Source organism: Musa acuminata, unplaced genomic scaffold, assembly GCF_036884655.1.
Source record: "Musa acuminata AAA Group cultivar baxijiao unplaced genomic scaffold, Cavendish_Baxijiao_AAA HiC_scaffold_1137, whole genome shotgun sequence".
Lineage (NCBI taxonomy): Eukaryota > Viridiplantae > Streptophyta > Magnoliopsida > Zingiberales > Musaceae > Musa > Musa acuminata.
Genome location: NW_027021349.1, coordinates 2,332,441 through 2,473,237, shown reverse-complemented (window position 1 = coordinate 2,473,237; position 140,797 = coordinate 2,332,441). Strand labels below are relative to the sequence as shown.

The following is a 140,797-nucleotide window of genomic DNA, read 5'->3' as shown; positions in this document are numbered from 1 at the left end:
TCTAGGTGTGACCCGAGAGTGGGTGGACGAAGGTCGATTGCCAAAGGAGCAAACATAATCAAAGGTGGAAAAGACCTTGCGATGTGTTGGCAAAGGTCACATATGGAGTGATCATAATTTGAGTTCATCCCATAAGGATCAGAATGTAATAGAGATGTCACCAAGAGGCGACATGGTGTAGTGGATCATATTGGAATAGTTCGTGGCAATGCGATACATACGAATCGAGTCCCGTGAGGGACTATATCATGCGGAGGTATAATCGAGAGCTACTGGGAGCTCCACTTCAGTGAACAACACAATGGCAAGAAGGGCTATGGATTCAAGAAGTGAAGGTCATGGTACCACTGAGGCAAGTCTTCCGTGTGTGCATCGATTTTTACATCGGATGAAAACCTTGGTCATCAGCATATGGGGGTTATATACTACCGAGAAAAAATTTTGAATGCAAGTACTAGTGAGTCCCAAGAGAGGGACTTGATCATGCAAAGGTATGATTAGAGCGGTTGGAGAGTTGGACTGCTCTAGAGCTCGTATTCACTTAAGAGAGCCCGGTGAGTCAGACGACAAGGCCGAGTAAGCAAACGTTACTACCAAGGAAACTAAGGAGAACAAAATATGTGCGAACCTTACAACATGATGGCAAAGGCCATACATGGTAGTTGTAGTCTGTCTTTCCATCGACTAAGAGGAACTGCTTGGAGAATACAAAGGTGTTGAAGTAGGGGGTCGAAAGGGGCGAGGAAGCGATGATAAGTCCAGAGGGACTTAGCTATCCAAAACCAAGCAACGGTTAGAATGGAGGTGGACTCGGAGGTGTGCCATAGTGCCACGGAGGTAGATCTACTGATTGTGAAGAAAGAGACGCAGGTGTGAGGCGACGGATAGTAGGGCCATCGGCATAACAACTCTATGGTACCGCAGAGGCGGAACTTGCGTGGAGTCATCAATCCCTTTCTCTCATGAGAGGAGATCGATTGGTCATGAAAGGGGTCAAGGAGGTTGAGAATACAGAGGCAAACTCAAAGTATTGAGACAAGGCTAAAGGGTAGAGGCCATGGAACTTCCTAAGACCGATATCAACGAGCTTCTCATCAAGATAGCCAAAAGTGAAGGACTTCAGGTCGATGCAAGAGTGCATGACCAAGGAACAAAGTAGGCAGCAAGTAGTGATGTACCTTTGCTACTCAGTAGAGTATGCAACAAGGTTGATGGAGAAGATGATACAATCCCAAAGGTGACCAAAACTATTAGAGACTTACTCCAAGTTGGGGTGAAAACTTCCTGCATTCCAGAAGTTAGATGGCATTGAGAAGGTGAATCATAGTAACTAACTCGATGCAAGGAGTGCAAACACTTCAAGTGCTTTAGAAGTGTGAGCAAAGAGCAGGCGAAGGCCAGTAACCAGCTCGATGCATAAAGTACAACCCTCGAAGAGGCAAGCGAAGTTAAGTAACATTTGCCTTCTCAACTCTTAAGAGAATGGGTGAAACCAAGTACCCCAATTCTCTTATCTGTTTAGCAGAGGAGCTTTGCACATGTTCAAAGACCCTTCGAAGAAACCAAATGGAAAACAATAGTTGTTAAATCCTCACCAATGGTTATCAGTGCTATTGAGAGTAGATTGTCCGCTTCATTTCCCAACGAAATGTTAATCGAAAGTGGAAGTGATACGAACCTACTTAGAAGTGACAACTAAGTGAAAGAAGAGTTAATGGGTAAATTTTATGGTGGAAAGACCCAAAAACTTCACAAGTTTACGAGGTGATGCTCATTAAAGCTCCAATAAGCATCCACCTAGTTCAAGTGACATGAGGCAATTGAGAGACTAGCACATATTAAGGATGGTCTTTTCCTTCAACTGAAAGATCCGTAGGAACCAATAGGGATCAACACAACTTAGCCAACCCCACACTAGAGTTAGAGTCACTAGCGAGTTGAAGCAGCATGGCGGATCAAAAATTCGACTACTTAACAACATTGGCGGAGAGCAACTGGGAGCTAAGAGGCATATTGCAGCTGGAGTAGAAGATTAAAGACTCGGCAAAGGGAAGGAAGTGTTAGCATCAGCAAAGGCTTCGATGAGGACGTCGAAGGAATAAGTGAGGAAGAATGTCACGGTCAAAACTGTAAATAGGGTGTTTAATGTAATGCTCATGTATGTCCATGTCTTTTAGTTTATTCATACTTTACACAACATGTAGAGGGACGGTCAAAGGCTTAACAACCCTAATTTAGTTAGATTTGGAGGTCATTTTAGTCTTATAAATAAAGGTTGTCATATGAACACTTGTGGGAGATTTCGGTCTGTAGTAGACTATTTTTGATCCTTTGTTGTGTAACTATTCAGAGCTTGTGAAGTTTCTTGTAATTTGCATTGGTTATGAAGTGTTTCCTGAAATGATTACTTGTGGATCCCAAGTGAGACATTTTCTCTAACATGTTTTCTCTTTTATAGGTTCTAAGGGACAATATGAGATTTTGAAGATGTTGACCTTTGTGGACGAACAAACAAGGGTGTCACATGACTTAGGTAAAACCAACTAAGTCCATGACAAGATGATACAAGGGAATCCAATCCATTAGACTCGTCTGTCCTCAATTACCATATATTTATAGTCTCTCATCCATCTAATACACCAGAAACCATATACCGGGCATAGTACTCTCAGGCCCATATAGTTTCTACTCGAGTTTTGCTTTAATCAGATTCTCCCGGAGAACTCTTTCTCTCTCAATCCGAATGACTCTAGTTAGGGATTTGTTTGAACAAGAACACATGGGATATTCCTCTCATGACACCGAGTGCGTATGATCCTCTATTGATACTCAATAGCCCTCGTAAGATTGGCTACCACTCCCAATGACTAGCTGTGCTGGATCTGAAACTTCCAGACCTATAACTCTGGTATCAAAAAATGTTGTACTCATATAGGACATCATTGGTGTCTCAAGTCTAAGGACCAAATACACTACTAGGACTATGGAATCATTGTCTAACAACAAAGCATCATCTGCCATCTAATATTCCGTGAGCGGATCAATTAGTGAACTCATTCTCCAATGAGCACCTGCACTATATCCCTAGTGTCCACACACGAGTAGCTATGAGACGAGCTGCCTCCATCATATGGACGGATATATAGTACATCAGTCTGTCCAGTTATCTCGATGTCCCTCTCGAGTAACCTATGACTACGATTATTTAGGGTCTGTGTTTTAAGGTGAATCGGTCTCATTATCATGATCTCATCATGATCCGATTCCCATTGTATAGATCCATAGACATTATAATATATATATTCATGCAACTAGCAATATAAAGTAATAAAATATAAAATATAATAATAAGCAAAAAGATCGTGTGTCATATCACACGTGCCATCACTCATATGATTGGCTTGTAGGGCACCTTTGACTAGCAGATGTAAGTTATAGATGCCCTACAAGCCAAACACGTGAGTGATGACACGTGTGATATGACATGCACTTTTTTTTCTTATCATTATTATGGCAATTTCTCACTTTATATTATTTGTTGTATAAATATATTGTAAGTGCTCTACTATTTGATACTAGACTTATAGGTTTAAAATTTTTAGATCTAGCACAACCGGTTATCGGAAGTGGCAGCCAACCTTACGAGGGCTATTAAGTGTCGATAGAGGATCATCCACTCTTGGTATAATGAGAGGAATATCTCGTGTGTTCTTTCTTAGACAAATCCTTAGCCAAGGTCATTTAGATTGAGAGAAAAATAGTTCTCCGGGAGAATCCGATTAGAGCGAGACTCAAACAGAAATCATATGGGCCTGATATCACCATGCTCGGTATACGATCTTTGGGATATTAAATAGATGAGGGACTATAGGAATACGGTAACTGAAGACAGATAGGCCCAAAGGATTGGATACAAATGTATCGTTTGGGGACTACGACGTAGTATCCTAGTATATTCGTAGTCAATGAGTCGAGTGAATTATTATAAAGATAATAATTCATTGGGCCAAAAGGAGTTTTAATAAGTATAACTCACGACCAGCTTGATATTGGGCCTAGAGGGTCACACACGTATGGTAGGTACTGCGACGTGTAGAGGTTCGAATATGAGATATCTACTAAAGTCCTTATTTTATTGGATATCCATTAAGCCCATGAATTATTGGATCTTATAGATGAGATCCAATAAGAGCTAATAAGAGACCCACTAATCTAAGAGTCTTAGGTAATTGGATGAAGATCCAATACCCAATATGGTAGGATCTATTATGGATAAGTTGATAGGAGGCCTCTATAACTAGGAGAGAACCAATGGGCCATAGGTTGGGCCTTCTTAGCTACCACCTCGTATTCTCCACTCCCCTTCTCCTCCCCAGCCAGCAGGTGTGGAGATTTGGGCAATGATTCAGTGAGCGTCTTCACAACCCTACCGTGTGGATCATTACTGGAGAGGAGGGCGCTTGACCTCCTTCATCCTCTCCCATAGATCTATAGAAATTCAGGGATATACAATCTCCCTAAGTAACACAATTATCTTACGTACAATTTTCAGTTCTGCGAGTTTTTGCATACCAATCTTCGTACAACGATGAAACATTTTTGTGAAAATCTGAAATTCTTTATTTATGTTCTTTCGCTATGCATATGATGTCACCCCTAGATTTCCCTACAATGGTATTAGAGCTAGATTATTCATGCGAAAGATTGGTTTTGAATTACATGTGTTGTGTTTTAGAAAAGCTTTTGATGTCAAAATTATTGACGGCAAAGGCGAGAGAGGGCAGCAATAGTTGTTGGACTTGCAGGTTGGCCAAAGGCTGCTTGTAGGTTGGCCAAAGGTTGCTTGCAGCCTTGGCCGAGAGCTTCCAAGGGAGCTCTTAACCTGGTCACTTGTGTGTAGGGGTCGCAGGCAGCCGGTGGGCACAACGCACGCAGCAGCACTCGCTCGCAAAGGTGCGACACCACTCGCACGGGCACTCTTGCCTGCACTATGCCCGCGGGAAAGGGCGACGACCACCCCCGTAGAGGCGATCGTCGGCGGGTGGCGACGGCCGCAATGCAACAAGCATGGGGAAAAGGGGTTAGGGTTTTTTTGGGTAAAAGGATAATTTAGGCCCTCGAAATTTTAGAAATTTTTAGGTTTGACCTTTCTATCCAAACTACCTAAATACCCCTTATAATTTAGAAATTCCCTACATGTCTCAAATTTCAAAGTTCTCCAATGAGCACCTGCACTATATCGCTGTCTGACAATAATGAATCATCTACCATCTAGCATTCCGTGAGCGGATCAATCAGTGAACTCATTCTCCAATTAGCACATGCACTATATCCCTAGTGTCCATACACGAGCAGCTATGAGATAAGCTGTCTCCATCATATGGGCGAATATATAGTACACCAGTCTGTCCGATTATCTCGATGTTCCTCTCGAGTAACCTATGACTGAGATTATTTAGGGTCTGCGTTTAAAGGTGAATCAGTCTCATTATCATGATCTCATCATGATCTGTTTCCCATTACACAGATCAATGGACATCACAATATATATATTCATGCAACTAGCAATATAAAGTGATAAAATATAAAATATAATAATAAGCAAAAAGATCATATGTCATATCACACGTGTCATCACTCATATAATTGGCTTGCAGGGTACTTATGACTAGCAGATTACAAGTTATAGGTGCCCTACAAGGCAATCCGTGAGTAATGGCACGTGTGACATGACATGCACTCTTTTTGCTTATCATGATTATGGTAATTTCTCACTTTATATTGTTTGTTATATAAATATATTGTGAGTACTCCCCTCTTTGATACCAAACTTATAGGTTTGAAATTTTTAGATCTAGCACAACTGGTCATCGAAAGTGGCGGCCAACCTTACGAGGGCTATTGAGTGTCGATAGAGGATCATCCACTCTCGGTATAATGAGAGGAATATCTAATGTGTTCTTGCTTAGATAAATCCTTAGCCAAAGTTATTCAAATTGAGAGAGAAATAGTTCTCCGGGAGAATCCGATTAGAGCGAGACTCGAGCAAAAATCGTATGGGCCTGATAGCATCATGCTCGGTATACGATCTTTGGGATATTAGATAGATGAGGGACTATAGGAACATGATAACTAAGGATAGATATGTCCAAAGGATTGGATACAAATGTATCATTTAGGGACTACAGCGTAGTGTCCTAGTATGTCCATAGTCGATGAGTCGAGTGAATTATTATGAAGATAATAATTCATTGAGCCAGAAGGAGTTTTGATAGGTATGACTCACGACCAGCTCGATATTGGGCCTAGAGGGTCACAAACATATAGTATGTACTACGATGAGTAGAGGTTCGAATATGAGATATCTACTGGAGCCCCTATCTTATTGGATATCCATTAAGCTCATGAATTATTGGATCTTATAGATGAGATATAATAAGAGCTAATAAGAGATTATTGAGTAGAGACCCACTAATTTAAGAGCTTGGGTAATTAGATAGAGATCCAATACCCAATATGGTAGGATCCATAAGGTTAAGTTGATAGGAGGCCTCTATAAATAGGAGAGAACCAAAGGGTCATAGGTTGGGTCTTCTTGGTTGCCACCTCCTATTCTCCTCTCCCCTTTTACTCCTCAGCCAGCAGGTGTGGAGATTTAGGTAACGATTTAAGGAGCATCTTCATAACCCATACCGTGTGGATCATTGCTAGAGATGAGGGCTCTTGACCTCCTTCATCCTATCCCACAGATCTATAGGAATTCAAAGATATACGATCTCCCTATGTAACATAATTATCTTACATACAATTTTCAGTTTCGTGGGTTTTTGCATACCAATCTTCGCACAATGATAAAATATTTTTATGAAAATCTGAATTTTTTTATTTTTGTTCTTTCTCTACGCATGTGATGTCACCCCTAGATTTCCCTATAGTGGTATCAAAGCTAGATTGTTCGTGTGAAAATTTGGTTTTGAATTGCGTGTGTTGTGTTTTAGAAAACCTTTTAATGCCAAAATCATTGACGCCAACCGCGAGAGAGGGCGGCAATAGTTGCTGGACTTGTAGGTTGGTCAAAGGCTGCTTACAAGTTGGCCAAAGGTTGCTTGCAGCCTTGGTTGAGAGCTCCCAAGGGAGCTCTCGACCTGGCCACTTACGTGCAAGGGTTAGGGTTTTCTGGGCAAAAGGATAATTTTGCCCCTCAAAATTTTAGAAATTTCAAGGTTTGAGCTTTCTATCCAAATTACCTAAATACCCCTCCCAATTCAAAAAATTCTCTACTTGTCTCGAATTTAAAAAAATAGTTAATCAAAAAGTTTAATTAACTATTATTATTTATCTAGTGGTCCTATATAATGATATGTATATGTGATGTATAATGTGGATAGATGATCATGAACCGTGTGATGTGATATATGTGTGTGATGTGATCATTATTATTATTATTATTGAAACCTATGAGTCTCTATTTTTCTCATTTATTATTAGGTCTGCATGCCTGTGATTCTGTTGTGATTACACGAGAAAGCACAACGGGAGCGTAGAGGAAAAAGTGGAACCCACGAGGCCGAGACAGACGATCACGATGCATGAAGATACGTTGAGATGCCAACGGAACTGACAACGATGAGATGGACAATCGCAAGGCATAGAGATACGCTGCTACACAAATAGATCTTGATGTAAGTGATTAAGCTCACTAGCTCGGGCTTGATCACATTAGGATATGATTCATGATCATTTGATGTGATTGCTCATGTGATGCACGATTACTAATACACCTACCAGATGATCATGAACCACATCCTAATGTGATCATAATCCTCTCTCAAGGTAAAATCTTGTGTTAGCCATTTTTCTTTTTCTTATTTTTGAAATAAATAATTATGTCATGAAACAAATAAATCATACTTGTCCATCATGATAAACATAAGAGAAGAGAAAGTGATTGTGAGTGACTTATGGATAACTTAAATACATAATTATGTTATCGTAAAGTTTTTAATGAGTGTGAATAACTTAATGATGTATGGCATTATCATCCATTCAACTGTCTATTAATGCATAACATGAAACTTGTTGAAAAATAAGTGAGGACATAAGCAACAAATTTTCTAGAACTAATTTGGTTCAAAAACTAATGCAAAAAAATGTGAGCTCCATTTGTTTTCTTAAAGGAAGGATTCACAAAAATGCGAGCTCCGATATCTTTTATGTCTTTTCATACCTTTTGAAAAGAATTTTACGCTCTTCAACCTCATTATCAATTTATAATCAATAGTTGCCCCCAAAATCATCCAACATTCTTTGTCCACTATTACGAGTCCTTCGTTTTAGAATCTTTTATTAGATTAAAATTTTAGTAACTAAGCATGTTACGAAAAAAACTAATGATACTATTCTTTATTTTGAAGACACCAAAATAGTAATTACAAGAAAAATTTCTTCAAAATAAGAAATAAATATTTTTGAAAAAAAATTTATACTCTGCAACATCATTGCCCGCTTATAATCGGTAGTCGCTCCACAATCATCCAACAATCTTCTCTGTCTATTCATTTAAATCTTTCCTCTTAAAATCTTTCGTTAAATTAAAATTTTATCAACTAAACATATTACTAAAAAAATAATGATACTGTTCCTTATTTTTAAGACACTAAAATGATAATACAACATTACATTATAAAAAAAACAAAAAACACTTCATCTGACGTTAATAGTTAACTGAAACTAAAGCTAAACACGAGAGCCATGTTGGGTCTATTTGAAGGCACAAGCAAAGTCAAAACACATAATCTAATTCCACTTAATGTGTGAGACTGGATATGTTATTTCCAGAACAAATATGTTATTTCCTTGGAAGTATGTTCCGTCCAAGCGGCTCCTACATAATTCTTTGAGATGTCTCCCCCTTAAAAGTAAGGTGTGTCCTTATTAAATTAGATCACAATCATCTAAATATGACAGCACAGTTAACAATATGCCTTCACACCAATTAACATGACCGAGGCCAAGTGGACACTGATCGATCGGTTGGCAGAATTAGCTAAATATGGTAGAAACAGAACACAAAAAGCTTGATAATTTGGTTACCTTTCCAAAGTAATTGACTTCCCCCCACTCCTATTTCTGAGACATCAGCATAAAAGAATCAGTACCTTTTGTTGCAGAAAAACCAAATAGAAGAATCACCAAATCAACATGGAAGTTATACTCCAAGAAACTCTTGGAGAATTTAAATTGTCACAAATGTAAAATGATTAATTTGCAGTCAGCACTAGCAATCCAAGTTATCGGCAACAACATGGTGCTTTCCCTGCACAGCAACAACATAGGAATCATATTCAGCAATAAATTTCTCCTTGCGGAGCAGGAAAAGGAATTTCTTTCTGAACTTCTCTTCGTTTGGTATCATGACAGATGGCAGGTTATGTTCTCTATCCAGCAATTTATTCTGATTAAGAAACTTCAGAACTTCATATCGAGGTCTCAACCTCTTCTCCAAGCTATACTTCAGAAGCATCGGATAGCGACTGATACATGTCAGCTCACAACCAGCTTCCTTCGTCAGGAATGTCATCTTGTCACATATGTTCTTCTTCGAGAATGACCAAATGTTTGGGCACTTCCTGAATAAAGCATTGATGTCAGGCTGGGACCACCCAAAGCTCATCAGAGTTACCGACATAGCATCAAACTTGGACCTGCTCACATTAACGACCACATGAAGTGCATAAGTGTATACTCCAGAATCACGTGGGACACCCAATTCCTCAATATATTTGATAACTTCCTTTAATTTGTCTATTCTACCAAAATAGCCCGGCATTGTCACCACCATATGCGCGATGCGCTCGTCACTGATGCCATGTTCCCTCAAGAGAGATATACTGGGTTCTATATTCCGAGCCAAGCTAGAAGTAAGAATAAACAAGTTCCTCTTGCAGGCTTTCAGAAACCTCTCATTAGAACCAAGAAGTGACCTCCAGAAGTTGATCGTTGGTTGGATATCACGGAAATAGAGCAGAGTCGGACATGAAAAAACCAGCTGAATTATTTCAGTGTCAGAAAATCCCATGTCCTGCAAAGATCTCATCCTGGGCTTCAGGACAGTCTCTACGTTAGCAAATATCAACTTGGGTTGCCTCCGGGTAAGCTTCATGACTTGTGCATCACTCCAACCGCTCTGCTTAAAGAACTCAATGGAAGGACTTGAACTTGGAAGTTTTTTTTCACAGATGCGATCCTTGGCCATTTTCGCAGCCTCTTTTGAGGAAAGTTCACATGACTGAAGGGGGTCGACCAACATAAATTTGGATCTATGATTTGAACTGTGGTCTTCGGCAGTGGAAAAGCTAAACAGACCGCAGAGTTGATACGAGGAAAGATGGATGGTGGACTTGTTACATGAGAGAAGGCAAAATAGCCTCTTCTGCACCAAAAACATTGTCTTTTGAGGCAGTATCACGTACTGTTTGCAGAAAAATACAAGAAAAGTAAGTCTTATTTCTGCCCTGTCCAATCCAAATTCCTCCTCTGCCTCAAATCAAGGATGGTGAAAACTTTCAACTAATCATCTGTCTCAGACAACATTCCTCTACCACTCATGTTAATCCACATGCATTCAATTCCAATCAGCCATTTCTTTCATAGATAAGTCTCTAACTGGTGTTTGCGAGTTGATAAAGAGTACCTATGATTAGTTACTCATTCTCATGCTCACATCCAAGCAATTCTCCACCACTGAAATAATGGCTTCAAATAACACCTGCACACTGACACTAAATTCCATTTATTTTTTTATTGTAGTTGGTGGGTTTAGACACTACCAAGCGTCCTATATCCCAGTAGCAATTGAAAAACCATATCAAATGTATTTTCATCAAATATTCTGCATAAGAGTATACTCATGTTTATACTAATAGGTTGAACATCAATGACTTGCAAAGGGTACCACAGAATTCAGAATAACTGGAAGATGAATAATGTTTTCTCTAACATCAGATTCACTAATGTCCTACAACTAAAACCTGGAACATTTCAAATCAGCACTTCCAGAGTAACTGATCCATTTAATCAAGAATGCCCAAGAGATGACCTAGATTGACTAATGTCCTACAACTAAAACCTGAAACATTTCAAATCAGCACTTCCAGAGTAATTGATCCATTTCATCAAGAATGCCAAGAGATGATCTAGTTATAAGTCTAGCAAAACCGGTAAGTAGAAAAGACACTGTTTAATTAATCAATAACAGTAATTTGTGAGGTTCAACATGCTAAAAAAGGCATTGCTGATGAAGATGTGCAATTTGACAAAAGAAAACAACATAGCTGGAAGACCAGAGAAAGGCAATAAATTTTCTGAAAAATGAATAAAGAGATAACAAAACTGCCTCAATCAAGAAATGCTACAGTTTATTTGGCTCTATGCTGATAAAGGAACTTAATTTATGAGAAAGATGCTCATGTAAACAACTTCAACTACAGTAAAAAACATTATATGTAGCCTCAGCTACATATCATTAATGAAGAAAAAAAGCCTAGATCAGTGAGTTGCCAATAAAACCAGCAAGTGCAAACAACCACAATAATAACAAAAGCCATGATGTCCAAACTATTCACGATCAGCCATATGGATCTTTTGCATCATTGAACTCTGTGTAAGAAAATATCTGTAGTTAAATTAAGAGCATTCAAATCTCTTTCTATTGTTACCAGTAAAGTCCACTTCAAATCACCAACTAAAGCAGCAAATACAAGATTTGACAATTCAAATGTAAGCAGGCCTCTGTGTTTTGAGGCACGAACAAGCCTCAAGTAGTGAAGATAGTTTGCTTTCAGCACGACAGCAGAGAACACGCTATGTTGGCATAAAGGTGTAAGGTTATACCTAACCAAATACATTGAGATTTTGGGTCTATTTTGGGGTTTGGAGATCACATCAAATTCTAGTTGTTTACTCAACTTGTACCTTAGTGTGAGTCAGGTCCTTTGGATCATTTCGGGTTTTGTGTTGAAATTTTCCGGTGTGGACTGTAAAGACAATGTAGTAGACATTATAAGAAAACTAAGAGGTTTGATGAACCAAACACTTCATCAAAATAAGCAGTTGCTGTTGAGAGAGCTTCTTTTGGGAAACCTGGTCAGATTAGCACTACTTAGATATATTTTGAATTATAATGCTTCACATGAGGAATAGTCAGACTAGTGCATGATTCTATTAACAAATAATTATAGTTTTCTCTGGCCAGTGACCCAATTATTGCCTCTGCTATCTCTTGTTCTATCTTTTCCATGCGTTTTATTTTATTAAGACTTCCCCAGTTCTCTTTGCTCTATCTAAAAGCAGCACTTTTGCTGTCTAGCTTAACAACAGTATTTAACTTGCATTTTGCAACTTCTTATTTCTTTAAAGTAAATGCGCATATATGATATGCATGCATTTTTGCATCATTGAACATTTGAGATTGATAAAATTTACATTATTAGGTCAGTTCTAAACCAACTCATATCCGAGAGCTGGAAATTAATTGTCACTTGCCACTAAATACACTCATTGGAAATGTCGTAATATAACAAAATTTAGAATACTGAGTGTTGGTGTGAACAACTTTTGAGCCATGGCCTCGGGGCCGTCGCAGCTCGGTTCAGGTCCGAATGACGGGGATCGACTTACATAGGAGCTCGTGGGGGCGTCCTGCGGGGAAGGGTTCCACTCTGCGACGTTGGGAAGAAACAGCTCCGTCTTCGTACCTGCACACAGGTCGGGTCGGAAGCTCGGCCCGACCCCTCCGACGATCAAGTCAATGATGTGGGGTGGTGCGGTGTTTTCCTCTGTGTCTCCCCTCTCCTTTAGAACGCGAGGGTATTTATAGGAAAGTTTAGTGTTACCTGATGTGCCTGCCCGTAGGGAGCAGGATCGTACCTCTGATGGCGTCTGACATCGTTGTTGGCGTGGCATGAGGGATCGAGCCTGAGAGGTCATTAATGGGCCTTGGCCTGTGTTCTGGTTTGTTTGACGAGGTCCAACCGGGTTGATCGAGGCGTGAGCTTCGTCTGGGTCAGCTGACGTCAGCCCGAGTCATGTCGTCATTTATTACCCTCATCATATTCCCCCCCCCCCCTCGAAGGAAGTCATGCGTCGGCTGTTGCTGGGGGGTCCGAGGCGTGGCTTCGGTTTCGAGAGACTGTCCTAGCCGGGCGTTTGCCGGTTCGTCGTGGCGTTTAGCAGCTAAGAAGAGCTGGGTGTGCAGCGGTGACCCTGGGTAGTGTACGGCCGAGGAGCAAAGCTCAGGTGTGTTCTCGGGCGACATGCAACCGAGGAGCACGACGCGGGCGGGCTGGCCGCTCAAGTGTGTTCTCGGGGGGCATGAAGCCGAGGAGCACAACGCAGGCAGGCTGGCCGCTCAGGTGTTTTCTCGGGGGGCATGAAGCCGAGGAGCACGACGCAAGCGGGCTAGCCGCGCAGGTGTGTTCTCGGGCGACATGCAGCCGAGGAGCACAACGCGAGTGGGCTGGCCACTCCGGTGTGTTCTCGGCGGGCATGAAGCCGAGGAGCACGACGCAGGTGGGCTAGCCGCGCAGGTGTGTTCTCGGGCGACATGCAGCCGAGGAGCATGACGCGGGCGGGCTGGCCACTCAGGTGTGTTCTCGGGGGGCATGAAGCCGAGGAGCACGACGCAGGCGAGCTGGCCGCGCAGGTGTGTTCTCGGGCGACATGGAGCCAAGGAGCTACTTGCGTCGTAGTCCCTCCACGCGAATTTAGCAACGACGAGGACCGAGAACATCTGTGCCCTGTTGTGTCATTGGAGGGGAGCTCTTTGCGTCTGCAACACGCTCTTAGGCGTCGAAATCAAGGCGCCAGGGGTCTGCCGTTTGCTTAGCTTGCCCCTGAGTCGCCGCGTCAGGCCTTCATTATGGCGGGACGTCCTTTGGCCTCGCTGACGTGACATGGCGGATAGGTGCATACGTGAGTGGGCTGTCACCCACTCTCGGGAGGCGAAGGGGCGCTGGTTCTGGCGGGATCCTTCCTTTAAGTAGCGCGCGCCCGACTTCGTTCCCTTCTCTCGCTGCTGAGTCTTCTTCGGGTCTTGCCATCCCCTTTCCAATCATTTTCCTCGCCTCCAGCGTCGCCTCACTTCCCCAAGTAGCCCCTACCTGTTTCCCGTTAAGGTCAGTGAGGATGACCTCCTCTTCTTCCCCTTCTTCTTCTTCCCATGGAGCTAGGGAGAGATGCCCCCCACCGTCCCCCATTCAATCCTCCGATGGGGAAGCGGCGCGGGCCCTTGAGACCTTGATGTGGCCGCACGACCTGGACTCCACCGTGAGCGGGTCATCGCTGAGGGGACTCCGGGAACGTTATAGTATCCCGGAGGACTATATCCTCAGCGCCCCTGAACCGGGACAACGGGCCTACGACCCGGTTCCGAAGGGTTTTGCGTTAACCCTAGACGCCCTGGAGGCGGGTCTGCGCTTTCCCCTTCACCCCCTCATTGTCTCCTGTATCTCTCTCTGGCGGATCTCGCCATCCCAGGTGGCGCCAAACTCTTTGCGCTACCTAGTGGTGTTCCTAGGGGAATGCCACTACGCCAACATCACCCCCACACTCAATCTGTTTATGTCCTGCTACTGTCTTTCCAAAGGGCTGGGGGGTTACTTCCTGTCTGCCCGAGCGGGCTTTCGAGTCGGGGGGGCCCCTTCCAGCAACAAAGGATGGAAGGGGAGGTTTTTCTATGTTAGTTGTGCAAGGGATTGGGGTTTTGGAGTCCGATGGTCCGCGAGGGTGATTGATAACACCGGCCCGAGCCTGAGCGACGAAGAACCCCGGGATCTGGGGAGGCTCGGGGAGGTTCTCCCCAGCTCCCAGGCCATCCGGAATATGACCGAGCGGTGGCTAGCCGAGGCTGGTCTTAGTCCGACGCCTTGGGGTATGTTAATAGCGCCCGGTCCGGGTATTCCGTGGCTCGCCCCTAGTTCTAACTTTTGACCTACTTTTTGAAATGGTGAATCTTCGATCCCTTCTGGGAGGTCGAGCGTCGCCCGCTTCTTCTCCACGCCCATCAACCGACCCGAAGCCCGGCTCGAAAGACGCCCCGTTGGAGGTCGAGGTCGGGCGTCCTCGGAAGAAGGCCAAGCTCTCTGTCTCTACGGGAGCTGAGGCGGGTCCTAATCGAGGCGCGACGGGACCCAGTCGGGAGGCGACAGGGAAGGACTCGCGCCCTCCCTCCGTGCGCGATCTGTGCCGACTACCTACGGGCGACGACGAGCCGTTTCTATCGCGGTTGGTGGGCGAGATCCTGACGGGGGAGGCAAGTGACCCCCTGGTCGCTCGTTGGGGGGGCATGTCCCGGGGGGACAAGGTGTGGGCTGGAGGGGATTCCTCCGCGGCCTTCCTCCGGGGTACGCTTCATCCCGACATGGCTCGGGACATATATACCCTGCCCTCGGAGGCTTTGCATGGCAAGTCGGCCAAGTCCCTGACATTGGTAAGTATTGCGCCTGCTATTTCTAGCTATACATCCGACGGTGTTTCTCCTAACCTGTCCTCCTCGTTGCAAGGCCTTCACTACGCGACGGCCCTGATGGATCGGGTGCATGACGCTGGCCGGATCATCGGGGGCCTAATCGGCCGCAATGCCGAACAGCGTTGCCAGGTGGAGGAGGTCTGTGCCGGGGCGGGCCCGGAAGTCGTGGCGCCCGTTGAGAAGCGAGCGGCGGATTCGGAGGCGGAGGTTGCTCACCTCAAGTCGGAGCTCCAGGCCTCCGAAACTTCGAATAAGGAGCTCCAGAAACTTGTAAGGGTAGAGCGGACCGAGCTCCGTCTGTTGAAGACGGAGGCGAGCACCCTCAGCAAGAAGTTGGAGGAGGCGAAGGCGGAGGCGACAGCGGCTTCTGAAGCGCTTGCCGAGGAGGCTCGCCTCCGACCCGACAAGGACAAAGAGCTGATCGTGAAGCTGGCAGGCATCGCATATTTGCACATATGCTCTCGCGTCTCGACACATAGTGGGCCAGTAGTACCCTTGACGAAGCGTCTTGAATGCCAGGGTGCGCCCACCTATGTGCTCACCGCAAATCCCGTCGTGGACCTCGGCAAGAACTGACTGAGCCTCTTCGAGCTCCAGGCAGCGCAGGAGGGGGCGTGAATACGATCTCCTGTATAACCGTCCGCCGATTTCTCGATACCAGGCTTGGGTTCGGCGTAGGCGTCGAGCCGCGGCTTCGTCATCAGGAAGCGTCCCGTGATGTTTGAAGTCTAACATCTCCTGCACCCATGTCGTTGGGGAGCCAGCAGCGGCCACCGCTACGACCGCGATGGCTCGGGTGGGGAGTTCCTCCACGTCGAGCTCACTCTCGGGACCCGACCTCGAGGCCAGCTTGGCCAGCGTGTCCGCCCGTTCGTTTTGGCGCCTCGGCACCCTGGACAATATGAAGCGGGAGAAATGGGCGGCAAGAGCTTTTACCTCCACCAGATACCTCGACATGGTTGGGTCCCGTGCCGCATACCCTCCGGTGAGCTGTTCGGCAACCAGCTGCGAGTCGGTGAGGACGTGTATGTCACCCACCTGCATTTCCACGGCTAGTCTGAGCCCCACCAGCAGCGCTTCGTACTTCGCTTCGTTGTTGGTGGCCTTAAATCCGAAGCGGAGCGAGCGCTCGAACGAGCGCCCATCGGGGGCTTCTAACACCAGCCCGATCCCCGCGCCTTTTCGACCGGATGATCCGTCCACGCGGAGGAGCCATTCCGTCTTCACGCGTCCTGGCTCCTCGCCCTCGGGCTGGGTTAGTTTTGAGATGAAGTCGGCCACCGCCTGCGCCTTGATGGCGGTCCTCGGGACGTACCAAATATCGAACTCACCGAGCTCCACTGACCACTTGAGGCGACCTGCTAGGTCAAATTTAGACAAAACCTGACGGAGCGGCTGGTCGGTGATTACCTCGATCGGATGAGCTTGGAAGTAGGGGCGCAGCTTCCGGGCGATCAGTACGAGCGCCAACGCCAGCTTCTCGATCGGGGGGTATTGTTCCTCGGGCCCACTAAGGACATGGCCGGTATAGTAAACCGGTCGCTGTTCTCCAGAGGCCTCCTTGACCAGGACAGAACTTACTGCATGTTGAGAGGCGGCCAGGTAGACACCCAGCTTTTCCTGAGGGGACACCGAAGTGAGGCGAGGGAGGGAGGCCAGATGCTCCTTTACAAGGGCGAGAGCCTTCTCGCATTCCACCGTCCACGCGAAGTCCTTGGGATCCTTCAGAGCCCGGAAGAAGGGGAGGCATCGGTCGCCTAATCGAGAAAGGAACCTTAACATGGCGGCGAGCCTTCCGTTCAGGCGCTGCACTTCCTTGATTGTCCGAGGGGCCTACATGTCGATAATCGCTGGTATCTTTTCGGGGTTCACATCGATTCCCCTTTCATGTATGATGAACCCGAGGAACTTGCCCGAGTTAACACCGAAGGCGCACTTGGCGGGGTTGAGTCGCATGTTGTACCTTCGCAACGTGTTGAAAGTCTCGGCCAAGTCGGACAAGTGAGTCGTCGCCGCGCGACTTTTTACAATCATATCGTCGACGTAGACCTTCATGTTTCTCCCTATCTAGTAAGCAAACATTTTGTTCACAGTCCTTTGATACGTAGCCCCAACGTTCTTCAGCCCGAATGGCATAACCTTGTAGAAGTATACCCCTCGGTCGGTGAGGAAGGCGATTGTGCTGCTGGTCTTCGGGCGCCATCCTGATCTGGTTGTAGCCGGAGAAGGCGTCCATGAATGAAAGGCGGGCGTGACCGACTGTTGCGTCGACTAGCTGGTCGATTCGCGGGAGGGGGTAGCAATCCTTCAGACACGCACGATTAAGATCGGTGTAGTCAACACACATTCTCCAGCTTCCATTAGGTTTCTTCACGAGGACTACATTGGACAACCAGCGTGGGAATTTGGCTTCTTCAATGAAGTCTGCCGCCAGAAGTCGTTCCACCTCTTCTCGGACGACCTGCCAGCATTCGGGGGCGAGGCGCAGGGGCTTCTGCTTTACTGGCCGCATGTCGGGGGAGACGCACAAGCGATGCTGAGATACCTCAGGGTCGACGACTGGCATGTCAGTGGGTGACCAGGCGAAGATATCGGCATTCTCTTGGAGGAGATTGATAAGCTAGTCTCGTTCCTGCTCGGGAAGCTCTGACCCGAGCTTGATCGTCCGATCGGGACGTCCCTCAAATATTGGCACATCCACCGTAGGCTCCATCGGCTCGGGGTGCTGAGCCGGCTTTTTCGCTTCTCGGGGGTCTTTGAGGGGCAGTTCGGCCGTCCTTCTTTTGTGCAGGGAGACCGCGGTCAAGTAACACTGCCTTGACTCGCGGGGGCTCCCCCGGGCCACTCCAACCCCTGCTCGGGTCGAGAACTTCAAGGTTCGGTGGTAGGTGGAGATAACCGTCCTGAATTTGTTAAGGGTGGGGCGCCCCAGAATCGCGTTGTAAGCGATGGGGAGGTTGACCACCAAGAAAGTTGCCATCACCGTCTTCGTCCTCGGCACTTCCCCGAGGGTTAAGGGTAAGGTGATCGCGCCCAGCGGTGAAATTGATTCACCGGTGAACCCGGTGAGCGCTGAGTTCATAGGCTTTCGGGCGTCGTAGGAGAGCCCGAGTTTCTGGAAGGCGTCTAGATAAAGGACGTCGGCCGAACTTCCAGTGTCGACCATGATCCTCCTTACTTGGGCGTTGGCGATTCTGGCGGCCACCACCAACGCGTCATCGTGCTCGGGCCGCATGTCCCTCTCGGGGGGAAACGTGACCTCGGGTTCGGACCCGCGCCCAGGGTCTTCGGTTGCGGCAACGCGGGCGTATGCTTTCCGCCCGGACATGCTACTTCCCCCAGATGCCGGGCCGCCCGTGATCACGTCAATCTGACTTTCGACGGGGCCCTCGGGCCGGGGGGAAAACTCTTTACCCTGTCGTAGATAGCGATCGAGGTGACCTCTCCGAATCATCTCCTCGATCTGTCGCTTCAGCTCACGGCACTCTTCCGTGTCATGCTCGTTTTGCCAGTGAAAGCGGCAATACCGCGTCTTGTCCGCGAGCTCCCGTGGGCTCCTCATCGGACTGGGGGTCTGGAGCAGCCCCTTCTCCTTTATCTGGAGGAATATCTGCGTTCGGGACGCTCCCATAACGGGGAGTGGCGACCTCGGCGCGGAGGGGTCGGACCGGTCCGACCTTCGCCTCAGCGGGCCGGGCAACTGCCCTCGCAGTGGCTCCGTCCGAGGCCTTTTATGTTCCTCGTGTCTCCCCGACATCCAGGCTTCCGCCGCGACAGAGTGGTTGGCTCGCTGGAGCATTTCTGAAACTGTGGTGGGGAGTCGCTCCACGAGGGACCAGAAAAACCTGGACGGACGGAGACCCGCCATGAATGCCTGCATCAACAAAGAGGGGTGAGCTTCTGACAAGCCCCTGATTTCTGTGGCGAATCAGCTCACAAAACGAGAGAGGGGTTCGTCCTCCTTTTGGTTCAGTCCAAGGAGGAGGGCGACGGACGGCTTCGGTCGGGCCACAGCCAGGAAGTTGAGTTCGAACTCCTTAGCGAGTTGGTCGAAGGAAGCGATTTCGTCGGTCTTCAAACCGCTGTACCACGTGCGTGCTGGCCCCCTTAGGGTTGTGGGAAACGCCCTGCACATCAAAGCGTCAGCAGTTCCGTATAGTGCCAACTGAGCCCGAAAGGCGGCCACGTGGTCCGCAGGGTCGGTGGTGCCATCGTAGGCGTCCAGGGAGGGGAGTCGAAAGCTCGGGGGCACCGGTTGGTTGCGTATCTCAACTGCGAACGGCGACCCCCGGTGTGCATCATCCCCTGGCTCTCCCTTTGAGGCATGGACCTCCTTCCGCACTTCTTCGAGTCGTTGACTGAGAAGGCGCAGTTGGGCCCGAAAGGAGTCCGCTGAGTCGGGAGATATCGCCTCATGCTCGGGTCGGCCGGTTGGGTTTCCCCCTGCTTGATCTCCAAGGAGAAACACCCAGGTCTGGGGTGAACCAAGGAGTATCGAGGTGGTCACGTGAACCGGTGCAGAGGACTCCACTCGGCGCGTAGGGCGGGCCGTCGACGTGTTCATTGATTGAGAAATGAGCGGGATGACGGTCTGCACCATTCCCGCCAAGGTTCGGACCTGGAGGGCAAGGTCCTTAAAGGCTTCGGATGACACGGGTGACGGCACGCTCGGAGCGGCCTCGGGCGGAAGCAGACCAGGGTCATTGAACAAACGCCAATAGCGTTCCGAGGTCGTGACGAGGTCCTCGACCCATGGCCCGTCACGCGAGGGGCGCCCGGCTTGCGCCCCTGTTAAGAACGATCCCTCGGCGGGGAGTTCGTCGAGGTCTGTCTGAGGATCCCGAGGCATTCGGCCCTCCTTCCAGCGCCAAACTGTTGGTGTGAACAACTTTTGAGCCGTGGCCTCGGGACCGTCGCAACTCGGTTCAGGTCTGAATGGCGGGGATCTTGCTCGGAGTCCCTCGGGGGTTGCCGATGCAGCCGGTTGCAGGGATCGACTTACATAGGAGCTCGTGGGGGCGTCCTGCGGGGAAGGTTTCCACTCTACGGCGTTGGGAAGAAACAGCTCCGACTTCGTACCTGCACACAGGTCGGGTCGGAAGCTCGGCCCGACCCCTCCGACGATCAAGTCAATGATGTGGGGTGGTGCGGTGTTTTCCTCTGTGTCTCACCTCTCCGTTAGAACGCGAGGGTATTTATAAGGAAGTGTAGTGTTACCTGATGTGCCTGCCCGCAGGGAGCAGGATCGTACCTCTGATGGCGTCTGACATCGCTGTTGGCGTGGCGTGAGGGATCGAGCCTGAGCGGTCGTTAATGGGCCTCGGCCTGTGGTCTGGTTCATTTGACCAGGTCCAGCCGGGTTGATCGAGGCGTGAGCTTCGTCTGGGTCAGCTGACATCAGCCCGAGTCATGTCGTCATTTATTCCCCTCAACACTAAGCACCATGTTTGACCACAATATCAAGACTACGATCAAGATAAGCAAATTTAGATAAATATTGGTCAAGATTATTTTTTATGACCTCCAGTACAAGTTACAATGATTGTGGACACTCTTAATAAGTCTAACTTTGCCAATAGAGAAGTAAGAGGTTGCTTTTTACGGATCATACCAGTAAGATCCTACAAGTACTGGGTAAGTCAAGATTCAGTGCAAAGTCCAAAAAAGGTTTGCCAAATTTAGAATTCAAAACTCGTATATTTTGTGAATATGGTTCCTTATATTTAGTCCAAAGTTTAAGGGTAGTCCACTTATGGATATACACTATATACATCCCAGATTTTACACTTATGCCTATTACAGATTTCGATTTGTAATTTTATGATTTATATTTTTTATCTTATGCAAATTAGTCAGGGATTGTTATGTATAAGGATTTACTAAAAATAAATGGGAAAGAAATGTTGGGAACAGTTATGGAAACTACTTGCAGTTTAAAAACTCATTTAATGTGCTGTAATGGTTCAAAAAGTCATAACTCTTTAGGATAACTGAAAGGATGTTTTAGCATCCTTTCAATGTCTAAATAAACTCCGCTATATTGAAAAGTAAAGCAATAAGAAAATTCTAGTGCAAACAAAGTACTGAATTCTATCTTTCTCTTTATTTTCTAGTTGAATTTTTATTCTTCAAGTAATCAAGAAGTGCAATCTTGATTATTTCAGGTAATAGGCATTGTATCCTTAGAGAGAATTTCTGTGAAGCCATCTGCATTGTAGTGGGAAAATTATCTATCTTGAAAATAGTTTCCTAGAAATGCCTTGCCTAATTTTGTTTTGTTCAAGTTTTACTCAGATCTGTATTTCTACTACAACAACTGTACCAATGTTCAAGAACAAAAGAAGATAATTGATGTCATAGGGAATTTGAAATGTCAGATAAAATTATTTTGAATACCAAAATGACTAATGTTTCAACAATGTAAAAATGAAACCTCAGTTTCTGCCAAGGCACATATCTACCATCTCATTGCAATGAAATGAAAATGAGAAAAAATGGAAATTAAAATATAAGCACAGCAAAATATAAAATCACATCTATGGATGAAGAAATCCACAGCCATGCGCAACAAAAAAGAACTAAGAGCTTCGATGTAATGAGCAGAGCATGAAGATACAGTGACAGCTCCTAATAGCTTCCAGTACCAAAGTGCCCTCTCCAAATCCCATTAATGATGGCACCCCTTAGCCTCAAAATTGAATATATACATGCATTCTCTATGGTTCCATCTGATGACTACAGTATGCATATTATTTGATGTTCATAACCATTTGAGAACCGACTTATGCGGCAAGCAACAAGAAATTAATAAAGGATCAAAAGATTAAATAAAATAGCATGTATTCCAATATGTATAGGCACGGCCAGATATTATGCATTAGGGACTCATTACAGATTAACCCATGTAGTTAGCTACCTTTAGCATCTCTGTCCCTACACTTTAAAAGGTTACATTTACATCCTTAAAATTACGAAAATGAAACATTTAGACCCATTTACCATGATGAGGTCAGTTTTACTAACGGAAATACGAAAACAAAGGGAAAAAAATATTATTTTAACGTTCCAGTTTGTGATGACAAACAGCGTTGGTGGTGCTAGACGACAACGCAGCTGGGTGTCACGGGTGATTGTTATGGATGAGGAGAATAGTAACGAGAGGTGAGGGCCGCTCTGCATTTGCATTTGCGTCGATGTAGTGTCGTGCGACGAGATGGCCACTGATGCAAATGTTGAGCGGCACCGCTCAGCATCAACATCAACGCAGTTGCCGAGAGGCACCCTTCGACATTAATATCGACAATCCTTTCATCGCTCGACAACTGCATCGACGTCGATATAGATACAAAGCGGCTATCACCTCTCGTTATCGCTCTCCTTATCCACAACAATCACCCACAGCCCTCAGTGACGTCGTCGTGCACAACCACCGACGTCATCCGCCACCACTAACTGAAATATTTAAATTCCCTTTTAACCTTTTATTTTTGTATTTTCGTTGGTAAAACTGACAACGTTAGAGTAAATAAACTTAGATATTATACTTTTGTAATTATAGGGATGGCAATGTATTTTTTTAAAATGTAAGGATCGAGATGCTAAACCTAGACATTGCACTTACACGCAATAGGGAGTAGGAATTGAGGTTGCCTAGGGCTCTCCAATAGGAGGGGAAGAAACATTCCAAGGGAGATGAGTCACACGAGGGTGGGGATCAAATTTCTTGTCTTAATGGACCCAATTGAGGTTCAATTTCGGTGCAACACCACTTGAGCGTGCGACTAGACCGCCCAATGCCCAGTTGGTGCTCGCCTAAGCATCGCATGAGTGAAAACGCCTGCGTGATGTGCACAGCAAGGCGCTCAGGCCTCGCCTCGTGTGATTAGGCGAGCACCAAGCACCCAATGTTTAGGTTAGATAGAACTAAGATGATCTAACTTGAATCTCATGACATTTAAAAAATAGATAGATATACAACCAATGTAGCTCAAATTCAATAATCTTTCTGGACCTATGATGAATTTGGTTCAAATCAGTGAGAATATGCCAATAAAACCAACAAGTGCAAACGACAACAATAATAACAAAAGCCATGATGCCCAAACTATTTATAATCATCCATACGGATCTTTTGTATCTTTGAACTCTGTGTAAGAAAATATCTGTAGTTAAATTAAGAGCATTAAAATATCTCTCAATTGTTACCAGTAAAATCTACTTCAATCACCAACAAAACCACCAAATACAAGATTTGACAATCCAAATGTAAGCAGGCCTGTGTGTTTTGAGGTATGAGCAAGCCTCAAGTAGCGAAGATAGTTGCTTTCAGCACTTGGCAGAGAACATACTATGCTGACATAAAAGTGTAAGTTTATACCTAACCAAATACATTGAGATTTTGGGTCTATTTTGGGGTTTGGAAATCAAGTCAAATTCTAGTTGTTTACTCAACTTGTACTTTAGGGTGAGTCGAGTCCTTTGTATCATTTGGGGTTTTGTGTTGTTCTGGTGTGCTGGAAAAGGAAACTACAATGCAGTAAACATAATAAGAAAACTAAGAGGTTTGATGAACCAAAAAATTCATCAAAATAAATAGTTGCTGTTGAGATAGTTTCTTTTGGGAAACCTAGTTAGATTAGTATTATCTTAGGTATATTTTTAATTAAAATGCTTCACATGAGGAATAGTCAGACTTGTGCATGATTCTATTGACAAATGATTATGATTTTCTTTGCACAGTGACCGGATTATTGTCTCTGCTATCTCTTTTTCTAACTTTTCCATGCTTTTTTGTCTCTAAGACTTCCCCGATCCTCTTTGCTCTCTCCGAAAGCATCACTTCTCCTGCTGTCTATCTTAACAACAGTATTTAACTTGCATACAGTGACATGATATTTCTTTAAAGTAAATGCTCATGACATGCTGCAGACTGCTTGTTGGGAGGGGTAGCGGGTAACTATCAGGGAGTAGGAAAGGGAAGGGGAAGATGTAAAGAGAGGGTGAAGAGAAGGAGAAGGGATTGTGCGACGGCGAAGGAGGGATTAGAGAGAGATACCGGACGCTGTACCGTTCGCTGGCGGAGAGGAAGCCGCAGCATCCACCGTTCTCCGAGGAAAAAGCCGCAGCGATGAGAGCTCGACGGAGGAAGATGCCGCCGTCTTTCGCCAACGAAAACGCCGCAGTCACAGTAAGAGAAGGGAAGGGAGACAGTTTCACCGCTGCATTTAGGGCATTTGAGGATGCCGTTCTCATCTGGTTCAATCGAAACGAAGATCCAAATTGACTTGACTCGGGCTCGACCCGGCCTGAATCAGGCGGCCGGCTGGGCTGCACCCGGTTGAACACGCTCGCCCGGCCCACTTATCGGGCGCCCGCTGACATCAATGGCTTCAGCTTCGGCTACCTATCACTGATGAAGAAAAATTATTTTTATTTTTATTTTTTTATTGAGAATCTTCACCGGCATAATCTAAATCAGCGAGAATTTACTAATAAAGCCAACAAGTGCAAACAATCGCAATAATAACAAAAGTCAAAAAAAATATCCGAACTATTTACGATGTGTGTAAGAAAACATATGTAGTCAATTCTCCTTCGATTCACAAACTAAACTAGCAAACATAAGATTTGATGATTTAAATATAAGTAGGGCAATGTGTTTTGAGTTATGATCGAGCCTCAAATTATCATTATCGAGAGAGTGGCTTTCATCTCCGTAAAGTTATATTTAAGCCTTAGTCATCGATTTCAAAAATTGTCAATTCAAAATTTGGAATCAAAATCGAATCGGCAAGAATTGGTTTCGGTTTATTCTAGTTTGAACCTATAATTTTTCATTATTTCATTTAAAAATAATTTATAATTTAAAAAAATATATATTTTTAATTTTTGAAGATAATGAATGTACAACTATGTTGAGTATGAGTGTAAATATGTAATGATATAATAAAATATTTGATATAAAATTATGTAAAAATTATAAATATTTAATCTCTTCTGATGTTCGATGTCTCGATCGTTTCTGCAATTGATATATTAAATATGAGATCGTTATCCTCCTAGATGATCTCTAAGTTCTATTTCATCGTCTTTGTCTAATTAACTAATTCGAGGATCATGTTCAATCTACTTTTATCTAGAATTTATTCTCTTATGTTGAAGTTGTTAGCATAAAATCTGTAATCATGCTATCTGTAATGCAGAAAAACTTTATGATAAGATTGAAATCAAATAAATTGGATCTAACAATATTACAATGCGTACCTTTCATGTTGTTCAAAAGAATAAACCTTATTTGATCTACAAGCGCTCCATCTTCGGATTTGAAATATAAATTTACAAGGATCTGCAAAGAGAACTAGATCATTCTCCTCTCTTCTTATCTTTTCACAGGATCACTTAGATTGATGGATTAGGGGATTAGGGGAGAGGAAGATTAAGAGAAAAATCTTAATCTCTCAATTACTGAGATGCTACTCAGATGCACTCTGATACACATTCTCCCACTTGGCCCAATAATTGGTAAGATACAAAAAGACTTAAAATTTAAAAATAAATAAATAAAATTTATTTAAAAATAATTTGACTCAATTAGATTCTGAATTTTTTGAAAAAACTATATACACGCACGTGAATTTTAGAAAATAGGCCAATAAGTCTAATAATAATAATAATAATACATTAAGTTTGACTAACAATATGAGTCATAGCGGTTGTATGACATTAGTATCACACTTCCTTCTATGTACCACAATACTGTTAGCCTTTCCTAATGCAGTCTAAAATGACCACTATAATTTGTCTTGTCCAGACAATCATATCATCACATTCAAACATATTATGTACATACATAATTGTGAATAGGATAGCAGAAACAAATGATTTCAAGTACGTAAGAAAGAATGTCAATTATAGTGTCCACTCAAACATGCATCACCATATCCTTTATGGGTTGCTCACAAACCCAATCATAAGAATATGTTCTTTCAAAATACTTTAGGCTGCAAGTCCTAAGTGAATGGATCAACAATCAATATAATGGAACTCAAGTAATTAATTGACATTAGATGTTTCTGGACTATCTTCTCTAACCATTAAGTACTTTATATCATAATGCATATAGATGCAATAATACTTGTCATTCTTAGAGAAGAAAACTACTGCAATGTCATAAAATATCTTAACAACTTGGTAATTAAATCTGATTATACCAAGTCTTGAGATAAAAATTTTACAGTAAAAAATTTGATTGGTGGCGTCAAAGCATGCCACAAAATCAACTTCTATTATTAATAATAATAAATTACCCCTCTAATTACATAGATATTAACCGTTGGACTTCCTATTATCGAGGTAATTTATATGATCAGCATCTGAAAAATACTATTATTTCAAGCTGATATAATTTCATACATGTGAGCATATAATCCTTTGTCCCTTCCGGATATCTTATTACTTTCTTTATAGTCCTTTAGTGTTTTTACTTCTGGGTAACTCCAATATATACCCAATATTTTAATTATAAAAACTGATATATTTTTCTAACAAAGACTTAAGCATAGACTTCCAACTACGCATATACAAAAAATCTTCTTTATCTGATTCTTTTCAAGTCATTTTCAAACATTTACTATTGACTAAAATTTTGCTTTTATGATTTACTGAACAAAGCTGTATATTAAAATCATTTCAAGACTCGGTTGATATATCCTTTATAAGACAATCTTCATAATCATTGAGGTCTATCCTTGAATTACTCAATGTTAATAATATAAGATGTCTCATTCATATCAACCATATTAAAACTTTTAGTGATAAATTCTTAATTTAGTATAATAAATCAAGATCATTATTGGTAAGGTAAAATATTATCCATATATAAGACCAATATAATAAACTTGCTCCCACAGATATAAATACTGATTAATAGTATTTACCTTAAATCTGAAATAATGATATCAAGAACCTTTATATATCATTACCTTGAAGCTTGTTTAAGGTCATAAATGGATTCCTGAATTTGCATACCAAACTTTATATTTCTTTCATTTTCTTTGTAAATCATTTAGAGTAACCCATATAAAGCTAGATCTTTTAAAAATATTTTCATATCATTATGATATAACTTAAACTCATAATGAATCACTAATATCATGATGATTTTTAACGAGTTCATTAAAAATCTCGTTATGGTCGATACATTTTCTTATGAGTAAAACTTTTAACCACAAGTTTGACCATTATTTCGTTCAATATTGTCCTTTGAGCCACATTTATATAATAGACTCTTTTACAATTATTGGACAATTCGATAAATTTATCAGACACCATTCTGGTTATTGATTTTAACTCTTCTTTTATTGCATCATATTATTTTTCAGAATCATTACTTTTCATGACCCGTGACAAAAATAAGGGATCCATTCTGATTCCTATATCATAATATAGTTCTTGTAGATATACAAGATAATAACCATAAATGACATGATTCCTTCCCCTTTGAGATATTATCAAAGTTATCAATTATGGTTGTTCTACAAGACCATTAATAATGATATCAAAATAATGTGGGAGTTTAGTAATGTTATTTTATTGTTTACTTTCATCAAATCATTTAATGATTTGAGTAATAACAATCTCTTGAATAATAAAGGAGTATTAACTTATATCTCCTATATATCAAAATTAAATTTCGAGATTTTCACTCTCACTTATTTGTTATTTTATAGGAATCTTATGTTACCAGATTTAATTATCCTCGTACTATGATTAGAGCAATAAAATATGTACCCCTTTAAACTTTTCTGAATAGATAATAAAATATTCAAAAATAATTATTAAATCTAATTTTCTTTTATGTGAGTTGAAGATCCTTATCTCCATAAGACAATCTCAAATATATAAATTTCTTAAGTTATGTTTCCTATCATTTCATAACTTAAAAGATGTCATGTAATTACTTACTAGGAACACCATTCAAGATATACATAGTTGTCCTTGGAGCTTCTTTTCACATTGATTTGGGTACAAAAGAGCTTCTTTTCACATTGATTTGGGTACAAAAGAATAATATATCATACTCCTAACCATATCTCTAAGGTACGATGATATCTTTCAGCAATTATATTCTACTGTAACACATCTGGTAAATTATATACCTTATTTTTCTAAGAACCTAGCAAAAGAATTATAATTTGGTTCATCATAAATATCATAAAATTTATCACCCTTGTCAGATATGATGATCTTGGCTTTTCTATCTAATTGTCTATCAACTTCATTTATATACACTTCAAAAGTATAAACAATCATAGATTTTACATGAATTAGATATATATAATCATATCTCAACAGATTATTTATATGATGATAAAATATCTCTCTTTAATGAGACAAAAACATAGAGTGATAAACATAACCTCAAGGAGTTTATAAAACTATATTTCACTTCAATATTTAATTATAGGATCATTGTAAACTTATAATTCATATTAATTATGCATAGACTATTATACAGAATTCAAAGGTTAATTTTATTGAATCACAGTAAGTTTACAACCGCCAAAAGGAAAATAATATTCTAATAATTTTAGATAAAGAACTCAAATTCCCAAAATTATAAAAACATAACATGGATTCTCAAAATTTGTCAAATTGAATCATCTTTAGATATAAGCGATAAATATAAACTAATTTTGCTTTCACTTTAAGATAATTCCCTACACTGATAAATATCTCATTCTCTTTTGGTTTTATCCCTCTTCATTTTTTCTTTTTATTTTAATGAATATCTATTATTGGTAAGATATGATGAAACATCAAATTAATCCATCAATAATATCTGTAATATTTGATTTGAACCATATAAAGGTTATAATTATACCTTTTTCATTTCAAACCAAATCTTATAGTATATTTCTTCTTCACATAACTTTATTTGCTACAAAAGTAACACTTTACTGTGAAGATATTCTTTTATGAGTTTATATAGTAATTATAAACTCAGGTGGAATTATGCTTCATCCTTATTTTAGTGTTACCTACTCCTTGAGTAGTACTCAAAATATTATGAGTCTTGAGCTTACAGCTTTATCATTTATTTTGATTATATAATTTTAAATTCCTCAAATACTATCATAGTAAGGTATCAACTAATAGACTTATCAGATAATTTAAATTATTCTTTAGATATTCTCATGCGCTAGTTGTAAACTGTACTGAAGTCTATGTATCATGAAATTAAGTCTTTTATATCTTTCTTAATTAGTCATCTCAATTATTTATTTCACAGAATTTTTAATAATTAAGATTATATTCTGTTCAATTAATATGATCAAGGTCTCACTCACTCAATACAACTTGTATATGCTCAAGCCATTTATTTCAGAAAGTATAAGGACATTTATAGAAATATAATAAAGGAAGTACCATTATAATAATATAACATTAATGCTTTGAGTTTCTAGATGAACTATTGATATCATCTATATTTCACCATTGGGTGAAATATTGATATATCTAGTGTTCACTCAATATCACTTTATGGAGGACTAATATCATCCTTGTGGAATAGTATTGTTACCTTTGGATATACGACCCTAAACTACAAGAATATCCGAAATAGTATCATCCTACCCCATCATATAAATTATTTGAAATAGATTCTCCTTTGGGATTATCTAAATCTCATAATTATATGTGTTATCGTGATTATTATTTTATTTAATGTCATTTAGGATAATTTCATAATGTATTTTATAGATTATTGGTCTAGGTCACTTTGGTGGCTACAAGACCAATACAAAAAGATAAAATACAATCTAAAATATCCCATGAATGACATGAACTTTATTGTAATTCATATCCCATAAGCTTATTATCCCAAGTTACCGGTCAGATAAAACTTAGGAAGATAAATTATAAATAATATTCACTAAATTTCTTTATCCTGATTCATGCTGCCATTATGAATATTATTTTATTTAATATCATTTAGGACTAAATTCATAATGTATTTTATAAATTATCGATCCAGATCACTTTGGTAGCTACAAGACGAATACAAAAATATAAAATACAATCCAAAATGTCCTATAAATGATAAGACCTTTATTGTAATTCACAAATGTTTATCATCCAATGCCACTTTGCCAGTTATAAGTCAGATAAAACTTAAGGAGATGAATTACAAATAATATTTATCAAATTTCTTTAATTTATGCTAAGTAGTTAAATAATAGAATAACAACTATAATAATTATTGAACATTAATGCTAAATAGTTTCAATAATAAAATAACTATAATAATTATTAAACATTAATGCTAAACAGTTCAATAATAGAATAACCATAATAATTATTTAACATTAATGTTTAGCAATTCAATAATAGAATAATCATAATAATTATTTGAACATTAATGCTAAACAATTCAATAATAAATAATCATAATAATTATTGAACTTTAATCAGTAAAAGAAAACTCATATTATAATCATGATAACATATAAATCATGCCTTCATGTGAAAAATAAACATTATTTCATAATTTCAAATATATACATGTGAATAACTAAATAAATATCCAAGAATAATAATTGGATTTTATTTACCACATGTATAATCAATAATTCATATGAGAAAACTATAAAGTAAACCATAATTTATAGTTTTTTAAATCAAAAATTACATCAAATCAAATAATCAAAAATATAATCATGATTAAATTCAATCATAATTATAATAAATCATATTTATCAATTTTATAATTGAGAATATAAACCAAATTTCTCAATTTCATAATGATAAAACTGTAAATATTTGATAGGATATAAACTGAAATTAAGAAATTCACAAAGGGCAGAACAATAATTTGGCAAAAATAGACTCGAGGGTAAAACTGTAAATATGTTGACAGAATCTAAACTGGAATTACGAAATTTGCAAATGTATGTAATTTTGCAAAACCCAATCCTCGAGGTCAAAATCATAATTATGCCAAAACCCTAATCTGCATTGCCGCCGCCTCCGCCTGCGCGTGCGGCGCTGCCGTTGCGGCGCTGTGTGCGGCGCTACCGCTGCTTGCGCTTGGTCGCTGCGGCGCTACGTGCAGCGCTGAAGGGCTGGCCACGGTTGTTGCCAGCGCGCGTCCGCTGCGGCGGCACCTGCCCGCGCGCGGCCGCTGCTATCGCGGGGGCTGCCTTTGCCCACGAGCGGCCGCTGCAGCGGTTCCTGCCCACGCGTGGCCATCGCCTGTGCACGGCCTACCCACACGCGGCCGCCGTCGGTGCACGGTTGCCATGCTGCGGCGCTGCCTATGCCGCCTGTGCCCACGCGCGACCGTTGTCGCTACCGTTGCCCTTTGTCCACGGGGGCAGTGGCTGCCGCCATCTGCGGCCACCGCCCTTCCGCAGGCGCCACCATTATGCGTGAGAGCGGCCGTCGTCTTCACATGGGGTGCAGCCGCTGCCTTCCGTAGTCACCGCGTTCACAGGCGGTGCGGGATGCCCATGGTGCCACCATCGCTCGAAAGCAAACCGTTGCCAGTGCACGACCGTGATGCGCGGCTATAGGGTGGTACATGGCCCTTCGTCGGCAACGATCAACCGAGATGATCGTCTCAATAACATTAATGATAGTAAACAGTATATTCATCGATCAAACATAAAATTATACATTGCTCATAAATAGTAATAGAGCAAATCATATAGAAAAAACAGATCAATAACATCCGATTAATCATTCAGGCATCGTAAACAACAATAATAGATCTAATATATTTGATCTCAAGAACTTAACTTTGATACCAATTGTTAGTATAAAATCTATAATCATGCTATATGTAATACGAAAAAAATTTTATGCCAAGATTGAAATCAAATAAATTAGATCTAACAATATTACGATACGTACCTTACTTGTTGTTCGGAAGAATAAATCTTATATGATCTACAAGCACTCCAGCTTCTCTCAATTGCAACTCAGATACACATAGATAATACCTTTAGCCCCTAAAGGTCCTGTCTATTTATAGGCTATTTATAGGCGAGAAGAGGGTCTAGGATAAGTTATTATGAGAGTTCCTCTCATCAAGATTATCTCCTAAGGAATCCTAGGACTTCTTTTCTATTGGTCAATAACTAGAATCCAATAATATCTATAATATATATTATATAATTAAATAGGACCACATAATCTAACAGAAGTTTCGATCCATAGCTATCATCGACACTAAGGTTGCTAGTATTCATCATCAACATTGAAAATGTCATTATATATCATATACATCGTTCTAGAATAAGAAACTCTATACCTATAATATTGTCACCAAACTCAAAAGAAATTGTTAGATATATATTAAGTTTGAGCTTGATGATCCATTTGATTTTTTTTATGTTTGTAATAATAGTTTTTCTCCCTTACAAATTTTATTATCTCTAATAACTTGATCTGGAGAAGTTTGGAAGGAACTATGTTATCTACTATAATTAGCACTATAATAGTTATATAAGTTAATAATTAAATTTTTTAATATCTCTAATTTTATGACCAATATCATTGACTCCTAAACTTTCATAATAAGTGATTAAATAATTAAATAATTACTAAAGTCACTTAATCTAGTACGAGAGCTAAAAACATATGTAATTAAATAAATCGATAGAATTAAAAAATAATTTATATTTTTTTAATTTTATAGTTATTATTGTCATATTTAAATTATTATCATATTGATATTCTTATAATTCACCAAGCATAATAATACAAACAACCAAAAATAATATGCATAGTAAATGTATATATTACATTATTAAAAAGTTTAAAAATTCTTTCACATACATTCTGATGTTGCGAATATAAGCAAACTTTCATAATATTATTTGTAACAAAAATATATAATAATTTTTAATATTAAAAAGATTTTTTAAATAATTTATATATTGAATTCCATTAGGTAGAAATATCTTTAGGAAATTTTTTTATCCTTTTATTATTTAATTTATAAAATATGACTTATTTTTTTCATTACTTATGGATGGCTTCACATGAATGAAATATATATTCAAAACATGACGAGCACATCTAACATGAAAAAACAAAACCATGGAAAATAAGTTGGCAAGCTTTTTGTAATTTCAAAATAAAAGCGGTATTTATCATTGTTTTATTAAAACCAATGGAAAAAAATTTTAAGAATCAGATAATATATTATAAAATTTATCATTCCATAAATATTATTGATTTTATGCCATTTGACAAAAACTCAAAAAGTAATAATTTTTTTTACATGGTCCAATCACTATCAATCTAATAATAAGTGATTCTTAGTGTATATTTGCTAGTGATCACTCTAAATATTAAAATAAATAGAAATATAACTATTTTATCATTTGAGCCCAACAGTCCATCGACATCCTATTTGATCGAGATTTTTTTTTATATTTTTTTATATAAAAATAATCAAATTAACGATTCGAACCAATCGTAGATTTCGGGATCAATATTTTCAAATTTCCAAATCCAAGAACTAAAATCAATTGTCCATGGTCAATTCTGATTCAATTTGTAAATTAAAAGATTGTCGATTTGATTTAGTTATGATTCGAATCGAACTTAGATAAGAACTAGTTATACCTAACTAAATACATTTAGATATTGGGTCTATTTTCGGGTTTGGAAATAAGTTATGTTATAGTTGTTCAGCATATTTGGATCATTTGGGGTTTTGTTGATTATTGAAATTTTAAATTATAGAAAGGTAGACAAGATATGGAAACTAAGAGATTTGATGAACCAAACACTTATATGGAGCTTTAACAATACTGTAATAGATACAGGTGTGTTCAAGGTTATACTTAACCAAATGCAATAAGATTTCGTTATAGTTTTATTCAGCAACTTTGGATCATTTAATATTTTGATGATTGTTGAAATTTTCTAGTGTGCTTGAACAGGATATTATAAAGCAATACAAAAAATAAGAAAATGCTAACTTATTTTCTTTTATTTAATTTGTAAGTATATTGTTTGAGATTATGTGGTAAAGATAGTCATTCACGAACATACAGTCACGAACATACAGGTCAGTCATGAACATACAGGTCGCATCAATGATCAAAGGTCGACCGACCAAATAATCCTTTATCATCCTCAAACTCTAATTTCTTAGACATGAATCAGTATTCTTTTTGTTGTAGAAAAAATAAATAGAAGAAAAATCCCAAAATCAACATGGAAGTTCTACTCTAATAAACTCTTGGAGAATTTAAATTGTCACAAATGTTATGGGTTTACACTAGCAATCCTAGTTTTCTGCAACAACATGGTGCTTTCCCTGCACAGCAACAACATAGGAATCATATTGAGCAATAAATTTCTCCTTGAGCAGGAAAAGGAATTTCTTTCTGAACTTCTCTTCGTTTGGCAGCATGACAGATGGCAGGTTATGTTCTCTATCCAGCAATTTATTCCGATTAAGAAACTTCAGAACTTCATATCGAGGTCTCAACCTCTTCTCCAAGCTATACTTCAGAAGCTTGGGATAGTGACTGATACATGTCAGCTCACAACCAGCTTCCTTCGTCAGGAATGTCATCTTGTCACATATGTTCTTCTTTGAGAGTGACCAAATGTTTGGGCACTTCCTGAATAAAGCATTGATGTCAGACTGGGACCACCCAAAGCTCATCAGAGTTACCGACGTAGCATCAAACTTGGACCTGCTCACATTAACGACCACATGAAGTGCATAAGTGTATACTCCAGAATCACGTGGGACACCCAATTCCTCAATATATTTGATAACTTCCTTTAATTTGTCTATTCTACCAAAATTGCCTGGCATTGTCACCACCATATGGGCGATGCGCTCGTCACTGATGCCATGTTCCCTCAAGAGAGATATACTGGGTTCTATATTCCGAGCCAAGCTAGAAGTAAGAATAAACATGTTCCTCTTGCAGGCTTTCAGAAACCTCTCATTAGAACCAAGAAGTGACCTCCAGAAGTTGATCCTTGGTTGGATATCACGTAAACAGAGCAGAGTCGGACATGATGAAACCAGCTGAAATATTTCAGCGTCAGAAAATCCCATGTCCTGCAAAGATCTCATCCTGGGCTTCAGGACAGTCTCTACGTTAGCAAATATCAACTTGGGTTGCCTCCGGGTAAGCTTCATGACTTGTGCATCACTCCAACCGCTCTGCTTAAAGAACTCAATGGAAGGACTTGAACTTGGAAGTTTTTTTTCACAGATGCGATCCTTGGCCATTTTCGCAGCCTCTTTTGAGGAAAGTTCACATGACTGAAGGGGGTCGACCAACATAAATTTGGATATCTGATTTGAACTGTGGTCTTCGGCAGTGGAAAAGCTAAACAGACTGCCGAGTTGATATGAGGAAAGATGGATGGTGGACTTGTTACATGAAAGAAGGCAAAAGAGCCTCTTCTGCACCAAAAACATTGTCTTTTAAGGCAGTATCACGTACTGTTTGCAGAAAAATACAAGAAAAGTAAGTCTTATTTCTGCCCTGTCCAATCCAAATTCCTCCTCTGCCTCAAATCAAGGATGGTGAAAACTTTCAACTAATCATCTGTCTCAGACAACATTCCTCTACCACTCATGTTAATCCACATGCATTCAATTCCAATCAGCCATTTCTTTCATAGATAAGTCTCTAACTGGTGTTTGCGAGTTGATAAAGAGTACCTATGATTAGTTACTCATTCTCATGCTCACATCCAAGCAATTCTCCACCACTGAAATAATGGCTTCAAATAACACCTGCACACTGACACTAAATTCCATTTATTTTTTTATTGTAGTTGGTGGGTTTAGACACTACCAAGCGTCCTATATCCCAGTAGCAATTGAAAAACCATATCAAATGTATTTCCATCAAATATTCTGCATAAGAGTATACTCATGTTTATACTAATAGGTTGAACATCAATGACTTGAAAAGGGTACCACAGAATTCAGAATAACCGGAAGTTGAATAATGTTTTCTCTAACATCAGAGTCACTAATGTCCTACAACTAAAACCTGGAACATTTCAAATCAGCACTTCCATCGTAACTGATCCATTTAATCAAGAATGCCCAAGAGATGATCTAGATTCACTAATGTCCTACAACTGAAACCTGAAACATTTCAAATCAGCACTTCCAGAGTAATTGATCCATTCCATCAAGAATGCCAAGAGATGATCTAGTTATAAGTCTAGCAAAACCGGTAAGTAGAAAAGACACTGTTTAATTAATCAATAACAGTAATTTGGGAGGTTCAACTTGCTAAAAAAGGCATTGCTGATGAAGATGTGCAACTTGACAAAAGAAAACAACATAGCTGGAAGACCAGAGAAAGGCAATAAATTTTCTGAAAAATGAATAAAGAGATAAGAAAACTGCCTCAATCAAGAAATGCTACAGTTTATTTGGCTCTATGCTGATAAAGGAACTTAATTTATGAGAAAGATGCTCATGTAAACAACTTCAACTACAGTAAAAACATTATATGTAGCCTCAGCTACATATCATTAATGAAGAAAAAAAGCCTAGATCAGTGAGTTGCCAATAAAACCAGCAAATGCAAACAACCACAATAATAACAAAAGCCATGATGTCCAAACTATTCACGATCAGCCATATGGATCTTTTGCATCATTGAACTCTGTGTAAGAAAATATCTGTAGTTAAATTAAGAGCATTCAAATCTCTTTCTATTGTTACCAGTAAAGTCCACTTCAAATCACCAACTAAAGCAGCAAATACAAGATTTGACAATTCAAATGTAAGCAGGCCTCTGTGTTTTGAGGCACGAACAAGCCTCAAGTAGTGAAGATAGTTGCTTTCAGCACTACAGCAGAGAACACGCTATGTTGGCATAAAGGTGTAAGGTTATACCTAACCAAATACATTGAGATTTTGGGTCTATTTTGGGGTTTGGAGATCACATCAAATTCTAGTTGTTTACTCAACTTGTACCTTAGTGTGAGTCAGGTCCTTTGGATCATTTCGGGTTTTGTGTTGAAATTTTCCGGTGTGGGCTGTAAAGACAATGCAGTAGACATTATAAGAAAACTAAGAGGTTTGATGAACCAAACACTTCATCAAAATAAGCAGTTGCTGTTGAGAGAGCTTATTTTGGGAAACCTGGTCAGATTAGTACTACTTAGATATATTTTGAATTATAATGCTTCACATGAGGAATAGTCAGACTAGTGCATGATTCTATTAACAAATAATTATAGTTTTCTTTGGCCAGTGACCCAATTATTGCCTCTGCTATCTCTTGTTCTATCTTTTCCATGCGTTTTATTTTTTTAAGACTTCCCCAGTTCTCTTTGCTCTATCTAAAAGTAGCACTTTTGCTGTCTAGCTTAACAACAGTATTTAACTTGCATTCTGCAACTTCTTATTTCTTTAAAGTAAATGCGCATACATGATATGCATGCATTTTTGCATCATTGAACATTTGAGATTGATAAAATTTACATTATTAGGTAAGTTCTAAACCAACTAATATCCGAGAGCTGGAAATTAATTGTCACTTGCCACTAAATACACTCATTGGAAATGTCATAATATAACAAAATTTAGAATACTGAGCACCATGTTTGACCACAGTATCTAGACTACGATCAAGTTAAGCAAATTTAGATAAATATTAGTCAAGATTATTTTTTATGACCTCCAGTACAAGTTACTATGATTGTGGACACTCTTAATAAGTCTAACTTTGCCAATTGAGAAGTAAGAGGCTGCTTCTTACGGATCATACCAGTAAGATCCTACAAGTACTGGGTAATTCAGGATTCAGTGCAAAGTCCAAAAATGGTTTGCCAAATTTAGAATTCAAAACTCGTATATTTTGTGAATATGGTTCCCTATATTTAGTCCAAAGTTTAAGGGTAGTCCACTTATGGATATACACTATATACATCCCAGATTTTACACTTATGCCTATTACAGATTTCGATTTGTAATTTTAAGATTTATATTTTTCTCATATGTAAATTAGTCAGGGATTGTTATGTATAAGGATTTACTAAAAACAAATGGGAAAGCAATGTCGGGAACAGTTATGGAAACTACTTGCAGTTTAAAAACTCATTTAATGTGCTGTAATGGTTCAAAAAGTCATAACTCTTTAGGATAACTGAAAGGATGTTTTAGCATCCTTTCAATGTCTAAATAAACTCCGCTATATTGAAGAGTAAAGCAATAAGAAAATTCTAGTGCAAACAAAGTACTGAATTATGTCTTTCTCTTTATTTTCTAGTTGATTTTTTATTCTTCAAGTAATCAAGAAGTGCAATCTTGATTATTTCAGGTAATAGGCATTGTATCCTTAAAGATAGAATTTCTGTGAAGCCATCTGCATTGTAGTGGGAAAATTATCTATCTTGAAGATAGTTTCCTAGAAATGCCTTGCCTAATTTTGTTTTGTTCAAGTTTTACTCAGATCTGTATTTCTACTACAACAACTGTACCAATGTTCAAGAACAAAAGAAGATAATTGATGTCATAGGGAATTTGAAATGTCAGATAAAATTATTTTGAATACCAAAATGACTAATGTTTCAACAATGTAAAAATGAAACCACAGTTTATTATGACTGCCAAGGCACATATCTACCATCCCATTGCAAAGAAATGAAAATGAGAAAAAATGGAAATAAAAATATAAGCACAGCAAAATATAAAATCACATCTATGGATGAAGAAATCCACAGCCATGCGCAACAAAAAAGAACTAAGAGCTTCGATGTAATGAGCAGAGCATGAAGATACATAGACAGCTCCTAATAGCTTCTAGTACTAAAGTGCCCTCTCCAAATCCCATTAATGATGGCACCCCTTAGCCTCAAAATTGAATATATACATGCATTCTCTATGTGTAATTAGTAAATACGTGTGAAAAGAGGTCCAACATTTCATTACTGTGGTTCAAAGCAAGACACCAGAACCAGCATGCATGTGATGAAGTTATCCCAAGGGCAAAAAATTGACAAGAAACATGAGCTACGCTCCCATGTGTGGTTCCATCTGATGACTAAAGTATGCATATTATTATGTCTAAGCAACAAATAGGTATCGATTCATATTACAAAATTATTTGATGTTCATAACCATTTGAGAACCGACTTATGCGGCAAGCAACAAGAAATTAATAAAGGATCAAAAGATTAAATAAAATAGCATGTATTCCAATATGTATAGGCACGGCCAGATATTATGCATTAGAGACTCATTACAGATTAACCCATGTAGTTAGCTACCTTTAGCATCTCTGTCCCTACACATTAAAAGGTTACATTTGCATCCTTATAATTACGAAAGTGAAACATCTAGATCCATTTACCATGATGACGTCAGTTTTACTAACGGAAATACGAAAACAAAAGGTAAAAATATTATTTTAACGTTCCAGTTTGTGATGACGAACATCGTTGGTGGTGCTAGACAACAACGCAACTGGGTGTCACGGGTGATTGTTCTGGATGAGGAGACTAGTAACGTGAGGTGAGGGCCGCTCTGCATCTGCATTTGCGTCGATGTAGTATCGAGCGACGAGAGGGCTACTGATACAAATGTTGAGCGGCACCGCTCAGCATCAACATCAACGCAGTTGCCGAGAGGCACCCTTCGACATTTATATCGACAGTCCTTTCATCGCTCGACAACTGCATCGACGTCGATATAGATACAAAGCGACTATCACCTCTCGTTATCGCTCTCCTTATCCACAACAATCACCCACAACCGTCGGTGGCGCCATCTTCCACAACCACCGACGTCATCCGCCACCACTTACTGAAATATTTAAATTACCTTTTAGCCTTTTATTTTTGTATTTTCGTTGGTAAAACTGACAACGTTAGAGTAAATAAACTTAGATATTATACTTTTGTAATTATAGGGATGACAATATAAATTTTTAAAATGTAAGGATCAGGATGCTAAACCTAGACATTGCACTTACACGCAATAGGGAGTAGGAATTGAGGGTTCCTAGGGCTCTCCAATAGGAGGGGAAGAAACATTACAAGGGAGGTGAGTCACACGAGGGTGGGGATCAAATTGCTTGTCTTAATGGACCCAAATGGGGTTCAATTAAGGTTCAACACCACTCGAGCGTGCGACTAGACCGCCCAATGCCCAATCGGTCCTTGCCTAAGCGTCGCATGAGTGAAAAGGTCTGCGTGATGTGCACAACAAGGCTCTCAGGCCTCGCCTCGAGCGATTAGACGAGCACCAAGCACCCAATGTTTAGGTTAGATAGAACTAAGATGATCTAACTTGAATCTCATGACATTTAAAAAATAGATAGATATACAACCAATGTAGCTCAAATTCAATAATCTTTCTGGACCTATGATGAATTTGGTTCAAATCAGTGAGAATATGCCAATAAAACCAACAAGTGCAAACGACAACAATAATAACAAAAGCCATGATGTCCAAACTATTTATCATCATCCATATGGATCTTTTGTATCTTTGAACTCTGTGTAAGAAAATATCTGTTGTTAAATTAAGAGCATTATAATATCTCTCTATTGTTACCAGTAAAATCTCCTTCAATCACTGACAAGACCACCAAATACAAGATTTGACAATCCAAATATAAGCAGGCCAGTGTGTTTTGAGGTATGAGCAAGCCTCAAGTAGCGAAGATAGTTGCTTTCAGCACTTGGCAGAGAACATACTATGCTGACATAAAAGTGTAAGTTTATACCTAACCAAATACATTGAGATTTTGGGTCTATTTTGGGGTTTGGAAATCGAGTCAAATTCTAGTTGTTTACTCAACTTGTACTTTAGGGTGAGTCGAGTCCTTTGTATCATTTGGGGTTTTGTGTTGTTCTGGTGTGCTGGAAGAGGAAACTACAATGCAGTAAACATAATAAGAAAACTAAGAGGTTTGATGAATCAAACACTTCATCAAAATAAATAGTTGCTGTTGAGATAGTTTCTTTTGGGAAACCTAGTAAGATTAGTATTATCTTAGGTATATTTTTAATTAAAATGCTTCACATGAGGAATAGTCAGACTGGTGCACGATTCTATTGACAAATGATTATGATTTTCTTTGCACAGTGACCGGATTATTGTCTCTGCTATCTCTTTTTCTAACTTTTCCATGCTTTTTTGTCTCTAAGACTTCCCCGATCCTCTTTGCTCTCTCCGAAAGCATCACTTCTCCTGCTGTCTATCTTAACAACAGTATTTAACTTGCATACAGTGACATGCTATTTCTTTAAAGTAAATGCTCATGACATGCTGCAGACTGCTTGTTGGGAGGGGTAGCGGGTAACTATCAGGGAGTAGGAAAGGGAAGGGGAAGATGTAAAGAGAGGGTGAAGAGAAGGAGAAGGGATTGTGCGACGGCGAAGGAGGAGTAAGAGAGAGATACCGGACGCTGTACCGTTCGCTGGCGGAGAGGAAGCCGCAGCAGCCACCGTTCTCCGAGGAAAAAGCCGCAGCGATGAGAGCTCGACGGAGGAAGATGCCGCCGCCTTTCGCCAAGGAAAACGCCGCAGTCGCAGTAAGAGAAGGGAGGCAGTTTCACCGCTGCATTTAGGGCATTTGAGGACGCCGTTCTCATCTGGTTCAATCGAAACGAAGATCCAAATTGACTTGACTCCGGCTCGACCCTGCCTGAATCAGGCGGCCGGCTGGGCTTCACCCGGATGAACACGCTCGCCCGGCCCACTTATCGGGCGCCCGCTGACGTCAATTCTCCTTCGATTCACAAACTAAACCAGCAAATATAAGATGTGATGATTTAAATATAAGTAGGGCAATGTGATTTAAATATAAGTTATATTTTTTAAGCCTTAGTCACCATTTCAGAATCATCGATTTCAAAAATTGTCAATTCAAAATTTGGAATCAAAATCGAATTGGCAAGAATTGGTTTCGGTTTATTTTAGTTTGAACCTATAATTTTTCATTATTTTCATTTAAAAATAATTTATAATTAAATTTTTTTTAATTTTTGAAGATAAAGAATGTACAACTATGTTGAGTATAAGTGTAAATATGTAATGATATAATAAAATATTTGATATAAAATTATGTAAAAATTATAAATATTTAATCGCTTCTGATGTTAGATGTCTCGATCGTTTCTTCAATTGATATATTAAATAGGAGATCGTTATCCTTCTAGATGATCTCTAAGTTCTATTTCATCGTCTTTGTCTAATTAACTAATTGGAGGGTCGTGTTCAATCTACTTTTATCTAGAATTCAGTTGAAGTCTCGATCCATAGTTATCATCAACACTAGGGTTACTAGTATTCGTCATCAACATTGAAAATGTCATTATATATCATATACATCATTCTAGAATAAGAAACTCTATACCTATAATATTGTCACCAAACTGAAAAGAAATTGTTAGATATATATTAAGTTTGAGCTTGATGATCCATTTGATTTTTTTTATCTTTGTAATAATAGTTTTTCTCCCTTACAAATTTTATTATCTCTAATAACTAGATCCAAAAAAGTTTGGAAGGAACTATGTTGTCTACTATAATTAGCACTATAATAGTTATATAAGTTAATAATTAATTTTTTAATATCTCTAATTTTATGACCAATATTATTGACTCCTAAACTTTCATAATAAGTGGTTAAATAATTGAATAATTACTAAAGTCACTTAATCTAGTACCAGAGCTAAAAACATATGTAATTAAATAAATCGATAGAATTAAAAAATAATTTATATTTTTTTTTAATTTTATAGTTATTATTGTCATATTGATATTCTTATAATTCACCAAGCATAATAATACAAACAACCAAAAATAATATGCATAGTAAATGTATATATTACATGATTAAAAAGTTTTAAAATTCTTTCACATACATTCCGATGTTTCAAATATAAGAAAACTTTCATAATATTATTTGTAATAAAAATATATAATAATTTTTAATATTCAAAAGATTTTTTAAATAATTTATATATTGAATTCCATTAGGTAGAAATATTTTTAGGAAATCTTTTGATCCTTTTATTATTTAATTTATAAAATATGACTTAGTTTTTTCATTACTTATGGATGACTTCACATGAATGAAATAGCTTGCTTTATAGGAGAGATAAAAGTTTGAACATAAATTCAAAACATGACGAGCACATCTAACATGAAAAAACAAAACCATGGGAAGCAAGTTGGCAAGCTTTTTGTAATTTCAAAATAAAAGCGGTATTTATCATTGTTTTATTAAAACCAATGGAAAAAAATTTTAAGAATCAGATAATATATTATAAAATTTATCATTCCATAAATATTATTGATTTTATGTCATTTGACAAAAACTCTAAAAGTAATAATTTTTTTTACATGGTCCAATCTCTATCGATCTAATGATAAGTGATTCCTATGTATATTTGTTAGTGATCACTCTAAATATTAAAATAAATAGAAATATAACTATTTTATCATTTGAGACCAACAGTCCATCAACATCCTATTTGATCGAGGTTTTTTTTATATAAAAATAATCAAATTAACGATTCGAACCAATCGTAGATTTCGGGATCAATATTTTTAAATTTTCAAATCCAAGAACTAAAATCAATTGTCCATGGTCAATTCGGATTCAATTTGTAAATTAATAGATTGTCGATTTGATTTAGTTATGATTCGAATCGAACTTAGATAAGAACTAGTTATACCTAACTAAATGCATTTAGATATTGGGTCTATTTTCGGGTTTGGAAATAAGTTATGTTATAGTTGTTCAGCATATTTGGATCATTTGGGGTTTCGTTGATTATTGAAATTTTGTGATATGTTTGAAAAGGAAATTGTAGAAAGGTAGACAAGATAAGAAAACTAAGAGATTTGATGAACCAAACACTTTTATGTAGCTTTAGCTATACACATCATTGGTGAAAAAAAAAAATCTTTTAATTAAGATGCATAATATAGATCAAGAATTTGTTAATGAAACTAGTCACTATTCGTGAGCTATGCATCACTTGACTCTATATAAGAAAACATATGTACTCAAATTAAAAGTATAACATATGTAGTCAAATTAAAAGTATTAAAATCGCTTTGTATATACATATCAACAAAAATAAAAATAAAAAAAATAAAATATATATATATATATATATATATATATATATATATATATATATATATATATATATATATATAAGAATCAGTATTCTTTTTGTTGTAGAGAAAAATAAGTAGAAGAAAAATCCCAAAATCAACATGGAAGTTCTACTCTAATAAACTCTTGCAGAATTTAAATTGTCACAAATGTTGTAGGTTTACACTAGCAATCCTAGTTTTCCGCAACATGGTGCTTTCCATGCACAGCAACAACATAGGAATCATATTGAGCAATAAATTTCTCCTTACGGAGCAGGAAAAGGAATTTCTTTCTGAACTTCTCTTCGGTTGCCATCATGACAGATGGCAGGTTATGTTCTCTATCCAGCAATTTATTCTGATCAAGAAAATTAAGAACTTCATATCGAGGTCTCAACCTCTTCTCCAAGCTAAACTTAAGAAGTATGGGATGGCTACTGATACATGTCAGCTCACAACCAGCTTCCTTCATCAGGAATGTCATCTTGTCAGATATGTTCTTCTTTGAGAATGACCAAATGGATGGGCACTTCCTGAATAAAGCATTGATGTCAGGCTGGGACCACCCAAAGCTCATCAGAGTTACCGACTTAGCATCAAACTTGGACCTGCTCACATTAATGACCACATTAAGTGCATAAGTGTATACTCTAGAATCACGTGGGACACCCAATTCCTCAATATATTTGATAGCTTCCTTTAATTTATTTGTCTATTCTACCAAAATAGCCCTGCATTGTCACCACCATATGTGAGATGCGCTCTTCACTGATGCCATGTTCCCTCAAGAGAGATATACTGGGTTCTATATTCCGAGCCAAGCTAGAAGTAAGCATAAACATGTTCCTCTTGCAGGCTTTCAGAAACCTCTCATTAGAACCAAGAAGTGACCTCCAGAAGTTGATCCTTGGTTGGATATCACGGAAACTGAGCAGAGACGGACATGATGAAACCAGCTGAAATATTTCAGTGTCAGAAAATCCCATGTCCTGCAAAGATCTCATCCTGGGCTTCAGGACAGTCTCTGCGCTAGCAAATATCAACTTGGGTCGCCTCCGGGTAAGCTTCATGACTTGTGCATCACTCCAACCGCTCTGCTTAAAGAACTCAATGGAAGGACTTGAACTTGGAAGTTTTTTTTCACAGATGCGATCCTTGGCCATTTTCGCAGCCTCTTTTGAGGAAAGTTCACATGACTGAAGGGGGTCGACCAACATAAATTTGGATCTATGATTTGAACTGTGGTCTTCGGCAGTGGAAAAGCTAAACAGACTGCAGAGTTGATACGAGGAAAGATGGATGGTGGACTTGTTACATGAGAGAAGGCAAAAGAGCCTCTTCTGCACCAAAAACATTGTCGTTTGAGGCAGTATCACGTACTGTTTGCAGAAAAATACAAGAAAAGTAGTCTTATTTCTGCCCTCTCCAATCCAAATTCCTCCTCTGCCTCAAATCAAGGATGGTGAAAACTTTCAACTAATCATCTGTCTCAGACAACATTCCTCTACCACTCATGTTAATCCACATGCATTCAGTTCCAATCAGCCATTTCTTTCAGAGATAAGTCTCTAACTGGTGTTTGCGAGTTAATAAAGAGTACCTATGATTAGTTACTCATTCTCATGCTCACATCCAAGCAATTCTTCACCACTGAAATAATGGCTTCAAATAACACCTGCGCACTGGCACTAAATTCCATTTATTTTTTTATTGTAGTTGGTGGGTTTAGACACTACCAAGCGTCCAATATCCCAGTAGCAATTGAAAAACCATATCAAATGTATTTTCATCAAATATGCTGCATTAGAGTATACTCATGTTTATACTAATAGGTTGAACATCAATGACTTGCAAAGGGTACCACCGAATTCAGAATAACTGGAAGATGAATAATGTTTTCTCTAACATCAGATTCACTGATGTCCTACAACTAAAACCTGGAACATTTCAAATCAGCACTTCCAGAGTAATTGATCCATTTAATCAAGAATGCCCAAGAGATGATCTAGATTCACTAATGTCCTACAACTAAAACCTGAAACATTTCAAATCAGCACTTCCAGAGTAATTGATCCATTTCATCAAGAATGCCAAGAGATGATCTAGTTATAAGTCTAGCAAAACCGGTAAGTAGAAAAGACACTGTTTAATTAATCAATAACAGTAATTTGTGAGGTTCAACATGCTAAAAAAGCATTGCTGATGAAGATGTGCAACTTGACAAAAGAAAACAACATAGCTGGAAGACCAGAGAAAGGCAATAAATTTTCTGAAAAATGAATAAAGAGATAACAAAACTGCCTCAATCAAGAAATGCTACAGTTTATTTGGCTCTATGCTGATAAAGGAACTTAATTTATGAGAAAGATGCTCATGTAAACAACTTCAACTACAGTAAAAACATTATATGTAGCCTCAGCTACATATCATTAATGAAGAAAAAAAGCCTAGATCAGTGAGTTGCCAATAAAACCAGCAAGTGCAAACAACCACAATAATAACAAAAGCCATGATGTCCAAACTATTCACGATCAGCCATATGGATCTTTTGCATCATTGAACTCTGTGTAAGAAAATATCTGTAGTTAAATTAAGAGCATTCAAATCTCTTTCTATTGTTACCAGTAAAGTCCGCTTCAAATCACCAACTAAACCAGCAAATACAAGATTTGACAATTCAAATGTAAGCAGGCCTCTGTGTTTTGAGGCACGAACAAGCCTCAAGTAGTGAAGATAGTTGCTTTCAGCACTACAGCAGAGAACACGCTATGTTGACATAAAGGTGTAAGGTTATACCTAACCAAATGCATTGAGATTTTGGGTCTATTTTGGGGTTTGGAGATCACATCAAATTCTAGTTGTTTACTCAACTTGTACCTTCGTGTGAGTCAGGTCCTTTGGATCATTTCGGGTTTTGTGTTGAAATTTTCCGGTGTGGGCTGTAAAGACAATGCAGTAGACATTATAAGAAAACTAAGAGGTTTGATGAACCAAACACTTCATCAAAATAAGCAGTTGCTGTTGAGAGAGCTTCTATTGGGAAACCTGGTCAGATTAGTACTACTTAGATATATTTTGAATTATAATGCTTCACATGAGGAATAGTCAGACTAGTGCACAAATAATTATAGTTTTCTTTGGCCAGTGACCCAATTATTGCCTCTGCTATCTCTTGTTCTATCTTTTCCATGCGTTTTATTTTTTTAAGACTTCCCCAGTTCTCTTTGCTCTATCTAAAAGCAGCACTTTTGCTGTCTAGCTTAACAACAGTGTTTAACTTGCATTCTGCAACTTCTTATTTCTTTAAAGTAAATGCGCATACATGATATGCATGCATTTTTGCATCATTGAACATTTGAGAATGATAAAATTTACATTATTAGGTAAGTTCTAAACCAACTAATATCCGAGAGCTGGAAATTAATTGTCACTTGCCACTAAATACACTCATTGGAAATGTCGTAATATAACAAAATTTAGAATACTGAGCACCATGTTTGACCACAGTATCTAGATTACGATCAAGTTAAGCAAATTTAGATAAATATTAGTCAAGATTATTTTTTATGACCTCCAGTACAAGTTACAATGATTGTCGACACTCTTAATAAGTCTAACTTTGCCAATAGAGAAGTAAGAGGCTGCTTCTTACGGATCATACCAGTAAGATCCTACAAGTACTGGGTAAGTCAGGATTCAGTGCAAAGTCCAAAAAAGGTTTGCCAAATTTAGAATTCAAAACTCGTATATTTTGTGAATATGGTTCCTTATATTTAGTCCAAAGTTTAAGGGTAGTCCACTTATGGATATACACTATATACATCCCAGATTTTACACTTATGCCTATTACAGATTTCGATTTGTAATTTTAAGATTTATATTTTTCTCATATGTAAATTAGTCAGGGATTGTTATGTATAAGGATTTACTAAAAACAAATGGGAAAGAAATGTCGGGAACAGTTATGGAAACTACTTGCAGTTTAAAAACTCATTTAATGTGCTGTAATGGTTCAAAAAGTCATAACTCTTTAGGATAACTGAAAGGATGTTTTAGCATCCTTTCAATGTCTAAATAAACTCCGCTATATTGAAGAGTAAAGCAATAAGAAAATTCTAGTGCAAACAAAGTACTGAATTATGTCTTTCTCTTTATTTTCTAGTTGATTTTTTATTCTTCAAGTAATCAAGAAGTGCAATCTTGATTATTTCAGGTAATAGGCATTGTATCCTTAAAGATAGAATTTCTGTGAAGCCATCTGCATTGTAGTGGGAAAATTATCTATCTTGAAGATAGTTTCCTAGAAATGCCTTGCCTAATTTTGTTTTGTTCAAGTTTTACTCAGATCTGTATTTCTACTACAACAACTGTACCAATGTTCAAGAACAAAAGAAGATAATTGATGTCATAGGGAATTTGAAATGTCAGATAAAATTATTTTGAATACCAAAATGACTAATGTTTCAACAATGTAAAAATGAAAACACAGTTTATTATGACTGCCAAGGCACATATCTACCATCCCATTGCAAAGAAATGAAAATGAGAAAAAATGGAAATTAAAATATAAGCACAGCAAAATATAAAATCACATCTATGGATGAAGAAATCCACAGCCATGCGCAACAAAAAAGAACTAAGAGCTTCGATGTAATGAGCAGAGCATGAAGATACATAGACAGCTCCTAATAGCTTCTAGTACTAAAGTGCCCTCTCCAAATCCCATTAATGATGGCACCCCTTAGCCTCAAAATTGAATATATACATGCATTCTCTATGTGTAATTAGTAAATACGTGTGAAAAGAGGTCCAACATTTCATTACTGTGGTTCAAAGCAAGACACCAGAACCAGCATGCATGTGATGAAGTTATCCCAAGGGCAAAAAATTGACAAGAAACATGAGCTACGCTCCCATGTGTGGTTCCATCTGATGACTAAAGTATGCATATTATTATGTCTAAGCAACAAATAGGTATCGATTCATATTACAAAATTATTTGATGTTCATAACCATTTGAGAACCGACTTATGCGGCAAGCAACAAGAAATTAATAAAGGATCAAAAGATTAAATAAAATAGCATGTATTCCAATATGTATAGGCACGGCCAGATATTATGCATTAGAGACTCATTACAGATTAACCCATGTAGTTAGCTACCTTTAGCATCTCTGTCCCTACACATTAAAAGGTTACATTTGCATCCTTATAATTACGAAAGTGAATCATCTAGATCCATTTACCATGATGACGTCAGTTTTACTAACGGAAATACGAAAACAAAAGGTAAAAATATTATTTTAACGTTCCAGTTTGTGATGACGAACATCGTTGGTGGTGCTAGACAACAACGCAACTGGGTGTCACGGGTGATTGTTATGGATGAGGAGACTAGTAACGTGAGGTGAGGGCCGCTCTGCATCTGCATTTGCGTCGATGTAGTATCGAGCGACGAGAGGGCTACTGATACAAATGTTGAGCGGCACCGCTCAGCGTCAACATCAACGCAGTTGCCGAGAGGCACCCTTCGACATTTATATCGACAGTCCTTTCATCGCTCGACAACTGCATCGACGTCGATATAGATACAAAGCGACTATCACCTCTCGTTATCGCTCTCCTTATCCACAACAATCACCCACAACCCTCGGTGGCGCCATCGTCCACAACCACCGACGTCATCCGCCACCACTAACTGAAATATTTAAATTACCTTTTAACCTTTTATTTTTGTATTTTCGTTGGTAAAACTGACAACGTTAGAGTAAATAAACTTAGATATTATACTTTTGTAATTATAGGGATGGCAATATAAATTTTTAAAATGTAAGGATCGGGATGCTAAACCTAGACATTGCACTTACACGCAATAGGGAGTAGGAATTGAGGGTTCCTAGGGCTCTCCAATAGGAGGGGAAGAAACATTACAAGGGAGGTGAGTCACACGAGGGTGGGGATCAAATTGCTTGTCTTAATGGACCCAAATGGGGTTCAATTAAGGTTCAACACCACTCGAGCGTGCGACTAGACCGCCCAATGCCCAATCGGTCCTTGCCTAAGCGTCGCATGAGTGAAAAGGTCTGCGTGATGTGCACAACAAGGCTCTCAGGCCTCGCCTCGAGCGATTAGACGAGCACCAAGCACCCAATGTTTAGGTTAGATAGAACTAAGATGATCTAACTTGAATCTCATGACATTTAAAAAATAGATAGATATACAACCAATGTAGCTCAAATTCAATAATCTTTCTGGACCTATGATGAATTTGGTTCAAATCAGTGAGAATATGCCAATAAAACCAACAAGTGCAAACGACAACAATAATAACAAAAGCCATGATGTCCAAACTATTTATCATCATCCATATGGATCTTTTGTATCTTTGAACTCTGTGTAAGAAAATATCTGTTGTTAAATTAAGAGCATTATAATATCTCTCTATTGTTACCAGTAAAATCTCCTTCAATCACTGACAAGACCACCAAATACAAGATTTGACAATCCAAATATAAGCAGGCCAGTGTGTTTTGAGGTATGAGCAAGCCTCAAGTAGCGAAGATAGTTGCTTTCAGCACTTGGCAGAGAACATACTATGCTGACATAAAAGTGTAAGTTTATACCTAACCAAATACATTGAGATTTTGGGTCTATTTTGGGGTTTGGAAATCGAGTCAAATTCTAGTTGTTTACTCAACTTGTACTTTAGGGTGAGTCGAGTCCTTTGTATCATTTGGGGTTTTGTGTTGTTCTGGTGTGCTGGAAGAGGAAACTACAATGCAGTAAACATAATAAGAAAACTAAGAGGTTTGATGAATCAAATACTTCATCAAAATAAATAGTTGCTGTTGAGATAGTTTCTTTTGGGAAACCTAGTAAGATTAGTATTATCTTAGGTATATTTTTAATTAAAATGCTTCACATGAGGAATAGTCAGACTGGTGCACGATTCTATTGACAAATGATTATGATTTTCTTTGCACAGTGACCGGATTATTGTCTCTGCTATCTCTTTTTCTAACTTTTCCATGCTTTTTTGTCTCTAAGACTTCCCCGATCCTCTTTGCTCTCTCCGAAAGCATCACTTCTCCTGCTGTCTATCTTAACAACAGTATTTAACTTGCATACAGTGACATGCTATTTCTTTAAAGTAAATGCTCATGACATGCTGCAGACTGCTTGTTGGGAGGGGTAGCGGGTAACTATCAGGGAGTAGGAAAGGGAAGGGGAAGATGTAAAGAGAGGGTGAAGAGAAGGAGAAGGGATTGCGCGACGGCGAACGAGGGGTTAGAGAGAGATACCGGACGCTGTACCGTTCGCTGGCGGAGAGGAAGCCGCAGCATCCACCGTTCTCCGAGGAAAAAGCCGCAGCGATGAGAGCTCGACGGAGGAAGATGCCGCCGCCTTTCGCCAAGGAAAACGCCGCAGTCGCAGTAAGAGAAGGGAAGGGAGACAGTTTCACCGCTGCATTTAGGGCATTTGAGGATGCCGTTCTCATCTGGTTCAATCGGAACGAAGATCCAAATTGACTTGACTCGGGCTCGACCATGCTTGAATCAGGGCGGCCGGCTGGGCTGCACCCGGTTGAACACCCTCGCCCGGCCCACTTATCGGGCGCCCGCTGACGTCAATCCTCCTTCGATTCACAAACTAAACCAGCAAATATAAGATTTGATGATTTAAATATAAGTAGGGCAATGTGATTTAAATATAAGTTATATTTTTTAAGCCTTAGTCACCATTTCAGAATCATCGATTTCAAAAATTGTCAATTCAAAATTTGGAATCAAAATCGAATTGGCAAGAATTGGTTTCGGTTTATTCTAGTTTGAACCGATAATTTTTCATTATTTCATTTAAAAATAATTTACAATCTAAAAAAAATTATTTTTAATTTTTGAAGATAATGAATGTACAACTATGATGAGTATGAGTGTAAATATGTAATGATATAATAAAATATTTGATATAAAATTATTTAAAAATTAAAAATATTTAATTTATATTTAAGCCTTAATCACCATTTCTGAATCATTGATTTCAAAAATTGTCAATTCAAAATTTGGAATCAAAATCGAATTGGCAAGAATTGGTTTCGGTTTATTCTAGTTTGAACCGATAATTTTTAATTATTTTATTTAAAAATAATTTATAATCTAATTTTTTTTAATTTTATTTTTAATTTTTGGAGACAATGAATGTAGGACTATAATGAGTATGAGTGTAAATATGTAATGATATAATAAAAATATTTGATATAAAATTATGTAAAAATTAAAAATATTTAATCTTTTCTGATGTTAGATGTCCCGATTGTTCCTTCAATTAATATATTAAATAGGAGATCGTTATCCTCGTAGATGATCTCTAAGTTCTATTTCGTCGTCTTTGTCTAATCAACTAATTCGAGGGTCATGCTCAATCTTACTTTCATCTAGGATCCATTCTCTTATGTTGAAGTCTTGATCCATAGCTATCATCGATACTAAGGTTGTTAGTATTAATCATCAACATTTGAAATGTTATTGTATATCATATCCATCATTCTAGAATAAGAAACTCTATACCTATAGTACTGTCACTACACTGAAAAGAAGTTGTTAGATACATATTAAGTTTGAGCTTAATGATCCATTTGATTTTTTAACCTTTGTAATAATAGTTTTTCTCCCTTACAAATTTTATTATCTCTAATAACTTAGATGGAGAAGTTTGAAAGGAACTATGTTGTTACTATAATTAGCACTATAATAGTTATATAAGTTAATAATTAATTTTTTAATATCTCTAATTTTATGACCAATATCATTGACTCCTAAATTTTCATAATAAGTGGCTAAATAATTGAATAATTACTAAAGTCACTTAATCTAGTATGAGAGCTAAAAACATATGTAATTAAATAAATCGATAGAATTAAAAAATAATTTATATATTTTTTAATTTTATAGTTATTATTGTCATATTTAAATTATTATCATATTGATATTCTTATAATTCACCAAGCATAATAATACAAACAACCAAAAATAATATGCATAGTAAATGTATATATTACATTATTAAAAAGTTTTAAAATTCTTTCACATACATTCCGATGTTTCAAATATAAGAAAACTTTCATAATATTATTTGTAATAAAAATATATAATAATTTTTAATATTCAAAAGATTTTTAAAATAATTTATATATTGATTTCCATTAGGTAGAAATATCTTTAGGAAATCTTTTGATCCTTTTATTATTTAATTTATAAAATATGACTTTTTTTTTCATTACTTATGGATGGCTTCACATGAATGAAATAGCTTACTTAATAGGAGATAAAAGTTTGAAGGAGAGATAAAAGTTTGAACATAAATTCAAAACATGACGAGCACATCTAACATGAAAAAACAAAACCATGGGAAGCAAGTTGGCAAGCTTTTTGTAATTTCAAAATAAAAGTGGTATTTATCATTGTTTTATTAAAAGCAATGGAAAAAAATTTGAAGAATCAGATAATATATTATAAAATTTATCATTCCATAAATATTATTGATTTTATGTCATTTGACAAAAACTCAGAAAGTAATATTTTTTTTTACATGGTCCAATCACTATCAATCTAATAATAAGTGATTCCTAGTGTATATTTGCTAGTGATCACTCTAAATATTAAAATAAATAGAAATATAACTATTTTATCATTTGAGCCCAACAGTCCATCGACATCCTATTTGATCGAGGTTTTTTTTATATAAAAATAATCAAATTAACGATTCTAATCAATCATAGATTTCGGGATCAATATTTTCAAATTTCCAAATCCAAGAACTAAACTCAATTGTCCATGGTCAATTCTGATTCAATTTGTAAATTAAAAGATTGTCGATTTGATTTAGTTATGATTCGAATCGAACTTAGATAAGAACTCGTTATACCTAACTAAATGCATTTAGATATTGGGTCTATTTTCGGGTTTGGAAATAAGTTATGTTATAGTTGTTCAGCATATTTGGATCATTTGGGGTTTTGTTGATTATTGAAATTTTCTGATATGTTTGAAAAGAAAATTGTAGAAAGGTAGACAAGATAAGAAAACTAAGAGATTTGATGAACCAAACACTTATATGTAGCTTTAGCTATACACATCATTGGTGAAAAAAAAAAATCTTTTAATTAAGATGCATAATATAGATCAAGAATTTGTTAATGAAACTAGTCACTATTCGTGAGCTATGCATCACTTGACTCTATATAAGAAAACATATGTACTCAAATTAAAAGTATAACATATGTAGTCAAATTAAAAGTATTAAAATCGCTTTGTATTGTGACTAGTAAATTCTTCTTCAAATAATCAACTAAACCATCAAATACAAGATTTGATAATTAAAATATAAGCAGTGCAACGTGTTTTAAGATACAAATAAACCTCAAGGTATCAAGATAATGGCTTACAGTACTGTAATAAATAATGGTGTGTTCAAGGTTATACTTAACCAAATGCATTAAGATTTTAGATTTATTTCTGAGTTTGGAAATAAGTCACGTTATAGTTTTATTCAACACCTTTGGATCATTTAATATTTTGATGATTGTTGAAATTTTCTAATGTGGTTGAACAGGATATTATAATAAAGCAATACACAAAATAAGGAAATACTAACTTATTTTCTTTTATTTAATTTTTAAATAGATTGTTTGAGGTTATGTGATAAGGATAGTCATTCAAGAACATACAGGTCAGGTCCCATCAATGATCGATCGACCAAAAGATCCTTTATCACCCTCAAACTCTAATTTCTTAGACATATCAGTATTCTTTTTGTAGTAGAAAAAATAAATAGAAGAAAAATCCCAAAATCAACATGGAAGTTCTACTCTAATAAACTCTTGGAGAATTTAAATTGTCACAAATGTTATAGGTTTACACTAGCAATCCAAGTTTTCGGCAACAACATGGTGCTTTCGCTGCACAGCAACAACATAGGAATCATATTGAGCAATAAATTTCTCCTTGCGGAGCAGGAAAAGAAATTTATTTCTGAACTTCTCTTCCTTTGGCGTCATGACAGATGGCAGGTTATGTTCTCTATCCAGCAATTTATTCTGATTAAGAAAATTCAGAACTTCATATCGAGGTCTCAACCTCTTCTCCAAGCTATACTTCAGAAGCATGGGATAGCGACTGATAGATGTCAGCTCACAACCAGCTTCCTTCGTCAGGAATGTCATCTTGTCACATATGCTCTTCTTTGAGAGTGTCCAAATTTTTGGGCACTTCCTGAATAAAGCATTGATGTCAGGCTGGGACCACCCAAAGCTCATCAGAGTTACCGACATAGCATCAAACTTGGACCTGCTCACATTAACGACCACATGAAGTGCATAAGTGTATACGCCAGAATCACGTGAGACACCCAATTCCTCAATATATTTGATAACTTCCTTTAATTTGTCTATTCTACCAAAATTGCCCGGCATTGTCACCACCATATGCGCGATGCGCTCGTCACTGATGCCATGTTCCCTCAAGAGAGATATACTGGGTTCTATATTCCGAGCCAAGCTAGAAGTAAGAATAAACAAGTTCCTCTTGCAGGCTTTCAGAAACCTCTGATTAGAACCAAGAAGTGACCTCCAGAAGTTGATCCTTGGTTGGATATCACGGAAACAGAGCAGAGTCGGACATGATGAAACCAGCTGAAATATTTCAGTGTCAGAAAATCCCATGTCCTGCAAAGATCTCATCCTGGGCTTCAGGACAGTCTCTACGTTAGCAAATATCAACTTGGGTTGCCTCCGGGTAAGCTTCATGACTTGTGCATCACTCCAACCGCTCTGCTTAAAGAACTCAATGGAAGGACTTGAACTTGGAAGTTTTTTTTCACAGATGCGATCCTTGGCCATTTTCGCAGCCTCTTTTGAGGAAAGTTCACATGACTGAAGCGGGTCGACCAACATAAATTTGGATATATGATTTGAACTGTGGTCTTCGGCAGTGGAAAAGCTAAACAGACTGCCGAGTTGATATGAGGAAAGATGGATGGTGGACTTGTTACATGAAAGAAGGCAAAAGAGCCTCTTCTGCACCAAAAACATTGTCTTTTGAGGCAGTATCACGTACTGTTTGCAGAAAAATACAAGAAAAGTAAGTCTTATTTCTGCCCTGTCCAATCCAAATTCCTCCTCTGCCTCAAATCAAGGATGGTGAAAACTTTCAACTAATCATCTGTCTCAGACAACATTCCTCTACCACTCATGTTAATCCACATGCATTCAATTCCAATCAGCCATTTCTTTCATAGATAAGTCTCTAACTGGTGTTTGCGAGTTGATAAAGAGTACCTATGATTAGTTACTCATTCTCATGCTCACATCCAAGCAATTCTCCACCACTGAAATAATGGCTTCAAATAACACCTGCACACTGACACTAAATTCCATTTATTTTTTTATTGTAGTTGGTGGGTTTAGACACTACCAAGCGTCCTATATCCCAGTAGCAATTGAAAAACCATATCAAATGTATTTCCATCAAATATTCTGCATAAGAGTATACTCATGTTTATACTAATAGGTTGAACATCAATGACTTGAAAAGGGTACCACAGAATTCAGAATAACCGGAAGTTGAATAATGTTTTCTCTAACATCAGAGTCACTAATGTCCTACAACTAAAACCTGGAACATTTCAAATCAGCACTTCCATCGTAACTGATCCATTTAATCAAGATTGCCCAAGAGATGATCTAGATTCACTAATGTCCTACAACTGAAACCTGAAACATTTCAAATCAGCACTTCCAGAGTAATTGATCCATTCCATCAAGAATGCCAAGAGATGATCTAGTTATAAGTCTAGCAAAACCGGTAAGTAGAAAAGACACTGTTTAATTAATCAATAACAGTAATTTGGGAGGTTCAACTTGCTAAAAAAGGCATTGCTGATGAAGATGTGCAACTTGACAAAAGAAAACAACATAGCTGGAAGACCAGAGAAAGGCAATAAATTTTCTGAAAAATGAATAAAGAGATAACAAAACTGCCTCAATCAAGAAATGCTACAGTTTATTTGGCTCTATGCTGATAAAGGAACTTAATTTATGAGAAAGATGCTCATGTAAACAACTTCAACTACAGTAAAAACATTATATGTAGCCTCAGCTACATATCATTAATGAAGAAAAAAAGCCTAGATCAGTGAGTTGCCAATAAAACCAGCAAATGCAAACAACCACAATAATAACAAAAGCCATGATGTCCAAACTATTCACGATCAGCCATATGGATCTTTTGCATAATTGAACTCTGTGTAAGAAAATATCTGTAGTTAAATTAAGAGCATTCAAATCTCTTTCTATTGTTACCAGTAAAGTCCACTTCAAATCACCAACTAAACCAGCAAATACAAGATTTGACAATTCAAATGTAAGCAGGCCTCTGTGTTTTGAGGCACGAACAAGCCTCAAGTAGTGAAGATAGTTGCTTTCAGCACAACAGCAGAGAACACGCTATGTTGGCATAAAGGTGTAAGGTTATACCTAACCAAATACATTGAGATTTTGGGTCTATTTTGGGGTTTGGAGATCACATCAAATTCTAGTTGTTTACTCAACTTGTACCTTAGTGTGAGTCAGGTCCTTTGGATCATTTCGGGTTTTGTGTTGAAATTTTCCGGTGTGGGCTGTAAAGACAATGCAGTAGACATTATAAGAAAACTAAGAGGTTTGATGAACCAAACACTTCATCAAAATAAGCAGTTGCTGTTGAGAGAGCTTCTTTTGGGAAACCTGGTCAGATTAGTACTACTTAGATATATTTTGAATTATAATGCTTCACATGAGGAATAGTCAGACTAGTGCACAAATAATTATAGTTTTCTTTGGCCAGTGACCCAATTATTGCCTCTGCTATCTCTTGTTCTATCTTTTCCATGCGTTTTATTTTTTTAAGACTTCCCCAGTTCTCTTTGCTCTATCTAAAAGTAGCACTTTTGCTGTCTAGCTTAACAACAGTATTTAACTTGCATTCTGCAACTTCTTATTTCTTTAAAGTAAATGCGCATACATGATATGCATGCATTTTTGCATCATTGAACATTTGAGATTGATAAAATTTACATTATTAGGTAAGTTCTAAACCAACTAATATCCGAGAGCTGGAAATTAATTGTCACTTGCCACTAAATACACTCATTGGAAATGTCATAATATAACAAAATTTAGAATACTGAGCACCATGTTTGACCACAGTATCTAGACTACGATCAAGTTAAGCAAATTTAGATAAATATTAGTCAAGATTATTTTTTATGACCTCCAGTACAAGTTACTATGATTGTGGACACTCTTAATAAGTCTAACTTTGCCAATTGAGAAGTAAGAGGCTGCTTCTTACGGATCATACCAGTAAGATCCTACAAGTACTGGGTAATTCAGGATTCAGTGCAAAGTCCAAAAAAGGTTTGCCAAATTTAGAATTCAAAACTCGTATATTTTGTGAATATGGTTCCCTATATTTAGTCCAAAGTTTAAGGGTAGTCCACTTATGGATATACACTATATACATCCCAGATTTTACACTTATGCCTATTACAGATTTCGATTTGTAATTTTAAGATTTATATTTTTCTCATATGTAAATTAGTCAGGGATTGTTATGTATAAGGATTTACTAAAAACAAATGGGAAAGAAATGTCGGGAACAGTTATGGAAACTACTTGCAGTTTAAAAACTCATTTAATGTGCTGTAATGGTTCAAAAAGTCATAACTCTTTAGGATAACTGAAAGGATGTTTTAGCATCCTTTCAATGTCTAAATAAACTCCGCTATATTGAAGAGTAAAGCAATAAGAAAATTCTAGTGCAAACAAAGTACTGAATTATGTCTTTCTCTTTATTTTCTAGTTGATTTTTTATTCTTCAAGTAATCAAGAAGTGCAATCTTGATTATTTCAGGTAATAGGCATTGTATCCTTAAAGATAGAATTTCTGTGAAGCCATCTGCATTGTAGTGGGAAAATTATCTATCTTGAAGATAGTTTCCTAGAAATGCCTTGCCTAATTTTGTTTTGTTCAAGTTTTACTCAGATCTGTATTTCTACTACAACAACTGTACCAATGTTCAAGAACAAAAGAAGATAATTGATGTCATAGGGAATTTGAAATGTCAGATAAAATTATTTTGAATACCAAAATGACTAATGTTTCAACAATGTAAAAATGAAAACACAGTTTATTATGACTGCCAAGGCACATATCTACCATCCCATTGCAAAGAAATGAAAATGAGAAAAAATGGAAATTAAAATATAAGCACAGCAAAATATAAAATCACATCTATGGATGAAGAAATCCACAGCCATGCGCAACAAAAAAGAACTAAGAGCTTCGATGTAATGAGCAGAGCATGAAGATACATAGACAGCTCCTAATAGCTTCTAGTACTAAAGTGCCCTCTCCAAATCCCATTAATGATGGCACCCCTTAGCCTCAAAATTGAATATATACATGCATTCTCTATGTGTAATTAGTAAATACGTGTGAAAAGAGGTCCAACATTTCATTACTGTGGTTCAAAGCAAGACACCAGAACCAGCATGCATGTGATGAAGTTATCCCAAGGGCAAAAAATTGACAAGAAACATGAGCTACGCTCCCATGTGTGGTTCCATCTGATGACTAAAGTATGCATATTATTATGTCTAAGCAACAAATAGGTATCGATTCATATTACAAAATTATTTGATGTTCATAACCATTTGAGAACCGACTTATGCGGCAAGCAACAAGAAATTAATAAAGGATCAAAAGATTAAATAAAATAGCATGTATTCCAATATGTATAGGCACGGCCAGATATTATGCATTAGAGACTCATTACAGATTAACCCATGTAGTTAGCTACCTTTAGCATCTCTGTCCCTACACATTAAAAGGTTACATTTGCATCCTTATAATTACGAAAGTGAATCATCTAGATCCATTTACCATGATGACGTCAGTTTTACTAACGGAAATACGAAAACAAAAGGTAAAAATATTATTTTAACGTTCCAGTTTGTGATGACGAACATCGTTGGTGGTGCTAGACAACAACGCAACTGGGTGTCACGGGTGATTGTTATGGATGAGGAGACTAGTAACGTGAGGTGAGGGCCGCTCTGCATCTGCATTTGCGTCGATGTAGTATCGAGCGACGAGAGGGCTACTGATACAAATGTTGAGCGGCACCGCTCAGCGTCAACATCAACGCAGTTGCCGAGAGGCACCCTTCGACATTTATATCGACAGTCCTTTCATCGCTCGACAACTGCATCGACGTCGATATAGATACAAAGCGACTATCACCTCTCGTGATCGCTCTCCTTATCCACAACAATCACCCACAACCCTCGGTGGCGCCATCGTCCACAACCACCGACGTCATCCGCCACCACTAACTGAAATATTTAAATTACCTTTTAACCTTTTATTTTTGTATTTTCGTTGGTAAAACTGACAACGTTAGAGTAAATAAACTTAGATATTATACTTTTGTAATTATAGGGATGGCAATATAAATTTTTAAAATGTAAGGATCGGGATGCTAAACCTAGACATTGCACTTACACGCAATAGGGAGTAGGAATTGAGGGTTCCTAGGGCTCTCCAATAGGAGGGGAAGAAACATTACAAGGGAGGTGAGTCACACGAGGGTGGGGATCAAATTGCTTGTCTTAATGGACCCAAATGGGGTTCAATTAAGGTTCAACACCACTCGAGCGTGCGACTAGACCGCCCAATGCCCAATCGGTCCTTGCCTAAGCGTCGCATGAGTGAAAAGGTCTGCGTGATGTGCACAACAAGGCTCTCAGGCCTCGCCTCGAGCGATTAGACGAGCACCAAGCACCCAATGTTTAGGTTAGATAGAACTAAGATGATCTAACTTGAATCTCATGACATTTAAAAAATAGATAGATATACAACCAATGTAGCTCAAATTCAATAATCTTTCTGGACCTATGATGAATTTGGTTCAAATCAGTGAGAATATGCCAATAAAACCAACAAGTGCAAACGACAACAATAATAACAAAAGCCATGATGTCCAAACTATTTATCATCATCCATATGGATCTTTTGTATCTTTGAACTCTGTGTAAGAAAATATCTGTTGTTAAATTAAGAGCATTATAATATCTCTCTATTGTTACCAGTAAAATCTCCTTCAATCACTGACAAGACCACCAAATACAAGATTTGACAATCCAAATATAAGCAGGCCAGTGTGTTTTGAGGTATGAGCAAGCCTCAAGTAGCGAAGATAGTTGCTTTCAGCACTTGGCAGAGAACATACTATGCTGACATAAAAGTGTAAGTTTATACCTAACCAAATACATTGAGATTTTGGGTCTATTTTGGGGTTTGGAAATCGAGTCAAATTCTAGTTGTTTACTCAACTTGTACTTTAGGGTGAGTCGAGTCCTTTGTATCATTTGGGGTTTTGTGTTGTTCTGGTGTGCTGGAAGAGGAAACTACAATGCAGTAAACATAATAAGAAAACTAAGAGGTTTGATGAATCAAACACTTCATCAAAATAAATAGTTGCTGTTGAGATAGTTTCTTTTGGGAAACCTAGTAAGATTAGTATTATCTTAGGTATATTTTTAATTAAAATGCTTCACATGAGGAATAGTCAGACTGGTGCACGATTCTATTGACAAATGATTATGATTTTCTTTGCACAGTGACCGGATTATTGTCTCTGCTATCTCTTTTTCTAACTTTTCCATGCTTTTTTGTCTCTAAGACTTCCCCGATCCTCTTTGCTCTCTCCGAAAGCATCACTTCTCCTGCTGTCTATCTTAACAACAGTATTTAACTTGCATACAGTGACATGCTATTTCTTTAAAGTAAATGCTCATGACATGCTGCAGACTGCTTGTTGGGAGGGGTAGCGGGTAACTATCAGGGAGTAGGAAAGGGAAGGGGAAGATGTAAAGAGAGGGTGAAGAGAAGGAGAAGGGATTGTGCGACGGCGAAGGAGGAGTAAGAGAGAGATACCGGACGCTGTACCGTTCGCTGGCGGAGAGGAAGCCGCAGCAGCCACCGTTCTCCGAGGAAAAAGCCGCAGCGATGAGAGCTCGACGGAGGAAGATGCCGCCGCCTTTCGCCAAGGAAAACGCCGCAGTCGCAGTAAGAGAAGGGAGGCAGTTTCACCGCTGCATTTAGGGCATTTGAGGACGCCGTTCTCATCTGGTTCAATCGAAACGAAGATCCAAATTGACTTGACTCCGGCTCGACCCTGCCTGAATCAGGCGGCCGGCTGGGCTTCACCCGGATGAACACGCTCGCCCGGCCCACTTATCGGGCGCCCGCTGACGTCAATTCTCCTTCGATTCACAAACTAAACCAGCAAATATAAGATGTGATGATTTAAATATAAGTAGGGCAATGTGATTTAAATATAAGTTATATTTTTTAAGCCTTAGTCACCATTTCAGAATCATCGATTTCAAAAATTGTCAATTCAAAATTTGGAATCAAAATCGAATTGGCAAGAATTGGTTTCGGTTTATTTTAGTTTGAACCTATAATTTTTCATTATTTTCATTTAAAAATAATTTATAATTAAATTTTTTTTAATTTTTGAAGATAAAGAATGTACAACTATGTTGAGTATAAGTGTAAATATGTAATGATATAATAAAATATTTGATATAAAATTATGTAAAAATTATAAATATTTAATCGCTTCTGATGTTAGATGTCTCGATCGTTTCTTCAATTGATATATTAAATAGGAGATCGTTATCCTTCTAGATGATCTCTAAGTTCTATTTCATCGTCTTTGTCTAATTAACTAATTGGAGGGTCGTGTTCAATCTACTTTTATCTAGAATTCAGTTGAAGTCTCGATCCATAGTTATCATCAACACTAGGGTTACTAGTATTCGTCATCAACATTGAAAATGTCATTATATATCATATACATCATTCTAGAATAAGAAACTCTATACCTATAATATTGTCACCAAACTGAAAAGAAATTGTTAGATATATATTAAGTTTGAGCTTGATGATCCATTTGATTTTTTTTATCTTTGTAATAATAGTTTTTCTCCCTTACAAATTTTATTATCTCTAATAACTAGATCCAAAAAAGTTTGGAAGGAACTATGTTGTCTACTATAATTAGCACTATAATAGTTATATAAGTTAATAATTAATTTTTTAATATCTCTAATTTTATGACCAATATTATTGACTCCTAAACTTTCATAATAAGTGGTTAAATAATTGAATAATTACTAAAGTCACTTAATCTAGTACCAGAGCTAAAAACATATGTAATTAAATAAATCGATAGAATTAAAAAATAATTTATATTTTTTTTTAATTTTATAGTTATTATTGTCATATTTAAATTATTATCATATTGATATTCTTATAATTCACCAAGCATAATAATACAAACAACCAAAAATAATATGCATAGTAAATGTATATATTACATGATTAAAAAGTTTTAAAATTCTTTCACATACATTCCGATGTTTCAAATATAAGAAAACTTTCATAATATTATTTGTAATAAAAATATATAATAATTTTTAATATTCAAAAGATTTTTTAAATAATTTATATATTGAATTCCATTAGGTAGAAATATTTTTAGGAAATCTTTTGATCCTTTTATTATTTAATTTATAAAATATGACTTAGTTTTTTCATTACTTATGGATGACTTCACATGAATGAAATAGCTTGCTTTATAGGAGAGATAAAAGTTTGAACATAAATTCAAAACATGACGAGCACATCTAACATGAAAAAACAAAACCATGGGAAGCAAGTTGGCAAGCTTTTTGTAATTTCAAAATAAAAGCGGTATTTATCATTGTTTTATTAAAACCAATGGAAAAAAATTTTAAGAATCAGATAATATATTATAAAATTTATCATTCCATAAATATTATTGATTTTATGTCATTTGACAAAAACTCTAAAAGTAATAATTTTTTTTACATGGTCCAATCTCTATCGATCTAATGATAAGTGATTCCTATGTATATTTGTTAGTGATCACTCTAAATATTAAAATAAATAGAAATATAACTATTTTATCATTTGAGACCAACAGTCCATCAACATCCTATTTGATCGAGGTTTTTTTTATATAAAAATAATCAAATTAACGATTCGAACCAATCGTAGATTTCGGGATCAATATTTTTAAATTTTCAAATCCAAGAACTAAAATCAATTGTCCATGGTCAATTCGGATTCAATTTGTAAATTAATAGATTGTCGATTTGATTTAGTTATGATTCGAATCGAACTTAGATAAGAACTAGTTATACCTAACTAAATGCATTTAGATATTGGGTCTATTTTCGGGTTTGGAAATAAGTTATGTTATAGTTGTTCAGCATATTTGGATCATTTGGGGTTTCGTTGATTATTGAAATTTTGTGATATGTTTGAAAAGGAAATTGTAGAAAGGTAGACAAGATAAGAAAACTAAGAGATTTGATGAACCAAACACTTTTATGTAGCTTTAGCTATACACATCATTGGTGAAAAAAAAAAATCTTTTAATTAAGATGCATAATATAGATCAAGAATTTGTTAATGAAACTAGTCACTATTCGTGAGCTATGCATCACTTGACTCTATATAAGAAAACATATGTACTCAAATTAAAAGTATAACATATGTAGTCAAATTAAAAGTATTAAAATCGCTTTGTATATACATATCAACAAAAATAAAAATAAAAAAAATAAAATATATATATATATATATATATATATATATATATATATATATATATATATATAAGAATCAGTATTCTTTTTGTTGTAGAGAAAAATAAGTAGAAGAAAAATCCCAAAATCAACATGGAAGTTCTACTCTAATAAACTCTTGCAGAATTTAAATTGTCACAAATGTTGTAGGTTTACACTAGCAATCCTAGTTTTCCGCAACATGGTGCTTTCCATGCACAGCAACAACATAGGAATCATATTGAGCAATAAATTTCTCCTTACGGAGCAGGAAAAGGAATTTCTTTCTGAACTTCTCTTCGGTTGCCATCATGACAGATGGCAGGTTATGTTCTCTATCCAGCAATTTATTCTGATCAAGAAAATTAAGAACTTCATATCGAGGTCTCAACCTCTTCTCCAAGCTAAACTTAAGAAGTATGGGATGGCTACTGATACATGTCAGCTCACAACCAGCTTCCTTCATCAGGAATGTCATCTTGTCAGATATGTTCTTCTTTGAGAATGACCAAATGGATGGGCACTTCCTGAATAAAGCATTGATGTCAGGCTGGGACCACCCAAAGCTCATCAGAGTTACCGACTTAGCATCAAACTTGGACCTGCTCACATTAATGACCACATTAAGTGCATAAGTGTATACTCTAGAATCACGTGGGACACCCAATTCCTCAATATATTTGATAGCTTCCTTTAATTTATTTGTCTATTCTACCAAAATAGCCCTGCATTGTCACCACCATATGTGAGATGCGCTCTTCACTGATGCCATGTTCCCTCAAGAGAGATATACTGGGTTCTATATTCCGAGCCAAGCTAGAAGTAAGCATAAACATGTTCCTCTTGCAGGCTTTCAGAAACCTCTCATTAGAACCAAGAAGTGACCTCCAGAAGTTGATCCTTGGTTGGATATCACGGAAACTGAGCAGAGACGGACATGATGAAACCAGCTGAAATATTTCAGTGTCAGAAAATCCCATGTCCTGCAAAGATCTCATCCTGGGCTTCAGGACAGTCTCTGCGCTAGCAAATATCAACTTGGGTCGCCTCCGGGTAAGCTTCATGACTTGTGCATCACTCCAACCGCTCTGCTTAAAGAACTCAATGGAAGGACTTGAACTTGGAAGTTTTTTTTCACAGATGCGATCCTTGGCCATTTTCGCAGCCTCTTTTGAGGAAAGTTCACATGACTGAAGGGGGTCGACCAACATAAATTTGGATCTATGATTTGAACTGTGGTCTTCGGCAGTGGAAAAGCTAAACAGACTGCAGAGTTGATACGAGGAAAGATGGATGGTGGACTTGTTACATGAGAGAAGGCAAAAGAGCCTCTTCTGCACCAAAAACATTGTCGTTTGAGGCAGTATCACGTACTGTTTGCAGAAAAATACAAGAAAAGTAGTCTTATTTCTGCCCTCTCCAATCCAAATTCCTCCTCTGCCTCAAATCAAGGATGGTGAAAACTTTCAACTAATCATCTGTCTCAGACAACATTCCTCTACCACTCATGTTAATCCACATGCATTCAGTTCCAATCAGCCATTTCTTTCAGAGATAAGTCTCTAACTGGTGTTTGCGAGTTAATAAAGAGTACCTATGATTAGTTACTCATTCTCATGCTCACATCCAAGCAATTCTTCACCACTGAAATAATGGCTTCAAATAACACCTGCGCACTGGCACTAAATTCCATTTATTTTTTTATTGTAGTTGGTGGGTTTAGACACTACCAAGCGTCCAATATCCCAGTAGCAATTGAAAAACCATATCAAATGTATTTTCATCAAATATGCTGCATTAGAGTATACTCATGTTTATACTAATAGGTTGAACATCAATGACTTGCAAAGGGTACCACCGAATTCAGAATAACTGGAAGATGAATAATGTTTTCTCTAACATCAGATTCACTGATGTCCTACAACTAAAACCTGGAACATTTCAAATCAGCACTTCCAGAGTAATTGATCCATTTAATCAAGAATGCCCAAGAGATGATCTAGATTCACTAATGTCCTACAACTAAAACCTGAAACATTTCAAATCAGCACTTCCAGAGTAATTGATCCATTTCATCAAGAATGCCAAGAGATGATCTAGTTATAAGTCTAGCAAAACCGGTAAGTAGAAAAGACACTGTTTAATTAATCAATAACAGTAATTTGTGAGGTTCAACATGCTAAAAAAGCATTGCTGATGAAGATGTGCAACTTGACAAAAGAAAACAACATAGCTGGAAGACCAGAGAAAGGCAATAAATTTTCTGAAAAATGAATAAAGAGATAACAAAACTGCCTCAATCAAGAAATGCTACAGTTTATTTGGCTCTATGCTGATAAAGGAACTTAATTTATGAGAAAGATGCTCATGTAAACAACTTCAACTACAGTAAAAACATTATATGTAGCCTCAGCTACATATCATTAATGAAGAAAAAAAGCCTAGATCAGTGAGTTGCCAATAAAACCAGCAAGTGCAAACAACCACAATAATAACAAAAGCCATGATGTCCAAACTATTCACGATCAGCCATATGGATCTTTTGCATCATTGAACTCTGTGTAAGAAAATATCTGTAGTTAAATTAAGAGCATTCAAATCTCTTTCTATTGTTACCAGTAAAGTCCGCTTCAAATCACCAACTAAACCAGCAAATACAAGATTTGACAATTCAAATGTAAGCAGGCCTCTGTGTTTTGAGGCACGAACAAGCCTCAAGTAGTGAAGATAGTTGCTTTCAGCACTACAGCAGAGAACACGCTATGTTGACATAAAGGTGTAAGGTTATACCTAACCAAATGCATTGAGATTTTGGGTCTATTTTGGGGTTTGGAGATCACATCAAATTCTAGTTGTTTACTCAACTTGTACCTTCGTGTGAGTCAGGTCCTTTGGATCATTTCGGGTTTTGTGTTGAAATTTTCCGGTGTGGGCTGTAAAGACAATGCAGTAGACATTATAAGAAAACTAAGAGGTTTGATGAACCAAACACTTCATCAAAATAAGCAGTTGCTGTTGAGAGAGCTTCTATTGGGAAACCTGGTCAGATTAGTACTACTTAGATATATTTTGAATTATAATGCTTCACATGAGGAATAGTCAGACTAGTGCACAAATAATTATAGTTTTCTTTGGCCAGTGACCCAATTATTGCCTCTGCTATCTCTTGTTCTATCTTTTCCATGCGTTTTATTTTTTTAAGACTTCCCCAGTTCTCTTTGCTCTATCTAAAAGCAGCACTTTTGCTGTCTAGCTTAACAACAGTGTTTAACTTGCATTCTGCAACTTCTTATTTCTTTAAAGTAAATGCGCATACATGATATGCATGCATTTTTGCATCATTGAACATTTGAGAATGATAAAATTTACATTATTAGGTAAGTTCTAAACCAACTAATATCCGAGAGCTGGAAATTAATTGTCACTTGCCACTAAATACACTCATTGGAAATGTCGTAATATAACAAAATTTAGAATACTGAGCACCATGTTTGACCACAGTATCTAGATTACGATCAAGTTAAGCAAATTTAGATAAATATTAGTCAAGATTATTTTTTATGACCTCCAGTACAAGTTACAATGATTGTCGACACTCTTAATAAGTCTAACTTTGCCAATAGAGAAGTAAGAGGCTGCTTCTTACGGATCATACCAGTAAGATCCTACAAGTACTGGGTAAGTCAGGATTCAGTGCAAAGTCCAAAAAAGGTTTGCCAAATTTAGAATTCAAAACTCGTATATTTTGTGAATATGGTTCCTTATATTTAGTCCAAAGTTTAAGGGTAGTCCACTTATGGATATACACTATATACATCCCAGATTTTACACTTATGCCTATTACAGATTTCGATTTGTAATTTTAAGATTTATATTTTTCTCATATGTAAATTAGTCAGGGATTGTTATGTATAAGGATTTACTAAAAACAAATGGGAAAGAAATGTCGGGAACAGTTATGGAAACTACTTGCAGTTTAAAAACTCATTTAATGTGCTGTAATGGTTCAAAAAGTCATAACTCTTTAGGATAACTGAAAGGATGTTTTAGCATCCTTTCAATGTCTAAATAAACTCCGCTATATTGAAGAGTAAAGCAATAAGAAAATTCTAGTGCAAACAAAGTACTGAATTATGTCTTTCTCTTTATTTTCTAGTTGATTTTTTATTCTTCAAGTAATCAAGAAGTGCAATCTTGATTATTTCAGGTAATAGGCATTGTATCCTTAAAGATAGAATTTCTGTGAAGCCATCTGCATTGTAGTGGGAAAATTATCTATCTTGAAGATAGTTTCCTAGAAATGCCTTGCCTAATTTTGTTTTGTTCAAGTTTTACTCAGATCTGTATTTCTACTACAACAACTGTACCAATGTTCAAGAACAAAAGAAGATAATTGATGTCATAGGGAATTTGAAATGTCAGATAAAATTATTTTGAATACCAAAATGACTAATGTTTCAACAATGTAAAAATGAAAACACAGTTTATTATGACTGCCAAGGCACATATCTACCATCCCATTGCAAAGAAATGAAAATGAGAAAAAATGGAAATTAAAATATAAGCACAGCAAAATATAAAATCACATCTATGGATGAAGAAATCCACAGCCATGCGCAACAAAAAAGAACTAAGAGCTTCGATGTAATGAGCAGAGCATGAAGATACATAGACAGCTCCTAATAGCTTCTAGTACTAAAGTGCCCTCTCCAAATCCCATTAATGATGGCACCCCTTAGCCTCAAAATTGAATATATGCATGCATTCTCTATGTGTAATTAGTAAATACGTGTGAAAAGAGGTCCAACATTTCATTACTGTGGTTCAAAGCAAGACACCAGAACCAGCATGCATGTGATGAAGTTATCCCAAGGGCAAAAAATTGACAAGAAACATGAGCTACGCTCCCATGTGTGGTTCCATCTGATGACTAAAGTATGCATATTATTATGTCTAAGCAACAAATAGGTATCGATTCATATTACAAAATTATTTGATGTTCATAACCATTTGAGAACCGACTTATGCGGCAAGCAACAAGAAATTAATAAAGGATCAAAAGATTAAATAAAATAGCATGTATTCCAATATGTATAGGCACGGCCAGATATTATGCATTAGAGACTCATTACAGATTAACCCATGTAGTTAGCTACCTTTAGCATCTCTGTCCCTACACATTAAAAGGTTACATTTGCATCCTTATAATTACGAAAGTGAATCATCTAGATCCATTTACCATGATGACGTCAGTTTTACTAACGGAAATACGAAAACAAAAGGTAAAAATATTATTTTAACGTTCCAGTTTGTGATGACGAACATCGTTGGTGGTGCTAGACAACAACGCAACTGGGTGTCACGGGTGATTGTTATGGATGAGGAGACTAGTAACGTGAGGTGAGGGCCGCTCTGCATCTGCATTTGCGTCGATGTAGTATCGAGCGACGAGAGGGCTACTGATACAAATGTTGAGCGGCACCGCTCAGCGTCAACATCAACGCAGTTGCCGAGAGGCACCCTTCGACATTTATATCGACAGTCCTTTCATCGCTCGACAACTGCATCGACGTCGATATAGATACAAAGCGACTATCACCTCTCGTTATCGCTCTCCTTATCCACAACAATCACCCACAACCCTCGGTGGCGCCATCGTCCACAACCACCGACGTCATCCGCCACCACTAACTGAAATATTTAAATTACCTTTTAACCTTTTATTTTTGTATTTTCGTTGGTAAAACTGACAACGTTAGAGTAAATAAACTTAGATATTATACTTTTGTAATTATAGGGATGGCAATATAAATTTTTAAAATGTAAGGATCGGGATGCTAAACCTAGACATTGCACTTACACGCAATAGGGAGTAGGAATTGAGGGTTCCTAGGGCTCTCCAATAGGAGGGGAAGAAACATTACAAGGGAGGTGAGTCACACGAGGGTGGGGATCAAATTGCTTGTCTTAATGGACCCAAATGGGGTTCAATTAAGGTTCAACACCACTCGAGCGTGCGACTAGACCGCCCAATGCCCAATCGGTCCTTGCCTAAGCGTCGCATGAGTGAAAAGGTCTGCGTGATGTGCACAACAAGGCTCTCAGGCCTCGCCTCGAGCGATTAGACGAGCACCAAGCACCCAATGTTTAGGTTAGATAGAACTAAGATGATCTAACTTGAATCTCATGACATTTAAAAAATAGATAGATATACAACCAATGTAGCTCAAATTCAATAATCTTTCTGGACCTATGATGAATTTGGTTCAAATCAGTGAGAATATGCCAATAAAACCAACAAGTGCAAACGACAACAATAATAACAAAAGCCATGATGTCCAAACTATTTATCATCATCCATATGGATCTTTTGTATCTTTGAACTCTGTGTAAGAAAATATCTGTTGTTAAATTAAGAGCATTATAATATCTCTCTATTGTTACCAGTAAAATCTCCTTCAATCACTGACAAGACCACCAAATACAAGATTTGACAATCCAAATATAAGCAGGCCAGTGTGTTTTGAGGTATGAGCAAGCCTCAAGTAGCGAAGATAGTTGCTTTCAGCACTTGGCAGAGAACATACTATGCTGACATAAAAGTGTAAGTTTATACCTAACCAAATACATTGAGATTTTGGGTCTATTTTGGGGTTTGGAAATCGAGTCAAATTCTAGTTGTTTACTCAACTTGTACTTTAGGGTGAGTCGAGTCCTTTGTATCATTTGGGGTTTTGTGTTGTTCTGGTGTGCTGGAAGAGGAAACTACAATGCAGTAAACATAATAAGAAAACTAAGAGGTTTGATGAATCAAATACTTCATCAAAATAAATAGTTGCTGTTGAGATAGTTTCTTTTGGGAAACCTAGTAAGATTAGTATTATCTTAGGTATATTTTTAATTAAAATGCTTCACATGAGGAATAGTCAGACTGGTGCACGATTCTATTGACAAATGATTATGATTTTCTTTGCACAGTGACCGGATTATTGTCTCTGCTATCTCTTTTTCTAACTTTTCCATGCTTTTTTGTCTCTAAGACTTCCCCGATCCTCTTTGCTCTCTCCGAAAGCATCACTTCTCCTGCTGTCTATCTTAACAACAGTATTTAACTTGCATACAGTGACATGCTATTTCTTTAAAGTAAATGCTCATGACATGCTGCAGACTGCTTGTTGGGAGGGGTAGCGGGTAACTATCAGGGAGTAGGAAAGGGAAGGGGAAGATGTAAAGAGAGGGTGAAGAGAAGGAGAAGGGATTGCGCGACGGCGAACGAGGGGTTAGAGAGAGATACCGGACGCTGTACCGTTCGCTGGCGGAGAGGAAGCCGCAGCATCCACCGTTCTCCGAGGAAAAAGCCGCAGCGATGAGAGCTCGACGGAGGAAGATGCCGCCGCCTTTCGCCAAGGAAAACGCCGCAGTCGCAGTAAGAGAAGGGAAGGGAGACAGTTTCACCGCTGCATTTAGGGCATTTGAGGATGCCGTTCTCATCTGGTTCAATCGGAACGAAGATCCAAATTGACTTGACTCGGGCTCGACCATGCTTGAATCAGGGCGGCCGGCTGGGCTGCACCCGGTTGAACACCCTCGCCCGGCCCACTTATCGGGCGCCCGCTGACGTCAATCCTCCTTCGATTCACAAACTAAACCAGCAAATATAAGATTTGATGATTTAAATATAAGTAGGGCAATGTGATTTAAATATAAGTTATATTTTTTAAGCCTTAGTCACCATTTCAGAATCATCGATTTCAAAAATTGTCAATTCAAAATTTGGAATCAAAATCGAATTGGCAAGAATTGGTTTCGGTTTATTCTAGTTTGAACCTATAATTTTTCATTATTTCATTTAAAAATAATTTATAATTTTTTTTTTTTTGAAGATAATGAATGTACAACTATGTTGAGTATGAGTGTAAATATGTAATGATATAATAAAATATTTGATATGAAATTATGTAAATATTATAAATATTTAATCGCTTTTGATGTTAGATGTCTCGATCGTTTCTTCAATTGATATATTAAATAGGAGATCGTTATCCTTCTATATGATCTCTAAGTTCTATTTCATTGTCTTTGTCTAATTAACTAATTTGAGGGTCGTGTTCAATCTACTTTTATCTATAATTCAGTTGAAGTCTCGATCCATAGTTATCATCGACACTAGGGTTACTAGTATTCATCATCAACATTGAAAATATCATTATATATCATATCCAACAAGAAACTCTATTATTGTCACATATTAAGTTGCTAGATACATATTAAGTTTGAGCTTGATGATCCATTTGATTTTTTTTATCTTTGTAATAATAGTTTTTCTCCCTTACAAATTTTATTATCTCTAATAACTAGATCCGAAAAAGTTTGGAAGGAACTATGTTGTCTCCTATAATTAGCACTATAATAGTTATATATGTTAATAATTAATTTTTTAATATCTCTAATTTTATGACCAATATCATTGACTCCTAAACTTTCATAATAAGTGGTTAAATAATTGAATAATTACTAAAGTCACTTAATCTAATACGAGAGTTAAAAACATATGTTATTAAATAAATCGATAGAATTAAAAAAAATTATATTTTTTAAATTTTATAGTAATTATTGTCATATTTAAATTATTATCATATTGATATTCTTATAACTCACCAAGCATATTAATACAAACAACCTAAAAAAATATGCATAGTAAATATATATATTACATTATTAAAAAGTTTTAAAATTCTTTCGCATACATTCCAATGTTGCGAATATAAGCAAACTTTCATAATATTATTTGTAATAAAAATATATAATAATTTTTAATATTCAAAAGATTTTTTAAATAATTTATATATTGAATTCCATTAGGTAGAAATATCTTTAGGAAATCTTTTGATCCTTTTATTATTTAATTTATAAAATATGACTTATTTTTTTCATTACTTATGGATGACTTCACATGAATGAAATAGCTTGCTTAATAGGAGAGATAAAAGTTTGAACATAAATTCAAAACATGACGAGCACATCTAACATGAAAAAAAAAAAACCATGGAAACCAAGTTGGCAAGCTTTTTGTAATTTCAAAATAAAAGCGGTATTTATCATTGTATTATTAAAACCAATGGAAAAAATTTTTAACAATCAAATAATATATTATAAAATTTATCATTCCCTAAATATTATTGATTTTATGTCATTTGACAAAAACTCTAAAAGCAATAAGTTTTTTTACATGGTCCAATCACTATCAATCTAATGATAAGTGATTCCTAGTGTATATTTGCCAGTGATCACTCTAAATATTAAAATAAATAAAAATATAACTATTTTTTTTTATAAAAAATGTATAATGTGCGAGCTAATGTGGTACACGGAATTTGTCATGTGGTAGGATTTAAAGCCTTGACAATAATTGATAAATCTAATTTTTTTCATCAAAACTAAAAGACAAATATTTAACAAAAATTAATATAGCTAATGTTTGATAGTTTTTAATATAAAAATTAAAAATGGGATTAGTAGGGTACTCAAAAATTTAAGTTTGACTTTTCTCCACGTCAAGTTGTTTATTGGATGTTTCTTTACAATATAATTTAATAATGTTCATATTTTTTTAAAAATGACCATAGATGTGTTCATACTATTACCTACCTGGTAATTATTCTCTTAATAAATTTCTCCTCGCTTAGCAGGAAAAGAAATTTCTTTCAGAACTCTTCAGATAGCAGCATCACGACAGCTAGAGAAAGGTTATGTCCTCTTATAATAGAGCAATTTATTCTGCTTAAGAAAATTCGGAACTTCATATCGAGGTCTCAACCTCTTCTCCAAGCTATATGTAAGACGGAAAATGATATATGTCAGCTCACAACCAGCTTCCTTCACAAGTTGGGCTTGGAGACAAGCTAGCAGTAAGGAGAGTCATTCATCTCCCGGAGGCTCTGATGATCCGGATATTGTTAGGGTTTTTTTTTCCTGAGTTTTTGAATAATATTTATTGAGTCTGTTTAGTTCAGTTATTTATTAAGTCGATTTAATTTAGTTAAAATCAGATAAAGATTTATTTAATATTTATTTATTATTAAGAGTCCAAATTCTGATGGACCATAGGTGGAACTCTGTAAACAATGATGTAACTCTTTCTTTTAAGGAATCAATCAATGAGTTCCAATCTATGGACAAACCTTAGGAGGTAGATCCCCTCGAAGTGATCAAGGAGGCCGACCCCCTCAAAGTGATCAAGGAGGCCGATCCCCTCGAAGCGATCATTTCCTTTTCTTCATTTTCTTCCACGATAAGACCTTAGAGTTTTAACAATTGGTAGCAGGGCAGCGATCCTCGGCGTTCTCGCTGTAGTATTGTCATAGCTATAAAAAAAAAAACGTTTGTAAGAAGGTGAACCCGACAGCCACCGAGAAGAAGACGACCAGCAGCCTTTAAAAAAGAGAGAGAGAGAGAGAGAGAGAGAGAAGAAGAAGAAGAAGAAGAAGAAGCAACAACTGCAGCCACGCACCCTTGCTTCTGGCCAGCTCACCCGTCGCCCGTCGCTGCTCTTCGGCCAGCGATCGACTCTGCCCCACTTCTAGCCAGAGTCCACCATCGCCTCCCATTTGAGCCACCACCGTTGCCAGGAGATGACACTACCAACGTCCCACTCCGCCGTAGCCCTGCTCCTCTTCTCCACCGCCGCTGCAGGGCAACTCCTTCTCCACCGCCGGTGTTGCTTCCCGGCCGATCGATCACCGCCGCCCGCCTCCCAACTACAACTCTATCCGTGCCCCCCCTTGGGTCGCAGCCGCAGTCGCCGGTTGCCGCAGCCCCAACTTCCCTTCTTCCCCACTGTTGCTGCAAGGCAACTCCTTCTCCACTACCGCCGTTGCTTCCTGGCCGCTCGATCACCGCTACCCGCCTCCCAACCGCAACCCTAGCCGTGCCCCCCCTGGGTCGCAGTCGCAGCCCCTCGTTGCAACGGTTACAGAAACAAAGCTTCCTCTGTTGTCGCAGCCCTCCTTCCCTATCACGACCCTCGCTGCTATTGAATCTCGTATTTTGATGATGAAACTAATTGATAATTATGTTTTAATATGCATTTTAAGTGACGTAGGATGCTTTGATCAGGATGAGACAATTAAAGCAGGAAAAATCATATTGGGCCGGAGGAACATGTTAGAAGATTGGACGTCGGGCTAGTGGATCAGTCGACGTATCGACAGAAGGCTTCAGGCCGTGGATTCAGGCATCGGGCCAAGAAGAGCAGGTATTGCGCCAAGGATATTGGAGTTACGGAGTCAACTGGCTGATTGGGTAATAGGCCGTAGGAGAGGATGATGCGCCAAAGAATCAGACGAAGCGTCAAGGGACCAATGACATGCCAGACAACTTGATTAATGCTTAGTATTAATTGTCTAGATCAAAGTTTGTTTTACATATGCAGGATTAACTACGATTACAGCAAGACATGCAGCAGGTGTTGTGCCGGAGTCAAGACTAAGATCACGTTGGGGGTTCGAGAGTTCGACGGAAGTCCGGATGATCGTCGGAGGTTCTACGGGAATAAATCCGAGAAGTCCAGGAGCTTGCCAAAGAAGCTCGTCAGAACTCGCTAAGTGGATCGTCGTAAGTCCAGGAGTTTGCTGGAAGTCTGCCGGAGCATCGCCGAGGGTTCGTCGGATGTTCGCCAGAAGTTTGCCGGAAGCTCACCAGAAGAAGCGATTGATGCACCAGAGCAAGTTGCAGTATTAATGTCTTAAATATCGTAGTTAGCATGTAGATTAAGTTAGGAATAGAAGGTGATCCCATTAACTTAATCTGGGGGCAATTGGGCCCTTGACAGACCCAAATTAGGCCGAATGGATTAGCCCATTCGGACCTAGAATTCTTGTCCAGTGGTGGCACCGCCTAGGAGCTCAGTCTCCCAGGAATGCCAGGCAGTGGTACCGCCTGAGCTCGGTCTCTGAGCAAAGCTGAGTAGTGGTACCACCCCTGTTAGGCGATGGTACCGCCTGAGCTCGGTCTCTGAGCAATGCTAGGCGGTAGTACCGCCTAGTTATGGCGGTAGTACCGCCAGGACCCCGGAAATTCGGGAGATGATATTTTTGAGCTCCAAATTCGAACTAGTTGAGGTCTATATAAACCTCACCCTTTCTTGCACTTCGCTTAATCTTAAGTTGAAGAACTTTCCGAAACGATTTTTCATCGAAAGTGTTTTTATCATACGAACATCGTTTTAAATCGTCGAAAGTTATCCGCTGCACTAATTCACACCCCCCCCCCCTCTTAGTGCTTTTGATCCTAACAATTGGTATCAAAGCCTCGTTTTTCATATTTGGTTTAACACCCAAATTGAAATGGCTCTTTTCGGCAACCAAGAGGGTCACTCTCTCATTCATCCTCCCTTTTTCAATGGGACGAACTACACTTATTGGAAAACTCGAATGAGAGTTTTCTTGCTTTCATTGGATTTGAATTTATGGCACATTATCGAATCCGATTTTAAAAGGTCTTCTCTTCCAATAAAAGATTGGAATGATTTGGAGAAGACATTTTCTTTAAATGTTAGAGCTATAAACGCTCTATTTTGCGCCTTAGACAAAATCGAGTTTAATCGGGTTTCTACTTGCGAATCGGCTTTCGACATATGACACATTCTTGAAATCACACACGAAGGCACAAGTAGTATTAAGGATTCTAAAGTTAATTTTTTAATGCATGATTTCGAGCTCTTTCGAATGAAGCCGAGCGAAACCATTGTTGACATGTACACTCGTTTTATGGATGTCGTCAATAGTTTAAAAGCTCTTAGCAAATGTTTTTCGGATTTTAAACTTGTAAACAAGATTTTGCGTTCTCTTAATAAAACTTGGGATTCAAAAGTAATCGCTATTCAAGAATCAAAAGATTTGAACCATTTCCCTCTTGAAGAACTAATAGGGTCTTTGATGACCTATGAATTAACGTGCAATACACGTGAAGAACTTGAGAACCACTTTCCACAAAACAGGAAGGATTTGGGACATAGAACATTTGAAGACCACTCGAGCATAAGCCCAAGTGATGGTGAATATGAACTCCTCGCTAAGAAATTTAAAAAGTCAATGAAATAAAAACTTAAGAACAAAAAGAACGGAACTACTTGCCTTGAATGCAAGAAGCAGAACAAAAATCGAAACCCCCTTAATTTATTTTGAAATTACTTGATTTTTTCATGATGTATTTTCTTTTTTTAATAATTATTCTTGAAAATTATATGTTTAAAAAAAATTAAAAATGCAAGAATATAATCAAGCTCATAATTTTAAAAATAATAATGAAAATTATATGTTTTATGTTAATGGAATAAAATGTTAGATTTAAATCTAATGATAATATGTATAGAGCCTTATGTGTACAGGAAGATAAGTGAAAGCGCTATCACCTTCTTGGTGCTGTATATAGATGACATTCTAATTATTGGGAATGATATAGGAATACTCTCCACGGTTAAGGCTTAGTTATCTAGACACTTCTTCATGAAGGACTTAGGCAAAGCATCTTATATTTTGGAGATTTGAATCTATAGAAATATATTCAAGAGGATGCTTGGTTTATTCCAATCTAATTACATAGACATCATTGTCAAAATATTTAGTATGAAAAATTTCAAGAGATGTCTCATACCGATAAGACACAAAATATCACTATCGAGGAGTATATCCCAAAAGACTCTTATAGAAAGGACAGACATGAATAGGATACCCTATGTCTCAGCGATAAGATCTATCATATATACTATGTTATGTACCAGGTCTAATATAATACATGCTCTAAGTATTACAAGTAGGTATCACACGGATTCAGATTTGAGATTTGAAATACTGAAAGACAGTAAAATACATCCTTAAATACTTGAGAAGGAGTAAGGATCTGATATACGAAAAAAGTAAAAAGGTAACATATTAACTTATTTAATAGTATCAATCGATACAAGCACATGTACTAATCGATTCTCGACCTTTTTCTACGTATAGACTAATATCTAATCTTTTTCCTACGTACTAGTCTATACGAGCTAGTCTGTATACTGATAACACATGTACTACTCTAAACAAGCTAGTCTGTATACTGATAAGATGTTGTATCGGTACGATATTCTTCGTACTATTTCGAGTTGTTCATCAAACATCGATAAGAAGTCTCAAAAACCAAAATATTGATAAGAATTAAACAAAGAAGATAGAAAGATAGAAATTGTAGAAGAACTATGAAATGTATAAGATGTAATTGGCTAATACATTTTGATAGTGAGCTCTTGATAGCCATTTATACACATTCAGCATGGAGGATTTTTCTCAACTGCTGAGAGATTTCCTCAACTGCCTTGAGGAAATCTTATCTGCTTATCATGCCCCCGCAAGATTGAGCTTCCATCAAGGATGCCGATCTTGGACCGATGAGATGAAAATAGTTTACGGGCGAGAGGCTTTGTGAGTGAGTCGGCTAGTTGATCTGCTGTATGTACGTGAGAAACTCGGAGTTGATGTCTGACAACTTGATCTCGCACAAAATGGAAGTCGATGGCTATGTGTTTCATGCGGGAATGGAACACTGGATTGGCACATAAATAAGTAGCTCTAATATTATCACAATATATTATAGGAATAACCGTGGAGTTGACGTTGAGTTCCTTGAGCAAATTTGTGACCCAATTGAGTTCAGCAGCGGCGGTGGCGACGGCACGGTATTCAGCTTCAGTTGTAGATCGTGCAACCGTCTTTTGTTTTTTAGAACTCCAACTGATTGGAGTAGCTCCAAGGAAGACAATGTATCCGGATGTAGATGTTCTATCATCAAAGTTCCCTGCCCAATCAGCATCAGCAAAGGCATGGAGATGGAGTGAAGTATTTTTATGAAGAAAAATGCCATGATTAAGAGTCCCTTTAAGATACCGCAAAATTCGTTTGACCGCAGACCAATGCGTAGTAGATGGTCGATGCATGAATTACGATAACTTATTGACGGCAAATGAAATATCTGGACGGGTGAGAGCCAAGTACTGTAAGGAGCCAAGGACTTGTCGATACTGAGTCGAATCTGTAGCAGGACTTCCATCACATAATTTAAGTGATTCACTGGTAGAGAGAGGAGTTGTAACCTCTTTCGCATCCTGCATGTTTGCCTTTGATAATAAATCTTGAATATACTTTCTTTGTGATAGGAAGAGACCTGAAGATGTAAATGTTGCTTCCACTCCCAGAAAGTAGCTTAAAGTTCCTAGATCTTTGAGGGAGAATCGATCGGCCAAGTGCTTTAGAAATGCCTGAGTCTTCAAAGGATCATTTCCTGTGACAATAATATCATCCACATATACTAAAAGATATATTATGCTTCCATTGTGCTGGCAAATGAATAACGAGGCATCAGATTTTGAATTGATGAAGCCAATTGAGGTCAAAAACGAGCCAAGCTCGTTATACCAAGCCCTTGGAGCTTGACGAAGTCCATAAATAGCTTTTTGAAGTTTGCAGACATGCCTCGGATATTGAGGATGAACGAAACCAGGAGGTTGTTGCATAAAGACATCTTCAGTAAGTGACCCCTGTAAAAAGCAGCAGCCATCTGGAAGAAGCAGCAGCCCTCTTCAGCATTGCATACAGCTACTCTTCTACATCTGACGTCTTCATCATCTACCTCCCGACCGGAGTCCGACCATCCCTCTCGTGGCGACGTCTCCGGCCCTCAGCCGTAGCCATTCGCTGCAGCCTACTGCAGCACTTGCGGCTGCTAATATCAGATCCGTGGGCAACGCTCCTAAAGGAAGCACAGTCACGGCCTTTGTTTCTACCGCCAGCTGCTGCTCCCTTGCCAACCGAAGTCTTCCGCTGAAAACTCCGTTGCTCTTCCGGCCACCAAACTCCAATACTGCATTACTGCAACTATCTCCAACCTTGCAGATTTCTCCAGCATCGCTGCAGAAATCACTGCAAGTTGCAGAGATTTCTTCCACCTCGCTGCAACAATCCAGTGCCAAATCCAGCCCACCAACTATGGTTACGTCAAGATCGCCTCATCCTCCAAGCTATTCAAGCTTCCGTTGCTGGATCCATTGCCCCGCTGATATCCTCATGTACGACTGCTGCAGAAGCATGGTGCAAATTACAAACAACTTTGGCAAATCGCTCGCGTACTCGCATGCTCGGACTTCTCTCCAATCTGATGAAAATGAAACAAGAGGGAAGTACTATTGCTGATTATCTACAAAATATCAAAGTTATCATCGATGAGTTAGCATCGCCCGTAAACTATTTTCATCTCATCGGTCCAAGATCGGCATCCTTGATGGAAGCTCAATCTTGCGGGGGCATGATAAGCAGATAAGATTTCCTCAAGGCAGTTGAGGAAATCTCTCAGCAGTTGAGAAGCAGATAAGATTTCCTCAACTGCCTTGAGGAAATCTTATCTGCTTATCATGCCCCCGCAAGATTGAGCTTCCATCAAGGATGCCGATCTTGACGTAACCATAGTTGGTGGGCTGGATTTGGCACTGGATTGTTGCAGTGAGGTGGAAGAAATCTCTGCAGCTTGCAGCGATTTCTGCAGCGATGCTGGAGAAATCTGCAAGGTTGGAGATAGTTGCAGTAATGCAGTATTGAAGTTTGCAGACATGCCTCGGATATTGAGGATGAACGAAACCAGGAGGTTGTTGCATAAAGACATCTTCAGTAAGTGACCCCTGTAAAAAGGCATTGTTAACATCCAATTGTCGTATGTGCCAGCCCTTTGAGATAGCCAAACTCAGGATAAGACGGATTGTTGTGGGTTTAACAACGGGACTAAATGTCTCTGTGAAGTCGACACCAGGTCGTTGATGAAACCCTTTGGCGACTAGACGTGCTTTGTATCTGGCAACGGATCCGTCTGGGTTCCGCTTAATTCGAAAGACCCATTTACACCCGATGATATTTTGTGTGTGATGAAAGGGTACTAAGGTCCATGTAGAGTTATGGAGGAGAGCATCATATTCGTCACACATGGCTTTACGCTAGTGAGAAGATTTTTGAGCTTGAGTGATTGTAGTGGGTTCACTGGCCTCAGTGGAGGAATTTGTTATAGCATGTAAGTCAAGGACTTGACGTGGTTTGAAAATACCACTTTTGGAGCGTGTTGTCATTGGATGTCTAGGGGGGGTGGAAGTGGTAGATTGTGTTGGTGGTATAGCCGAGGGCGAGTCACTGTCATGGACCGGGCCAACCGTCGGCACAACAATGTCACTAGATCTAGGAGAAGGTAAAGCCAGTGGCAATGTTGCCGAGGGTATGACTTCATTAATAGGGGAAACTTGTGAGGAAGGGAGTGGAGGAATAGAGGGAGTGAGAAGCTGTTGAACTGGAGTAATAGTAGTATGTGAATTTTGAGAGTAAGGACTGGACGGTGTCATTGGAGGTTCGTGTGATGAGATCGGAGGGATATTCCAGTGATGTATGTTTATCGGAGTAGTTTGCATGGTAGGATTATTTTGAAAAGGAAAGACAGACTCCTCAAAGATAACATGACGTGATATAAAGACCTTTTTAGTTTGGGGTTCATAGCATCGAAAAGCATTATGTTCAAGAGAGTAGCCTATAAAAGTGCAAGGCTTAGATCGTGGTGTTAGCTTATGTGACGCATAGGGACGGAGCCATGGATATAACCATGTGTACTTAGTAAAATAATCTACAAAAATGACATAAAAACGAAACTTGTCAAAAGAAGGAATTGGGGCAGGGCCCCACACGTCGGTATAAATGATTTCAAATGGTTTAGAGCAAGAAATGGAGGTTGTCCCAAAAGACAGTTTATGACTTTTATTGCAAAGACAAGCATCACAATGATTAATAGTGCTATTGATTTTCAAGGTAGGAAGAGAATAACGAGAAAGTAATTTTTGCTGAATAAAAGGGGAGGGATGACCAAGACGACGATGCCATACATCAACCGGAGCTGCGATTGAGGAGTGAGCAGTAGGAAGGGTAATTTGTGAAGTGGATGGCCACTCATAAATGTTGTCTTTGTTCTGGCCCTGGACCAAGGATGCCCCCGTGCTCAAATCCTTGACAAGAAAAAAGTTAGGAAAGAATTCAATTGATGTATTATTTTGTTTACAGAATTGAGAAACGGAAATGAGGTTTCTTTTAATGTTAGGTGCACACAAAACATCATCGAGTGTAAAGGTTGTGGTAAGTGAACTAAGCGTTAATATTAGATCGCCTCATTTGGAAGAAGCAGCAGCCCTCTTCAGCATTGCATACAGCTACTCTTCTACATCTGACGTCTTCATCATCCACCTCCCGACCGGAGTCCGACCATCCCTCTTGTGGCGACGTCTCCGCCCCTCAGCCGTAGCCATTCGCTGCAGCCTACTGCAGCACTTGCGGCTGCTAATATCAGATCCGTGGGCAATGCTCCTAAAGGAAGCACAGTCACGGCCTTTGTTTCTACCGCCAGCTGCTGCTCCCTTGCCAACCGAAGTCTTCCGCTGAAAACTCCGCTGCTCTTCCGGCCACCAAACTCCAATACTGCATTACTGCAACTATCTCCAACCTTGCAGATTTCTCCAGCATCGCTGCAGAAATCGCTGCAAGCTGCAGAGATTTCTTCCACCTCGCTGCAACAATCCAGTGCCAAATCCAGCCCACCAACTATGGTTACGTCAAGATCGCCTCATCCTCCAAGCTATTCAAGCTTCCGTTGCTGGATCCATTGCCCCGCTGATATCCTCATGTACGACTGCTGCAGAAGCATGGTGCAAATTACGAACAACTTTGGCAAATCGCTCGCGTACTCGCATGCTCGGACTTCTCTCCAATCTGATGAAAATGAAACAAGAGGGAAGTACTATTGCTGATTATCTACAAAATATCAAAGTTATCATCGATGATTTAGCTTTGATAGGTCATTCTCTCAGCGATGAAGAAGTCCTAATCCATACCCTCAATGGCCTAGGAGGCGAGTACAAAGAACTGATGGCAGCACTTCGGGCACGTGACTCACCAATATCATTCGAAGAACTTTATGATAAGTTGATCGACTATGAGACGTACTTGAAGCGTGATGATAAGTTGCCCGGACCACCTATTACAGCTCTGATACCATGATAAGAATTAAACAAAGAAGATAGAAAGATAGAAATTGTAGAAGAAACTATGAAATGTATAAGATGTAATTGGCTAATACATTTTGATAGTGAGCTCTTGATAGCCATTTATACACATTCAGCATGGAGGATTTTTCTCAACTACTGAGAGATTTCCTCAACTGCCTTGAGGAAATCTTATCTGCTTATCAAATATTCACCTACAAAATAATGTTATGGTGTGTACGTAATGTTGCAAAAATCAAAATCTTTTAGCTAATAGTTCAACTAAACAATCGAAGAGTTTGTAAGCATCCAACATGTGGTTGAGTGACTTGGTAACAGTTTGAAGTAAACAAACATAGTAGTTAAGACTCAAGTGACAGCTCCTAATGTGTCCATAAAATCCAGTTTTTGTCAAACACACCTGGGATAGACATCATCTTTTAAGACCTCTACAGATCTCATTTGACATCAATCAAGCAAATTAGAAGCAAGATTATATTTTACACAGCACCTTACAAAGACCTTTAAGCAAAATGAATCATAATGAGATATTTTAAAAATTTATGAAGCTGATCACAAAAAACTAACAAACTAAAGCATCTAAAATGTTGAAACTGACCAAACTGCTCATTGAACTCTTGTCACCGAAATAGAAAGCCTGCCATTTCAAAAATCAAGGTTTCCAAGCTTCAGACTCCAAATCATATACACTATCACACAGATCGAAGTCCATGAATGCACCCAAGTCATCATCCCCATTCAATAGCCTGCTTGGACAACAAACAAAACAAAATTATATAGAAATGAGCGAACCATGTTCTCCAAAACAAGACAAGGATAGTATGAACTGGACCGGCCCTGACCGACTGGAAGGAATGGAATCCTGCTAAAATGACTGCAATCTGAAGTTTATGTTTGATGGAATTCTGGTCGAAGAATCTTAAAGGTAAGAAAAGTTTTCCAACTAAATACTTTATAGGATGCAGCACATGAGAATATCAAGTTAAGTGTAATGTAAGAATACTCTAACTATCACCCTATCTTTGCATGGGTAAAGGAACCAACAAGTTACATATATGATATATGAATTGAACTCAGCAGTTTTTAGCTTCCTACTTTATCGCATACAGCTTGATCCTGAATTTTAGCATCCTGGTTCCTTCAGTTTGTTTCATATCAAAAATTCATCAGATATTATCAGAGGGGTTTACAGCTAAAGTAAGGTACAGTGTACAATAAATCAGATTGCAAAATTTGTTTCAGTTGGCTCTTGGCTATTTTCCACATAGCTCCTCATTCTCTAATCACTCTGTGACCCGATGTATCTATTGTTATTATATCAGAGCTTTTTCATATTCTTCCTATATCATGTTTGTCACCATTGAAACTTGTTCTCCTCTTCAATAGGAAGCCTTGCCATCTCCTAAGCAGAAAGATCTTGCTATCGTCTGGGTTTTTTTTCTTAAATTCATAAGCTAATCAAATCTGAACTTTACTGCCTCATGTGATGTATTACATTCCAATTCACACATCACAACCCATAAGAAAAGTATTCTCAGGGAGAATCAACACAGTCAATTAAACATGGTGAAAACTTCAACAACTAGAGAACAAGAAAAATCAGAACTTATTATTACTCAGAATGCATATGTCAACAAGTGCATATTAATAATCCAAAAACTTTATAAGGTTAAATATCATGCTTTATTGGTAAATAGAAAGCACAAAAGCAACATATTAGAAAAAAATTAAAAACCAAAACTTATAAGCAAAATTAACCAAGAATATCGCTATATCATAATAGTTCTAATTGTCAACTACAAGTTATTTCCATAAGGTAGACAATGACAAAAGAACCATTGGCATAAACATATATACTTTTATCTCAATCTAAAAGAACCTGATTTTTTTGGTTGAATAAATTTTCTTATTGGTGGCAGAGAAATATCATAGAAAAGGGTCACACAACACACAAGGCTCCCACTAATGAAATTTCTGGGAAGGGCCAATATACGCAAAGAAGGCTATTGCTACAAAGAAATAACATTGAGACAAAAAAATTGCAAAGATACAAACAATAATCACTGCTTAATCATCCTCACCAAATGAAAGGTAGGCCAATCAATTTGCCATCATGTGCTGAATTTGAATTTTATTGAAGCTGAAAATTTGCAAAAGCAATTATCACGATCTTTTTTGGTACTTCCAAATTTCTCCTAGGCATCATTTGGTAAGATCATGGGAATTCTAAACAAGCACCCTTAAGATTCCACCCAATAGTCTCCACCCTAAGATCCTATGCTAAGAAAGCATTATCCAAATCATGCCCTCATTCGAGTTCCAAAACCCCTTTGGGATGCATGCTTCTCGTGAATTTGAGCCAAACCGACCCTCTAGATCTCACCCTGTATATCCTAGGATTCAAATTTCAAATGCAGTGAGGTTTTACAAATCTTATATCCCCCAACCAAACACAAAATCTGATCAAACTCTAGTGAGACTAATAAGTTGGTTGGCCAATCTAGTACCAGAAACTCAAAAGTTAAAATGATGCAAAGCTTATGGAGAAAATGAAAATTCAAGTCTCTAGAGAAGACACACAAGGAGTAGCATCTTACACAGCAGCAATGAATACAATGGCTATTGATATTGTGTATATTATAAATGATGAAAAGATTTATCAAAATATTGACCTGTCTGATCAGAAAAGGCTCCATTTAGTTAGCTTCCTGCTCATCACAAGTTCTCATCTACAGTAATGTCCTAATCAACTTTGTCCCTATCTTTTTCTAATCATGGACACATAGTACCACAGCTGGTATATTAAACCAAGGTATACAGTTTCGAATGATAACACCCGGTACGAGCGGTACATACCGGTCCGATAGTAAACCGGTACGTGGACCGCTCTCTACCAAACGATATTTTTTATTTATAAATAAACAAAAAAAAATAATATATATATATATATATATATATATATATATATATATATATATATATATATATAAAGGCGACGTCGCCTCGTTTTTCTGTGACATCACCTCGTTTTTCAGCGACGTCGTCTCGGCGACGTTGCGCCGCCTAGGGAGAAGAGAGGCGACGCCGCATAATTTTTTAAAAAATTTTATATATAAATAAATAGATATATAAATAAAAGATTATATATATATATATATATATATATATATATATATATATATACGACGTCCCCTCGTTTTTCTGTACATTTTTTAAACTTTTATATATAAATATATAAATAAATAGATATATAAATAAAAGATTATATATATATATATAGGTGACGTCGCCTCATTTTTTTGCGATGTCGCCTCGCCTGGGGAGAAAGAGAGGCGACGTCACCGAATTTTTTTTTTACTTTATATATATATATATATATATACCGAATGATATATCGAGCGATATACCGAACGGTATATCGAGCGGTGTATCGAATGGTATATCGAGCGGTATACCGCTCGGTACAGTATACCGTACCGTATCAAGAAAATATCAAAATTTTGGTACAGTATAATATTTCAATCCTTTTATCAAACAACTGAAAAGCAACAAGATGAAAAAAAATGATATGATTGCTACCAAGACAACCATCAAATCCATACCTCTCATGAACCAAAGAACAAGTTACTTGTTGAAATAAATAGAGATTTAATGATTTTACTATACTACAACTAAGTTGATATTATAAGTTTGCAACAAGATTTGAGTGATACAACAATGCTTTACTGACCGATTATGTGAAGTCCTGAATAAAATTATCACACCTTAGGCAATCGATCATCTGGTTCCAACCATATACCTGCAAAAGTTTTTCAATTTTGTACCAACTAGCTGCTTCCTGTAGTCGTGAACATATGTAGTAGGCAGGCCCAGACAAGTTAATAACTTGAAAGTCTATTGTACAAGAAATATATTAAGTAGCCAACATCACAAAACTTCAATGCTTTTAATCAAGGTAGGCAATACCGAATGATACCGTCCGGTACGGACGATACGTACCAGTCCGACGACATATCGGTACGCGAACCGCCCGCTACCGAGCGGAACGAAAAATAATAATAAAATTATATATATATATATATTAGAAAAAGGCGACGTTCGACAACATCGCCGAGGCGCCTATTTCGGATTTTATATATATATATATATATATATATATATATATATATATATATATATATATTTATATATTTAAATAAATGAGGCGACGTCGCCTTTTAAATATATATATATATAAATATATATATAATCTTTTATATATATATATAAATATATATATATATATTAATTTATATATATATATAAACGAGGTGATGTCGCCGAAGCGACGTCGCCGAAGCGACGTCGCCGAGTTATATATATATATATATATATATATATATATATATATATATATATATATATATACCGAGCGGTATACTGCTCAGTATACCGTTTCGTACCATACCGAGCGAACGTCGAAACATCGGTCCGGTATGATATTACGAACCTTGCTTTTAATAGTACAGCTTGCATAATAATGATAAAGATGGACATTACCAAAATACATACAGAAAAAGATGGGTAACCAAAGAGCGACTATAGAAGACAAACTATCAACCTGACATGAGTTCAAGAATAAGGAACATCTTCAATACCACTGGTGCATACTGTGTTAATAGCAGCGCACAATCAAAGCATAGTTTAATTATTAGAATGAAAAAATGAGTTGTGGTCAGAGTTCTCATCCAGTGAGTTCACATCAAAATTTCCATCAATAAACATGCAAAAGGTAACTAGTACATCTTACACCATTAGGTAATCATTGCAACTTGAAAATTCAAGAATAAACTGTCAACAAACAGAATAGTTGAAAGTGCCATCTCAAAACACAGAAATAGCAGATACTCATCATGAAATATTGGCAAATCTTTATACAGGATGCAAATGCATACCTTCAGACTATATAACACGTCAAATTGTAGCTACGCTCAATAAGTACAATGTAAAAAGTTCTTTGAAGAAAAGACTGTCTGCTGATTTAACTAACAGTTCATTTAGAAAATCTATTAGCTTCATGGTGAATATTATCTTACACAATTACCAGCATCTTGTTAGACAACTAAACTAAACAGAACTACAGTTAGATTCACATTTAGTTCATACAGCAACCAGGGATAGTTAATTGGACAAAGCAGAAACAGCAAAGACCTCTTAACTAGTACTATATCCAAAATGTGAAGCACCTTTGTTACTGTCATGTGCTATTTGGAAATGATGCCATCTCCAACTAACTAAGGCTACAGTTAACACTTGCTGGCCCAAAGGTGTTATCTTTTCCTTTGGTATCATTTAACAAATTTTCCATCAGCATGCCTCTTTGTATAGCTTCCTTTTCTTCTTCCTCCTTAAAAGGCCCATAGCTACAAAAAATCTTAATGAGACATACTCAAAGAGGAAGACAAACTGCTTGTAGTGATCATACTTGGTTAATGGAAATGCAACCATAGACATCTTCTTCTAAACTATCTAAAGGACTTTCAGTTTCCAATTCATGTACAATACCAGTGCTAGCTGAACCAATCTGCAAATATTGTTCAGCCTCCGGCACAGAACCTGATGGAATGAAGAGTTCTGGTTGTTCTTTGGGCTTCTTCCTCTTCTTCTGCCTCTTTACTTGAGATTCGCTTTTTCTTTTCGGTCCCTCAGACCCATGTTCTTCATCAAAGTTGCTACAAACAATAATATCAGACCAATATGAATCTTGAATGTAATCAGGTGTGGCTAAATCCAAAGTGGCTGTCTCAAAATATGACAATTTTCTCCTTCTTTGTTTACCACCAAATATCTCTGACAGTGTGTTATCATCAGAACTAAATACTATCCAATTACTAAATTCAGTGAAAAAACTGACTGTTGTATTCAGAAAACTGTATGTTTTGAGGGGACTAATTGCAGCTAAGCACAGTTGTGAAAGCATTTCATAAGGAGTGAAATCCTTTAAGTCATCTCCTTTCACTCGTGGGTTCACCAGTCGCAGATTAGTTTCATCAGGAACAGCACTTCTCCTATGTCCCAAACCAGATGGACTCTTTTTTATCATAGCAGGTGACTGTGTCCTCTTTCGTTCAACTCTTCCTATGCGTTCTCGAATCTTGAGCGGTTTATCACAATATAAAGACTGTGTTGTCAGATCCCCCAGAGTGTCGAGCTTTTTCATCTTACTCTTCCCTGAGAATCCAGGATGGGAACTAGCATCTGCTTGCCTGCTTCCCAATGTATGCACACAGTCTCTTACTCCAGACCCACTTCTACAACCATCTGTACTGTGAGAGAAGCTTTTCTCGTCCATGAGCTCAGACAAGCTCTTCTTTTTTCTACCATTCTCCGAAACATGTTTCTTCTTTGCAGATGTTGCTCGTCTGCTGCTGAGCTGATCCTTCTGAGAACTAGAATCTGAAGAAACTGGAATCGAAAGATCAAAGTCATTGCCACAGTTTCTTTCACCAGATGCCGAACTCTCACCAGCATTCTCTATCCCTTGGCCCAGGACAAATGCAGAGAGTTCAAGATACCTGTCTGAGCGACGAAAGGCCTTCAACTGCGCTTTTGCAATCACGAGATCCAGGCTGTCAGCGCCATTACATGGGAATATACCTAACATCCGCACATAGTCAATTATTTTTCCTGGTTCAAAAGAATTCACGATCCAGAATTTGTCAACATCAGAACTGCACGTCCCTTCCCGTACCCCAGCATTCTCGACCTTTCTGTCCTTAAGAACAGCATAAGCTTCATCACCGGAGCAATTGCATGCCATTCCCAGCTCTAGAAGCCTAGAAACCTCTCCTAATGCTTCATTTACTGCAGTACCAAACACATCCGAGCTATCCTGCTTTTCCAACCGCGTGAAGTACATCTGGAAGGGCTTCAGGTGGGACTCATCGCACCAAGCAAAAGTTTTGTCGCCGAAGTAGACCACCAGAAAGTGGCCCTCCTTCTGAGCACCCAACGCCATGTCTGATGCATCTGCGGCATCAAATATTTGTCCTGGCCACCAAGGATGGCTCCTCACCTTACCCCACACCAAGTCCGAGACCGCAAACCCATCCTTCTGCTCATCCTGAAAGGATTGCAAATACCTAGCATGTTGGACGTTCTCCACGGTGGAACGCCGCGGCCGCCCTCTCTTTCTCCTTTCCGACGGTTCTTGTCGCTGCACTTGCACATTCTGGTCTCCAACGCCACCCGCATCCGCCTCCACACCGACCTCAGCGGTAGAAATGTGACCTTCATCCACCGTTTTCACATCGACCAGCCCGATCTCAGCGGACTCTCTGGTCTTTTCATGTGCCGCACCAGCATCAACCGTGGCGACGAAACCTCGATTCTCACTTCCCAATACCGTAACCTCGATCGCCATGCTGTACGCCGCATCTTTCTCTGCCTCGCTTGTTGCTCCATCTTCTAAATCGATGGCCACCTCGACGGTTGTGGTTAGGGTTTCCGGCCGAGACTTCCCGGGTTCGGGCGGAGCAACAGCTGCGGAAAAGGAGGAGGAGGGATAGAAGACGCCGCCGGCGTAGTCCTCCGACGGATTTGAAGCCATGCAGGAAGCAATCTTAGGGATTTCCCTAGCGGCTTTCTAAGAGCTCGAGGAGGAACCCTAAAAGGTTTTAAGAAAAGAAAAAGAGGGAAAAGCCGGTAATCATTACTTCGAACACCGAAGCAATAAGAGGGGGAAGACAGACCGAGTTCGTCGATAGAAGCGTGCTTCCCGAGGGACCGGAGGAGGAGGGTGTCCGTACTCAGAGGTGAGATCACCGCGTAAAATTTTGTTCCCACGATCCGCTTAGGATCCACGAACCCGATCAAAGTCGGAATTAACGCCGGGGCCCACGAAATTAGACGTCTGAGATGCGATTTTAAGATTGTAGATCAAGGTAGTATCGCAGAGGATCAATGCTGATGAACTGAGTCGCGGTTATAGGGCGGTGTCCTGACTCGGTGGTGACTTTATGACAAGTTCGAAACCTACCAGAGAGGCGATTACCGCCAAGAATTAACAATGACAACAAAATTGGCGGGTCTTCGGATCCAACTACCTCTCATCCGCCAAGACTAACTTCCCATAAAAAGACGCGTGCCAAAGTTTCTCACCCATTAGTTCAGACATCCTATAGGTGGCTCTCCACCTGTGGGCCCCAACGTATGACATCAGAAAGCCACGTAAAGTTGGGAATTGGTCGGGTCGGTTCGGGTCGGATCGGATCAGTTTGCGTCTAATTGGCGCTTGTTCCACCAAAATCAAATCATCGACCCAAATCGATCTCATTTGTTCGATTCGATTTAATTTCTTCGAAACTCTTCGATTTTTGATTAATCGATTCTATGAAAATGAATTGGGTTAAATGTCGATATTAAACCAAATCTATGTGGGTATTCTTCCTCTAATCCACTCTATATGGGTCGAGAATTTGATCCAACCAAATCGATAATTTTTTTATTAATTAGATCGAATCAGACCAACCCAATCAATTCCTATTATAATCTACTTTATGAAAACAATTTTTAAAGATCTTATTACACTATAATTACAACGACTCTATATTATTATTTATTTGCCTCTCATGATTAATCTGACCTTTTATTTTGCTTATAATATGTATATAAATCATTGAAAAAAATTATATATTTTATCTTGAGTTAAAATCTAAAGAGCTTTGATAAGTGATACAAGGTGACAACAGCTTACTCAGCTTTTCACTATTATCTTATTAGTGACAAGGATAGAGGAGTCCACGCGCCTCCCCCTTCGTGCAGCAAATGACAGGGAAGTGACATTTCATTCCCTGCTAATCGTAATTTCGGGAAAGGTTACACGCTCGATCGCGGGGAGCATTAATCTTAGATGGTGGAGCTCATCTCCGCATTTTCTGATCTCATACCCATAGGTAATCACTGGTCACTTATCCGGCAGACTCCAGCCCAAACAAACGGTACCCCTATAACCATCCTTTACAAATGATGCATCACAATGAAGTGTACCAGTCGACTGTCAACATAAATGAGCCCCTAAAAACCATAGATTGGGCAGAAGAGTTATCCGCCTATCGCCACCGACAACCCAAGTATTAAAGTTGGCCCCCAAAATCTCAGAGGGGGACAAAAAAAATCCTATTATAGATTGGGGGGAAGAGCTATCCGCCTCTCGTCATCAACTACCCAAGTATAAAAGTCGGTCCCCAGAATCTAAAAGGGGGACGAAAAAATTTCTATTATTCCCATTTCGCCATTAACTTTATCATCGGAGAGGTCAGAGTCGGGAACTTCCCTTACACCGATCTCTTATGTAAAAACCTTGGTGAGGCTAAGGCACACCTTGAGTTGACTCCATAGGAGGTGGTCAAAACCTCCTCTGTCCAGCGCAGAACCCATCGCGAGCAAACAAGCAACACCTCGGGATCGTGCTAATCAGATTCACCTCACCCAACTCACACCTCAAGCTAGTGAGTCTAATTACTCATATCAAGATCTATATGTGTAGCGGTGTATTTTTATGCCCTATGATCGTCCATCTCATCCTCGTTGGTTCCATCGATATCTCAATGCATCTCCATACGTCACGATCGTCCGTCTCAGCCTCGTGGGTTCCGCTATTACCTCTACGCTCTCGCTGCACCTTCTCATGTGATTACAACTTAATCATAGACATGCAAACCCAATAATAAACGAGAATAAAATTAGAGGTTTGCAGGCCCCAATAATAACAATATTCATATCATAAGTACACATCATCACTATGTAGGACTACTAGATAATAATTATAATAATTAATTAAATTATTTAATTACTTATTTCATAGTATTTTGGGAACCCTACCACAGGGTGCCCCACATGGCAGGTTGTTCCTTCACAAGCAAGGAAATCTTACAATGTATGGATCCCATAAAGCTAGGAATCCTAGGACACTAGACTGTCTTATGACAGGTATGACTCACGGCCAGCTCGATATTGGGCCTAGAGGGTCACACACATATGGTAGGTATTGCGATGAGTAGAGGTTCGGATATGAGATATCCGACGGAGCCCTTGTCTTATTGGATATCCAATAAGCCCCTGAATTATTGGATCTCATGGACGAGATCCAATAAGAGCCCATGAGAGATTATTGGATAGAGATCCACTAATCTAAAAGGCTTGGGTTATTGGATGCAGATCCAATACCCACTAGGGGAGGATCCATTAGGTTTTGACATGGGACCTCTATAAATAGGAGGGATTCAGAGCCTCATAGGCTAGAGCCTTTGCTTGCCTCTCATATTCTCCTTCCCCTCTCCACCTCAGAGCAGGTTTGGAGTTTTGAAGAGTATCGTCGCAGCCCTGCTGTGTGGATCACCACTAGAGAGGAGGACGCTTGACCTCCTTCACCCTCTCCTAAAGATCTGCAAGGAAACATGGATATACGATCTCCCTAGGTAACACAATTTACTCTATATGCAGTTTTTCAGTTTCGCGGATTTTATGCACAAATCTTCACACGATGACAAACATCTCTTTAGGAATCGGAGATTTTGTTTTCTTGTTCTTCCGCTGCGCATGTGATGTCACCCCCAAGATTTCCCAACATCTTATGTGTCTAGGAAATCGTAGCCACCAAGGAGTCCCTTGCAGCTAGAAAACTGTGATTGCAGGGCTGCTATGGGTGGCCAAGAAAAACTGGCTAAGAGCAGGAAATTGGAGCTCTCGGGTAAGGCTGCAAGCATCCTTAAGCCAATCCAAGGGGCAGCAACAGTTGCTGCCCTTTCTTCCCCTTTTATGTCAATAATTTTGACATTAGAAGACCTCTTTTAAACACCTCTTAATAGCAAGAAAAGGTGAAGCATAGATTTGAAAACTATGATAAAAAATCACAACAATCGCACAAAACAATTTCTATGCGATTGAACACAACACATGCAGTTTAAAAGCTAATCTTTTACACGAGCAACCTGGCTCTGATACCACTGTTGGGAAATCTTGATGTGATATCACATGCATAGCGAAAGAATAAAAAATAAAAATTCTAAAAATTTTCACATAAAAGAAGGTTTCATCGTCGTGCAAAAGTTGGTATGCAAAAAACCGCGAAACCGAAAACTACACGCATAAGAAAGATATGTTACCTAGGGAGATCGTATATCTATAAAAACCTACAAATCTATGGGAGAGGATGAAGGAGGTCAACTATCCTCCTTTCTAATGGTGATCCACATGGTAGGGGCTACGAAGATGCTCATCAAATCACTGCCCAAATCTCATCATCGCATGCACCATGCAATCAAGAACCGACTGCCCTTTCTTGCTATCCACATGCCCCAAATAGAGGCTACAGTATGAGGAGGAGAGGGAGAGAGGAGAATAGGAGGTAGTAGCTAAAAAGCCTAGCCCATGGCCCTTTAATTTTTTCCTATTTATAGAGGCCCTCTATCAACTTAACCCTAATGGATCTTGCCATATTGGGTACTGGATCTCTATCCAACTACCCAAGCCTCTTAGATTAATGAGTCTCTACCCAATAATCTCTTATTGGCTCTTATTGGATCTCATACATAGGATCCAATAATTCAGGGTCCTATTGGATATCCAATAAGATTAGGAGTCCAAGGGATATCTCATATTCGAAACTCTACTCGTCGCAACACCTACCATATGTGTGTGACCCTCTAAGCCTAATATCGAGCTAGCCATGAGTCATACTTGTCAGAACTCCTTTTGGCTCAATATATTATTATCCCTATAATAATTCACTCCACTCATCAATTGCAATCGTACTAGGCCACTACGTTGTAGTCCCCAGACTATCACTGAATCAATTGGAATTGCCTAAGTCATGAGGCACCCTTATAGTAAAGACGTGAACTTAGCTTATGTTGCCTAAGTCGCGCCTCGTCCTTGCGATATGTGTCCGCAAAGATCAGCCCACTTGCAATCTCTCATAGGTCCCGAAGGGCCTGTAAAAGAGAAAGTTGATTAGTTCGAAGAACGAGTGACGGACAAGTCCCGACATCTCACGAAAAGGGAAAGCTTTACAAGCAATTCAGCGAGTACCTTGCATGCACAAGAGAAAAGGTTGAACGAACAGCTGCAAGTCCACAAACAACTGCTCACTGGGTGCCGGGCGCGACAATAAGTTCCTGTCAAAGTAACGTACAGACTTGAGAAAGATTATTCAATGCCCGACACTATACCGAAGCCCCATCCCCCATGATGCCACCCGGGTGGTTCCAGGGTGCTAAGATGGCTGACGTTTCGCGTGCAGCAGCTGGTTGTAGAAAATAATTCGTGGCATGCGAAAACGGAGCTGTTTTAGGTTGTTTTTCTCGGTTTGGTGAGCGGTAGCACTATAGCGCTACAACTTATTCGAACTTATCTTTTTACAAGCAGAAGGACATAAAACCAAGCCAAAAATATGCTGCCAAGTAGTTGTACATATAAACACAAACGACGAATGGTTCATTGAACAGAGTTGTTGCAGGTGCGCGACGATCGTTCATGACATTTTACCCCACTCAAACTGTCAATGCCCTCATCGACGTTTGTTGGTAGTTATTGATGATTTCTTCTTCATGTCGTAGGGTGTCTTCGGGCTCCCAACTAGCTTCAGTTCGGGGAAGCTTTTGCCACTTCACTAAGTACTCGGTCTGCTTAGCTCTAGTGGGTAGCTTTATCTTGTGGTCCTCTAAAATGGTTTCAACTTGCTTCTCGTAGGAGTCTCTGGTGGGGGGTAGCCGAGTTAGAACACTTCGAGAAGCATCTTGCGGATCTAAGCCGTAGGCTTTCAAGCTACTAGCTTAAAGAATATTGTGAATTTTGAACCATGTCGACAACTACAACTTGTAGGAGACATTGCCCACCCTGCTAATAATTGGGAAGGGCCCTTCATACTTGCGCACCAATCCTTTGTGTACTTTGTTCCTAAAGAATTGGAGTGATGCTGGTTGGAGCTTGACTAACACTAAATCACCAATCTTGAACTCTTTCGGTCGCTTTCCCAAGTTTGCCCACTTCTTCATTCTTTTTACCTCTTTCTCCATTTGCATCTTCTTGAAATATGTAAGCTAGCAAACTTTGCTTCTCTTTTGAGATGAGCAAGCTAGCAAGTTTTTTCTTTCTTTGCAAGCTAAGAATTTTTGCAAGTTTACAAGTTTTTGCTTCTTCTTGAATTGTGCAAGCTAGTAAATCTTTCTCCCCCTTTGTTATTGTTAAAAGAAGGGAAGAATACATTGTTATAATTCTTTTCACTTTACATTAATTTTCAAATCATGACAAAGATAAATTTACATCAATATTTCAATCATAAAAAATGAAAGATTAAGTCATGAATACCAAAAAATCATGAGTCATTTTTGACATATCTCTTCTTTTGTAAATAGAAAGAATGATAGAAAATGATCTTGATTTAAAAAGAAAACTCAAGTTATAAAAATCGAGAAATCAAGATCATGATCCAAAAAATGTATAAGAAGAGTTTATGCATTTGAGAGATTTAACAATTTACCTAAATTTAACATTCAAGTTAATAATTTTGGTTCTCTTGAGATGCTAGCAATTTTGTTTCTTTTTTACATCACTGATTCAATCATATCATGAAATATACAAATCATAAATACAAAGCAATTGTACATAATACAATTTAAGTCATAAACATCAAGAAGTCAAGTGACATATCATGGTTAATTTAAATACATCTTTTCTTTAGTAAATACTAAGAAGAATCGTAGGAGGATAATTAATAAAAAATCTTGATTCATAATAAATCTTAATTCATAAATATCAAGTGAAAGAATCAAGATTCGTTTGAATGAATCTCTTCTTTAGCGAAAGAAAAAAATCTTGATTCATAGAAAACTTTCAAATTGTAATCAAAAGAATAATCATGATTCATTTGGATAATTTTTCTCTTTAGTAATTAGAAGGAATGATACGAGAACACGTAATAAGATATCATGATTCATAAAATATTTCAAGTTATAAATATCGAGAAATCAAGATTATGATTTCGACAAAACTCATTCAAATTCAAATCATCAAATCATCAAAATCGCTTTCAAGAGATTCAAAATGACATAAATAGATTTATCAATATCTTATTAAAAAAATCGATAAGATAGAGATAGAGAAATTTTTAAGAAAAATGCTTTCCTTTTTTTTTAGTTGTTTTAATTTATGCGATTGATTTCTTATAAGCATGCTTTTGTCTTTTATGTCAAACAAAAACATGCATCATCGTTTAAAATCGAAAAATAAGATTTATCATAAGAGTCATCAAGATCAATAAACCATAAATCACAAAAATCATCATTACTTTAAATCATTATGCATCATTGAATCATCAAGCATGATTTCATTAAACATAAAGCATTTTCAATCAAAATCATTTTGTTTGTTATAGTAATACATTTTTCTTCTTAAGTGAATCTGACTCTTTATACTTAGTGCTAGGAGTTAACATGTAATTATCATGCTTAATTTTTTAATTTTTCAAAATCATTAGAAAAGAAGCATGATCCTCCTTTTTTATTTTATATACTAATTTAAAAATAACTCATGAAATGTATTAAGTGATTTCATAGTAATGTAATGGGGTTTTGGTTGAGTCACTTACCTTGTTGTCGAAAGCCACCAAAGTGTGGTTCGCAACCTCGTCTTCGAATGAACTCATTTCATCCCATGTCACCTTGAATTCTTTCTTCTTCTTTTGTAGCTTCTTCTTCATTTGCAGACACTCATTTGTAGCTTCTTCTTGTTTTATGAACTTTTTAAATTTTATTGTTAGGAGTTCAAGGTCATCATCATCACTTGAGCTTCGCTCGAGTGGTCTTCTATTGTTCGAAGTGAAAAATCCTTTCTATTCTTTGGAAGGTAGTTCTCAAGTTCATCATGTGCTATACACGTCATTTCATAGGTCATCAAAGACCCAATAAGTTCTTCAAGCAAAAAGTTATTTAGGTCTTTTGCTTCTTGTATTGTCCTTACTATAGGATCCCAACTTTTTTGAAGAGATTTTAATATCTTATTAACAAGTTTAAAATTAGAAAAACTTTTGTCAAGTGTTTTTAGACTATTGACGACATATATAAAACGGGTGTACATGTCTCGCTTGGTTTCATACAAAATAACTTATAGCTATGAACCAAAAGATTAATTTTTGACTCTTTAACCCTACTTGTGCCTTCATGTGTAATTTCAAGTATGTGCAAAATCTCATGTGTAGTTTCGTATATAAAAACCTGATTAAATTCATTTTTATTAAGAGCGCAAAACAAAGTATTCATCACTTTAATATTCAAGGAGAAAGTCTTCTTCTCTAATTCATTCTATTCGTTTATTGGTTTGGAAAACTTTTCAAAATCGCTTTCAACAATATTCCATAATTCAAAATCTATAGAAAGCAAGAAAATCTACATTCGAGTTTTTCAATATGTGTAGTCCATCCCATTGAACATAGGAGGATAAAAGATAGAAAGATATTAGGACTCTAGCTAGGAGAGTCCTAATAGAGAGGGGCATTTATGTAAAACCTACCTAAGCTAACCCCTATTAAAGAGGTGAAGAAGTCGGTTAGGGTTAGGAGGTTGTTTCTTAGAGAAAAATTAGGAGTTGTAAAGGAATAGGAGTCTTGAGTAAGAGTCCTATTAGTAGTTGATTAGAAGTAGGAGTCTTGAGTATGAGTCCTATTAGGAGTTAGGGTTTAGAAGCCCTATAAATAGTTATATATTCATCCTCTTTTCTTAAGCAATAGATGGATCTATTCTGTAGTCTTTGAGTAGCAACTTGGAGGGAGAAACCCCTATAGAGTTCCAAGGAGGCTGATCCCCTAAAAAGATCAACTCCAAGTTTAAAATTTACAAGGGTTCTAACACTTGGTATCAGAGTAGCATTCTTGGCATCTCGTTGCCCTTCCATAGCGATCCATCAGCCCTCCATAGCCACCTAAAGCAATTTTCACAATTGCTTAAAAGATCATCGCCGAATTTCGTCATCTCCACCACCGCAGATCATCCTTTGATCACCTCGTGAATTACAATATGTTCTGGTTTCTTACCTTACTACTGCTACAATTTAGTTATCCTTATTCAAAAAATTTTTAAAAAATATTCCTATATTGTTGTATAAACTTTTTGTCATAAAGTTTTCATCTTTACGATGAAAGATACACTACAGAATTTCAGCCACATAGCACAGTCTATTTAATCTTACTACTATTTTTTTTTTCCAAATCTCTACAAAATTTTTATGACAGCTTTAAAACTTCTTAACGGCAGATTTTCCTTTGGTTTTGTCAAAAAATTCTCAATATAAACCACTAATCTTTTACGTCCAATCTGTATACTTGAAAATCTGCACTTCAGAATTCTAACCGGATATTATTACCTTTAACTAATCTATTTGCAATCCTTTTTAAATAAAATTTCTTATATGCATTATAGATCATCTTGGCTTCTATCTAAAATTGATTTATTGAAGAATTTATCTCTAAAAACATTCTTATATTGCTGTAAATTTTCATCACAAACCGTTGAAATTTTTCGACAAGAATTCTGCTATCGTAACTTGCACCAATTTCCTAGCTATTATACTGCTGAAATTTTCTAGATTAAATTAGTCATCTTTGATATTATATAAACTGAAATTTTACTATCAAATTTTCTCCTCAAATCTCTTGATTTTTGCTGGAAATTTCATCGAGAAATCGTTGTTTCTTCGACGACAATCTGCTCTTACAAGATAACACATATCTATAGTAACTTCCACTGATTTCTATCAAACCTTTGCTGCCATCTACCATATATCTAAATTTTTTTCCCTAACCTTCATCTACTACCATCACAGCCCTGAAACTCTACTAAACCACACCCTCAAACTGCACCCAAAATAGCTACAAAACAAGCCTAAACCATAGCCTACATCCACCAATCCACCAACCCTTTCGACCATCAATTCTCTTAACCTATACATACCTTTAACCTGATAATAAAAGAGAGATCTTAACATCATAGATTTGGAGGCATATACTATGGCATCTGAGGAGACAATCAATACTAAATTCGAAGCCTTCGATGTGCGAATGTAGGATAAGATTCGAACGCTCTTTACCGAACTCAAATTGGGCTAACCACCAAGCCCGAAGAAATCACATCAAGGAGAGAGCTATGCTCAATTGCACCAAGCCCAAAGAGATGACTTCTAAGGGAGAGGAGGCTCTATGACCGACCCCAACTATCCATACATGAGAGTGGACTTCCCTAGATGGAAAGAATGAGATCCGATTGGTTGGATCTCGTCCGCAGAGCGATATTTTCGGCACCACAAAATCGCAGACGTATCTATGGTGGAAATTACGACTATACATTTTAAATGGGATGCCATACAGTGGTTTGACTAGTTTGAAAACACTTATAGAGTCCTCTCATGACAACAATTCAAAGAAGGACTGCTGATCCGCTTCAGACCAACCAATTACGAGAACGTTGACGGACAACTAGCAAAGATCCGACAAACCTCTACCATTCAGGAGTACCAAATCAGGTTTGAAAGGTTCTCTAATCGAACTCATGATTCATCTGAAAAATAACTATTGGGGACCTTTATTGATGGCTTGAGGCCGGAGATCCGGGAAGAAGTTAAAGCGCGACAATCGTACATGTTTATGGCAGCCATCTTTTTTGCACGATTTCAAGAGGAGCGATTGAACTATGAAGCTCGAAAGACTAGGGTCACCCCTCGACTAGCAATACTGAAGCCCTCAGCCCCTCCTACTATCAAATGAGCTCCTGCACCAAAAAGGTTGACAAGAGAAGAGCTTTGGGAGTAATCTGTGAAGGGGTTATGTTGGCACTACGATGAGCCGTGGAGCCACGAGCATCGTTGTAGAAAAGGGAGACTTCTTATGATTGAATCAGTAGAAGAAGAGGTCATTGAACATCTAGAAGAGAGCCTTGAACATGAAGAAGAATATGTAAAAGAAGAGCCACAATCAACCGATGTTACAGTACACGCACTAGCCGGCTACTCAAACCTGCAAACGATAAAAGTTGGAGGCCTTCTCAAACAACAACTGATCACTGTTCTCATTGACATGAGCAGCACTAATAACTTCCTAAATAGTAAGGTTGCTGCAAGGATGGTGCTCCACATTGAAGGTTGCAGTAAGTTCGACATAAAGGTCGTCGATGGAAGAATACTAAAGTGCGACCAAAGATGTCCATAGATCATCCTACATGGAAAGCGCAGAAGCAACGTAACTATCATTTGGACCCAACAAATAGAGAAAATTTTGTACAAGATAAATGGTGGCTTTTTAATGCATCTCCAACAACAACTAGAGGGGAAGAAAATAGAAATTGAGGTTTAAAATATTGCCTAATTGCTTACTGAATTTGCTGATATTTTTGCTGAGCCGCACGGTCTTCCTCCTACGTGGTAACATGACCATCAAATTTCAATCCTTCCGGGCAAGCCACCAGCGAACACTCGGCCATACCAATATCCTCACCTCCAAAAGGATGAAATTGAAAAGATCATAAAGGAGATGCTTGAAATAGGAGTGGTACAGCCAAGTTACAGCCCCTATTCCTCACCGATGCTACTTGTACGTAAGAAGAACGGAACTTGGCGGATGTGCATCGAATACCGAGCTTTAAATTGCATCACCATCAAAGATAAGTACCCAATACCAGTGGTGGATGAACTTCTTGATGAGTTAAAAGGAGCTTGAGTCTTCATGAAGTTGGACCTCCGATCTGGTTACCACCAAATTCGGGTATGTGAAGATGACATTCCAAAAACTGCATTCCGCACACATGATGACCATTATGAATTCTTGCATTTATGAATTGTTTTGACGGTCCTTCGAGAGAATACTCTTTTTGTTAAGCAACCAAAGTGCAGCTTTCTCCAGCACAAAGTAGAGTACCTTGGGCACATAATATCAGAAGAAGGAGTGGCGATAGACCCAACAAAAATTGAAGTAATATAAGGCTAGCCGAAATCTACAAACGTGAAATTATTGTGCGGGTTCCTTGAACTAATGGGTTACTACTGAAAATTTGTCAAGGACTATGGGAAGATCAATGCACCCCTCACTTCTCTACTGAAAAAAGATGCCTTCCAATAGTAGAACAAAGCCTTTGTTGCCTTCGACAAACTTAAGGTAGTCATGATGACGACATCGGTGTTAGCGCTACCAAATTTTAGCCGACCCTTCATCATTGAGGCCGATGCATTTGGAGTCAGAATTAGAGTCGTTCTCATGCAACACGGTTGACCACTCGCATACACTATCAAGCCATTGTCTCTCTCCCATCAAAACATGTCAAAGGAGATGCTCGCCATTGTGCACGTAGCAATGAAGTGGAGACCCTACTTGATCGGCCGACGATTTCAAATTAAAACTGACCATAGAGGCCTCAAGTACTTTTTGGAGCAAAAGATATCATCCCTTGAGCAGCAAGAATGGGTAACCAAACTTCTTGGATTTGATTATGAAATTATTTACAAAAAGAGAAAATAAAATGTTATTGCAGATGCACTCTCACGACTACTTGAGCAAGCTAAGGTTTCAGCCATCTCCCTTCCTACCACCAGCTTCCTCGAGGACATTAGGGAAGAATGGAAGAAGGATCAAGAGATCAGCAACATCATAAAAAAATTTGGAGGAGGATCCAAGTGCAATAGCCACTTCACTTGGGATTCGAGGGATCTATGCTACAAAGGTCGCATTGTGCTTATACCTGATTCCCCTTGCATCAAAATCATCCTGCATGAAATGCGCTCCACACCCTTAGCAAAGCACTCCGGATTTCTGAGAACCTACAAAAGAGTGAAGCAAAATTTTTTTTGGAGAGGGATGAAACAAATTATTGCTGAATATGTGGCACAATGTGATGTATGTCAATAGCACACGGGTAAAATAGTGGCAAGTCTAGGGAAGCTACGTTCGATGTGGACTGACATCTCCATAGACTTCATCAAAGGGCTGCCACGTTCCAAAGAGTTATTCCAAATGCAAGGCACTAAATTAAAAAGGAGTATGCGTATCACCCACAAATCGATGGCCAGACGGAAGTGGTGAACAGGTGCTTGGAGACAGCCCAAAGCCATCCACCAAATATGACTACCCAAGGAGAACCCCAGACCCAGTCCAGTGCCATTATTGATCGATAGATCATGACCCGACGATGATGACCCACTACTAAAGCGCTAATATAGGCGAACTTACTAGCAGAATGCGTCACTTGGGAGAACTATGATGACTTGAATATCAAATTCTCAAAGTTCATGGAATATTAGCCTCGAGGATAAGTCTGATTTGAAGAGGGTAGGTCTGTTAGGACTATAGCTAGGAGAGTCCTAATAGAGAGGGGCATTCATGTAAAACCTACCTAAGCCGACCCCTATTAAAGAGGTGAAGAGGCCGGTTAGGGTTAGGAGGTTGTTTTTTAGAGAAGAATTAGGAGTTGTAAAGGAATAGGAGTATTGAGTAGGAGTCCTATTAGGAGTTGGTTAGAAGTAGGAGTCCTATTAGGAGTTAGGGTTTAGAAGCCCTATAAATAGCCATGTATTCATCCTCTTTTCTTAAACAATAGATGAATCTTTTCTGCAGCCTTTGACCAGCAACTTAGAAGGAGGAACCCTTATAGAGTTCCAAGGAGGCTGATCCCCTAAAGAGATCAACCCCAAGTTTAGAATATGTAAGGGTTCTAACAAAAGACCCTCTTGATTGTTAGTAAAAGTCATTTCTCTTATGTATTAAACCAAACGAGAAAAACTTTAGCTTTGATACCAACTGTTAGGACCGGAATAAGCACTCGAGGCCACCGGCTTCCACTACCGATCTTCTTTCCAATAGGTGAAGATCAACTACCCTTACACTCTTTCTCCTTTTCACAAGTTTAGGAGATAACCTTTACAAGTTTCACACCTCTTTTAGAATGATCACAAATCTTGAGGAGGAGGAGAACACTTAACAGTTTTTTCAACTCAGAATAATAGCCCCTTTCTACTCAATTTCATGCTTTCTCAAGCAAAAAAGAGTGGGGTATTTATAGGCCCAAAATGGCTTCAAGAATCAAGCCAAAAAAGGTCTCATACCAGTTTTCTCAGGTCCTAGCGGTACCACTGCTTATGTTAGGCGGTACCATCACATGCAACATTGACACTAAGTGGTACCACCACCCAGTTTGATAGTACCACCGCCTAACACAGTCTGGGAGACTATGTCTAGGCAATACCACCACCTGACAGCCTGGAAAAGTGTGCTCTTGACTTTTCTAACTCATAGGTGGTTTCATATAACCTTGGGTAATCAAATGAGCCTTCCACTTGGCCCAAAACAGTCCTAACTTAGGCCCAATGGGTCTGTAATTGAGTTGGCATGTTACACCCGAATCTAACTAAATTACTACCTAACTATGACTAATTACAAGACTAGAACTAGAATTCTATGTTGTCTGGCATGTCATTGGTTCATCTAGCACTTCGTCCGATCCTTCGGTGCATCGTTATCTCCTTCAGCGTATTGCCCAATCGGCATGTTAATCTCTTGCAACTTCTAATCTCCTAGGTGCAATGTCCGATCCTTCGGCCTGATGCCCGAATTCATGACATGAAGTCCTTCTGTTGGCCCGTCAATCGATCCTCCGACCAACATCCAATCTTCTGACATATTCACTCCGGCCCAACGTCTGATTCTTCCTGCTTTAATTGACTTACCTTTTCTAATCGAAGTTAGTCCTATGTCACTCAAAACATAGATTAGATTGTAAACTCATCAATTGATTTCATTATCAAAATCCGAGATTCAATAAACTTATCCCTCCAAGGTATTTGTCTCGTTGAAGTAACTTTTTCTCTTCGCATCCTTCCCTTTGGAAGTTTTGGAGACCACCATCCCATTGGACTACTTTGTTTTGCTAAACAAACTATACATTATTCTGCCCCTGCAAATACACTTGCTAGATTAGAACTCCTCGCCAATATAGCTCCTACTGCACCCTTCAAGGCCCAGCAATATACTTAACTAACTATACACTTCAGTCTCCTATGGACATATCCTTCTCATATCGAAGAGAAAGTTTTAATAATCTAGGAGTTAAGTTTTTGTCGCCTTGGGATGACCACAAACATTCCATCGTCCACATATAAGCCCTTGCATGAATACCGAATTCTTCGAGTTAGTAATTCCCCTCACATTTGTGAGCTTTGTGCAACTCTTTCGATTGCTGAACAACCCATTCTACTTTACACAGTCTCATCCTTTACCAAGTGCCTCGCTTGCCTTAAGCACTATCAAGTATGGTTGCCAATGTCGAGTCATAGTTCGAACTCAGCCATCCCAACCTTTGTGCACTACACATTCTTCCCAGCTTGCTTGTCCTCGTGGTACCTCCTATGTGAAGGGTTGGCTATTACTCTAAATGTTAATCTTAGATGTTCGCTCCTCTAAGTGACTCATTTTCCCTATATCTCCATTTTCCCTACTTAGTTTCTCCCAAACGGTCGCGTGTGCTAGCTGCCCTCAACGCAGCCCCGCTAGGTCTCCCACATTTGCATGCCAAGTGTTTCTATATGTGCTTATCTCACTCTGATACCATACGTCGCGTACTTAGCTAGTTTTGCCTAAGTCATGTAGTATCGAAGCATGTCTATCTACAAAGGTTAGTCTTTCCGAAACCTCCTATGGTCCCTTAGGACCTACAAAAGAGAAAACGGGTTAGAGAAAGTGTTTCACTCGAGATTCAGAAATAATCATTTTAGCAAACACTTCATAACCAATGTAAATTATAAATAGACTTCACAAGCTCTGAATAGTCGCACAACAAAGGGTCTAAAATGGTCCACTATAGATCGAACTCCTCACAAGTGTCCAAATGATATAATCTTTGTTTACAAATCTAAGATGACCACCAAAATAAAAAAAAATAGGATTGCTAAGCCTACTATCAGCCCTTCACATACTATGCAAAGTATGAACAAAACTGAAAGACACAGACATACATGAGTATTACATCAAACACCTCGTTTACAATTTTGTCAGTGACATTCTCCTATACTTATTCCTTCGACATCCTCATCGAAGCCTTTGTAGACGCTATATTTCCTCACCTTTGCTGAGTCTTCAATTTTCTCATCCAATTGCAATTGCCTCTTGGCTCTCAATTACACTCCGTCGTTGTTGTTGAGTAGTCAAACTTTGATCTATCATGTTACTTTAACTCGCCAATAACTCTGACTCTAGTGTGGAATGAAATTTGAAAGACTGATAGTTGTATTTACTAGAATAAGTATTTTGGATTAAAAAGAAACAACACAAGATAATACTTTCATAAATCGATAAATAGCTCACCATCGAGTTTAAAATCACAAAGGGATATAGAAAATTCAACACCCCAAGGATACTAAACAATGATACAAAACTGAAAATAAATGACTCACCACTCAAGGAAATATTCAAGAGATATAGAGATGAAACCCATCACTCTTTAGTAAACCAAAGAGATATAGAGTTAAAAGAGAACTCAAAGAGTTTCTACAAATATAATCATATTCTGGACTGTTTTTAACTCTAAAATACCAAAATAAGTACCATGAAACAACCCTCAATGTATATGGAACTATAAAATTTATTGCTTTATAGCTAATAACTAAGCCCTTTAATTCATTCTTTGGTCATGAAGAAAAGTTAAATTAACTCTCCCTTTCAATATGCTCACCAGTTAGAAAGTTAAGAGTTTAAGCTTTTTCAACTTATAAAGGCATGCCTCTTAACTATTTAATAATCAATTTGGGCTATTCAATCAAGTTGGGCCATCTGTAGGTTTGGATAATAGGCTTATAACTCATTTGGCTTATGGGCTGTCACATTTGAGAGGTTTGGATTAAAGGTTTTGAGACAAGCATTTTGGGTTGTAGGGAATACCATAGGATTATCAAGATTTACACAAGCTGATTATAGGAAATTAGACACTCGCATGTCACGATCTCTACTATTTTGATCTCTCCCCTGAGATTTAGTATTTGAGTTTTTCTTTTGATCCTTCTTCTGATATATCTTTATTCGAAGAGTATGTTTTGAAGTTTCATCTAAAGATTTATTCACTTTTTGTTCGTGAACTAAAAGGGTGCTCATTTGTTTATCAATAGATAATGTATTTGTATCTTTAGCTTCGGTAGAAATCATATCAAATTTTAAAGATAAACTTCATAAAACCTTTTCTACTATAGTTTAATCTTTTAGATTTTTATCATAAGATCTCATTTGGTTCATAATAGAAGAAGCTTTTGAGAAGAAATTAATGATAGATTTAAAATCTTTCATCATAAAACTTTTGAATTCACGTCCAAGAATTTAAAGCCTTCAAATTTTTATCTTATCTATGCCTCCAAATACACCCTTTAATATTTTCAGATTTCTATTGATGTTGATACCATCATGATTCAGGGTAATAGGGAATCATCTATTGATTGTTGTAACATGTAGAGGGCTCTTACATCTTTCTATATATTTTAATTTATCTGATTTTTTTGATATTTAATAATATTAAGATCTTGTAGATCATACTTAACAAAACCATTCTCTAACCAAATTCTATAATCTTTGTGAAATAAATAAAGTTTTATCTTAACAATCCAAAATTGATAATTATTACATTTGAAGATAGGAATACGTTGAATAGGATCATTTACTCCAAGTCATATTCTTTTTTTTTTTCTTTTTCTAGTTCTATTAGTCTTTCCTTTTTTTTAAATTGATATATTCATTTTGATCTTCTTCGAACCAAGTTTGATACCATATTGTTAGCTTTTCTATAGAACTTCACATAGAAGGGGAAGATAATAGCAGAGGAAACTAGGAGTACTTTAAATTTGGAGTGGTTTGGATTGATCCAAAGCACTTATTTAATTAACTAAAAGATAAAATATAATTTTTTTAAAAAAAATAAAAAAAATTCTTCTCTCTCTCCTCATGCTTTTCCTTTCCCTTCTAACGAGAGCCGGGGTTGAAGGTGTCAAGTAGATGATGCTACACAAAGACAACGAGGGCTCATAGTGGGAGCAAGGGATGGAGGCATAATTGACCGACACCGCATCGAGGCAACACGACCTTTGTACAAGGAGGAGAGGGTAATTGTTAGAGAGGATAGGGTGATGGTGATAGCACTGAAAGTGAAAGTCATAAGAGAGTGAAAGATCCTAAAAGATGTAACGATGTCGTTGGAGACAGCAAGCAAATGATTATGGGCGAGATGATAGTGAAGAAGTATTTTTGTTAAAGTAATAAAAAAGAATGCCCCCACATAAAAATTAATTAGAGGGAGACCATAATAAAAATCAAATATTAAATTTTTTGAAAGGTAAAATACCCTTGTTTATACTGTCAAAATATTATGCACCGACATATATATTTATTTAGTCCTTTTCAACTGCTTCAGATGCGGCGGAAGGCTGCTGCGTTCGCCCTAAGCAAACGTAAGAAAGCGTGGCAAAGCAATAACCGTCCGATCTCGATCAATGGTTCGGTAGGTACAACTCATAGCGATCGTCGGATGTTGCAATCCGACGGTCCTATAGAAACCCTACCCCGGTCTCTAAGACCGTGCTCCACAAGGTCGGCGGGACGGCGAGCTCCGAAAGCCCATTCTCCTTCTCTTGACTCTTGGCGCCTCCAATCTTTCCTTCTCGAGGTGAGTTATCTCGCATCTTCCTTTCGATTCCTAGAAGTTGTTTCATTGTGATCTGTATGTTATCTTGAGTTCAGTATTGCGAACGCACTAGAATTGTACCTTTGATGTTAGATCCTGGCCTGACTATTACGTGTTCTATGATTCAATTCTCAGTGATCCGTGATTTCTTTTGTTCCTTTGAGATTCTAAGCGGTTTACTGTTCTGTTTGCTTGCTGTCGATCTCGTTGCTCATTTTCTTCCGTGCTTAGTTCACGTACTGTGTAGATTTAGTGATATGAATTGTTATCGAGTTCTCCATCTTTTTGGTGTTGTTCGACGTATTTGCTCGTTCTTTGGGGAGTTCCTTCTCTTAGTTGTAGCTTAAGTGCGACCTAGTGCCATCATTTTCCCTCGTTATGGTGTGCTTATATATGTATTATTGCTGATATGGAGTCATAGTTTGAGGAAAGTCATCGTTTTTCTTGTTTGTACATGTACCATTTGCGCTCATTTAATTTTGTTTTGGGTTTTGGTGTGCTTTGCTACTGTTGATAGGGGGTCATAGTTTGAGGAAAATCTGTTGCCAGTAATAAATACAATCTTATTCCCATTTATATTTATTATCTCAAGGGACGAGTCATTTGACGACTTCGATCAAGCTGAAAAAAAATCATCTTTTGCTATGTCTTTTGGTACATACTAATCGACGGAGCAAAACATGTAAAACTTCAACGTAGGTAGGGTCTCTTTTCTTTATTTCTCCTGAACAAACTTTACACTCATATTTCTTAATCTAATATAAAGTAACACAATTGATCACTCTCCATGAAATTTGCTATTCTATATTCTTACACAGTTTCAGTCTGTTTAAACTTGTTCTTTTTCCTCCATATAGATTGAAGAATAGGATCAGTAGAAGTCAGTGGAGGATCTTTTATTCCAGTTCCATTTTTGCTATAATAACATATATTTCCCATTTACTTAAGTAAACTGGTTTCTTGTTTCCATGTTGATTTTTTGATGAGAACATCTCCATTCTGCAGTGGTCTTATGTCTGCTATCCCTATGCTGTGTTTTCTTTTGTGTTTCTCTTGATATATAAATCTATCACATTCCCCTGAGATATATATATATATATATATATATATATATATATATATATATATATATATATATATATATATATATATATATATATATAATGAGTTCATGTGTTTTAAGATGAAGAATATTTTTTTTAAGAATTTGGTGACAAAGCACCAGAGGCTTTCATGATATCTATTCTATGTTTTTCTTTGATGTGCTTTTGTTTTCTTAATATCTTCTTTTCTTTTTTTTTTCCCACTTAATTTTCTATTGATTTCTCTGTCCTATGTTGCTCCCCTTAGGCACCATGGGTAAGGAGAAGGTACACATAAGCATTGTGGTCATTGGCCATGTCGACTCTGGCAAATCGACAACTACTGGTCATCTTATTTACAAGCTTGGTGGCATTGACAAGCGTGTGATCGAGAGATTTGAAAAGGAAGCTGCTGAGATGAACAAAAGATCATTCAAATATGCTTGGGTTCTTGACAAGCTTAAGGCCGAGCGAGAGCGTGGTATCACCATTGACATTGCGCTATGGAAGTTTGAGACCACAAAATATTACTGCACAGTCATTGATGCCCCTGGGCACCGAGACTTTATCAAGAATATGATCACAGGAACCTCTCAAGCTGACTGTGCTGTGCTCATTATAGACTCCACTACTGGTGGATTTGAGGCAGGTATTTCAAAGGACGGTCAGACCCGGGAACATGCTCTTCTTGCATTTACCCTTGGTGTCAAACAGATGATTTGCTGCTGCAATAAGGTTTGTCTTCAGAACATGCTGTCTGATTATTAGTTGAAGTTACTAGTTCGAATCATGCAATCGTTTGATGATTCCTTGTCTGTTTGATTGAACTTGCCTTCTTTTTCTGTTTCCATTATTTAATACGATCTGTTCAGTTAAGCTGTATGATAGTAATTTAGGTTTCTGTAGCTGTTATTATGAATTATATAGGATGCCAATGCAAACTTTTCTCCTACATGTGAACATCTTGTTTGCAAGTCAAATATTCTGCTGGTCCATGTTTTCAAACTGAAAGATGTTCTAATTGCCCTTGTTAATCTTTCTCATGGTGCTTGTAGAAATTACTACAAATACATGATCATGGTTTTTTTTTGAGGAAAGGACCATTACCATTTTCGGTGATTTCCTAATCTGTTCCAATAGAATGTGGCATGCTTTTGAATCACCAGTGCTTGTTAGCTCCAGGTTGATGGCCAATTTATTTATATGTTTAATTCTTTTGCTTGATTTGGTGCTAGAATTATCTCAAGCCATCTGCCGCTGAGGTTCCAGATGGATCAGTTGGCTGACCATTGATTCTAATAATATGTTTTGTTGTTTTTCTGCATATACTGGATACCTTGTTCGGTTACTGGTTTCCCTCTTTTTTTTAAATGTTTCCGCTCATTCTATTACGTTTGAAGGGAAACTACTGTGGATGCAGAATTTGTTTTGGATGATAATTCAAATTAGCAGTGTTATTGTATGGTCACTTCATTCATATAGGCTGTTCCCTTTCCCTTCGGTTATTCATTTTTTATTTGGTCTGAGTTTGGAACCAAATGTAAAGTTGTGTGATGATTTCGGCATACAATTTGGGACTCGCTTTGGCACTACTATGTGCATGCCTTTTGTGAAGCTTATGTATCTGTTTATGTAAATTGTTTCTCTTGATTTTTATTTTTTGTTGTTCATTTTAGATGGATGCCACTACTCCAAAGTACTCCAAGGCTAGATATGACGAAATCGTGAAGGAGGTCTCTTCTTACCTCAAGAAAGTTGGTTATAATCCTGATAAGATTCCTTTTGTTCCCATTTCTGGTTTTGAGGGTGATAACATGATTGAGAGGTCCACCAACCTAGATTGGTACAAGGGTCCCACCCTTCTCGAGGCCCTTGACTTGATCCAAGAGCCAAAGAGACCCTCAGACAAGCCTCTTCGCCTTCCTCTACAGGATGTCTACAAGATTGGTGGCATTGGAACTGTCCCTGTGGGTCGAGTAGAGACTGGCATCCTTAAGCCTGGTATGGTTGTCACTTTTGGTCCTACTGGGCTTACAACTGAAATTAAGTCTGTGGAAATGCACCACGAGGCATTGCAAGAGGCCCTCCCCGGCGACAATGTTGGGTTCAATGTTAAGAATGTTGCTGTCAAGGATCTTAAGCGTGGCTTTGTTGCTTCTAACTCCAAGGAAGATCCTGCAAAGGAGGCAGCTAACTTCACTTCTCAGGTTATCATCATGAACCATCCTGGTCAGATCGGCAATGGTTATGCACCTGTGCTTGATTGCCACACCTCTCACATTGCTGTCAAGTTTGCCGAGATTCTTACCAAGATTGACAGGCGATCTGGGAAGGAGCTCGAGAAGGAGCCAAAGTTCTTGAAGAACGGCGATGCCGGTTTTGTCAAGATGATTCCTACCAAGCCCATGGTTGTCGAGACCTTTTCCCAGTATCCACCCCTTGGTCGTTTCGCCGTGAGGGATATGAGGCAAACAGTGGCCGTGGGTGTCATCAAGAGTGTTGAGAAGAAGGATCCAACCGGTGCTAAAATTACAAAGGCTGCTGCCAAGAAGAAATGAGTCGCTTGTCAAGCATACTGCCAATAATAATAGTTTGAGGCCTTTTTATGTTTTAGGAACTGACTCTATTGGATTCAACCAGATAGGTTTTTCGTTTGATGATGAACTCAGACAAATTTCATGTTATTCAGTCAAATGTTGCTTATTTATGGGGCTTTTAGTGTCAAACATGGGTGAACTTTGTAGTGACCTTCCTGCCATAATGGTATTCATGATTTGTTTGCATTGTTCAACTGTTTGTTCCTTGACTGCTTGCAGTGCTGTTTCATGTTAAGTATGCTAACAAGGATGAATCTGTGCTGATATCAAGTAGCCTGCAGTGGAGAATTGTGTGGATTCGTTGCAATTGCGTTATAACATATGTTGGACTCTTTAACATCAACCTGAGACGAAGTTCTATCTAATTTCTATAGTTATTTAATTAAATTAATAATGCATAATGAAAGTAAATAACAATAAATATTCTATTAGACTTGTATTTTGATTTTTTGATGGATTTAGATGTGTTTGATTAATGGAAGTTATTTGATACATATATAATTCATTTTTTTAATTTAATTCAATGATATTAGACTATATAAAACCTTGTTATTAGCGAATCAGATAATAAGATATCTTCTAGTTTATGTAGCTTTGATAACCATATCTATTTCATGGGGTTCATGTCAAGTTGGGTGAAAAGCGTGCATATTTCAAAGGTTGAGTCAAGTAACATGACACCAAAATCTTATAGCCACTAATGGCAAATTTAGCTTATAATTGCTTATTATCCTCAGTAGCAATTAAACATCAAAGCTCATATTTCTTTCTGTTTATCTATCATACATGTTGGATGGTACAAATTATCAATCATCTCAAATCTTTGAAACCCCAAGCTTTAGGTGAACCCTATGACTCTTCTAACACCGCAACACCTGTGTGCCTTCAAGTTTGTGGTGTGATACAAATTATCAACCATCTCAAATCCTTGGAACTCCAAGCTTTAGGTGAACCCTATGGCTCTTCTAACACTCCCAACCAATTGTTTGTAGATTTTAATTTGTTAATTTTCTTTCCAAATTTCTTATTTTCCTTTGCTCTCTAAACGTTTATTGAATTGCTTGATGCATTTTTAGTGAGACATATCTTTATAAACGAATATAGTAAGAGAATCTCGGAACTTAGACAATTCTATCTAACTTCGAGACAGTACCATTGAAGAAAAAATTAAGAAGAAATCAATTCTACAAAGTGCATCGGAAGATAATTCCGATAAAAAATGCACAAGCTTTCTTGGTAAACAATGAGTGTCAAAAGAGTCAGCAAAAACTCTTGTTTTTGATATTAGTAAATCTTATGGGCAGATTAGGCTTCCCCAGCGGCTATCCTCAATTTCCACATAGCAAAATCTTCATCCAACAAAAATGAATTCAGAAGATAAAATTCAGCACTGATTTAGTACAGGTGAGAGCAAAAAATGTTGGATTCTTAAGCTTCCTTGCTTATCTATCTAGTCTAATGCAAACTGAACAGCAAATTTTTGGGTTCAAAAGCTTACTTAGCTCAGAACAACTTGTAGAATTTCATGTTATTATGACATAGAATTAAACTACCGAACAAAGTCAGCCCCCCGCGCTTAATGTTGGTGGGGCAACATATTTATTCTCCCGGTGCGGCGATCCCCTGCTTCAGCCGTTCCCTTTTCATCTTCTTTTTGGACACCAGCTTCTTCTTCTTCGGTGGTAGATTCTTTTGAGCATAAGTGTAGAGTGCAAAGTTTCCAACAAGGAACAACAGCACAAGCCCGCTGATAACAAGCAAGACCACCAACCCAGGGTTCAATCCATTCGTTGCTTTCTCCCTGATCATGTTTCCCTGTCGTTCAAAACGTGTAATCTCATCTAAGAAAAGGATACGACGATAAACAACAAAAATAAGGTGTCCTTGAGACACAAGTATCATCAACGCCTTTGAGCTGGAATTACTATCCAAAATTAAGGTGCAGTACCAATCAGATGATAAAGAAACAAGACATTAAAGAATTATGGTCCAGATGAACTTAAGAACACGTTCAAGACATTGAAAGATTGAAGATTAATACATGATAACAAACAGAAAGGTCAGATCAACTATTTCTATCATTCACCACAAGGTATATGATGGAGAAAAAGAAAAGCAAATACATCTCAGTAAGGTTGTCTCAATCTTGTAAGTTATACCTAACAGAAAAGATTTCACCAGCACCCAATTTTTTGCAAGAACAGGTAGATAAGTCATACTACTCCAATGAGATAATGTAATGCATGGCAATAACGTGCTTGATATATATCATGCCTTCAGAGCACAAGAGCAAGATTTATATAGTGTTGAGTACAATCACTAACATCTGAACTCCCAAAACCTGAAATATGAAACAACTGATTTGGAAATGAAAACAGTATATATTTTGGCATCTCATGCGATGAAAGCATGGATACAATTTGCTCAAAAGTTGATCATTAATGCACACTGATGCATCAAAATGCAGATATCCCAACACAACAATTACTGTAGAAGTAATACATGATACAACACAGGGGTGACAACTAATACATGTATGGCTTTGTATGTTATTATAATTTTATATTTCATAATATAACAAAATTTTGACCATCATATATGAAACTTATAAACATAACAATCATTCACTGTGCCAAATATTCACAGAATTTCAAATACAAACATAATTAATAAGTTAAAAGTCCAAATTATATAAATATTATAAACATTCAAAATCTTGACACCTTATAAGTCAATTAAGTGACATACATAAATATACTAACAAAAATATCCATCTGTCAATATTAATATGACACGGTGACATTAAATGATCCGTGCTTCAAAATTTACGATTGAACTGATTTATGTGGTAAAATCTTGCAAATCTAGAAAAAAATTGCATTAGCAGATTGTTAATTAACAACACATGTTGATAGAATAAAAAATAAATTGGAGCAAAGAAGATAAAGGACAATAAAACCCATTTAATTACTCTAAACTCTTAGATTCTAAATCCCTAAATCTACATGCTTATAAATTTCCCTAGTAGAACTCCTCAGATATATAAGCTATGGGTTTATCACTCAATTATGTGATGATGGGCTCACCTTGGTCGTGTAACTAAATCAACAGGCACAGGAAAATCCAGATTAGCCTGTCTAAATTATGACCACTGGATGAGAAGCTAAGAACCTTTAGTTTCTTGCTTGAGCTCCACGACAAGGATATGAAAGAATTTAATCTGTTGGTCATTAGACCTTGTCATCAATTTAATATTGTGAATAACAAAATGTTGCTGCTCCAAAGAATTAGAGATTTGGCTTTCGTAGGAACCGTGAATGTGGACGCATAAAAAAAAATATTGTTGTCCAAATTCTCTAAGATAGCAGAGCATTTTATTTGGTGGGATCAATAACCGCTTAATAACAACATAAATTAGGCAGAGCAGGAGATTTAAAAGTACTTTAAGGTTTCATGCAGTTCCCATGGAACAACCATACTCAGCATCAACCATCTTGATGATATTACCCAACTAAGCATCTTGGCTGATGAGCAAAGACAACCTTATTTTAGCAGTATCCTTTCTGTAGATGGATATGGCAGGTATGAAATTTTATATTGGGAAAAAGTATCTGTTGTGCAATGCAGTAGCAAGAAAGAGGATGAAGGAGAAACAGATAATGATATTTCTAATTGGAAGAAATACAATCAAAGTAGATTATCATTATAAACAGAATAATTTGTAAGATGTGAAGAAGCTGACATAAGGCAAGTATGAGAAATACAAAAGGGAATGCAGAAGAAGAAACAACAAAGGGAGATAAAAAAAAGAGTAGTGGCGAAGACTATACCCGTTCAACATTACAGGAAAAGTAATATACAGAGTGTCACACAGACCAGCATAAGAAACCAAGAGTTCAGTGACCAATGGGAATAATTACTTGAAGAACCTGACTCTACCCTAAAAGGATGCACAGTATCTGATATAAATGTCACTATTCCTTTGCAAGAAATGAAAAATGAATCTCAACAAACTTTGCAGAAATGCTGGATGAGGCACAATCAGTAAAGTGCCTGCACTGCAGAGAAAGGAAATATTTCACGATCATTACAGACTAGAAAACCTAGCTAAATATTACTACTTTATGGAACTTGAACGCTCGAATGAGGGCAAACATCTCATAAGAGTGGGCAATCTACCGTCTCCCAGCATTCACCATCTTTACTCCTCCGAATCATCCATGGAATTGAGACACAAGAATCTCAAGAACGTGCAATATGTATATCGATCCAATCTCTCTAAATCATTTGCCCATATAAGGTCACAATCGAGAGGAGAAGTAAGCGATCCAACAAATATCATCCATAGCATGAAACCGAGATCACAACAGAAGAATTAGATCAACGATGAATCCATAGATTACTTCACAAGCAAAATTGCTTCTTTCTACCGATCAGTCGCAGATCCGCACCGATTACACCAGATCAAGCGTAGGTCGCGTACATGTGAGTATGATGCATCGAAACTAAAGACAGAAACACGAAGCCTTACGGTGGCATCTGAGAACTGCTCATCCATGGCGAGAGATCCCACGAAAAGCCACTCCGCTCGGCTTCCCCCTCTGCATGCATCACGCGCTCAAAAACCCAAGATCGGATGGAAAAAAAGAAGGAATCGGGGAAAGGGATCGAGATTCCTACCTCCTCCCGTCTTCCGATACCCGAATCGGGAATCCAATGGATCGGGGATCGGGGGGAAGAAAAGGAAGGGTTTGGGTGGATTCGACGAGATCGAAGGCAGGACGGAGATGGAAGGAGCAGCGTGAGATCTCCGCCTTCGTTGTAGAGCTGGGACGCGAGGCCCGATCACGCACATCGCACGTGAGGAGCGACGGCGTTTAGGGAAATGAATCAGATCGAACGCAAACGGGTCGGTTTACCGGACGCCGAGCCCAAATCCGAAATTTCATTTTAGCTCTTATAATTTTGACTATAGCACTTAAACCCTATTTACTTATATCTAAGATAATTTTTATATTTTAAAAAATATAGTATATAAGTCTCTTGTGTTAAGCCTTTGCTAACAGACGTTATAATAAATTATAATACGCTTACGTGACATGTTGACTCATAATAAATTATTTATATAATGATATTTATAATTTAAGTTTAAAAAAGAGTTAAGGATCATTTTAAACCATTTTGACAGTGAATCACTTAAGTTCTTATCATTTATTCATATCTAAAATAATCTATATATTTTAAAAATATAGTATATAAACCCCTCCAATCAAGTCTAAGTTAATAGACGTTAAAGTCTACTTAAGTGACATGTTGACTCATAGTAAATAATTAATATAATGACACATGTAATTTAAGTTTTAAAAAAAACAGAGATTACCATTAATGACGGGAGAATGCATCATCGTAGAAGCGACCACCAACAATAGCACTAAGTCGTTACTACCTAACAAGACGTCGCATGCACGTAGCCTCTCCCGCGTTGATGACGAAACTTGAATGATTGTTCATTTGTTTACACAGTATATATATTACCATAATATTAACGTAAACTTTATGATTAACTATCATATTATTTTATGAGTTCCAAGTCTTAGATAGACCCCTCCATACATTTGATACAATAACAAGAAAGCGGAAAGGAGATAGAGCCTACGGTTAATAATATATTTTAGTTTTAGTGTCTCGCTGTTCTCCTCTACTTTTAATATGGTACGTCAGCGAGTTTAATTATATGAGTTTGACCCTATTAGAGAAATAAATAGGAGATCGAGGATCCTATTAGAAAGAGAAATAAGAGAAAAAATTTAAAAAACATCATAAAAGAGAGAGAGAACGATGATAGAAAGAAAATTAATTAGAGAAATTACTAGAGAGAACTAAAGATAGATGTTTCAGAGAAAGTAAATTATTATGATTAGATTTTAATTTTGGAGTCTTTTTATTCTTGATAGAGTTCTTTTCTACTTTTCTTCTGATTTCTCGATACTTATGGTATAAGTAATTTTTAACATAGTATCGAAGTATTTGACTATATGAGTTTGACCCTCTCAGAGAGAGAATATATAAAGAATATCATGTAAGAGATAAAAATAATTAAATAGAGTAAGAGAAAAATTGCTCGAGAGAAAATCAAGGAGAGAGAAAACTAAAGAGATTTTTGAGATGATATTGTGAAAAATTGATTACCATTAAAAAAAACATATTTAATCTTGATAACCACAAAAGAATGAAATATCTGTAGGCCTTAAAAACCATAATATGTTTTTATTAACAAAATATTTTAATATAAAAATATAAAATCAAATAATAATAGATCTAAAGATTACGTATCATTGAATGCTATTTGAAAAATCTTTTTTTTTTAATTTACAAGCATACCATTATCGAATCTTGATTTGTAATGATATCAATCAATAAGGAGAACTAGACTCACTTTCTATTCTCTTCTTATCTTTCACAGGACCATTAATAGATTTAGGGACAAAAAGAATACAAGAGAAGATCTATATTCTCTCGTTGGCTAGTTCACGTGACTAGGAGAGATGATCAATCATGTCACATATCCAATTCGATCATTTTCTAAGGAATCCTACCATAATTAGACTTCATTTCTATTGGTCGATAATGGTAATCAAAATTTAAATATATAATATATCTTATCTAATTAGATAGGACCAATAATCTAACATTATCTCACTTGGCCCATTAATTAATAAGATACAAAAGAGTTCACAATAAAAAATAAATAAAATAAAATTTATTTAAAAATAATTTTATCTAACTGGATTAGCAATGCGAGTCATAGCGATTATATGTCATCAATGTCATACTTTCTTCTATGTACCACAGCATTGTTAGTCCTCCATAATGTAATCTAAAATGACCCTTATAATTTATCTTGTCAAGATAATCCTGTTATCATATTCAAATATAATATATACATATTTAAATGTGAATAGGATAGTAGAAACAAATAATTTTAAGTACATAAGCAAGAATCTCAATTATAATATCTATTTAAATATGTATCATCATATCTTTTATAGGTTGTTTACAAACCCAAGTATAAAAATATATTCTTTCAAACACTTTAGATCGTAAGTCCTAAGTGAATGGATCAACAATCAATATAGTGGAACTCAAGTTATTAATTGACATAGTTATTTCTGAACTATTTTTCTCTAACAATCAAGTACTTCATATCATATCATAATGGATAGAGTTACAATAGTACTTATCATTTTTAGAGGAGAAAACTACTAAGATGTGTCATAAAACATCTTCAGCAATTTGACAATTGAGTTTGACCACATGAAGTCTTGACATAAAATTTTACAGTCATAAAGCTTGATTAGTGGTCTCAAAGCATGCTACAAAATCAGATTTTATTTTTTAATAATATAATAATATATTATTTTATAATTTTTTCTTATAAATTATCCCTATAATTAATATAGATATAAATCATAAAGTAGACTTCCTATTATCGAGGTAATTTATAGAATCAATACCTAAAAATACCATCATTTGCTGAATAAAATTTAAACATACGTGTTTGATCGAAACATTTATTTTTATTATTTGTTGAATAAAATTATATACTAAATCTCTTCAAAACTTGGTTAATATATCATTTCTAAGATAGTCCTAATAATTCTTGAGATTTATCTATAAATATCTCAATTCTAATAACATAATATGCCTCATTCATATCAACCAGGTTAAAATTCTTAATGAGAAATTTCTTGGATCAGTATAATAAAATAAGATCACTATTGGTAAGCAAAATATTATATATATATATATATATATATATATATATATATATATATATATATATATATATATATATATATATATGACTAATATAATAAACTTGCTCCTGATCTTCAGATATAAATACTGATCAATGATTTTTTTTTAAATATGAATGAACTAATAATATCGAGAATCCTTATATACCACTAATTATCTTTCATTTTCTCTAAGAATCGTTTAGGTTAACACATATAAATCTAGATCCCCAATCAGAAAAATTATTTTCACATCCTTATAGTGTAACTCAAATTTATAATGAGTCACTAATATCATGACGATTCTTAATGAGTTCATTTAAGAAAATAGAGAAATGTCTCATTATGATCGATGCATTTTTTATGAGTAAAATCTTTGACCACTAGCTTGAATTTATATCATTCAATATTACCCTTTAAGTCATGTTTATATAATAGACTCTTTTACAATTTTTGAACAATTCGATGAGTTTTCAAACACCATTCTAGTCATTGATTTCAACTCTTCTTTTATTATATCATATCACTTTTTAAAATTACTATTTTTCATGACTTATGAAAACAATGAGAGTTCCTTTTAATTCCTATATCAGAATCTGATTCTTGTAAATATACCATATAATAATAAAAAATGATAGGGTTCCTTTCCCTTTGAGCTATTCCCAAAACTATCGATTGTAGTTATTCTATAGTATCATTAGCAATGGTGTCAATATTATGTGGGAGTTCACTAATGTTATTTTGTTGTTAACCTTATCAAATAATTTAATAATTTGAGTATCAACAATCTTTTGATTGATAAATGAGCAATAAGTTATATCTCCTCAATATTAAGATTAAATTTTGAGATTTTTACTCTAATTGATTTGTTATTTTTTATGGGTCTTACATTACTAGATTCAACTATCCTCATTAGGACAATAAAATATGTACCCTTTTGAATTTTTCTAGATAAATAATAAAATATCTAGAAATAGTTATTGAATCTAATTTCTTTTCATATGAATTAAAGACATTTATCTTTGTTGAACAATCTCATATATGTAAATATCTTAAGTTAGGTTTCATATTAGTCTATAACTTAAAAGAAGTTAATGAAATTAATTTAGTAAGAACCCTATTCAAGATATATATAATCATCCTTAGAACTTCTCATCACATTGATTTGGGTATAGAAGAATAATCCATCATGCTTCTAACCATATCTATAATAGTATGATTTTATTTTTCAATAATCTTATTATGCTGTAGTATATCTGGTAAATCATACTAAGCACATATACCTTAACTTTTTAAGAATTTAGCAAAAGAATTAGAATTATAATTAGATTCATCATAACTACTATAAAATTTATCACACTTATCAGATCTAATAATTTTGACTTTTCTTATCTAATTATCTCTCACTTCATTTATATATACTTAAAGGTGCTAACAGCTTGAGACTACATGAATTAGATATATACAGTTATCTCAATAAGTTATTTATAAAGATAGTAAAATATCTCTTTTCACAAAAAAATAGTAACATGAAGTGACCCACAGATATAAGCATATATAATTTCAAAGAGTTTATGAAACTGTACCTCATCCCAATATTTTATTATAAGATCATTGTAAACTTAAGATTTATATTAATACTATATAGACTATCATGTAGAATTCAAAGGTTAACTTTTATTGAATCATATGAGTTTACAACGACTAAGAGAGAAATAATATCTTGACAATCTAGGTAAAGAACCCAAAATTTCTAGAATTGGAAGAACATAACATGTATCATCAAGATTCATCAAATGAATCGTCTCTAGGCGTAAGCAATAAGCACCAACTATTTTTTTTTAAAGATGATTCCTTATAACGATGAATATTTCATTCCTTAAAATGAATTTCTATTATTGGTAATATATATTGAAGTGTCCAAATCAATTAACCAAGTATTAGAAAATAATTTCTATAACATTTGATTTGAAACATACAAAGGTCAGGCTTATACCTTTTCCTTTCAAGCAAAATCTTATATTTCTTCATTCCTTGCCATGAAAGTAGAATTTTACCATGAAGATTTTATTTTTATGAGTTTATATATTATTTATAAAATCAAGTGATTTATGTTTTAATTTTTATTATTATTACCCACTCTTTAAGTAGTACCCAAAATATTATGAGTCTTTCCTATTTTATTCTTAATTCTTTCTAAATAAATATATTAGTCAACTTATTTAAGTTTCACTTCTCTTTAATTTTATTGTAGTAAATTTTAAATGAGCGAAGAAATAAAATTAAAAATAAATTATACGAAAAAGGACTCAACAACGATAATGCTCAATATTCTTTAGCTTATATTGAATTCTTTATGACATATTCAATATGGCTGATAAAGAATATTCTTTATGACATTAATTTTATATTTATGAAGGGTAAAAATATCCTTTTAAGAACAAAAGCCCCTAATTCTCCATTTCTTCCTACAATTGTTGTGCAGGGCATGCCGCCGCCTACCCATGGCGCGATCGTCGTGGTGCGCGAGGCACCATAGTTGTGGGGCATGGTCGTCGTCTAGGGCCGCTATGTGAGGCATCGCCTATGTGCGACCTCCGACATCTAATTGATGTTGACCACTAGCAACAGTGCTGTCGTAGTCACCACACACAATAGTGCTATGTTGCTACCTACAATTGGGCAGGCAACTAGTGGAGGCCGCCACCCTCAACAATACTATCACCGATAATAATCTGTCAATAGTAGTCCATTGATCAAAAACAAAAAACCTTACATCGCTTGCAAGCAAACGATAGGATAGACTGGATAGAAAAACAAATTGGCAATATCGATAAATTGTTCATACATCATAAATAAAAAAATGATTAACATATTTTCATGAGTGAAAGGTACTAACAAATAGATCTAAAGTATTTAACTTTAAATTCATAGCTCTGATACCAATTATAAGCATAAAAATTATAATATGCTATTATTAAGTGAAATATTTTAATGCCAAAAATATAAAATCAAATAACAATAGATCCAAAGATTATGTTATGTACCTTTTAGTACATTCAGAAAATCTTTTCTCTAATCTACGAGCATACTATCATTGGATCTAAGATCTATAGTGTTATGATCGTAAATGCAATAAGAGGTGGGGGATGAATTAATACTTTCAAAAAAATTTAGTTTGAAAGTTCGATCAATAAATCCATATCGAAAATATGATTAGCAAAAAGTGTGAGTAAGGATTACTTACTAAGTAAATTAATATGCAATAGTAAATTAAGGTAAAAGAAAATAAATACAAATCAGATTTATAGTAGTTCGATCGTTCTGACCTATGTCCACTCCCGATTCTTCTTCCTTCGAGGTCATCGGTTTTCACTACCAATCTTATTTCAATGAGTAAAGATCAATTACCCTTATTATAACTCTTTCTCATTTTTATAGGTTTAGGAGAGAACCCTTATATCCCTCTTTTATAAAAGACCTCTCACCTCCCTTAGAATAACTTCTAGACTCAAAGAGGAAGAGACTCAATATTTTTCAAGAGTTTATAATATTTTAAAATTAAAAACTTTTCATACTTTATCAAGCAAGCATGAGAGGGGTATTTATAGGCCCCAAATAGCTTCAAAAATGGAGCCAAAAATTTAAATCCTTGGGTTTTTGGGTATTGACGATACCACAACATAACAGCCTAGGTACTAGCAGTACCACCGCCTACTTGGACAATACCACCGCTTGACATAGCATAGGAGACTGTATTTTGGTGGTATCACCACTAGTCTTGGTGGTACCATCGCTTGATACTAGACGGTACCTGTAGGAAAATCTAGGTGCGACATCACATACGCAGCGGAAGAACATAAAAACAAAATTCCCATATTTCCCAAAAAGGTTGGGTCTTTGTCGTCGTGTGAAGATTGGTGCATGAAATCCGCAAAACCGAAAAATGCGTATATGAAATATTATGTTTTACCTAGGTAGATCATATATCCTTGAATCCCTGCAGGTCTGTAAGAGAGGGTGAAGGAGGTCAGGCATCCTCCTCTCTAGCGGTGATCCATACAGTATGTATGCGATGATGCCCCTCAAATCTCTGTTGGAAAATCTAGAGGCGACATCACATGCATAGCGAAAGAATATAAAATAAAAATCCTAAATTTCCCAATACGTGTGCAAAAACCCATGACACAAAAAATCACGTGTGAGACAATTGTGTTACTTAGGGAGATCGTATATCCCTGAATTTCTATAGATCTGTAGGAGTGGATGAAGGAGGTCAAGCGTCCTCCTCTCTAGCGATGATCCACACAGTAGGGCTACAATGACGCTTCTGAAATTTCTAAGCCTGCAATTTGAGTCGGAGGATGGGAGAGGAGAATAAGAGGTGGATACTTAGAAGCCACAGCCTATGGGCCTTTAATTCCCTCTTATTTATAGAGGCCCCTAGTTAACCCTAATAGATCCTACCCTATTGGGTATTTGATCTTCATCCAATTACCCAAGCCTCTTAGATTAGTGGGTCTCTACTCAATAATCTCTTATTAGCTCTTATTGGATCTCATCCATGAGATTTAATAATTCATGGGCTTATTGGATATCCGATAAGATAGGGGCTCCAATAGATATCTTATATCTGAACCTCTACTTATCGCAACACCTACCATATGTGTGTGACCCTCTAGGTGCAATATCGAGCTGGCTGTGAGTCATATCTATCAGAACTCTTTCTAGCTTAGTGAATTATTATCTCTATAATAATTCACTCTACTCATCGACTACGGATGTACTAAGCCACTACGCCATAGTCCTCAACGATACAGGGGAATCCAATCCTTTAGACTTATTTGTCCTTAGTTATTGTGTACTTATAGTACCTCATCTATCTAATATCCTAGAGACAATATACCAAGCATGGTGTTGTCAAACCTATATGGTTTCTCCACGAGACTCGCTCTAATCGGATTTTCTCGAAGAACTCTTTCTCTCTCAATCCGAATGACCTTGGCCAAGGATTTGTTTGAGCAAGAACACATAGGATATTTCTCTCATGATACCGAGAGCAGATGATCCCCTATCGATATTCAATAGCCCTCGTAAGGTTGGTTGCCACTCCCAATAACTGGTTGTACTAGATTTGGAACTTCCAAACCTATAAGTTTGGTATCAAAGAGTGGAGTATTCATACAGGACATCCTTCTGTCTCAAGTCTAAGGACCAGATACACTACTATGACTACGGAATCGTTGTCTGACAATAAGGTATCATCAACCATCCAGTATTCCATGAGCAGATCAATTAGTGAAATCATTATCCAATGAGCACCTGCACTGTATCCTTAATGTCCCCACACAAGTAGCTATGAGACTAGCTGCCACCATTATATGGATAGGTATACAGCACACCAGTATATCCGATTATCTCAATATCCCTTTCGAGTAACCTATGACCAGGATTATTTAGAGTCTGTGTTTAAAGGTGAATCGATTTGATTATCGTAATCTCATCACGATCTGATTCCCATTGCATAGATCCATGGACATCACAATATATATATATATATATATATATATATATGCAACAAGTAATATAAAGTGATAAATACCAAAATATAATAAGCAAAAAAACTACGTGTCAAGTTACACATGTCATCACTCACGTGATTGGCTTATAGGGCACCTATGACTAGCAATCTCTAGGCCTGCTATCTGAGGAGGAGAAAGGGAGAGGAGAATAGGAGGTGACAACTAAGAAACCTCTAATCTATGAGCCTTTGGTTCCCTCCTATTTATAGAGGTTCCTTGTCAACTCAACCCTAATGGATCCTACCCTATTGGGTATTAGATATTCATCTAACTATCAAAGCCTCTTAAATTAGTGGATCTCTATCTAATAATATCTTATTGGCTCTTATTGGATCTCATCCATAGGATCCAATAATTTAGGGTTTTATTGGATATCCAATAAGATAGGAGCTCCGATGGATATCTCATATCTGAACCTCTATTCGTTGCAGTATCTACCATATGTGTGTGACCCTCTAAGCCCAATATGGAGCTGGTCGTGAGTTATACATATCAGAACTCCTTCTAGTTTAGTGAATTATTATCTCCATAATAATTCACTCGACTCATCAACTACGGATATACTATACCACTACGCTGCAATCCTCAAACGATACATGAGAATCCAATCCATTGGACATGTCTATCTTGAGTTATCATGTACCTATAGTCCTTCATCCATCTAATATCTCAGAGACCGTATACTGGGCATGATGTTGTTATACCCCTACGGTTTCTAATCGAGTCTTACTCTAATCAGATTCTCTCTCAATCCAAATGACCCTAACTAGAGATTTGTTTGAGCAAGAATACATGGGATATTCCTCTCATGACATCGAGAGCGGATGATCCTCTATCGTCACTCAATAGCCCTCGTAAGATTGACTACTACTCTCGATGACCGGTTGTGCTAGATCTATAACTTCCAGATATATAAGTCTAGTATCAAAAAATATAGTACTCATACATGACATCCTTGGTATCGCAAGTCTGAGGACCAGATACACTACTAGAATAATGGAATCGCTATCTGATAATGAGGTATCATTAACCATCCAACATTCTGTGAGCGGATCAATTAGTGAACTCATTCTCCAATGAGTACTTGCACTATGGCCCTAGTTGTTGGGAAATCATGGGGGCGACATCACATGCGCAGCGGAAGAATAAGAAAACAAAATCCCCGATTCCCAAAGAGATGTTCGTCATCGTGCGAAGATTGGTGCGCAAAATCCGCGAAACTTAAAACTGCGTATAGAGTAGGTTGTGTTACCTAGGGAGATCGTATATCCCTGTTTCCTTGCAGATCCTTAGGAGAGGGTGAAGGAGGTCAAGTGTCCTCCTCTCTAGCGGTGATCCACACAGCAGGGTTGCGACGACGCTCCTCAAAACTCCAGGCCTGCTTTGAGGTGGAGAGGAAGAGGAGAATAGGAAAGGCAAGCAAAGGCTCTAACCTATGAGGCTCTGAATCCCTCCTATTTATAGAGATCCCCTATCAAACCCTAATGGGTCCTCCCCTAGTGGGTATTGGATCTGCATCCAATAAGACAAGGGCTCCGTCGGATATCTCATATCTGAACCTCTACTCATCGCAATGCCTACCATATGTGTGTGACCCTCTAGGCCCAATATCGAGCTGGCCGTAAGTCATACCTGTCAGAACTCCTTCTAACTCAGTGAATTATTTTCTCGGTAATAATTCACTTGACTCATCGACTACGGAAGTACTAGGCCACTACGCCGTAGTTCCCAGACGATACAGGGGAATCTAATCCATTGGACATGTTTGTCCTCAGTTACCGTGTACCTATAATCCCTCATCCATCTAATATCCCATAGACCGTATATCAAGCATGGTGTTGTCAGACCCATACGATTTCTACTCGAGTCACGCTCTAATCGGATTCTCCCGGAGAACTCTTTTTCTCTCAATCCGAATGACCCTGGCCAGGGATTTGTCTGAGCAAGAACACATGGAATATTCCTCTCATGACGTCGAGAGTGGACGATCCTCTATCGACACTCAATAGCCCTCGTAAGGTCGACTACCAATCCATTTCCAGATGAAACCAAGTAAGTCCATCGGAGACATGTACACCCGTTTCACGGATGTCATCAATGGACTCAAAGCTCTTGGTAAAGTTTTTGCTAACTTTGAACTAGTAACTAAAATTTTAAGATCCCTTCCATAGAGTTGGGATCCAAAAGTTACGACCATTCAAGAGGCCAAGGACCTTAAAACATTTCCTCTCGAAGAACTTATTGGGTCTCTAATGACCTACGAAATGACGTGTCATGCTCATGAAGAGCTCGAGAACTCCCTTCTAAAGAACAGGAAAGATATGCTACTTAGAACACAAGATGACCACTTGAAAGGAACATTAAGTGATGACGATAGTGACGATGACATTGCACTTTTAACTCAAAATTTTTTAAAATTTATAAGAAAGAACAAACTTAAAAATGACACCAAAAATAAACTTAAACATAAAAAAGGACCAAGTAATATGCTACGAATGCAAGAAGCCGGGGCACTTCAAAAATGAATGCCCCCAAGCCAAGAAGAAGCAACCGAAGAAAAAGAAAGCTTTAAAAGCGACTTGGGACGACTCAAGTGATTCCGAGAATGAAGAAGCTAGCAACAAAGAGGAGGCAAACTTCGAGCTAATGGCTTTAGGAGGAGAGGTATGTGATTTAATTAATGAAGATTTATCTTTCGATGAACTTTCTATCACTTTTCATGAATTATTTGATGAGTGTAGAACTATTAGTAAGAAGTTCAATCTATTAAAGAAAGAGCATGCCTTACTACATGAACTAATGTGTGCATGTAGATTTGAATCTAATGTGTGCATTACTGAAAAACCAAACAATAACATATCAATGATTGCCTTCAAATAAAATAATGTCTACAACATCAACCTTGATGAACTTAATAATGAAATGTGTTGTTCCACTTTAAATGATGATGCTTGGCTTTGGCATAGGAGATTAGGCCATGCAAGTATGAAACTAATATCTAAGATTTCATTTAGAGAGTTAGTACGAGGGATTCTCAATATGAAGTTTGTTAAGGACAAAGTGTGTGATGCTTGTCAACTAGGAAAATAAATAAAAACTAATTTCAAACCAAAAAATCAAATTAGCACCACTAGACCATTGCAATTGATCCATTTGGACTTATTTGGACCAATTGACACAACGAGTCTAGGAGGAAGCAAATATGCCTTCGTAATTGTAGATGACTATAGTAGATACACTTGGACCTATTTCTTGGCTCACAAAAGTGATTGTTTCAAATGTTTCTCTAAATTTTATAAACTTACTCAAAACGAAAAAGGCTTCATGATTTCATCAATTCGGAGTAATCACGGTAGCGAATTTCAAAACCGTGACTTTCAAAGTTTTTGTGAATCCAATGGATATAACCATAACTTCTCCACACCGAGAAATCCTCAACAAAATGGGGTAGTTGAAAGAAAAAAATAGAAATTTACAAGAAATGGTAAGAACCATATTAAATGAACACAGTCTACCTAAGTATTTTTTAGCCGAAGCCATTAATACAGCTTGCTATGTCATGAATAGGGTTCTAATAAGACCATCTCTATCAAAAACTCCTTATGAATTATGGAATAACAAAAAATCAAATGTTTCTTATTTTAAAGTTTTCGGTTGCAAATGCTTTATTTTGAATGAAAAGGATGCCTTAGGAAAATTTGATGCTAAATCCGATTAAGGCATCTTTCTTAGTTACTCTTCCGTTTATAAGGCTTTTCGTATTTTTAACAAAAGAACCTTAGTTATAGAAGAGTCTATTCATGTAGTTTTTAATAAAATTTTTGAGTTAAAGAAAAATAATTTTGATGATAATCTTGGTTTTGATAATTTGAATTTAAATAAACCCCCTCCTCAAAATAGCAACTTATTCCGAAATTTTCTTACCCAAGGAATGGAAGTATGTAGATACTCATCCAAAGTAGCTAATTATAGGAGATACATCAAAAAAGGTTTAAACTCATTCTTCCTTCAAGAATTTTTGTGCTAACGCCACCTTCCTTTCTCAAATTGAACCTAAATGCATTGACGAAGCCTTGAAAGATGATTCATGGGTTATTGCAATGCAAGAAGAATTGAACCAATTTGAGAGGAATGAGGTATGGAAGATTATTCTTAGACCTAGTGACCATTTAGTCATTGGTACTAAATGGATCTTTAGAAACAAGCAAGATGAATGCGGTATCATGGTTAGAAACAAGGCTAGACTAGTGGCCAAAGGTTTCAACCAAGAAGAAGGTATCGACTATTAAGAGACATTCGCTCCTATGGCAATATTAGAAGCCATTAGGATGCTCCTTGCCTATGCTAGTAGTAATAATTTTAAACTATTTCAAATGGATGTCAAAAGTGCTTTTTTGAATGGGTTTTATTTTCGAAGAAGTGTATGTTAAACAACCTCCCGGATTTGAAAATTCTCTTCTTTCTAATCATGTATTTAAATTGACTAAGGCTCTCTATGGCTTAAAACAAGCTCCTAGAGCTTGGTATGAAAGGTTTAGTTCCTTTCTTATTTTAAATAATTTTACAAAAGGCAAGGTTGATACTACATTGTTTATCAAATATTTTAAAAATAATTTTCTTATTGTTCAAATTTATGTTGACGATATTATTTTTGGTTCTTCGGATGAATCACTATGTGAATCATTTGCCAAGTGTATGAGTCATGAATTTGAAATGAGCCTAATAGGAGAATTAACCTTCTTTTTAGGATGCTAAATTAAACAACTTAGTAATTGTATATTTCTTATTCAATCTAAATATACATTAGAATCATTAAAACGATTTAACATGGATGGTTCAAAAGCTATAAACTCTCCTATGAGTACTTTCATTAAGTTAGACATGGATGAAAGTGGTGAAAGCTTTGATAAAAAAATATATAGGGGAATGATTGGTAGTTTACTTTACCTCACCACAACTAGACCAGATATCATGTTTAGTGTAGGACTTTGTGCTATGTTTCAAGCTAATCCTAAATTGTCTCATCTTAAAAGTGTTAAAAGAATCCTTAGATATCTTAAAGGAACTCCTAATTTAGGATTATGGTATCCAAAATCTAATAATTTTGATTTAATAGCTTATGCAGATGCCGATTTTGGCGGATGTAGGATAGATAGAAAAAGCACATCCGGAACATATCAATTTTTAGGACATGCACTTGTTTCTTGGACTTCCAAGAAATAAAATTTGGTTGCACTATCTACGGTGGAAGCCGAATACATAGCTGCAACTGCATACTGTGCACAAGTTGTTTGGATGAAAAATACGTTGGAAGACTATGTGATTTAATTAAAGAACATTCCCTAAAATGTGATAATACAAGTGCTATTTGTCTAACCAAAAATCCAATTCAACACTCTAGAAATAAGCATCTGACATTAGGCATCACTTTATACGAGATCATGTCAATAATAATAATGTCATTATAGAATTTATTGATACAAAGCATCAATTAGCAAATATTTTCATAAAAGCCTTAAATGAAGATCAATTTGACTTTATTAGAAGGGACTAAGGCAAGTTGAAAATCCAGGTCGATCGATTTAACACTATCAACAAAAACCTACTCAAGAGACTTAGGTATACTTTTGGCAATGGCATATGGATTAGGAAACCTAGAAAGACTGATCTAGTTTCCCCACCACTAGAACACCCTGAAACACTCATTTTTAAGGGAAATGAATCTCCTCCTACTCCCTTTGGTGCAGCACCTTCATAACCAGCTCCTGCTTCATCTTCTGAAGATCCCATCATGGTAGAATTAAATCAAATTAAATCATAACAAGAGCAACTCAAATCACAGCAAGAGCAAATCCAATTACAGCAAGTTGAAATTTTGAGGGAACTACGACAGATGAACCGGAAGATAGATGCCATGTATAAGAACTCTGGAATTTCTCCTAAGGAATAATCATTGTGTTAAACCTTTCTTATTATTGTAAGCCTCTAAGCTACCTTGACATGTGTTTGACATTATCCTAGTATATGATGTTAGATGTTTCTTTCCAAAATTTTGTCAACATTTTGATGGCACCTTCATGTTATTTTGGATGATTTGATGTCTTCCTTGAATAATCGATCTTAATGCCAAGTTGAAGCTTTGTCAATTTTGACATCTCCTTTTTAAGATTTTTTTTCTTATGGCATGATTTTATGAATGGCTTCAATGATCACGAGTTTTATGCTTGAAAACTCATCTCCTTTTTGTTGATGACAAAGGGAGAGAAGAATGTGCAAAAGATTGATGACTTATGCAAATATGAAATTAGCATGACTTATATGTATTGTATTGCAATAGCTTATATGTTGCATGATGCAATGAAAAATGTCTTATATGTGTTATATTCCTTAAAAGCATCGTAAAACTTTTTGAGCATATCGCATGTGAAAGTTTTAGATTGGTTGTCGTATCATGTTTATCATTTTTTTTTTATATATGATAAACAATTATCTCATGATCATATAAAATCATACCTTGCATTTATATCATGAGATCCATGTTGAAATTTTAAATTGTTATTATTTCTTGTTGAAATGATAATTATTTTTTATTATTCAGCTTGAAAATAATTTTCATGCCTTAAAATTATGAGAAATACGAAGTTTCGTATTTGCTCATGCTTATTAAGAATAACGATAAGTTCAACGGATAGAACTTATCAGTTTAGGCTTGAATTCAAAGAGATTAAATTCAAGTATTTTTATCTTCTCATAATATGACATATAGAGAGGGAGAGTTATGATTAACTCCGTCATCAATTGATTATCATCATAAAAAAGGGGGAGATTATTGAATCTCGGATTTTGATGATTAAGTTAATTGATGGGTTAATTGATCTAATCCATATTATTGAGTTAAGTGTGCAGGATTAACTATGATAGCTTGAAGACATAAAGCAAGTTTACCGGAGTCAAATTCGATGGGTATTCGAGAGTCTACCGAAAGTCTGAAGAATCATCGAAAGTGCTACCGAAACCAACCGAGAAAGATCATGGACTTGCCGAAGTTTTCTGAAGTCCGTCGGAAAGATCATCGGAGGTTCGTAGAGATCACTAAGAAGGTTCGAATACTTGCCAAAGACTCGTTGAACTCACCACAAGACCGGGAGCCTGTTGGGAGTCCGCTAGAAGAAATCCGATAGTGTATCGGAAGTCCGTCGGAAGTTCGTCGGAAAGCTTGCCGGAAGGAAACTCGACGTTGCCGGTTAAAAATTTGCTTAAGGATATGTCTTAATTTCATAGTTTACATATAATTTGGGTTAGGATTAAGGGTTAATCATATAATCCGGTTAGGGGCCAATTAGGCCCAAGTTTGGACTGGTTTGGGCCAAGTTTGGAGCCCAACCAGTGAGCTGGAATAGTCCAGGTGGTGGCACCGTCGGACTAGGCGGTGGCACTGCCCAGAACCCGAGAGGTCCGGCGGTGGCACCGCTAGTACACTGTCAGTGCCAGACACTAACAAGCGGTGGCACTGCCAGCACCGAGAAACCCAAAAGTAATTCAAATTTGGAGCCCAAATTTGAATCATATTGGGGCCTATAAATACCCCTCAATTCTCAATATAGATCACACCTTTTTGAGAAGTTAGAAAGTGAGAAAAAACTCTAACAAAGTCTTATTTTCAATAGCTTAAGCGTTCACCTCCCTCTTTCTCTTTGAAAAAAAATATGTAAGAGTGTGAACCACTTGTAAGAAGGTTGTAAGAGGGGTATTTGGTCATTCCCCTTTAAAGTGATTTGCTAGTGGAAGTTGGGAGCCTCATCGAAGAAGGCTTCGAAAGTGGATGTAGGTCATTTGACCGAACCACTATACATCGTGATGTTCCTTGAATGTGTGAGTATTTAAGTTTCTAAATCATTTCTCTACTTAGCTACAAATCGTTCGATTTTCATCTCCCTACTCTTACTTGAGCTATTTTAGCTAAGTCATTCTTCATCGAATCAAAATCTCTACATATTTACGAAATCGATTTCAAACTTACGAGTTTTAATCCGCTGCACTAATTCACCCACCCCCCCTCTCTTAGTGCCGCTCCGATCCTAACACTTGGCGTAATGTCCAATCCTTCATATGCATAGTTAAAATATCATTGTATGCATCATAATATCAAATCATGAGTTAAAATATCATTGCATGCATAATTCCAAATCATCAAGGTACATTATAACATGAGTTAAGATATTATTGCATACATAATTTCAAATCATCAAGGTATATCATAATTTGAGTTAAGATATCATTGCATGTATAATTTTAAATCATCAAAATTTTAAAAAGAGTACAGTCAACTTCTCCCCTTTTATCATAAATGAAAAGGAGAAACAAGCAAGTTTTTACTTCTCTTTGGAATGTGTAAGCTAGCAAGTTTTTTCTTCTTTTTAGAAGTGCAAATTAACAAGTTTTTGCTTCTCTTGAGATATGCATATATGTGTAATTCATGAACTAGCTTGCACATTTTAAAGAGAAGTAAAAACTTGAATATTGTAATTCATGAACTAGCTTACACATTTCAATGAGAAGTAAAAATTTGAACATCATAATTCATATACAAAAATAATTCTTAGAACATGCTATAGAAAATTATAGCACATTCATGAACTTGAACATCCTCCATGGCATATATATATATATATATATATATATATATATATATATATATATATATATATATATATATATATATGTGTGTGTATTCAAATATTATATGTCATATGTGTGTATTCGTACACTACACATCATAACATATGTAAGTACTTCTACACCGTATATCATAATATATATGTGTATATCATTTAATTTTATTGTAATTCATATATCTTTCTTCATATATAAGGTGTACATTAATATTGTACTACGGTTAACTTATGACATTCATCATATTCAAAATATACTTTCAAAAATATATTTAAATATATATAATATATATGATAATTATTTTACATTAAGTTAATCTTATATTTATCTATTTAGGCTTAAAATTAGATTTTCATCAAAGGAGCCATAGTCCTCGGTGATCGAGTGTGCTATGGAGCTGAAAATATATCAAATTAGAATATAGGGTCATGATATACCTAAATTAAGTACCTTGCATCTTAAATCACTTATAACTTCTAATATAAATAATGATTTATAGTAATAATTTGGGTAGAATCCTCCTAATATTATACCTAATCTATAAATTCACCTAAATTTTATTACCAATTTGCTAATAATTCAACCTATAATCCATGACATAATGGTTATAATTTTATCACTCAAACTTATTACACCAAAGGATCAGAACTTTTCATTACAAAACATACTTAAAATTAGCATCAATTCATATAAAATAGCATTGGAAAGAATTTTGAGCATAATATTTAAAAAAAATATATATATTAATTTTTAAAATCCATAATATGGGCACATCATATATCATGTTCATAAAATATAAATATGATAAAATATTTATTTAAATAATAATAAAATATATACATAATTTATGTTTTGATTAACATGGTAGATGTGGTGAGCACTTGGTTGTACATCAACTTCCATAATTTATGTTTGGTGATGACTTGTGTTATAAAATGCCCATCCCAACAAAAGAGGAACTCAGTATCATAGGTTCATTCATCACCAAGTAACTACAGGTAAAGAGAGATTAGGATTCAAATCTCAAATCAATTTTTATATTTATTATTATTATTATCATTATTATTTGCATTTAATTATGGTTATCATATTCTTAACATCATTGATTGAACCAATAGGTTGATTAGACTGCAAGTTTAATAATAATTATGCATTATACAAAAATGAAAACTATGATTAATATCATAAAAATTATTTCTTAGGATATAATAAAAGACATTGGGGTGATAAGAGAGTAATAAATATAATGGAGGGTCGTTTTTCATTCTTATAATAAAAATATACTTTGATCATAAATAAAAACTGAGGATATTTCAGATTTTTAATATTTAAATAAACTAATTAGTGGATTCATAACTATCGATTTGATTCACGGAAATGGAAGATATAAGGATAAAAGTCTGTGTAAAAAGAAAAAAAGAATACTTCTTTTTTTCTTACAATGGAAAACATTCAAATAAATTTATATTGTAAATAAAAAAGCTCAAATGAAATAATTAATAAATTAGATTGGATGAGAAGTCGATTCTTAGTTTTCGATCAATCTGTGTAATCAAGTTTTATAATTTCATTCATAGATATATATGATGGGATAAAAAAGGAGAAACTTTTGTATATGAACAAATATCGTAACATACAGTGGAATTAAATGAAAATCATAATCAAATAGAATATCGAGATTTATGTAAAAAATCCTTCTAACGTGAAGAGTAAAAATCACAAAGTAAGTGAAAAAAAATCGATATAATTAAATGGACTGTCAGCCTAATAATAAATATAAATATATATAAGATAAAAATTTATGTATATGGAACTCTCTCCCCGTCCTACAAATGACAAAAGCATGATTGCAATGCATAAGAAAGCAATCATCTTTGATCCTACTCCCAACTATTCTCCTTTTGTCTTCCCTGTCTTCTCCTTCCCCCTACTTATTCCTTCGTTTGATAGCTATCAGAGGATTACTTCTGTCCACCTACCGTGACTTGTTGCCCATAAACCATGTGGTCTCCTCTTTCCTTCCTCGAGGAATGCCATTGCATGAGTCAACCTTCAAAATGAACAAAAGAGTACTGTGTTTTGTTTACTACTGCCTTTGTCAGATACCTTCATCTGTTTGCATGTATTATATGTCACTACAAAACAAATTAGCATGTGTGCTTCTTATGGATGGAAGATGTCATAGTGCACCCGAACACTTGAATTATTGGTACATATGCGAGTGTGATTAAGTCACTTGTTAGGTTTGCTTTGCTTTGCTTTGGATTGTCTGTCACTGAAAACAATGTAGCATATGGATTTACTTGATATGTCATGGCCTCATGGGAGGGGTTATCATTGTCCCGTCTAAATATTTTAGTGATCGTATCAAGAATAGAAATTGATAAATATTATCTCATCTAGAGGTTAAAGATTTTAGGATTACAAAATTTAAAATAAATAATTCTCATTTATAAGCTCGGACTTATCGATGACACGTAATAACATGATAATTTTTATATATAAAATATTGATTTGATGATGATGTATCAACAATACTTATCAAAGGACGAGGATCAAAGTTTTTATCCTACAAATTTTGTAGACATTAAATAACCGATAAGAACATTGAATATTGATAGTAAGTTTTTGGATCGAATCTCATGTTAATTATTTATTCACTTGAAAAAAATAATGATATAAGAGATAATGTTAATTATTAATCATAAATAAAATATTATTTTCACTTTAATAAAATGACACGGATCAATAATATAAGAGATGATGTTGGCTTACATGATTTCATTACCTAAACATGACAAATTAGATGGGATCACAATTAGAATCTTGTTAGTCTTATGAAAGCCTTCAAAATAATAATAACAATAATAATAACGTGGGAGGATAACATTTGGACTCGTAAAGTTTGCTAGCAAAAGAGTGCATTATTTGTATGGAGCTAATTTAATGCTTAAGCAAAAGAGGATAACATGTTGAATTCCATGTGACCTCTCTTGATTGGCTACATTTTGACCTTCCCATGAAACATGAATGTCACATCAAGATAATGCATCAATATGATTTATATAGTTTGTTGGATATACGTAAGAATTAGGAGTCAACAAATTGATTTTGTTAGCCTCTTTGGGATTAAGTCTCTCTCTCTCTCTCTTTTGTCTTGCTGAGGAAGTTCTTATGTTCGAGTTCATGTAATAATATCTTATACGTAGTTTAATATAAAAAAATTAAATATTAAAAATAAAATGAAAACAAATAAGATAAAAAAATTTTATGTAAGTAGTTGAGTTTATGTATAACAATAACAAAATCATAAGGTCCTAACAAAATAAGGGATAAAGTTTCTCTCTCTCTCTCTCTCTCTCTTGTGAGGAAGTTCTTATGTTCGAGTTCACGTGATAAAAAATAAAAAATATTAAATATTAAAAATAAAATGAAAACAAAAAAGATAAAAAGAATTTTATGTAAGTAGTTGAGTTTATTTATAACAATAACAAAATCATAAGGTCCTAACAAAATAACCTAATTTATTTAAATTAATCAAAGATAAAATTAATTTGACAGAAAAATAGATGTTCAAGTTGAGTTTAGGTTTTGGTATTTAAATAATCATTTTTAATTTGGATTCAGTTGAGAAAATTAAATATTCAATTTCGGTATTTAAATCATATTTAAATATTCTTTTTTATTTGGTATATCCAACCCCTTAGTAAATTAAATTCAGAAATTAGCTAATTAGTCAGATTTTTATAAATAAATATGAAAAAATTCATAGATATCTTCGGCTACCTTTTTTTTTTTTTTTTTTTTGTTAACTTCATTGTCAAATATCCTTAAAATCTATTTATTTGGAAGTGAATTATGCACCATAAATTACTTAAAATGTTACCACATATGACTATCTCAATACTAAGATGCACATAAATCACTTACAATTCTACTTAGATTAAGAGAATCCCCATAAATTACTTGGGCTTTAGGATATCCCACAACCTTTCATACCCATGATAAATAATGTCATTATATTATATGATTGGATATAGCTTTTAGGTGTTTTCTTGGGATGTGTTAAAAATTTTCATTATTTTATATGGCCCAATCTTTTTCCAATATGTTAGAAAAAAGATTGGGCCGATTGTCGAATAAAAAAAAAAGAATGAGCATTCTATACTATGTATTTGCATGTATCTTTTATATGTACAGATCTTACCTATATATATACAAGATAAGATCGAAGACTAAACAACTCAATATTTCTATTGTTTGTTGTTGGATCCATAGGATTGGATTAATTATGGATCCTTGGGATTGGTGGACTTTTTAATATCTCCTAGTTTCAAGCCATAGATCAAGCCAAGGGAAAGGCTCCTTTACCCATCCTATTTATATACTTCCATATCATGATAATATAGTAAAATTCTCAAGGAAAAGAAAAATTACTGCTCCATAATTCAAGATAAAGAGAAAAGATAATAAAGTTTTGAATCAATAATATTGTTAATGATAATCACTAGGGAGCAAACTAATTATTTTATAAAAATAAATAAATAAAATTTATCACATACTTGAGCATCCTAATCAATGAAAAAAAAGATAAAATCAAGCCAACAAATATGCTACATCAACTCCTATATTCCAACTGAAGAGAAAGATCACTTACAGTTATGAAAGATGATAATAAAAGACAAACAAGAGTCCGATAAATAAGATTTGGCTTTTCTCTTTTTTAAATATGTAACATAAAACTCTTTAACTTCAACATAAGAGAGGGATCACATTATGAATATCTCTCAACATCAAGACGAATGCAAGTCAA

General features: G+C 37.0%; 6 protein-coding genes across 38 annotated transcripts; 1 reads left to right on the top strand and 5 right to left on the bottom strand.

The window, feature by feature from the left end:
- Positions 1 to 9,196: 9,196 nt before the first annotated feature.
- On the bottom strand, positions 9,197 to 24,745 carry LOC103999867 (transcription termination factor MTERF5, chloroplastic-like). Of its 6 annotated transcripts, none has more exons than XM_065179002.1 (2): positions 24,582 to 24,745; positions 9,197 to 10,781 (listed from the first exon to the last, which is right to left on the bottom strand). In XM_065179002.1, exon 2 carries the CDS (start codon positions 10,445 to 10,447, stop codon positions 9,278 to 9,280), a length of 1,170 nt encoding a protein of 389 aa, XP_065035074.1. In that variant the 5' UTR covers positions 10,448 to 10,781; positions 24,582 to 24,745; the 3' UTR covers positions 9,197 to 9,277. The 6 variants fall into 6 exon arrangements, with proteins under 6 accessions (XP_065035074.1, XP_065035075.1, XP_065035076.1 ...); XM_065179003.1 differs by having other exon boundaries at positions 9,197 to 10,775; XM_065179004.1 differs by having other exon boundaries at positions 9,197 to 10,768.
- LOC135670974 (uncharacterized) lies at positions 18,147 to 19,394 on the bottom strand. Its single transcript, XM_065178784.1, has one exon. It carries the CDS (start codon positions 19,392 to 19,394, stop codon positions 18,147 to 18,149), a length of 1,248 nt encoding a protein of 415 aa, XP_065034856.1.
- Positions 24,746 to 34,751: 10,006 nt separating the features above from the next.
- On the bottom strand, positions 34,752 to 52,142 carry LOC103974995 (transcription termination factor MTERF5, chloroplastic-like). Of its 14 annotated transcripts, none has more exons than XM_065178853.1 (2): positions 51,960 to 52,116; positions 34,752 to 36,321 (listed from the first exon to the last, which is right to left on the bottom strand). In XM_065178853.1, the coding sequence occupies exon 2, from the start codon at positions 35,985 to 35,987 to the stop codon at positions 34,830 to 34,832; it is 1,158 nt and encodes a 385-aa protein (XP_065034925.1). In that variant the 5' UTR covers positions 35,988 to 36,321; positions 51,960 to 52,116; the 3' UTR covers positions 34,752 to 34,829. The 14 variants fall into 14 exon arrangements, 9 of the variants coding, with proteins under 9 accessions (XP_065034925.1, XP_065034928.1, XP_065034929.1 ...); XM_065178856.1 differs by having other exon boundaries at positions 34,752 to 36,315; XM_065178857.1 differs by having other exon boundaries at positions 34,752 to 36,315; positions 51,972 to 52,101.
- Positions 52,143 to 55,507: 3,365 nt separating this feature from the next.
- On the bottom strand, positions 55,508 to 72,896 carry LOC135671017 (transcription termination factor MTERF5, chloroplastic-like). 14 transcript variants are annotated; one of them, XM_065178868.1, is made up of 2 exons: positions 72,714 to 72,870; positions 55,508 to 57,080 (listed from the first exon to the last, which is right to left on the bottom strand). In XM_065178868.1, the coding sequence occupies exon 2, from the start codon at positions 56,744 to 56,746 to the stop codon at positions 55,577 to 55,579; it is 1,170 nt and encodes a 389-aa protein (XP_065034940.1). In that variant the 5' UTR covers positions 56,747 to 57,080; positions 72,714 to 72,870; the 3' UTR covers positions 55,508 to 55,576. The 14 variants fall into 14 exon arrangements, 9 of the variants coding, with proteins under 9 accessions (XP_065034940.1, XP_065034943.1, XP_065034944.1 ...); XM_065178871.1 differs by having other exon boundaries at positions 55,508 to 57,074; XM_065178872.1 differs by having other exon boundaries at positions 55,508 to 57,074; positions 72,726 to 72,854.
- A 17,092-nt stretch (positions 72,897 to 89,988) lies between these two features.
- LOC103999872 (PWWP domain-containing protein 6-like) lies at positions 89,989 to 92,118 on the bottom strand. The gene has a single exon (XM_009421766.3). The coding sequence runs from the start codon at positions 92,116 to 92,118 to the stop codon at positions 89,989 to 89,991; it is 2,130 nt and encodes a 709-aa protein (XP_009420041.2).
- A 17,963-nt stretch (positions 92,119 to 110,081) lies between these two features.
- On the top strand, positions 110,082 to 114,127 carry LOC103999868 (elongation factor 1-alpha). 2 transcript variants are annotated; one of them, XM_009421760.3, is made up of 3 exons: positions 110,082 to 110,236; positions 111,605 to 112,071; positions 113,013 to 114,127. In XM_009421760.3, exons 2-3 carry the CDS (start codon positions 111,610 to 111,612, stop codon positions 113,892 to 113,894), a joined length of 1,344 nt encoding a protein of 447 aa, XP_009420035.1. In that variant the 5' UTR covers positions 110,082 to 110,236; positions 111,605 to 111,609; the 3' UTR covers positions 113,895 to 114,127. The 2 variants fall into 2 exon arrangements, with proteins under 2 accessions (XP_009420035.1, XP_065035014.1); XM_065178942.1 differs by having other exon boundaries at positions 110,189 to 110,290.
- The last annotated feature ends 26,670 nt before the right edge of the window (positions 114,128 to 140,797 follow it).

What these genes read in the sequence shown, in the direction of transcription:
- LOC135670974 (XM_065178784.1), bottom strand. Translation starts at nt 19,394, where the DNA reads ATGGCGGGTCTCCGTCCGTCCAGGTTTTTCTGGTCCCTCGTGGAGCGA.
- LOC103999867 (XM_065179002.1), bottom strand. Translation starts at nt 10,447, where the DNA reads ATGTTTTTGGTGCAGAAGAGGCTATTTTGCCTTCTCTCATGTAACAAG.
- LOC135671017 (XM_065178868.1), bottom strand. Translation starts at nt 56,746, where the DNA reads ATGTTTTTGGTGCAGAAGAGGCTCTTTTGCCTTCTTTCATGTAACAAG.
- LOC103999872 (XM_009421766.3), bottom strand. Translation starts at nt 92,118, where the DNA reads ATGGCTTCAAATCCGTCGGAGGACTACGCCGGCGGCGTCTTCTATCCC.
- LOC103974995 (XM_065178853.1), bottom strand. Translation starts at nt 35,987, where the DNA reads ATGTTTTTGGTGCAGAAGAGGCTCTTTTGCCTTCTTTCATGTAACAAG.
- LOC103999868 (XM_009421760.3), top strand. Translation starts at nt 111,610, where the DNA reads ATGGGTAAGGAGAAGGTACACATAAGCATTGTGGTCATTGGCCATGTC. An exon ending in TGATTTGCTGCTGCAATAAG is followed by an intron (nt 112,072 to 113,012) that starts GTTTGTCTTCAG and finishes TGTTCATTTTAG; the next exon opens with ATGGATGCCACTACTCCAAA.